This window comes from Struthio camelus, chromosome 1 (assembly GCF_040807025.1).
Source record: "Struthio camelus isolate bStrCam1 chromosome 1, bStrCam1.hap1, whole genome shotgun sequence".
NCBI classification, from domain to species: Eukaryota; Metazoa; Chordata; class Aves; order Struthioniformes; family Struthionidae; genus Struthio; species Struthio camelus.
Window position 1 is genome coordinate 67039990 of NC_090942.1, and position 144179 is coordinate 67184168.

Sequence of the window (144179 nt, forward strand, 5' to 3'; positions counted from 1 at the left end):
TGCTGAGAACCCAATATCCACACTGTGTTTTTCAGGAGGTTTAATCTGGCCCCCTGATGAATGAATGACTAATGAATACTCATTAGTGGTTGGAACATGTTGAGCACACTCCTGGATCTCATCTTCCAGGTTAGTTTCATTGGAAAGGAATCCAATTCCTAGCTTGGAGACGACTCCATGGTATGAACCAAAGCACGAAAAGAGGGGACATTGGAATTGCTCTTCTAGTCTGAACAAAAACACCTTATGCGGGCACTGCTTGTTGTCAGAATTTATAATGTAGGATACTCTTACGCAAAACAGAAGCACAAATACTTAACATTCCTATTTATTATGTGAATTTCTGAGGCACTGCTAAGTATCATCATGGGAGTTCAAAATACTAGCGGTATGGAGTACATGAAACAGTGTATGATAAATAAATATATATAAATATGTATTTCAAAGAGCATAATCAAGTATACATATTTCTTCTCAGGTCCCAGTCCTCTTCAAACCCAACATATACATTTATAAAACACATTTAAATTACTTTGTGATCAAGAATTTTCCCTCCAGTAGGGCTACGGCACAAACTAGCTTCCTGTTTGAGAAATCATATGTTACTTTAAATTCACAGAATGCATTTTTCTGATATGGAGAAGAGATAATAAACTTCCTTCTAGGAAGATCTTTAAAGTCAATATCTAAATCACCAGGGTTATACATTTCGAAAAAATAAAAGCCTTGAGTTACATCCAACAGTGATATAGCATTGGCCAAATCTTTAGAGTTAGCAGTATGGTAGATTAGCTCTGTAGCTTTTCAACTCTACAGGAGTAGCTTCCAGTTCTGCTACCAGTTTAGCTCAAAAATGAAATGAGTTGCAATTTTCCTGCCAATACCTAGTGGTCAGTCTCAAAGAACCGGTGCCTGCTTCAGGATGATTAACAGTGCTGGTTTAACAGAAACTTACCACTAGAATAGCAGGGCTAGTGCAGTAGTAGAGAGGTGCATTGCATAGCAAAATGAGTTCATAATATCTATAGCTAAAGTCAGTACTTCTAGTCACTGAGTCTCAAAAGTAGTGTGCCAATGATTCACCTTAATATAACCATTTTTCAAGAAGTCATGCCCAGTAAAGAACTGGTATGCAGATGGAACGGCATTCTCCTCTAGAAGGTCAAATTTGAAATCACACTTTGGGAAAAGTATAAGAAAATTTACTTTCTTTTTGTACCTCTTTTATGGATAAATAGTAGCAGATCTACCATTCCACAAGGACGGAAAAAATATAAAAGGTATAAAATAAACTTCAAACAATTAAAAGTCTTTGAATAACATTTTTCTTTCTAGGTGTACAACACCCACACACCCACACACGCACACACCCCCATTTTCTAGATTTAATCTCGACATAACAGATGATAGACAGTAATCTCCGTGTAAGTAAGGAAGCCTTTCCTAAACAAAAACTACCGAAACCATGTTTCACAGGACTTTTTTTGTGTACAAAGGTTATGGGCTCGGGTCAGGCCAGGCTTATATTCACTTAAATACTATCACAAGTACTCATTTTATCAAATACAGGTACACATTCTAACTTGGGATGTTTGTAAGATAAAATGAAAAAAAAAACAAAGAAACTTAGCTCTTATTTTCTATTTTAATATAACAAAAATGAGCTTTATGTAACAGTTGTGTGGAAGGCATCAAAAGTTTTCATTCCTTAAAATTGTTATGTTTCACACCTATTTGGAAACGTCTTCTAAGTAACAAAGTTTGATTCTTTTCTTGAACATTATTTAAAATATTAGCATTTTTATAAAAGCTCATTTGAATTTGCAGTATTTCTTTACGAAATGTAATATAATCAAATTGTTTATCCAGATCCACAGTGCATTACTCTTGTTTTTTAATGGTATGATAGTTGCATTCATCAGAGTTATACTGCTATAAAAGCTAGATGAAAACAGTGAGGACTCAAGATCCTATTCCTTTTATTAACTGTTCAGTTTTTGCTGGAAACAAAGCCTGATTGTTTTCTACTTTGCATATTTTAAATGATCTGTACCAAAGAAGGGAATAACTTCTATTGTCAAGACCTATACACACTATTCATTATGCCTGGAAAGAGAGGACAGGCTTAGTTCATTAAAAAGTTGTTAAATTTTTTATTAGACCCTGGCTAGTTAATCCATAAAAATGAACAAACAACTTTTTCTCAAAGTTTAATAGGTTACTTGCATCACACTGTGAAATACATAAGAATGGGTGCAGGAGATAACTCACGCTTTGCAAAGTTTTATCCTTTAATATAGTTGTTTTACATTTTAAAAAGATGTAAATAGATGGTAGTCTTTTTTAAGGCACAGGAGAGTTTTTAATGAATAACTTGCATTATGATTAGTGTCTTTTATATATTATTTTGATCTATGATTTGTTCTGAGTGCCCTCTACTGAAAAGTAAGATGAAGTGATTAATTATTTAGTAGCCAAAGATATAATGCCTACAAAATACATTAGACAGTTGTATATTATTAAAAGATATGTATTGGTATATGAAAGGCCTTAAAGCAGATTTACTATTTCAAAGATAAGTACATCATGTGCATGTGTACACACACACATTTTTATTTAAAAAAAAGCGTGTACGTCCCTTCTGCTTCAGATTGTCTCAAAATATTTTTTTAACGATCGAGGATTATATAACAGTAGAAATCCAGTGCGTTTGCTCGGTAACAGACAACTCTTAAGAGTTTGCTCCAAAACCCCTGGAAGTTAACAAAAATCTTTTCATTAGTTCAAGTGGCCTTGGATTAGGTCCTAAACAGGTATTGTATGATGATAACCTCATGAACTGCATGATGATAACCTCATGAAGTTCAACAAAGGCAAGTGCAAGGTCCTGCACCTAGGCAGGAATAATCCCATGCACCAGGACAGGCTGGGGGTTGACCTGCTGGAAAGTAGCTCTGCAGAGAAGGACCTGGGAGTGCTGGTGGACAACAAGTTAAACATGAGCCAGCAGTGTGCCCTTGTGGCCAAGAAGGCCAATGGTCTCCTGGGGTGCATCAGGCAGAGTGTTGCCAGCAGGTGGAGGGAGGTGATCCTGCCCCTCTCCTCAGCCCTGGGGAGGCCTCACCTGGAGTACTGTGTCCAGTTCTGGGCTCCCCAGGACAAGGGAGACATGGCACTACTGGAGAGAGTCCAGCAAAGGGCTACAAAGATGACTAGGGGACTGGAGCATCTCTCCAGACTGAGAGGAAAGGCTGAGAGAGTTGGGCCTGTTGAGCCTGGAGAAGAGAAGACTGAGAGGCCATCTCATCAGTGTGTACAAGTATCTGAAGGGGGGGGGAGGGGGAGTGTTGAGAGGATGAGGCCAGTCTCTTCTCCGTGGTGCCCAGCGACAGGACAAGAGGCAACGGGCAGAAACTGAACCACAGGAAGTTCCATCTGAACCTGAGAAAAAACTTCTTCACTGTGAGGGTGACTGAGCATTGGAACAGGTTGCCCAGAGAGGTAGTGGAGTCTCCTTCGCTGGAGATATTCAAAACCCGTCTGGATGTGATCCTGGGCGATATGCTCTAGGTGACCCTGCTTGAGCAGGGAGGTTGGACTAGATGATCTCCAGAGGTCCCTTCCAACCTAAACGATTCTGTGATTCTTTGATAAACAGCTACACAGACAACTTCAGGACTGTTTTGCTACTATACCATGACAATAAATAAGAGAAAGCAAGAGCAGTCAGGGGCTGAAATTTGCACACCAAGAAACCATCTTATAGATGTATATATGTCTGTTACATGTACATGTAAGTATGTGTGTCTGTGCGTGTGTGTGTATTATATACACACATATATACTTATATATATAACTCTCTACAATATTTTAAATAAAATGGCCTTCTTGGATGTTAATTGAATTATTACTGTTCAACAAGCTTCCCATCAAGCATGAACCATCATGGTTCTACACTCAACTGAGATTAAACAAACCTTGTACGTTAAAGTGCTGCTCACTACTGTTATATTTTAATAAGTGTTGAATGCACCATTGTGGATAGTATTTTAATCACTATGAAAGAAAGTTTGCTCTAAATTTTTTAGCATGCACATCCTTTTATTGGGATATTCTAGACATGCATTCCTAGACTGTGGTTCAAAGGAAGCCTCTCTGATGTGGTCTAACATTACTCACAGCCAAAGAACATGCAGAACTTTTGGTTGAAACTGATAAAAACAGTAAGTGGGATGTTTCATCAACATACTGTTTACTAAGTGTGAGTAAAAGTGAAAACTATTTCATACTACCAAGCAATGGGAATTAACTAGAGAACGTCAGAATTCCCAGCAAATCAAATGTAACCACAAACTCTTTCCATCACACTTTAATAAATATGCCATGTCACCAGCTCTTGAATCAAAATTAAGTGCATCTGAATTTTATCAGCAAACTTCACTAATTCACTATCTACTTGGTAGACTATTCACTAACATATTGGTGTCAGTATCAGCCTCCCGTTCTAGCCTGCCTTTCTACTTTATTTCCTGTCTTGTAATTACCTTTTAATCAATGTTTGTTGCTTATTCTGTTGGTTTTTTGGGGTATTTTTTGTTTTTTTTTTTTCATTAGTCAGTACAGGCATAACTTCGTACATTCACCTTTTATTTTCCCAATTTACCTACCTTTTCTTCGGTTCTATCTTTTCAATTTTTTCCTCAGTTTCCCTGAAGAACCTTTTCTGGTCGGAAATGTTCACCACATTAGTAGCTGTCTGTCTACAACTCATATTCATGCCAGTCTTTCTTCTATTTTACATTTTATTTTCATCAGATTTGTTGGGAAAATATCATATAGGCATTGTGTACTGCAGGTTTTTTTAAAAGTTCCATATAGTATCTTCCACAGATGTTAGTTTCCTGGCCCATGAATACCAATAGAAAATGATTAGTTCACTAGTTCACAATTTTCCAATGACTTCTTAGAGGAAACATCTATAATCTTTACAAGCAATTCCACATAATGTGCAACAATACCAGCTGCATCCACAGGTATGTTTAATTGGGCCAGATTCCCATCTTCAGTCCAAATTCTGCTGTCATATGGGTAGTCTAGTAGACTAAAGAATTTCTGAATCTTCCCAACTGTTCTAACACGCTGCCGTGTAGCACCTATAATATGTGGGTTAGGTCCTTCTCAGGGAAAAGATCAGACTCCCAAAGAAGGTCATTCCACTTAGTGAGGAAGTGCTGTATTTGCAGTTATGCAATAGTTGTCTCTGCAGGAAAATGCAGGAAATCTATTATCTTTTTACTGCTAGGCTCATGATACTTGCATGAATCATTGCGCGGACAGCTAGTCATTGATGGGAATTTTAGAAAAAAAAGTGGTCTCAATTGGATTTTGCAAAATATGTTAGATCTATCGGTGCCTGATAACTATGTTGGGTCACTCAAGGAACTTAGGAAGGAAAATGTCTACTTTACAGTGGTCATGGGCAGCATGCCAATACCATAGCAGTATTGCAATTATGAGTATATGCAGTACTAAATTATTCCAGAGTCACAAGGTGCTAATATTAATCTAGTTTCTGTAACAGTCTTATGAGCTGCAATGGAGCCTCTGCATATTCCTTCAAACCCCAGTCACACCCTCCAGAACTGAGGCATCTTTGCTCCAGAGGTAGGAATTAGGCAGGGAAAATATAAATTATTGTAATCCTCCCTCCCAACCCATCCCACCCCATTTCCAGTTCTACCAACCAAGTAGCTTTACTTCTGTCTTTCCGCAGCAAACTGCTAAGGCAGACCTTGTGTCTAGGAATCAGTGGAGGACTCTAGATTCCCAGAAGAAGAGCAGGTGAAGGAGGAAGCTGTGCCAGGGGGTTTCAGCACTACCTTGGCCTGTGGCTTCCACCATGAACGACGTTCTTCAGGGGACAAATCCAAGCATCCCCATGATATCAAACTATGTAGGGAGCTGGGAGGTTAGTGAAAGGGGAACTGTTCTTCCCCATAACCTCTTGGTTCCACAGGTATCTGGGTATGCTGCAAAATCTTGATGCCTTTTATGGATGCTATTATCTTAAAAAACTGAAATTCTGAATCATAGCATTGGACGTAGCGCCCTGCAGTGGGATTCACATGCTTGTCTGAGCTGGTCAGCCCTTTATAGCCAATGGAGAAGAGTAGACAGCAATGCTGAGGGAGCAATTTGTCTTGTCTTAAGGCAAACAAGTAAGAAGGCTCAGATAAATCACAGTACAGTACCCAATTCTATGTATCCAAAAGCTACAAACAGATGACTGGTTCAGATACATACATCTAGACTGTAGATAATAAGGATAGGTGAGGTAAATCCTACCCATAAAATCTTCTACAGTCCTGTTTTACAGTTCTAGGTCTTAGGCACTCATGAGCTTTCCTGATTTCTAGCCGATGGACTGGCATCACAGAGTTATCATCAGTTGGTATGTTTTAGAAAAGCTGTTAGACTGCCCTAAAGCACATCAAAACCTGAGTATAGGACTAGCCTCATAACCAGACTGCAGTTGGATTCTTTGCAGCCTTCTCTCTATTACATCCTGTGATGACTGGATATGGAGATGAATTTGGCCATATTTACTGGGAGGAGAAGCTGATATTTACAGTGCAACACTCCAAACTACTGTAATAGTTTTTAAGTGTAACAAAAAAGCTTGCTTTTAACTTTGTCTCTTTGCTTTAAAATCTGCTTCTTTCAAGTTCATCATCTCAATGAGAGATGAACAAGGGCATCATTAACTATTAAGAGAGAATCACTAAACGCTCAATGAACAGTTATTTGGCAGTGATTCTACCTTAAAACTGTGGTCTAATTCCTGAATTTTACAGTATATGGGAAGGTGCTGTAATTAGACTACTCCAGAGGTTTGTTTACAGTCAGTTAATATAAGGCTGATTAAAATCATCATCATATTATTTTATCATCATGTTTATTAGCTCCTCTTTCTCTTTGAGTATGCTAGTGGTAAGCCGACTGGGAAAGCTCACAGCTTTAAAAGAATAAATACCTAACACTCGTGACAGCTAGTTCTGAACAAATGTAGGAGTCCCATATTGCAGGTATAGATTTTCTTCAGGGACTTTGAAACAATAAAACATTGTCTACAGCTCTGTCACTTTCCTGCTCAGATATGCATTTTGTGAATGAAATGGATGTTATAACACCTTCTTTTAAGGACATAGAGATCGGATATCAGGAAAAACTGTCTGTGAAAAATCAGTGAACCACGTTTTAGGGTGGCAGACTCAGATGTACTAGCAAGATTTGGCTCTGCTCCCACCCCTTAAACTATGTATGACTCACCAGACTTTATTTAGGTAAATAGTGCTCATATATATGTACAATGATTGAGTGACGAGTTAGAAATCCTGATATGAAGAGTCTTCATGATTCAGCCACATTTGAAATGAGTTGGTTTACATGCTTGAATTGCTAATATGGTATACAGTCATACGTCCTGATCCATTCGTCCGTCTGTGGAAACATCCACAGGATTCCTATCAGTGTGGTGGGCCAATGTGATAGCATATTCAAAGAAGCTGAGTAATAAACATGAAAGAATGTAGTGCGCTTAAAAAAAAACAGCCCTGATACAGCCTTGGTAATCATGAATAGCTATGACCTCTATGCAGATTCTGCTGCTTGGTGTCAATTTCCTCAATGCTCACACAGCATATCAACAAATATGCAAATACTGTACTTTCAGATGTATTAATTAATTCATGATGGACAATCAGAGTTTGAGAGAGGTGGAGGGAATCAGCCTTCCTGGTGCTGATTCATGCCATTTGCAAAACCACAACCATTGCACCAGGAGGCGTCCGGAAGGAATTCTGACTCCCCTCAGGCCACATGTGAAAGAAGAAAGATAACCCTTCAGAGAGGTGCAGTATGCTTCTCCCGGTGCACCAGGCTTGCTCATTTTGTCAGCTGGAGAAAGAACTGATGCCACGGCCCTATCTCCTCCCTTCCCATCCCTTCTGGGAAGACACGCACGCTGCGGGCTCCTATCCCTACCAAATTCTTCGGGGAGTAGCAACTGCACTCTAGTTGTTAATGGAAATATGTATGAAAGAGTCCACAGATAGACCTTTGCTTGCTGCTAATTCACTGTATTTGCACTTTGTTTCTGGTTTATTCCTCTGCTTATAAACTAAAGGGAGAGTTCTGATTAAGGGCTAGGAAGAAATCCTTGAAATGACTGATTATGCAAAATTGAAGCTGCGTCAATTAGAATTACCAGAGATTAGCTCCTTTCTCTCAATGAAAAATTAATTTACAAAATAATAGAGAATAAACAACATTATTCTAAGCCTAACAGAATTCATTCACTGTGATGTAACTGGGAACTCAACACAGGTTTCCAGGCTCTCTCATCGTCACAAATGATACATCACATTACTAAGGTCCCATGGTCAAGCCAAAGTATTATGTAGTATGTTTTGAAGCACAAAAGACTCGAGCACAGCAGGGGGAATTTGATTAATTTTCAGTTACTTAAGGGAACAGCACTAGTTGAGAATGACTAGGGAGCACTACATTCTCGCTGTCACCTTCAGCCCTGAAAACAACATGCTCATGGTGAAAATGGCTAAACTGGCTTGTAGGACATTTCAGGCACCCTTTCCTTTTACCCGAGCAGACTTAAGGCAGGAGGAAAGGAAAATGAGCAGGGGAAGATAGCAGGGTGAGACTGATCCCCAGATAGGTATTTAATAGCATTTTCGCATTGTAAAAATTATTTTCCTGAGCTCATTTTCCAGAATCTGTTGTGAACAAGGAAAAATAGATCATGAATCACTGGCTAAGAACTGAGAATTAAGTTCACTCCTGACCCAGACCTATTTTCTGTTGAGAGTAAATGGCACTGTACCCACTTAAGTCAAAGCCGAATTTGGCCAGTAACATATACCAAGCTCCAAACTAGTGATGATAGAGATAATTAAGAAATAATGACAGTGGAATTGAACAATGTCACAGGATAAAGGTCTCCTGCTGCTCAACAAATGCTGAAATGAGGCTCATCTATCATGAATGAATGTCGAGGCAGAGCTGGTGTCTTTTTAAAGCATGAAGCTTTACTCTTTTGACAATGCTCAGCTGTAATTATTTATTTCTATTACATGGAACTAAATGATTGATATAGATGTAATAATTTGTTCAGTGGCTACTGATACCATAGATGAACAGGTTTTCATTTCATAAATAGTTGACCTATTTTATTCCAATTAGCTTAAACAGAAGATGTCTTCATGTATTGTACCAAAAGAGCATGGTCCTTCAAAATAAATGTAATTTAAAAAAAAACACTACCATGCATTATTCCAGTGAGTTCTGCACAATGTACCATCAGGACCTAAATATACATCCACTAAATTGTGTGTTTGCTATAGTGAGAGGGGATACAAAAGAATGGGTCACAAAATCCTTAATTTATTGGCTTCTTAATGAAATACTATGGAAGCCAAATTTGGAGCTGCTATAGCAGGAAGTCTACCATGAAACAATCAGGTACAGACAAACGCATAAAGAAGGATAATCATCAAACAAGCTGCTTTTGGCTGGATTCAGTCTGATAATAGCTTTTGGAAATCAATAAGGAGCATGCTCATAGCCATCTCACTAGAAGGCACACATGGACATAAATTCATTAGATGCAGATGAATGACCCAAATTCATCAGTAAAGTCTGACTGCATTGAACTACTCTAGTAGCAACACATACCTTATTTCACCAGGGCTTATGGCTGGTCTGTATCATCAGAGACAAAGTTATTTTAATGAAGCTGGCCTTGAGGAAAAACTTTGAAAAGTCTAGCCAGAAAAAAAAAAAAATCATTGAATTTTTCAAGCCTACTTTATTTCCTAAATCATAACATTATGTCAGCATGACTTCTTATCCATAGCTGAAAAAAACCTCTCTACTGCCAGTCATGAACTTATCCCTCAATAAGAGAAACTAAAAGAAAGAAGGGAAGGTAGCTGGAAAGAAAAAGGAAATGAAGATTATTAACATGCTACCTATTGATAGAATATGTCCTTTTAAGGCACCATGTCATTCATACACGCATGCTCAAATACATGGTTTCTCTGTGACCTTCCCTTTCTTCTGTCTTTCACCAGTAGGTGAAAAACTGTGTGTGATGCAGGTGATCCAGCCAGTTGTCAGTGAGCAGAGACAAGGAAGCCCTTCACCTGAGAAATGACAGACATAAAAGGCTTATTAGCCTCACAACACTTCATCTGGTAAAAAAGGCTATCAGAGGAAGGCACTGTCTCCAGATTGTTCTTCTCAGCTCCTCCAACATGCAATTACTCATCATACGACAGAAGTCACTGCTGCCTTGCCTCAGCGCCTGGAGCTACCTCATCACAGAGCACCACACCTTCAACCACTGTCTCAACCTATTTATGACTGAAGATTAGCCAGCTGACGTTTTCTAAGCACTCTGTAGTTACAACTAATAATAATTCTGACCTTTTAAATATCAATTGCCAGGGCCCTGAGGGCACCAACAGGTCTTACTGTCCCTGCCCACTGCTCCATGCCTCCCCCACCCTGCCCAGCCCCAGGCCCCCATTTCAGCCCAGTCTGGGGCTGTCAGTCCCCGCCCTGCGATGGCACAGTAGTGCTGCGCTCCAGCCTTGCCACGGCCCTGCCCTGCCCAGCCATAGGCCCCAGCAGTCCCAACCCTGACCCACAGATTGGCTTCCCAGCTTGACCTCAGGACCTGCCTCGTCATCACAGACCTGCCCAGAGATCACTGGACCTGATCCTGACCCTGACTTGCAATTGACTGCCCAGCTTGACTCGGACCTGTGTCATCACCGCAGACTTGCCTGCTGGCCTGGACTCTCAGCTGAACCTGGCTCTACTCACGGACCTGCCCCACTCCCTCATCCAGGTACTGCGGGACAGGGCCCTGGCTGGCAAAGCCCTGTCCTGCCAGCTGTGTTATTCCCCTTGGCTCCCCATCCCTTAGGAAGCAGCTGGTCCTTGCTGCTCCCTGTTCATTTTGTAATCATTAATCAATGAATTTTCGTAACTCCTTTGTACATAACCGGGTAGGTAGATCTTAATATGCTTATACGGGACAAGCGAGATACGAGGCCATACAGTCATTCTCTGAGGCAGCCAGAGTGACCTCTCAGGATCCACTGGCTACCAGATCTATTGCTTTACTTATTCTTTCTGCTCAAATGGCCACAGAAAAGATCATACCGCATGCTTATGACTTAGCCAAAAATTGTGCTTTATTTAATTACCAGTTAGTAGCTGAAAAGCAAACAATTCACAGTGGATTCAGGATTTGACACACCAGAAACCTCCCCAGCCCATGTATCACTTACAAAGCACAACTAGATATAAAATAGAATAGTAATCACTTTGCCCTCTGTCTCTAACCAATTATTCTCAAGGAATTACAACATCTTAAATCTCCATAAATTATTCCATGCCATACATCTTTTAAGAAACATTTCCACAAAACTGCAAACGTTACTGCTGCTGACTCTCAGAAGTTACTTTAGCTGCCCGTAAAAAAACTGTAGGACTCTCATTGCTCAGTCTTTCAGTGGACTTATACACCAACTATGCCACATTATGTGAAAAAAATGACATAGTCGTTGCTCAGCATTTCTGGAAATCGAGGCACTATCTGTTTGGACCAAATGGGGGGAGAGGGGTGCCTCTTTTATATTATGTGTCTTATTTAGTAGTAAAGCAGAATTTGGAGAAAGCAACCCAGATGAGGTCTCCACTGTAGCAAGTACTATGAAAGTACAGAAGTGAGAAGAGCACAATGAGAAGAATGATGGAAAAAATGGAAATGTAACCCATTTGTGTTGTGTGACCCCTAAAACTAGGAAAGGATACCTATTCATAAGCGTTCTTCAAAACACTCAAGTACGCAAGAAAAATAAAGGATAACAGATAGAGTTACTATCCTCATTCTACAGTTTGTAACTGAGGCTCAGAGAAATTAAGGGTCTCTCTCAAAGTCACAGGGACAGCCCGAAGCCTGTTAGAAAATGGGAACTCAGAACTGTGGCCCTTCATTGCTCTAGCCGTGAGGCCACAGCCCTCTTTTAAGGAGGCTGTTCTGAATATTCAAAAAGCTAGAAGCTGCCTCCCAACCTATTTAATATTTGCTCTGATGACAAAATAATGCTATGTAGTTACCTTTCATATCACAACAAAGAAGGGCATAATGATTTCATGCGTTGTGGATTTACGTGTTAGCCTTTTACCTCAAGAGTGGAGGCCAAACTCTGGCCAAAATGATCTCATCTTTATACAATTAGGATGACAAAGAAACAAAGGAAAACAGCATTCCCATATCCCACTGACATAACGTTTCAGCCTATTATTACAGGCACCTTTACTTTGCTCACGGCACCCTTTCTCTCTAATTTGCAGGTTAGGAACGTTCCGCTTTGACTGCCTCCTGGATTGCTGTATAACTGTAATAATGCCTGTCAGACAGCTATTCTTTTTACATTAGCGGTGAAAGGCACTTCTTATTCAAAATTAGAGGGTTAAAAATATTCAGCCAGACTAAAGCAATCCTTAATGCTTTAGAGTTTATTTTGCTATTTAAAAGGGATTTAAAAGTTAAGGGAATGCTATCAGGAAAAATCTGCATCTGTAACTTCACCTGTGTTTTCACTTTCTTCTTGTACTCACAGCTTCTTAAAAGCCTAAAGTGGAAATGTTTCTCTTCCCTCAGTTGTGTTGGTTTTTTTTGGTATCCTCATTTAATCCTAAATCAAGGAACCAAGGCCAAATTATCAGCTGAGGTAAAAAGATACAGCAATACTTGAAGGCTCCAGCTAAGACCAGGGTGCCATTTTGTTAAAAGTACAGAGTGAGTCCTTATGACAAAAACTAGACATGATGTACAAGAAGCACAGAGGAGAGCTACTGAAAATTGCACAAGTTACGAGCAAGGGAACAAAGCATAGTTCTCTCTGCAGGTATCTATAAAGCCTCTACTTGACCATGCCCCGCTGAACCCATAGGGCCAGCCTCTGTATCTCTATAGAAGGGAAACTTGCAAGCCTGGCTACAAACGTAGTCAGAGCCTATTTCCTACTGCAGACTTCTTGGTATTGTAAACTGCCAGTATGGCTGAATTCAAGACAGACAAGTGGTCAAAAGCCATCAACTGTGGCATATACTTATGGCCATTTTTACACTTATTTGTCATCACCTGCAGCAGAGAGAGCACTTGTGACTCAATGCTCACTAGACCAGCCCATCTTTCCTCATTCACACCAGATAAATTGCGGCGCAGCCACAATAAAACTATAAACTTAGTAGCGCAGCATAACTCTGTAATACATCTGAACCATATTCTGTCTTCAGGCTGTCCACATGCTTTGGACTAAACTTCAAAAATCCTAACGCAGTGTTGAAGGATCCCTCTTACAAAACAGAGTATTTATCCCACGTTTACCTAGTCCAAAGCTTAGTACCCTAACCCTAACTGGTTAGATCTTGCACGGGCAACATGGGGATGCGAATACATGCAATTAATGTAAACAAAAAAGGTAATTTTCTGCCTTAGTACATGCCAAGCACTAAAAAGGAGCCAAGTCAATATGAACTTGGCAATGATTGGCAGTCAGCATAGTAAGAGTGGGTAGGCACTGTGATCCCAGCAGTGGGAACACAGGAGTCATGGGTCCACTGTGTTATAACAAATCACGTGCAGGGAGGCAGCCTCAGAGCACTTCCAAAGGGGAACTACAGTACCTGGGCTTTGTGGACACAAGGGCACATGATGCAATTGCAAAGTCATTTTAAAACTTCCAGACTACTGAAGATCCAAGCAGTGGAAACTGAAGCTAGGAAAAAAGATTTTATGTCCTTTCATATACAAAAGAAGTGTTTTTCCACTGAAAGAGTACATTCGAGAGAAAGGACACGATTCCTAACCTGAATTCACACTTTTGACTAAACTCTGCACACAAGGGAAGAATGTTCTTCTGCAATAACTTGTCCCCAACAACAGATACATTTGGATCTGGTTTAGGACAGAGAGTGAACCTATCTCATTAGTAGAATCATTCACCTCCTGGCAAAATTCATCTCACAGTACTCAGGCTGAGGACTGTTCTACTGATGAATTTAAGTTTCTATCTATGCTACTTACTGAAAGAACAGGATGATGCAGAACTGTGATGTACCTGATAAAGAGGCAGTGGCACTACAGATTGTGGCTGGAATTTTTTGTATACCTAAAAGCATTTTCAAAAGTACTTAGGACTGCCAATACAGGTACCAGCTGGGTACCTGTCATAGACCACAGGTACCTACCTCCCAACATATATCTGAAAATCTCAGTTTTCATAATTTTTCAAATACGGCAATGTAGATTATATCTCATTGTGTTTTTCCACATACACGTACTTATCAATTCTCTCACTAGTGATAGTAATACACAGGATGCTAAGATCTCCAGTGAAACGAAGGTCTCATTGTGTGAGAAGGTGAACAACATAAGAATGTATCAAAGACTTACTATATAAGTAAATGAGGAAGAAAAAGGGTTGAAGAAAGGAGACATTCCCATTTTACAGTGCAGCAAACTGATCTATGTGTAAAATTTTGGCTCTGTTGCATTCAACTGCCAGTAATCTTGAGACAAAGATTTCACTGATGGACTGTGTGAGACATCCACGGGCACAAACAGAGTCTGCAGAAGAGTTCAGAAACAGAAATAGCTCAGACTTTTAATGCAGTCCTTCTGTGAAGACTATGATATCTAGTCAAGACTCTTCCTTCCTCAGTCTTTATATGCATTTCCTGCTAGCTGCTGTTAAGTTATATGTCTCAAAAATAAACAGACTGATTAATTATGGGTGGTGCATGACAATTTTGAGAACAGGGCTGCAAATACTACATGAACAGTAAATAGGCTCATATTTTGAAGTCTGGAGGTAAGCATCAGTTTTCTTCACTGTAATTAAAACATGTACAGTAATTTTTTTATTGTCAGCAAGCCTATTTTGATGAGATGATCATCCTGATTTAGATCCCTATGAAGGTTAAATGAGTCTTCAGATAGGTCTCCAGAATTCTGTGCCCTGACTAGTTACAGTGAGAGTCTAAACGTTCTCGGAGTTGTCAGAACACTCTGCAGAAATAACACAGAGTTTTGACAACACTAGTCTCAGGAAATGCATTGAACAGGGAAGGATTTTTTAGCAGCATCTGTTATTTCTGAAATACCTGCTATATCTACGAAAAAGCTTTAAGGAACATAATCTCTGTCGACGCTACAGCTTGTGTACTACAGAGTCTACTAGTTTCCTAAGATTTTGAAAAATACATGTGCATGAATTCTTCTGTACAAATGCATGGGCCTTCAAATGCCAAATGACTGATTTTTACAAGTATTTTTTCTATATAAGATTCAGCACTACAACCGACATAAACATATTTCTGTAATATGTCATCATTTATACAGTTGTTAATTGACAGTTATAAAGTTTTCAAACATTAAACTTTGCATTCAATAAAATAGCAATTATTAATGTTCAGGTAGCAGATAAAAAAACTGAAATCAGGAAAAAAGCACAGTAGCGTCCCAGTTAACTTCTGATGTTTACGAAACCGAGAATTCCAGCAGCACACCAGATGCAGCGCCTTTAAGCACACTGCTAGCAGACTTCTTTTTCAACTATGTCTAATTAGCTGTGTAAAGTACTGGAAAACATACACATGCTATCAAAGAGGGTTTTTTCCACAAATATAAAAAAGTGTAAGAGTATCAGTAAGTTTATTATCAAACTGATAGCATGAGGTCTTTCTCTGCTGTGCAGCCAAAAATTGAAAGAACATTAGCAGCATGTGCCACACTGATTTCTTTTTTTTTAATATGTTGCGGCACACAGAGTACCTCCAACTTCTGTCTTTATAACGAAACAACTTCAATAAAACTTATCAGGGAGCTAGACTGGACTGGTTGGAAGGCTGCTCTAAAGCCTTTGCAAGTTAGAGAAACAGCTGAGGTCAACTATTAATTCCGCTGAAAAGTGTAGTAGAGAGGGTGATTTGGCTAACGAAGTTATCTGACGTCGCCCTGTCCGACTGCTTTTACGATGACACTCGACAAGAGAGCGTAGCGGGAAAATAACCGGAGTGGGCTCGCAACGAGCTCAAGCACGGCGACAAACCAGGCAGGCCGCACCCCGAGAAGCGCGGTCGGCTCCCGCCCGTCGCGGGCGCGGCGCTGCGCGGCGGAGCACGAAGGCGACAACAGGGCCCTCACGGAGCGCCTGCCCCAACGGCCGCCGCCGACAGCCTCCCGACCCGCGCCCGCTCTTCTCCTCGCTCTGCCAGCGCGCCCCGCCCGCACCGCCGCGGCTGCTCGGGGCCGGCAGCCGTTAGCAGCCGTTACCGGCCGCCGCGCGCCCGCCAACCGTCGGCGGGGGGAGAGAGAGAGAGCGGGCAGGGGGCAGATCCCCGCACCTCGCACCTTCACCTGGGCGCCGCGGAGCAGCGGGGCGGTTCGCTCCTCCCGGCACGGCGCAGCCCGGCCCCGAGGGCAGGCGGGGCGACGGAAAACTTTCCGGCGGAGGCCCGCGGCACCCGCCGCCGCCGCCACCTGCCCTCCCTCCTCCCCCCCCCCCCCCAGCGCGGGCTGGGCCGCCATTGGCCGAGGCGCTACCGAAGCCCGCTAGGCACAAAAGGCGTTGCTAAGTGGAGCCTTTTTTTTCCTCCCCCCCCCCCTTTTCCCCCCTCCCCGCCTCCTCCCTCCCTCGCCCTTCACTACTTCTACGGAGCAGCGCCCCGGCTCACTCGCAGCGCGCCCGCTCGGCGGCCACCACTCCGCGCTGCGCCCCCGGGCGCGCTGGCCGGCTGAGGCGGGCACCGCGCCGCCGCCGCCCTCCGCGGCCCCGCCGCTCCGCGCCGGCCATGGCGTAGCGGCCGCGGCAGGCCGGCGGCGAAGATGAGTTTCCCGGCGGAGGACGGCGTGGGCAGCCTGTGCCACAAGGCGCTGCAGATCATCTCCGAGCTGTGCCTCGGCGGGCAGGTGGAGCGGGAGAAGTGCGCCGGTATCTTCCCCCTGGAGACGGCCCGCCAGGGCATCGGCGGCACAGGTAGGGGGGCACGGCGGTGGGATGTGGGGCCGGCACGGGGAGCGGAGTCCGGGCAGAGGGGAGGGAAACGCGCCCCGACGTGCCGCCGCCGCGCAGCCGGAGAGGGGAGCCCCTCTCCTCCGCCCTCTCTGGGCCAGGTGTCCCCAGCCGGGGCGAGGGGGGAGCCGGCGCCGGTGGGCAGCACGGCTCGGTGCGACGGCAGCGCCGGCTCTCCCTCGCCTGCCCCGCAGCCGTCCCCGCGCGTCCGTGCCCCCTGTCCCCACCCCGGGGACCGCGGGGAGGGGGGCGAGGCCGGGCTGTCCGCGGAGGTCGGGGCGCAGCTGGAGGCAGAGCCCTCCAGCCCGTGACTCACTGCTGAGGCGATGAAACTTGACAGAGACCGAGGCGCTTTCTCAATGGGCGCTGCGATGTTGAATCTCCCCGCCGTCAGCCCCTGGGGAGCGCAAGGGAGCTTTCTGCCAGGCAGTGCCCACCTGTAGAGTCACCGCAGCCCTCCGGTGCGACCCGGTCCAGGACCGGTCCGGGAAGAATTGAGGAGGTTTATTTAGATTTTCTGAAACCAGAAGCGTTATCGGAGTCGAAGCCAGGATTTTGACTCCTAACGGTGTTATCTTTGCTCGCAGATGTCTGTATTGTCTGGACCTTTGAGAATCGGCTCTCCTCTTTTGCGTTATTCTGTACGGTACCATTTAGACCCGTGGTTTCGCATCCTACTTGTTTTTAGGACGAGGTTTGAAAATCGGTCCAAGTTCTGTGCTTAATGTCTAGCTGAAGTGGTTGGTTAAACTGTTCTGTCGGTGCATAAATGGGAATAGACAGCTTGTGTCACTCATGGCCAGCAAGTAACAAACGTTCACTGCCAATTTTTTAAAAAGATTAACGCCAAGCCAGGTCATTCATAACAGCCAGCAGGTCATTCATTTATTATTATTATTTCAATGCCGACAGATTTTACTGCACAATCCGGAATATTTGTATCATCTCAGAAACGAAAACTGTTGCCGCTGCCTTCCTGAGGGAGGAGCGATCTTCTTCCCAACTTCGGCACCTACACGCGTCTCCCAGGGCTTTTCGCTGGGTTAAGACGTTTGGAGGCAGCGCGGACTTTTCGGCCAGTGAAGGCGGCCGCGGCGGCTCTAGCGGGGCCGGCTCGGCTCGGCTCGGCACGGCACGGTCCGGTCCGGTCGGGGCGGGGGGGTAACCACCCCGGATCGCGGTGGCTGTTGTTTGTACATGCAATTTACCAAGCACCCGCTAGTCACACACTAGTGTTAATCATCATGGTCCAAATCGTAGGAGATTGCATTAAAATCAGACTACTTTACAGAGTCTGAAAAAACGGGACTCTGAAAAGATTAGTTTCTCTGTCTGGCATTTAGAGATTACTGCACAAGGGGTCAGTATTAGGTGTTTCAGCGAATATTTCCATATAAACAGGTGGGATGCGAAGAATACAAAAATGTCCCATACGGTAAAGCAAAGTTTCCTCTTTCGAAGATTTGAATCCTCAGTGCTTGCCTTGATAGTGCATTGCATATGATGATAAAAGCAGCTGTTTGTACGTTTCTTCAAAGTCAACAGTGTTGTTAAGAGTTTTACTTTAAAATCCCTAATCTGAAGTTATTGAATTAGAAAAAGTCGATAACTGGCAGACCAGGGGCTTGAACCACTGGTCCCACATCTCAGCTAAGTCCCTAAACCTCACTTTTTCCACCTTAAAAGAAAACCACTATTAGATGATGGGTGTCAACTGTGTTTACACTCGCATTAAGTTAAACATTGTCTCATTAATTAATAACACTGCTAGCAAGCATATTTAAATACTTTCTGACCCCAGAGAAGGAACAGACAGACAGTCATTATTGATACTTGACAGTATTTTAATATGTAAATTTGGATAGAGAAGATATTTATATCACTTGTGTGTACACTCACGTGAATTTTATGAAGTGTAGGCTGTAATTACAGTGTTTCGGTTGAGAGAAATGTGGTTATTGAAAGGTGAACAGATAATTGTAGAGGTGTCTCTCTCCTACTCTTCAAATGCATAGAGAGTTCCTATTCATCTCTATAAATAGAGTGAATGTTGTCCACAGTGTTGAACATCCGTTGCTCCAGCTCATTAAAGGTGGACAGTTGCATTAAAGGTTGACACGTTAAGTGTTCTCTATCTTCGTTCTGTGAATGAAACCGTAAATGTTTGATTTTTCCTGAAACATCTGTGCCTGGTACAAAGGATAGTAGCATATAGTGTGAGAGTCCATATCATGTAGCCATATGCTTCTGTGGCTGAGTAAATTATGCACACTTCTGGGGTCATGCAGCTTGCAATTCTTCCTACTCTTTGGTGGAAGAGAGGAGCAATGGTTAAGTACCCCTGTCAATTTGGCTATGTCTCCAAACATCTCCCTGATGTGCAGGGAGCCCTTTCCCAGCGCATGCCCCAGCTGGACGATACGCATCATGGGACCATTTCGGTTATTCATTGTCTTGGGCTTTGTGCATCTATAGCAGCATCTTAGGAATCAGCACCTACAACAAGACCTGTAGTGTGTGGAGAAGAAACTATCATAGTTGAGTTGTTTAGGAGGACTTCTCGAGGATGTGGAGAGTATAAAGAAAAGACTGTGAGAGCGTTATTACAGTATAATAGATTACTGTTGTATGTTGTTATATTGGAGAATACTAAACACTCAACGAAAATCCAATGCTGGAAGGCAACACGAAAAAGAGGCAAGAAAAAAGAAAATAAGAGCTGACTATATACTGATAGAGTATTCTCTCTTTGAATGCTGTCTTCGTTCTGGTTTCCCCACCTGAAAAAGCAGATACCTGAAAGTGGCATAAAGATAGCATAAGTAAGAATCTCTAGTGAGATTCCATTGGAGCAAAGAAGTGTAAACGAGTAAGAGATCCACATTTGGAAAGTAGAGAGTAATACAAGACACATTTCAGAAAGTAAAAGAGTGGATAGTAAACAGGAAAGCAGACCACTTCTGTTTAATACAAGAATAAAAACATACACTGGAAATCAAGAACGTTAAAATAGACAGCTAAAACTGTTGTGATATGGTTATGTTGGGGGTGTGTTGATTGCCTTTCGTTCAGTAGGATTGTGAAGAGCAGCTGGTATTCTCAGAGGATGCAGCTAGTTGAGAAAAATCTTTCACTACCCAAATCCTAGTCTAAAAGCAAAGCATGATACAATATTATCTTTGTCCCAACTTTCACTGGCAATTGCAGGGACTGGGCACTGATTTTGTAGTTGTTTAGGTGTCTGGGTAATGAGAAAGAAGCATAACCGAATCAAACACAACTAAGGGGAAGCCAGAGACACAGACAGAACAAAAATGGAGGGTATGGCTTTGGGGAAACAGAACACAACAAAATAAAACAACAAAGAAGGAAGGAGAGTTACTCAAGTAACCAAAATGAAGCTTAGGATAATGAGTAAAGAAATAAGCGTCCCATGTTCAGTTCGTCTTATTCTCAGAGAAATAAGATTTTTGGACATACTCTGTGGACAAACAGGATTGCATCAGTGAAATCCCTGATTCTTCAGTAGATTTTTTTTTTTCTTCCCAGCAGCAGCAACAAAACCTTAGAACCCTCAATTACTGCTCACCACTTGGGTCAAGAAGGGGTAACCATATTTAATGTAATGGATAATTAATCTTTGGAACTTACAGCAAAGAATCTTATCAAGAAAAATAGTTTTCTAAATTTCTAAGAGCATTAGAGAATTAGTGAAGATACAACATCTGTTGTTATATTTTCTGCCCTGGTAATTACAAGGACTATTAATTCTCATGTCTCAGGGGAATGCTCAAGAGAAAAGATTAGGAAGCTATTTACATTTAATGTACCTTTACGTAGTTAGATGACTCCATGAGCTTTCCTTTAAAGCGTATAATGTTTTTGGCAAAATGCAGAATTGGATGTGCAACTGATTTTTCTTATAGACCCCTCCTTTACTTCCAATTGATTCGAGCAAAATGTATTGAACAAATCTATTTCTCAAGAAGAATTCATCTGGAAAATAAATAGGAGCTAGATGTGTGGGATTGTACCTACCAAAATTGGTTTTTAATCGAAAAAAGGGTTTGCTAGAAATGTCCAAATTTCACATGTGCAGCTTGGCTGTACCTGTGTTTACACTCCAGTTATCTGGTTAATAAAGAACTCCAATGCATTTTTGCCAATTAAGCGTCCCCCCTGATTTTCAAAGAAGCCAAGTACATCAGAGTCCTAGCTGGGAGCGTTTCTAAAAGTTAAGCCAGTCATAAAGTGTGGTGAAAGGAGGTAAGATCCTGCTTTACGGACACGTGTTTAAAATGCATTGCTATTGCGTGTCCTCTGCAAATGATGGGCATCTGCTGCTGTCGTTGCCTTCATATTTGGCCTGCTGATCCTGCAGAACTTCAGAATCCCATTATCAGATTTCGTGGTTCGTGGGTGTTGGTGTTTAGAACCAAGTGGGAACCCAGCGGTTATCACTTCAGGAGGGCGTGTTTTAGCCAGTGGTCTACAGAGTAGTGTTTACTCTTGCTCTCTTGCTTGCCAGACAAAAAAAAATTTAAGTTGACCATGCATAGAGCATCCACTTCCACAGAATTGTTCATTATTCACCTAAATATTCTACTCTCAATTATTTTATTACCATAAAAGCTTAACCTACCAAGCTTCTAATCCTCCCCCTGATTGATAGTAAACTATGAGAGTATAAAAGTAACAAGAACTCACTGGAGCACCTTAGACATAGCCATCTTGTCATAGTTTCGCTCTTCCCTGAAGAGCAAAGTCACGGGTCCCCTTGCTGTAGCCAGCTAGAGTCCCCTGTCGGCCATCAGCTGCTACCCTGCCAGCTCTCAACTTGCTAATGGCAGCTGATGATTCTTGTTTAGCCCTGTTTCCTTTAAACGTGCATATGCACAAATATATATTTAGTATAAGCTATAAGTGGACTTTCAGATAGCCTTCTCCTGGCTTAACTGGATAACAGTCCAGTTCTCTAGCTGGACCCATTTGGAGGGAAGAAACAGATTTACCCAGTACAGTGCTATCAAGTTCCTCTCAACTGTGCAAAAGCAAGCATGAAGAAGACTACAAATGGCTTGAATGGGGGTGAAGAATACTGTGATCAGTGTAGGAACGTTACACAGGAAAGGCATGTTTTTCTTCAGAAGAAAGTGTTGTGTGTAAAACGTTGAGCATTCTGTTATAGAGAAATGTGATAACATTAAATAACAAACATTTGAACAGTTAACAGACAGATCAAATTATTTATGCTGTAACTCATAACCTGGTCAGAGCAAAGTTATTACCAGATAGAAATATGGTTGGGGGAGGGGGGGAAGTGCAGGGTTACTGAAAACTGCTTTGCAAAATCAGCGTTAACAAGCTGTGAAAAGCAAAAATGCATCTAATTCAGCAGCATAAAGGTAGAATAGAGGAGTAAACATACCACAGAGACCAAATTTATTTGCAGTAAATGTGAAGGCAGTCAAAACAATGCAGAAGTACTAAACACACAGACTAGTGATACACAGTAAAAGCAAGAGCTATGCAAAAGAATCTTCCTGCTTGCTTCTTGCCCATTTTTCAAAGAAATACAAATGAAGAATACCAAAATGGTTACGCAGCTGGAGATCAAATCTGTGATGATGAAGATAAAGAGACACAGTGTTTTGCTGAATCTCATCCTATGTGTGAGATTATTGTTATATAATGCTGGGCTTGAATAAATGTAACTAGAACAGTTCAAAAATGACACTTGAGTTGTGTAAACCTTGTTATACCAATGGCATGTTCAAGATTAATGGCTGTCCTTTGGGCCTAAGATGTGTTTTCATTTCATTTTCCTGTCTGAAAGAGGATAATGAGGTATTCTTGCAGATGTTTACAGAAGCATTCTCACAAATGTGAGAACAGCATGGGACCAAGCCCAAAGCCGTTTTTGGGGGTAATAGGCAGGGTGGAGGGGCAGGCATGGGATGAGCAGAGAGAGGAGTTTATCTCCCATTGAGATTAAATGAGAATTAACAAGTAGGAAAATAGATAGGCCAGAAAAAGCCTTGGAAGTGGAGACAAATAATCTACATTTTGCGTGACAGAGAGGAGAGGCCAGCATTCAGTGCAACAAATTTTGCTCGCTACACTGCAGGCAAAACATGATGACCCCATCAGGCAAAGTTAGAACCATCTTTTCTAATTACATACAGCATGCTAATCGTGTACTGAGGCTCATAATTACACAGCTGTTGTGGCAAGTTGCTTTTGATTTCTGGAAAAGAGAAGATCATACAGGCCAGGAAAAGGCTAATAAGCTTTTAGGAAATACCTGCATTCAATACCTAGAAATGCCTGCTGTGTCAACCATCTAAATGCCCATATGTGAAGTGTGAAATGGCAAAAAGGGTGTTCCATTTGTGGTTGGATAAGTATAAATGCTTGCATGCATTGATGAATACAGTAACTTAGATAAAACGATTTTGATGATAGATTAATAATTTTATATGCTGTGAGGATGTAATAAATCACAGTGATACATGACTCCTTTTGACTTCCTTTACTGTCAAAAAACATGATACCTTAAAGCCCTGTTAGTGTTAAGAAGCAATAAACCAACCAGTAGATGGTGATAGCTGTTTTGAGCAAATTTCTGCATCATCAAACTGAACGAACAGCATAGGAGGGAACACGTTCATGACAGGGATAGAGTCGACAAAAACTGAGGAAGACCTTCAAAGAATATTTCTTCATGAGAGCAGCAGAGGAGATCACATCTAGACTTTTAAATGAAAAGCTATTTTTATAGTTTGAAAGCTAAGTCAGTGTTCAAGGTTCAGCTTAAGGGAGAAAGTACAAGACACTACACCTGCCATTTTCTGAGACATGCTGAAGTATTATGTTCCCAGTCTGTAGGGATTTGGATGAAATTGAGGTAATTGTGGGGCAGGTAAAAATGAATGCCAACTACTTTTAATGTTCTGATTTCCCCAAGGAAAACTGAACTGCAGAAATGCTATGTTGGACTAACTGGTTCATGTAATGGGGATGAAGGAGATTTATCAGACCCAGACGTTGATAAAGACTTCCCCCCCCTGCAAACCTCTGAAAAATCGGAGGCATGTTAATTTACCTAAATGAGCTGATGCCTGATGTTCCAGAAATCTGTTCCGTTCCGAACAGACCCCAGGGGGAGGGTGGAGTTGCGTATAGATGATTAGTAAGAGAAAAAATTAGAAGTAAAAAGAGGAGGTTTAAAAAAAGCTAGAGACCGTGTTTAAATATTAAGAGTAATCAAGATCCAGTATATACCAAGAGGGGACCAAAAGAGACTATAATCCCTTTTTTCCATGAGTTCCTCCTCCTCCAGTCACTTTGCTGGCAAGAGCATGTTCTCCATGCAGTGTTTCAGTTCCGCTGCCTTCATCGCTGGGCATGTCAGACACAGTTTGTCTCCTGCCAGCCAAGGACGCTTGCAGCAAGCACATCTAAAGCCAGTGCAGTACTGCTGTGCCCTGCAGCTGTCATGGAGTATGAGCCTGGGGTACAGTCTTGTCCTGTAGACTCGTCCCTATCCCTTTAACCTCTGGCAGAGCTATGTGACTGTAAGCACCTGATATCTACTGGCATGTGGTCTGACTTGTGAGTGGGACCTAATTGTGTGATTTGACACAGTTATAGTGAACCACCCCTGCCTTGTTCTGCCTGCCACTTATACACGTGGGCAATGGTATCGCAGTACTCTCTGGTCTCTTTCCATCCAAGTTCATGGAACAACTTTCATGGAGTCCCTTTTTTTCCAGACTAAGCATCAAGGGGTGTATGCTGTCAGGGCACTCACTAAAACGTAAAAGAACTTCATTTGATAGAAAATGAAAGTCTGCTAGCATGCATGTCTGTGAACAGATTTGTATGCAGAACTTGGTTGAGGCAAGTTTCAAACACAAGTTGTTGGAAAGCATAGTACAGAAACCATTGCTCAAAGCATTCCCAGGCATCCAGAAGAAAATTGGCATGTTTCCACATTACTTGCCTAATGTGAAACATTAGATGTCAAGGTGGAAATGTTTCTGAGGAGGTTTATAAAAAAAAAAAAAAATGCAGAGACATTTCGAAGGAAATATAATTCAAGCACTCCCAAAATAGACATGACTTTCTCATAAGAAATATAAAATGGCCCAAAATTCCAGCATCTTGAAAGACTGGTTTTAAATGGAAAACCATGAGTAAACAGGGCACTTTCAGTCATGAAATCTTATCAAGACTATGAGGATGACATTATGGATAGAGGTATGTAATGAAAAATCACCATAAGTGAACTGTTACCTCTATTGAAGTCAGGGCAATATTTCCCATTGATCAGAAAAGGGTGTGTGAAAGACAGGATTTTCGCCATGTTTGTAAGTTTACCTGGCTTGTAAACAAGAATGTCAAGGTTAATGCTCCATGTCCAGATGCATATTCAGAAAAGATGGCCTATTCTGTGCAAATGTGTGGCAATAGCAAAATTCTCCTAGTAATTGTTCAGTTGATCAACTATCAGAAGTGAAGAAACAAAACAATACTCTCTAGTTCTTACGCCAACTCATGTGACATACTGATTGCTTTATAGCAATGATTGCAGTAGATGTAATAAAATTAATATTCTTTTGAAATTAACTATTTTTTTAGTCAAATTCCTGGCAATTACAGTATTTCATATTTTTGTTCAAGTATTTTGCATGAGAAAGTACACTATATGAGGCTCTTGAATTCACTGGTAAAACACCTACTATAGAGACTATAATTTGGAAAACTATTTCTAAAATTAGCTCTTAGACTTTTTTTTTTGCTCTTGAGAGTTCAGATGTTTGATGCAATTCTTTTGAGCTATAAAATACACATTTTCTGTAAAGATTTTGGGACTGACTTAGAGTTTGGAATAGTTTAATGGAAATATAGAAAAAAAGAGAAGGCTGAAAAATTGGAGTAGGTGTTTAAAAGAGACACTAAGTTATTTGAAGGCTGGAAAAAACGTCTTGCAGTGAGAAACTTAAAATAGGATTGGTTAGAAATGCTTTGATGGAACATTCTTCAGCTGGTAATATCAGCTCCTCAAAACTGAAACTCTGCTGGAAGGGGTCAGTTTTCACATTTATGATCTAGGAATGTTTCCAACTGCTTCCAAGTTATTGAAACATCCTCTTTCAACATATTCTAAATGAAATATTATAACTTTCTGTTCTAAAAGTCTTGATCTCAAGGTGTAATCTGTTTATGCCAAGTATCTCTAAACTGAGCTGAAAGTATTGCAAATGACCTAAAATGTGTGGGTGGTTTTTTTTTTTTTTTTTATGAGAGAGAGAGATGTTCCTGAACATTTTCAAGAGTTTGACTTTCTGTTAGGTTTTGAGAATGAAAAAAACATTTTCTGCAGCTTGATTGAAAATTCAACTGATTCAGTTTATGGAAAAAAAAATCACTGGGGCACAAATATTATCTGGCTTGATATCTAATACCTCTGTATTCGTAAATTAGATTAGCATTTGACCATTCTCTGGCACTGAGGCCAACTCATGTAACAGCCTGCATCTGTGCCGTTAAACTCTGTCATCTACCAAAAGAGAAGAGCCACATTCAAACTGCCTATTAAGAATGATCCTTGGCCTACCCTAATTCCTGAACTATGCCCAGAGATTGGTTTGGGAGAATGTGAAGTGGCCCAGCTTAAAACTGTTCCATGGACTACTACTATAGGCAGTTGGGTTTTAGTGGCTGGGTTTGTTGCCTTGCACCATTTTGTTTATTTGTATTTTGCATAGGCATATGTTATGAGTACTAAACAATCTTTCATACAAAGACATAAAAAAAAGCTGTGACAGTAAATTAGAACTACAAAATGCAAATTAGCAACACACATTTGCAACAAAGAGATTAACCATTGAAACAAGCTGTAAACTCAGCATCTCTGAGTCTTGATGTCAAGACTGGACACTCCTCTGCAGCATATGCACAAGCCAAATAAAAACTACTGAGCTCAGTAAGGGTGTCAGGGTAAACAGTAGATCAAACCAATGACCTAATAACCTCTCCTGGGGATAAATTCTCTGGAAAAATCATATGCAAAAGTATTGTTTACTTCTTATGTTCCATTATTATTAGCTATAATTATGCATTCATTTATAATATGGGAGCTTCTTAAATCAGAAGTCACCATATGAGTTTTTCATTAAGCTAACATGCATATTCCAAAGGCTACATTTTGACATTTATCTGCAGGCAGAAAAGGGTGACACCTTTGTCAGGACTGTCAGAGATGCTCAAGAAGGCATAGTTTTGATCAAGGCAGGGCAGGAGTTTATGCCAAACTCTTTAAATCAAGAAGCACAGTCCCTGTCATTTCCTCTGTGACACTGCCAGGACATGTATGAAGTAAGGTTAACCACAACTGAGTCTTTCAAATCTCAAGACTGGAAACATTTCCTGTTTTCTTTTGTTACTCTCATGCCTTTTCATGTCAAATGGGCCTGAGCTCAGTATTTGTTACTGAGAGATGTATCTGGTAATTATACATTAGTGAAGAAAACCTTCCCAAATTTTCAACTGGAAACTTAATCTCCTTAAGTGAGCTACATGCTACTTCATGGAGCCAATGCATGCCTGGAGGACTATTTTTCTTCCTGTGATCCTTTAGAAAAAAGTAAGCTCCAACTGCTCAGTGCACTTTTCCACTGGTTCGGTTTAGTAGCCTGTAGCCTTGAGCTATGGATGCAAAATATTAGCTGTAAAACTGTCAAGCCTTGTTGTAATAAGCAGCAACAGCCACTGCTTGAGGGACACTTAAACAGGGTTTACTGAATATTTTTAAAATATACAAAAGGCTCTTTTCAAAAGGAAAGGGGTTTTTTAGTTATATTTTATGATATTACATGATACTGGAAAAATCAAACTGAAACGTGTCACATATAATAAAACTCCTAATTAGGGCTCCAACTGGCACTTCTGATGATCCACCATCTCCTAAAATGCGAGTCTGTTCACAGAGTCTAGTTGATATGAGATGTATTTTCCTTGCTTCAGCAGTGCGACTGGATATGTTAACCCCCTGTGACAGAAAAAGTCAAATACAGGGCAGCAGGGTTAACTAATATATATGGTATGGTCTCTGTATAACTCGAAGTATTCTATAGTGTAGCTTCAATTTCAAAGCAGAATTTTAGATACCAACATACACATACTGTCTTGATCTGGCAGCATTTAAGATTTAACCCCAGATAACTGCAACTTCTTAGTTATGACAGATTATATCCTGCCCCTCTTTATGCCTGTTAAACATCACATTTTAACATGTTTCTGAAGCAGCTAGCACATAGAGTTAAAAGTTTGAAAAGTCCTGAAGCAAAATGTGCATCAGGCTGGATGTTTAGAACTGATGTTTCTGTGCACTTATAGAAAATGATGTCTGTGATTTAATTTTTGGGTGAGATATGTTCCTGAGCCAACATCCTTGGCTAGGTGTGTTTGGGACCATTTGGGTAGTCTCTTCCTTCTTGAGAAGTCTGACTGATTACGTGTGGCTGGTGATGCAGCTATTGATCCCTAGCCTGAGCAATAATGGATGGAATATTTGTGAAGCATATATCAGAGAATGATAACATTTTAAAGGAATAGGCTTGGATGTCAAAAAGGAAAAACACTAAGTAGAACTTTAAAACTCTACACAGGATAAAGATTAAAATTCTTATGTGTGTCTTTTTTTTTTCCCCCCTTTCCATGTTTGTCTGTCATGATGGTCTCCTCTTTCTAATTCCTTGCAGACATCTCAGTGAGTCTGTTAGCAGTAGTCGTCAGCTTCTGCGGGCTCGCCTTGCTAGTAGTCTCGCTTTTTGTCTTTTGGAAGTTGTGTTGGCCCTGCTGGAGAAGCAAACCTCTCACTTCTAATGTCACTAATATCCCTCAAAGCAACTCCAGTGCTCCTACAGAGGTTTTTGAGACCACTGAGAAAAAGGAAATTAAAGAAAATGGAAAACCTTCAACAAAGGTACTTGAAGCAGCGTTGAAAATTAGCCACACTTCACCTGATATACCAGCAGAGGTCCAGAATGCACTGAAAGAACATCTAATCAAACATGCACGCATGCAGAGGCAGATCACTGAGCCTACATCATCATCAAGGTAAGGAATACTCACATTTATGACATGTTTCCTGGAAATAGGTAAAAGCCAGAACATTCTGCTCAAGAATTTCCCAGATCCTGGATTATTCACTGAGTTCTTATAAGTTGTGGGTAAAACAGCAGTCATATTAAGCCAAAACATCAGTGTCCTGTGAACAGACTATTCTAAAAAATAAGGTGCACCTTCAGTTGCATCATTTTTTTTAAACATATAAACATTAAATCTATGTATTCAGCTGCTTTGTCAATACATATGTTACTACGTCAAGCATTTCCATTTTAAGTTTTGTGTACAGGAAAAGTTTGATTAGGATTATTTTTTAAAGTACTGCCAGTCTGTAGAGTCTGGCTTTTCAGGGAGATATTTTTATTGATATAACAGTTGCTTTTGCAAATGAAAGTTTCCCTCTTCATTAAATAAATGACATATTTGTTGTTGATGGCACATTTCTTCAAGACACATTTTACCACTTAAAAAGGAATTAAAATCCTAGTCTAAAAACATAGCTCCTTACGGAGTCATCTTAAAGGATTACAGATTTTATATAGATTTTTAAGTTAATGACAAGCATATAGTGTGGCTGAAGTGATTTCTTTTGTATTAAGGTGAAGGGCACAAACTTTTATTTTGTCTTGGGTACTGGATTATATTGATATGCAGTGAAAAAGAGATGTGCAGTAATCTATAGTATCAAATAGGGTTTTTTCTCCACACACAGCCTCATCTGATGTAATGCATGAGAAATAATGAAATACAAAGGTCATCTCCTACAACAGAAAAAAAAAAAGGAATGTTTTCTAAACATTCCCTAAGAATGGGAAAATGAAGTTTAAAGGGGGGGCACTTGTGATGTTGCATAATGACATAAATAAAAATTCAAATGCGATATAGGAAGTAACTTTCACTCAATAGACTATTTGCTAAATTGGCACACGCTACTAAAGCAAAAAAATTACATTACAATAAGCGTTGGAGCCACAGTATTGGAAAAGACGTGTTCTTTGCATTCAGTGGACACATATTTTGCTGGCCTTCTGTGAGTTGCTAACACAGCATTCTGCCAGCACAGTACATGCGTTGAGATGGCGAGTGCGGAAATTGCTTTTTTCCAGCTATTCTAACATGTGGAACAGCCCACAGGCAACCACAGGAGGCTACCAAAAATTAGAGCACTCCAAACAAGGGAGATCTAACTGACTGTAGCAGCTGAACCGTCTCCTGAATTTTGAGGCTGTACAGATGACTTTAAGATACATTGCCCTGGCTATGCCTGGCTCCAACTACTGCTAAGAGAGAGAGCACAGTATCCAAGCCATTCTGCAGAACTTTTCCAAAATACTGGGAAGACAACTCTGAAATTGTAATTGTCATGCTGTGCACAGAAGTACCGAAACTGATACAGCTTAGTATGAAAAGGATATTTCATAATGGTATATTATCCAATTGGATATTAATAGGAAGAGTTTATCCGTCACGTGCCAACAGGTAAATCTTTAGCTAGTCAGATCGCCGTGTCTTGAACAGACAGAAGAAATAGCTAGCTGACAAATGAACCCATGTGCTTTCTATGATACTGTAGAGAAAGAAAGAAGTTCCAGAGACATGGTCCAGAGTTGTTTCAGTCTATGAAAATATTCCCACAGACTTTTAGAGTGATTTGGTCTGGGACCTAAATCCATAAAATATCCTTGAAGCTAAGGACAGTTTTACAAAATAAAAACCTGATATCAATCCTATTCTTTCTGCACAGGTTGTTAACTTTGTAAGGGAGCTTTTTCTCTCCATCCCCTGTAGATTATCAGCATCAAATCTTTCTTGAGTCCTTCCCCTTGAGTAGCCATCCCACCTTTGCCAAGTACTAGTAGGCTGTTTGGAGACATCATTTTCCTTTAGAGTTTGCTGAAAAACTCTGCACCCTTGTTACAAACCGTTTTTACTACTCAGAAATGCTTCTTTCTATGTTTGCAAAGGCATTTTTTCTATACCTCTGCTTGTTTCACAAAGCTGCCTGCCTGCTTTGTCCTAAACTTCCTACAACCCATATTAATTGTGTATTAATGTATGAATTTCATGTGTGAGATGAAGGCTGGACGCTTGGACCAACTTTCTGGTTGTGTAACAGAATGTTGGATCACAAAATTACTAAAAACTGCCACAGCATGCTTCCTTGGAGACCTTTAAAGAAAGAGGAGCCTTTAGCAGGCACAGAAGTAGCATAACTTTCCCTTATATCACGTTTACTGCAAAAACTACTTCACTGTACTTCAAAGTCCTGAGTGACCAGAATGCACCATCTCCTGATGGTACTGTTGACAAGGGATCTAATAGAAATGTTTGCTTTCTGGGTTGTGTTAAGGTCTCCTCTACGCTAGTCTCACCTGAGCTTGTGCAAAGAAAAGAGTTGTAACCAATACATAGCTACTCGCAATTTCTGCCTACCTTGACAGACTGCCATGTGAAAGCCAAATGCCATTTTTGTCTTCTTGAAGCCACCAACTCTTAATAAAAGAAATGGAATCATATTAACTCATTGTAATTGAAGCAGAAAGAATTGGAGAAGCCATTCAGAGCAGTAATAAAATGTGTCTGATCACTTTTTCTAGACTGTTCATGTAGCATAGAGACATGTTAGTGCAGGGAAAAGATGTATTTTTGCTTAATTAGAATATCATCATTTTCATGGTTCCTAATAACATGAAAAAGTCCTGCTTATTTAAAAAAAAAAAAAAAAAACACTTGAGTCCTTAATCCCAATTAACCAGTAATCTACAATAGGTGGAGCATTCCTGCATCAGTGAGGTACATTAAACTACATTTTTGTTCTGTGTTAAAGAGAACCACTCTTCCCAGTACTTCAGGAGGGTATTCTATAATATAAATTTATGCTTCTGTGATGTTCCTTCATTCTAATGTTCACCTGTAATTTCAAAGGACATGTTCTGAGCTATTTACTATTAGGTGGGAGAGGAGCTTGTCATTCAGCTCAGCAAAAACTAAGTCAGCTCCCAAGAGGCACAAAGGCAAAAGTGAGGTGCTTGGGAGTGTTAAGGTTAAAAAAACCAAACAGCTCTGTTGAATTTAGGTGCTTGCAGGAGAGACAGCAGCCTCTGTTCTGTCTAAATACCGCTTAGGTATCTGTGTCCATTCCTGGCTCTTGTAGTAAAGATTAGTCTCATGTCATCCAGGAGAACTAGAACAGAACCATCCCTCATAAATGTCAAATCTTAGCAGAGATAACCATCCCTATCCTTCCCTTTTGTCTTACATGTGGAAATCGTACTGAGTTAGGAATCAGCTTCATATTATCATTATTTCTTTACAAGTACAATTTTATACGAAGGATTTACATACAGATTTATTATGCCGCCAACTGTATTTGTTCTGAGTTAAGGAAGACGTGTCTATTAGTGGTCAAAGTACCTGGATTTGCACACATCAGTAGTTTTGCAGCATCTTCACAACCTGGTTGCCTGTCATCCTTGTACTTCATTATAGCAGTCATTAATTCCTTTGTTATTGCAGAACAAAGGAAGATAAATATGTTACCATGACAACAACGAAGCATCTTAATAATTAACAGACCAATTAGCTATCTTGACAAAATGCTGTGACTCAGAACAGATTCTAGGTGCTATGTAATTAGGGTATTGGCTTAGTAGAGCAAAAGCGCTGCTGGTTCCCACTTTGAATAATCTTACAGCTGCATTGTGTTACTCAGTGACACCTCACAACAATGACTAGCCTCACTAGAGGATCTTACATATATGGTATGTGAAATTTTGAAAGGAGGTTGGTAACTTAGAAATCACAGATTTGGGTTTTTACCTGTTATTTTTACAGGTATTAACTCAGGTCATCATATATGCAAGAGAATACAAGCAAAAATAGGGTTTGTTATATCCAGCTTAAATCAAACACTGGAAAACGTCACACAATGACTTTCACGGTTTCCTTTGCATAGGCAGTTTTCTTTACTGCCTGTCTGTGGTAGCATTTGAAGATGATTATCTGGGCATATTTATACTACAGTTGCAGGTCTGGGAAGAACTCAGGAAGGCCTGCCTGCACAGATTAATCTCATAGATAGCATAGATAAAAGTAGCAGTAATGCAGGCCTTCGTGGACTTTATTTTGAGGCAGAGATACCAGAGAGCTAGCATGTGAATTGTTGGATGCCCAGACTTTTGTTGCCATACACTTTGGGCAGAGTCCAGTTGCTTCCTTGTGTTTGGCCCTCTGAGAACACCTACTAGGCTGAACTTTTCAGAGGACGAAGGCAGAATAACAACCCTCAAATTCCCTTCTGACATGATTATACTTACTTTTTCTGACTAGCTTGGGCCTTTTAACTCCTCGCTCCGTTCCATTGTGGACATCGTATGCTATGAATTTGAGGAGTTTTAACATTTGAGGGTAAAAAAGTCTTTGAAGTGGTCTGTCTGTGGAAAAAAAAAGACGTAGAATGTGTTATGAGAGGTGTATATTATTCATTTAAACTAGAGATCAAAACACCTGGATTTTCTGGAGCCACTTCAAATCTAGACTATGAAGTCCTCCATTCCCTCTTTTTGTGCTACAGTAGGATGATTCCCTATATCTAACACTGAAATAGCCAAAAGGGGAAACGTTCTTCTCTATTATTAATGGCTGCAGATTACTCTCTTGTATCCCCGCTCAGCTAAACTGCAGTAGTTTTGTGCTTCATGCCTTCTGCAACCACTTCACTTACAGCAAAAATACAAATAGTATCTATGAAATGAGTCCTAGTAGCTTTCAAATAAACAATTTACATTTCTGATTTAAAGAAAGAAACACAGCTGTGTCACCTCTTGTTTTCAGAACACAACACCACAGGGAAACCAAGTAATAAGACAAGACTGCATTTGGCATTAATAAGCAATTGATTGCAAAAAGCAGAGGAAATTCTGACAATTTAATCACTTTTTAATGGCAACTAAGTATACTTGCAGGAGGAGGTGGTGAGTTTTTTCCAGGACAGATTGTAGAAGCAGTGAAATACCATGGAAGTCTGAATATGACCGAAAAATGAACTGGACAGTGCGATCATAATGGAATATGATAATAATTAATTCTGTGAAGAATTTTTACCAACTTTATTTTATTACTGTAAGGCTATATGGAACACCACAGGTTTGATTTCACTCTTAATAGGAAAAGCAAAAATTTCCATTGATGTTCATGAATCAAGATAAGCCCATAAACGCTGTGCATGTGCTATATGCTATCCAGAATTTAAAGGATTTAAAGATACTGTATCTCGGTAGGAGTACATGAATGAGTTTTTTAACTTTTTTTAAAGAGTTTGAGAACAGAAAAAAAAAGCTATCACAGAAAAATGTTGACAAAAACTTTGAAATGTTTTACAGACAGAATAAAATATTCACAATATTATTGGAGAAGGTAACTTGTACCTTAGTGTAGCAAAGACCTAATACATATAAACTGTTGTAGAATGGTGGCCTACACTGGCAAAGCACTATGCTGAAAACCTCCAGGCATAGCTTTTCATGGTCCTTTCCCAGTAAGCAGTGTTAAGTATGTTGAATATTTAATTGGAAAAAAAAAAAAAAAAAGGGATGTCTTCAACAACAGGAAGTATTGATAACAATGCTATAGGTGATTTTTTTTTCTGCATGACTACACTTTATTCATACTCTAGTACAGTGGGAGCAATCAATGTTGGAACTGTCACTTGTTGCATGCAAGAACCTGAATTCAGTTTTAGCTGCATAGCCTGAAAACAAGATTGTAAATATATATATTGCCAGGACACTGGTGTCTCTCAGACCAAGAAGTTCAGTTCTGAATGATCATTTCCTCTCAGGGATGTTTTAACACTTGAAAAACATTTGGGGGAAATTGTTTTAAAACAATTTCCAAGAGATGAACCTTTATTAATTTAGACTTCTTGTATTTTCTATTTAGTAACACCCAGATCTTTTCCTGGAGATAACCATGGTTCATTTTGTGTGTCTGTGTCTGTGTGTGTATGTGTGCAGGCACAATTCTTTCAGGAGGCACCTGCCAAGGCAGATGCAAGTGTCCAGTGTTGATTTTAACATGGGGACAGATCCAGTTTTACAAAGGGGAGAGACAACAACCAGCATTGGGAGAATAAAGCCAGAACTCTACAAACAGAAGTCTGTGGATTCTGAAGGGCAACAAGATGATGTGAAAACCTGCGGAAAACTTAATTTTACTCTCCGGTATGATTACGAAAATGAACTACTTCTTGTCACAATTGTCAAAGCCTTAGATCTGCCTGCTAAAGACTTCACAGGAACATCCGACCCGTACGTTAAGATTTATCTGCTTCCAGATAGGAAAAAGAAGTTTCAGACACGAGTTCACAGAAAGACATTAAATCCTGTCTTTGATGAAACCTTTCAGTTTCCTGTAGCCTATGACCAACTCTGCAACAGGAAATTGCATTTCAGTGTTTATGATTTTGACAGATTTTCTAGACATGACATGATTGGGGAAGTTATTCTTGATAACCTTTTTGAAGTCTCAGATCTCTCCAGGGAAGCCAATGTATGGAAAGACATCCACTGTGCCACCACTGTAAGTAATATGTTTCAAAAGTGTTAACGTGCTATTTTCATTTCTCCTTTGTAGTTTGTGGCAGAGCATCCTATTTATCAGCAGCATCTGAAAGAAGAAGAAAAATGTCAATATTTTCCTTTGAGCATAGAGAACAAGATGCTTAGGAAGCTATAAAATTTAATTACTAAAAAATCTTCTGGGAACATACTGTCACCCTCATGGCTCACTATATGAATGTAAATTAGGTTTATTAATTGAATAGTACATCACAAAGAGTCACTGCTTAACAAGAACAATTAACATTTTCCTGTTAGCAAAATACTTTGTCCTTCAAAGTGTCCACCTATTAAGGAACAGAACCCTCCCTGGTCTTGTTAGCAGATTTTCATGAGTTAGGAATCTGTGAAAGAGAGAGGTTAAAAGAGTTTAAAGTCTAAAATGTTCTTTGCTAGCTGCCCCAGGCTTAGGGTCCACTGGTGGATATATCTCTGTTGCTGTTGGTTGCTAGTAAGACTCAGAAAACACAAGCAAGGAAAGTTAGGAAATAGAAATGGCTTGTTTCTTGTTGCAAGCAAGAAAAGGAGGCCTGTGTAATTCACGCATAGAATGGACGACAGGCTACCATCAGGAAATCTGCCAGTCTCCAGACATTACCTTTGTTAACACAGAAAACCAAACTTATCTTTCCCAGCTGGAAATATCAGACAAAAATTGAGGTGTTTGGGTTTTTTTGTTTTCATTTGGGGTTTTTTGATTTGCTTTGTCTTTTTAGCTACTATGCTATTTATATAGAAATTTTCCCATCCCTTGTTCGGCTGAGATACCCAAAACATTCTGAGTTATCCCAGGTTTTCAGCATGGGCTGGACTGCTGTCTGTAGAGCAGCTGGGATGAATGGGATCTAGAGGACAGAGCAGAAGCTGAACACCTCCTTCAGAGACAGAAACTTCACACTATCCGTTTAATGGAGCCAGAGGCCTCTCATGGCTCTTTTCCCAAATGTTTTCATGCTTTTCATATTTGTTGGACAGGGAAATCTAGGTCTGAGTGACTAGGAGGACGAAGAAGAGTTGGAGTTTCTCACCAACTTGAGCATGAGCAATGTGTTTCCTGAGAAAGGAGAAGCAGTACCAGGGAGCAGAGCATAAGAGCACACTGGACACAGTTTCTAATTGTGAGTTCAGGAAAACAGCTATTTATTTTAACTGGTAGGTCTACCAAACTGGTCTAAACAGCCTCTGGCACATCTCCAGAAAACTGCATCTTTGTATACTTAGCTTTACCATGCTCAGATTTTAGGTAAATTTAAGAACTGTGCTCTCAACCTTTAAATTAAATCTGTGCTCAAGGTCTTAGAATAATAGCCCGATAACTTTTTTTATATGGTTATTCCAGCTTTGATATAATCTTTAATACTTCAGTAATGATTTAAGTGCTTACTGGTCCTTTGCAACAGGCATACACATAAGGTCTTTAGCTGATAACTAGACTGATTTCAACATACTAGAATCCCTGGGTATTAATCCCTGTTTTTGAACAGATTGAAATGTCATACCCAACGATACTGTTGGGAGAGATACTGATATATCTCTGGATGAAAATGATTACTGATCTTGCCTGCTGAATTCTAATTCAAGTTTCTTCTTCACTAAGGGACAGTATATGCAATTACAAGGCTTAGTTCAACTCTGGTGTTCTACTATATGTGAAGTTTAGCATCAAGATTTTCAATTTCAGCATTTCAACAAGTACAGTTTATAGTATTGCATGACTGTGAACAAGTTGTCTCCACCTAAACAATGAACAATAAGCACAAGAAAATGAAATATTTTCTAGTATTGAGTAACCATATCAGCTTTCACAAGCCTTACATTATTATTGGCAAATTTTGTTAGAAAATGGCTGAATTGATTTTTACTGTCAAAATGAAACCATGCTAAAATACGTCCTGTTACTATACGTGCAATGTCCTGCCTTGCGTTTTGCTTTAGCTGCTTTATATAGATTAAAATTGGGTTAGTAATAATGATTTCTAGTTCTGACATTTCAGAAACTGTAAGATGAGGGAGCCAATCCTGCACAGGGCTAAATAGTGCATAAGCTGTTAATCAATGAGGAATTATGCGCTAAGTACCAAATCTAAAGTCTATCAAAGTCGCTAACCAGCAATTAAATACCTAACTAAGCCTTGCCTGAGTCAAGGGGATTTGGATCAAGCCTTGAAAGAATGGTCCAGCTGGTTCTACAATTAGTGAGAAATAGCTGTACTCCAGGCAAGCATATTTGGGTGTTTATAAAGAATCTTTAAAAAACAAGCTGTCTACTTCAATGGGAAGGTCCTTACCACACTGATCACACAGTACAGCTTGAAACCAAAACACCCATATGCAAATATGTTTCTCTCATGCTTTTTTCTTCTTCACCTCTTCTCTGTTTTGTTATATGTTCTGTGAAGTCTCCAATCTTAGAGTTTGGATATGCTTCCTAAACCCAGTGATTTGCTTATACCATTGCTGAATGATAGGTAGTAGAAAATGGTAGAAGTGATAGATCAAAGAATTGGGTCAAAACTTAAAATACCCAGCAAAAGCTTCACAGCTTTGAGTCCCTCACATCTCTTCCATAATCAAGCATTTTCTGTTCAGAAGGTGGAACGAAGGTAAAAATCATTCCTATTTTCTACTTGGAGAGAACATATATTTATGATACAAGGCTCTGCAGGCTAGGACTTGAAGGACCCACTAGACAGATTTACCCAGAAAATGAACTGCAAAATTCTACCGGTGAGGGAAGTTACCACTAGAAACAAGAGACTGTCTACTAGTGTCCAAGACTGTATCAGTAGTTAATATGATTTTTAAAAGATTTGATTGCAGATCCATAATGAGTTTTTATTTGGTACAGGAAAAACTACACACTGAGTCATTTTGGTCTTAAGACCTATGACCTGTGAAAGACCACAGTTTGAATTCTTTTCTTTGCTCATGATAGTCCTCTGGAACTGTTTTATGAAGTGCAGGATTGGCTTCCCACATGCTCGTTTTTGTTCTTATAGCTTTCAACTGTTGGTATTCATCTTTTGTAGTTTGTATTTTGTTCTTTTAATTTTTCATTCATATCATTGTTTCTCTGTTATATGTTCTGTTAAAAACCTGCAGCTATTGTATAATATATAGCATGTACCTGTTGTAAGTGCTAAAGCATTTTCATTTTTTTAATGTTGAATTATCAGGATAAACTTGGTGTACAATCTGTTGTGGAAAAGAAGTATCCTAGATATCTGATGATATTAATGTCCCCAAATTTTGCTTATACATGGGTGACTGAGTTTTCAATAAATGATCCATCATTTACTTCTGTTCGTTTGATTGATTAAAAAAAACAAACTCAGAGGCAGCTTTGGAGCTCTTGTGAAGCATGTTCAGTATATTGGACTACTGTAATTCTTAATACACTGTAATTAACTCATGGCATCAGAGGCAAGCAAATAATATCAAAGCAATTGCTTAGCCAAAATATCTAGTTTCTGTTTTTGCAAAGCGCTTCTGAGCATCGCATACATACCTGATATTTTTATTACTCCCAAAGCATATACTGCATACTTTAGAAAAGAAACCCCATTTCTTTGAGTTGCTGACAAGAATTTAAGTGTAAATACTCAGTATTGTAAAAAAGTTTACGCAGTTGTTGTTGTGGTCTGATTGAGGTAATGTTAACATACAGAATGTACTTTCTGGATGTAAATGTTTATTAACTTACTATTTTTAAATGGGTTGATTACTTTGGAAATCTCTTTCTCTAACGTCATTGCTTAAAGTATTAGTGGAAAGTGACTTTCAAAAACATTCTTTTTCCAAAGAAGTTCTGTGAACTCTGTAAGTGTAGCCAGTCATAGGAAACTGTGCAGTTGGATGAAAAATAGGGCTCAGAATTTCGAGGAAAGCCATTTCTGGAATAAAAGTGGTCTCTTGGGGATGTTAGTCATGGAGCTGTCGTGCACTTGTAGCATCCTGGATTATCTCGTATAAGTTGATGGAATTTGATTATTATTTAGTCTTATGACACCCAACATCTCTGTGCTACAATTTTGTAAAGTGGGATGTGAAAGAAGGTATTGTAAGGACACAGACTTCATATGATACACATGATGTATGATTGCTATTTCTAAGTAAATAGCATTATTGCTAATAGCAATAATGCTCATAGCATTATTGAAAAAGATGGAAGAGCTTAGCTACCACTTCTTAAAAACTGTACAGTAACATTTGTCTCATAATAGATCCATCTTAAACACTTCAGAGTAGGACGTCACACTGGTAAACCTATTAGCTGTTGACCTCAATTATGGAAAAAGGTGCTTCTGACTTCACAAGCAAGCAACAGTGAAGCCCACTACTGCAGTTCACCCATGGAAATTGCAGGCATAGTCTTTGCTTAGTTTTCCCCATGGTTTGCTATTTCCTGTCTGGATAAAAATTGGTTTGCTAGACCTTACTCTGAGTAAGGCAATAGTGATACAGAGCTGACAAAGATTTGTCTTATGGTGATCAAACTTTGAGAGCACACTATTATGATCATCTTATTTGATGGCACTCAAAGAGCAGCACTATCAGGAAATATCACCAGCAGTGTAGGGGGCTCTGCCCTACAATTAGCCATCCTCATCAGAATGGACGTATGCAATTAGTGTTTCTGGAAAAGTGCATAAAAGTTCTGACAAAGTGTTAAACACACGTGAAAGTGTAACGTCTTGTAAGCACAGAAATATCATTTCTGTAACGAGAACAGCCCCTTTAAAGCCAAACATCACTGGCACTTGTCATTTCCAATCACGGTCAATGATATAAAAGATTCACGTCATTACCTGCTGCTGAATGGATGAGAGAATACTCCGGATCAGTCTTTACTGGAAAAATGTTGACGTTTCTCATTTGGATTTGGGACTGCTTTTGAACTGGGAAATAGCTAGAGAAGATAATGGAGAAAGAGGGGGTTGCTAGCCAATTACTGCAAGCAGGGGAGGTTTCTATTTTTGTTATTGAATATTTCTTTTCATTTGGAACAGTAAATCATTTGAATATTTTGTTTTGTTAGAGGCAAACTGCTGTTTCTCCATCTACGTTAAAAGCAGAAAATATTAGGTGAATGGAGAACGCAGTTTCCTCAAGGGAAGGTAATATCATTGTGTCTGGATGGTACTGTGGTAGTTATGCTATGATGCACAGCTTGACTGATCTGCTGTGCCCTCTGAGCTTCTCACTGCAAATATTCTCTTTGTAAACAATGCATCATTGCTTCAGAAGTGCATCTTTGTTTTGGGATCCAGTTACATCCTGTTTCTTTCACATGCCTGTAAATGCTATGGTCACGTCACTTACGTAGCTTTGTTCCAAGCCAATCTGAAGCAGAAACGGGCTTCCTTGCTGGCTGGCAAGATGAAACTGCCCCCCTGGTGCTGTTGAACATGCACAAGCCAGATGTTTATTTACAGAGAGAGTGACAAAAGAAGCATCCACGAGGCTTCTGGGCCTCCTATTGAGGGCATTCAGCCTGCTGGATCCCGCACACTGTCTCAGGGAGCACTCGCTGGGCAATGAGGACCTCAGTCAGCAGCTGCGCGTACCCAGAGCGGCCAGGATGTCAGGCTACACGCAAGTGTTAGGCCTCCAGAAACAGGAGACAGTCAGTAAAGCAAGAAGCCCCCTCACTGCTTCCAAACTGTTTTCCACAGAGACAAGAATGAACACTAATCTCATTGATTCATTTCCCAGGAGCACAGTTCAATCAACAAGCCTTGCTGGGAAGAAGGAAAAGAGCTGGAACTGATATGCAAAGAATAACAGGAGAGAGAGAAGTATTAGCTGAGGGGACAAGGTTTCCAAAGTAAAGTTGCCTTGAAAGATGGCATAATTTGCTCTCCAGCTCTAGCTGGGGACTTCATATAACTTTTGAAAATTCTAGGATAGCACAAATGCAATCACATTCAAAATGCATAGGTGGGAAAACAAATAGACTGTTAGACTTCTATACTGCCCTTTCCTGTCATTCTTGTAACATGACCAGATCTGTACCTCAAAACTGGAAACGTCTTAATACATTTTTAGCTGACTGAGCCGATTTTCTCTCTTTTTTTTTTTCCATCTGACCTCCGCCATTGATCATTACACATGTTTTATTTCATCCTTAATTGATTCTTGAAGCTTGAGGTCATTCTCTATACCAAAGGTAGTTTTTAATGGAAAGCAGGGAAATATGTAGAATATGTTTCTAAATAAAAACAAGAAGAGAAGAGAGAGAGTTCTGTCTGGGGAAAGGATCTTCCTGTAGATTTCAAGAAGATCAAAGGCCTAATTCTGCCAGCTTCATTTTGAAATTAACACACAATTCAGTTTCAGCATGTTTTCAGCATGACTAAATGAAGCAGCTTAGAGACTAGGTATGCGAATGCCTGAATAACTTCTTTGACATCTAGAAAATGATTTTTACTTAGGACAGATGCTTACTCAAAATACATTAAGAAAATAGAAGAAATGTTTAAATTGGTCGTTGAGGAATTTAAGTACAAAGTAAATTCATACTACCCTAAATATTTTCACTGTGCTGCTCTCACATACAGCCTAATGTTTAAAACATCATTTAAATTGCAATTAATACGAAAGTAGGTGTGGATAATAACCTTGACATTAAGAATTTAAATTGTTAATTACTGTGGATTACAATAGTTTGAATGATAATGAAACCACCCTGAACACGGAAGGATCTCTGCCTAACTTCCCCACTAAATTTGCGGTTCCTAGCTAAAAGTTATTTCTTTGGTTGAATTTAATAGGAACAGCTGGTAAAAGTAACCTACGTGAGAAACATCAAAGCTTTCTCCAGCAACAGTGGTTTTAAAAATTCAGTCATAGACTATCGATGCTCCTCAATGGAGACTTCAGTCTTCTTATAACATCGCTCTACTATGTATCTATACTGTGAGTAGGTAGCACAGCCTCTGTAGAGATGCTGCTACTTCTCCTGCAGGGGTAAGCGTGAAGATGAGAACATTGATCTCCAGTGAGTCAGATAACAAAAATAATAGGAAAAGGGCCATTTTTCAGCTGATTTTGCTGACTGCTGGATTGATAGCCCAGCCGTCACCCATGAAGCAGTGATTGCATACAGATCCTTGGGAACCTGATGGAAACATGATTAACATGTCCATTCGGGTGTGGTCATTTGTGTGGGATGATAATTAGCTATTCAAAGAATCTGTATTCTGTAGTTCATCCAAGTAGCTGACACCTTCATGTGAGGTCTGTTTTTTCTTTGTTTTATTTTGTTCTAGCATCACTGTACCAGAAAATGTATTGGCTAGTGAGGTGAACTGGGAGCCATAAAAATAAACTGAAGCTGGTATAGTGCTTACCACTGTTCCAGTTCCTTAATTCTGTATGATGGCTTGTGTACACGAAAGGGAAATAAATGAAGAAGAGACATGCAGTAGTAAACAAATGCTTCCTTTTGCATTAGTGCAGCTGTGCTCAATGCTATTTTTTCCGTACCAGTTATTGGAAGTCTGTGGGAGGGAATCATTATGAGCAACTGTAAAACTAGCTGTTAATTGAAATCTAAGTTTAATAAAAGAGGAAAAATAAAAACTCAAAATAGGCCAAGGAAAGTGATAAAACTTAGTGGGAGTTACCTAAGAAATGTGCAGCTACTCTAACAAAAATCCTAGGTGAATATATGATTCTACTTCTAAAGCAATCTGCAGCGTAGTTTAAAATATACATGTATGGCAACCACTGGCTTCATGCTTTTATCTTCTAAGTCATGGTTTGTTTGAAGTGTACTGCAGAGCAAATGTGGTTATTGAGGACAGTTTATTCCACAGACTTGCTTGTACTGAAGTGTTCCAGTCAAGATGGTTTGTGTGAACTTAATTATCTAGTGTACTATAAAGCAAGAGAAATCAGAATTTTCTAGAGCACTGGGATTCTGTAGTAATTTAAATCCTGTTTTTAAATCTCAATTAAAATCAATAGTACTTAAGCTTCTGGGGCATTTAAAAATGTTACTAATGATAATCAATGTGATAGACAAAGACTGCCATGAGGTGTTTAAAAGTTGGGCCTTACTTTGTTCATTATCTTAGTCTGAACCTGTTCTTTCAGCTCCAAAAAACGAAACCTCTCATGCCTCAGTTAAAAAAACCAACAGGGTGATATCCTAGCCATTTTACCCAATACTCGACTTCAGATATCATCATCTACATATATAGAATTAAAATCTTAGTCCTTCAAAAGAGCATTTAAAATGTTCATAAGTCTTAGCCTACAGTTTCACCCTTTGTGAACCAGTTCCAAAGAATATTTATTATAATGATGCATTATAATATATTAATCCCCAGATGCCAAATGATTTCTAGGGGTCCTAACAAAATGTACACAGTTCACCTGAGTATGAAGAAAGGCCACCCATCTCAATAGATGCTCAGAGTAGAAACTGAGTAAAAATATTAGGACTTCCTGTTCTTTACTAACCTAGAAGTCAACGTCTTCAAAAATGTCAGCAAACACCAGATGATGCAATGAGTATGAAATCAAATTAAAAAGAGAAAATCATAAAATTGTTTCAAGGGATTCTGGAAGGAAATGTATTTGAGTTTAATCCAAAGACCATGGGAACTCCTAGTCTCTGGCGGCAATCTTATAATATCCAGTTCTTGCCACTGGAAGAGGAGTGAAATTGTGTCTATGGACTTACGGAGGATAGCTAGTAATTTTATTTCTAGTCCTTTGATCTTACAGTGAGATTCATAAATCTCTTTGATATAGACAAGAGTAGATATTTGAAGTAATACCTATTCCAGTCTACTGCAGAATTTATCTGTTGTAATAGTAAGTGAAGCCACATGAATGTTTTGCTATAAGACAATTGGGCATTTCAGGGCAGCAGAAGCCTCTTTTTCTCCAGGCATAGGTCACTGGTATCTGAAAATATCTGCATAAACAGTGGAGCTTTCCCACTTCTAAACCTATTCCTAACCACTTTGAGATTGAGGAGTAGTGTATCAGAGATTACAGAGCTGTGATAACTTCAGTGCGTGTGTCCTTTGTGTGGAGTGGAAAGATTCACCCCATTCATTCCCAAAATGTTTCTTCTTAAATTAAGGCATCTTGCTTATTTGTTACGAAGTCAAAAACATTGGATTTGATTGCGCGTGTTTTCCTATCTCATTTTCAATATAACTTCACTACCTGGAATTTAGAAAGGAAAGAAAAAAGACTGAGAATAAATTGTTGCTATTGTGTTAAGCACTGGTGGTTTGCTCAGCTCTTCAGAAAACTAAGGCAGAGTAACTGCCTGAAGGAGTTTTACAAGCATTTTGAGCACTGTTTCTTTTAAAGCACTTAAGTCATGGTAAATTGTCCTGTCTGCCTGTATTCTTGTTTAGCCTTTGAGCTCACCCAAACCTTTGAGTGTCTGTACAATTTCTCTTCAAAAAGAAATAGTAGAAGACTAGTGTTCATACTCCCACCTTGCCAAAGCAAGTTTTTCTCTATTTACCTACATAAGGAATCTCTCTGAAGATGTCTTGTAACTTCCTGGTTAGCTTCCTGAGTCTATAGCCTAAGAAAACAGTTCTGCCCATGCACTCCCGTCATCTGGCTCCTAAGCCAGCTACCAGTCCCAGGGAAAAATTGGGTCCACAACCTTCACCTCTAGCACAGTGTAATCTGAACTGCAGCAGTGTATCACTGTGGTTTTATAGACATGCTTGTATCTCTGTGTATTATTGTTGCCAACATTTTAGGTATGGTGAACTTTTTTTAGGTATGGTGCTCTATGAACTGTTAGGCACCATAGCAATATGGTTATTCTTACTGGAATGATGACTTTTTAAAAGTTTTTTCTCAAGTCCAAGATAACATCCTCCTCTGAGTCTGGTAATGCCATTCCTGCTCAAGCTTTGCCTGAGATTTTAGGATGTCAGCAGAAAGATGGGTGGTGCATGAGTACATGAGGAGAAGGGCATGGAATTAAATTGTGAAAAGTTGATGAAAAAGGTAGTTTAAGAGGGAAAATGGTTTGAAGGTCTTTAAGAACATACTGTGTCCTATCCATATATTTGATACTGTGCTATGCACGTTACTGCTTCTTGGTGAATGAAGAAGAAATAACAACAACAGTTAAGGACCAGTAGTACCATTAATCTGATATCAGGTTATGCAGGTTATCAGAAAATTGTTGTTTAATTATTAGAGCTATTATTAGTGTTTGAAAATCTAATTCAAAGAGAAAATTGATCCTATTTGAAATTGTTAAGTTTCTCTCTCTTTACGTATGGTTGCCATCTGGTCTGCTGGAGCAGTGATGGGAGGTTGTAAAGGTGGTTTAGGAAACATAACACTGATTTAAAGCACGTTATCTTTTTGTTGTAGCTCCTGCAGACCTAGAAGGAAGGATTTGTGCACTCTTAGTCCTTTTCCTGGCCTGCCCACTGTGCTCCATGATCCAATCACTCTTCATCATCTCCCTCAATGTAGACTTTGAAGCACTGGATGTGGGGGAACTATATTTCCTTTTCAAATGAAAGAGTGAGCTCTCTTTCACATATGGATATAAGGAATGTGATCAGACTCTGAATTCAGAAAATAATACTAATAACAGAAGCTGTGTTTAAAATAGATTTCAGATATGGTAAAAGCTATATGACAGAAGGCACTTGCCACTTTAACAAATGAGTGAAAAGAAGTCACATCTCATTTGTTCAAGTTTTATTTATATTTTCTGAAGTAGAAAAGTGAATTTGTTAATGTATTCTCAAGCAAAAAATTCTGCCTTTCACGTGGCAAAGTAAGGGATTGTGTGAATATGCCAAATGTATGTCCTGTGTCCTATGTGGACTGAGTGAGCTAAATCATTTTAAAATCCTGAGAAGTCTTATCAAGCAATGAAAATTGCCCGCTGTACATGCTCACACGCATATCAATCTATTACTTCTCAGAACAGAATCCCAACAGAATGACTGAACATGTGAATTGACTAACCTACACAAAAGTTGATATTTTATTAACAGTGCAACAGAGAATTTAAAGCTATTCTAAAACCGCATTCTTCAGTGTAGAGTCTGCAGTGCAAGAAAACAACCTGAGGCATGTGGTTAAGTCCATCTTTACTCAAGAAAGATCTGAAGCACCTGTTTGAGTTTAGACAGAGCATTAACTCCCACAAAACTCACTACAACTGTTCACATATGCAGTTGAAAAAGTGTGAACAGCAAGCCCCACTCTGTCTTATAACTATGAGCAATGTATTTGTCTTCCACACAGCAATAATTATTTTAGTATAAATTACTTTAAAACATGTCACACTTACCTTCTGATGCTGGAAAAGCTGCACCATAAATCTATCAGTTCTCAAACAAATACTTGCTCTCAGAGTAGTTGCCGGTTTGACAGATAAAGTATGAAGCTAGGATATTAAAAATAAGCGTTTTAGTAGCAGTCAAAGAAAGTCCTTTGAGATGACATCGGCAAGTTTGAGAATTGCTGCTTCTAGAAGTGATCGCCTTATAAACTCCTAATATGCTTATATTTAAGAATGTGGGGCTGTTCTTAATATGGAACTTTCATTTTGTTTTTTTGGGGGGCTATGAAAAATCTTAAAAGACATCTCAACAGCTAAATGTATGTGGCATTTGGACAATTATTATATATCTACAAGGAAATTAAAAGTGAGACTTGATGCAGCCTCTGTTCTGTAGATTTTATTTCTCAAATGTTGTAGCGTCTGGACTGTATACCAACATCATATTACATGAATTGCCAGTGCATAGTCTGTACATAAAAACTACCTCTCTATGAGGATTATTGGGATCCATATGCACCTTGTCCATCTTTCCCAGTATATCATCCTCCTAAAAGATGCCCATGAGCTAGGAAAGTTAGAAGTGCTTTGCTTTTCCTCTAGAATAGGGCATCCCCCCCAACATGTAGAAAGCTGGCAACATTTAAAAGTACATTCAACTCTTCAAACCACTTTGATACTGAAAATAATTTTTTCACATGCATACATATGTGAACAAATAAAAATGCTTCTCATTTGTTTGTTTCAATTGGTAAAATGCATGTAAATATGTATGATCTAAATAGCTCACCAGTTTTCTTTCTATTGGGGAAGATGGAGGCAGATTCTTTTCAAGAACAGAGCTTAACACTCTACATTCAGCACCCTTTCTGTCTGTGAATTCAACACAGACATGCTCCTGCCCCTTCAGGCATCCTGAAAGTTTTAGTTCTGCTTTTAGTTTAAATTCCTCAGTCTAATAATTCTAGAACCTGTCACTAAAGTATTATCCTACTGGTACTTTTTCCATATTAAAAAAAAAAAAAAAATCTGAAAATTTCTATTTGTAATCTCTCCAAAAGCATCTGAGGCTTCAAACGAAGCTTCTGCATGTTAAAAAGTATTTCTAAAATTTTGCATAATTTGAACTGATTTGTTTTCAGTATGGTCAGACTTCTAACCATTGCTTTTCTTTTTCAGGAGAGCATAGATTTGGGTGAGATCATGTTTTCCCTTTGTTATTTGCCTACTGCTGGGAGAATGACATTAACAGTCATCAAATGTAGAAATCTCAAAGCAATGGATATAACTGGTGCATCAGGTGAATCTACTTTTTTAAATAACAGGACAGAGTCTATTCAGAAAGGTAGCAAATAGCAGCTTCTTATTTCTTTATGTTGCAAAATGGAAATAGCGAGAGAGTTGGTGTAGGCCCTATTTAGATCTACTTGCTTTTTTTGGTCTGGCAGTGGTATGCCTATACCATTCTTTTGTGTGCGTGTTGAAAGCGCTGTTGTCTAGCATCACTAAGACCTGTGTAATTTTCTGTCTTATTAGTATGACAGTCATACCAAAATACTGCTTTTTAAATTCATATTTGAATGACTTTAAGTCCAAATGTATACAACTGATTATCTGTTACTCAGATCCATATGTCAAAGTATCACTGATGTGTGAAGGTCGAAGACTGAAAAAGCGGAAAACAACTACAAAGAAGAACACACTCAATCCAGTTTATAACGAGGCCATCATCTTCGATATCCCCCCAGAGAACGTGGACCAGGTCAGCCTCTCCATTGCGGTGATGGATTACGATCGGTAAGCACAGTTTGCTCTCTGAACATTAATCTTGAGTGAGACGTTTTCTTATCATTGTAAGCAACTGTTTTTCACCTCTCTGAACTTTCAAGTGTCACAGAAAATAGATCCTTTGGGCCTTTTCCTAAAATGATTTAAAGCTTCTATGCCTTTTAGAGCTCAAATGATTTTATCTGTGTCATAAATAACTATGATGAAGAAGTAACATGCCTGAATCGTGTCATGTGCCACTAGCATTGGTATACATTTCTGTCCCCGTCTAGTGGCTGGACTATGTAAGATCTTTATAAATCAATTATGTGTTCCATTTTAAAAAAAAGGCATTTATACTTCTAATTTCTATTTGAATTCAGGCATATGAAATCAATGAAAATTTGGAAGCTTAGGTGTGAATTAAATGCCTAATTACCCCATTGAATTTGGTCATAATTAATCCTTTGGTTGAAGCAATAGAGACACTTTATACACCTTGGGTTCAGCCCTCGTTGATAACATATCCAGGCCTCAACTAATTCATGTTCTCACAGAGAATTCACAGGAAGAGACTCCTGCTTAGAATAGCCCAAGGACTGCAGGTTAAATTAGAAAGTGATGGACAGAATCATGCCTGAGCCCAGTCTGCTTCACTCAAGTGCCATTAGTAGTGAGCACTAGAGATTGCAGGGCAAATAAACAGTGAAAGTCTAGTTTAGTAACACAGAACTTCAAGTTATTTTTCCTCATCATTAAATTTCTGATGCTCCACCAACTTCTGTCAGGAAGACATTCTTCCTCAGCTCTGAAAGGGGCACAACTGTGCCTTGAGAGAGAGAACGGTTCCGCAACTTGTGCACCTTAGTCCTCTTCAACTGCTACTTTCAAAACATTTGCTAAGAAGGTAGATACCAATATTCTAATGTACATACAGGCAAGGTAAAGACTCCAGTCCCTCAGTCAGTCTATGGCATGCCAATAGTATGGAAGTAGTAAGGTATAGCTTATTGTGGATATATACGTGGGTATATCCTGAAGGGAAGTTGCCTTTCACACCTTCCGTTGAAGTTTCAATGGCCACCACAGTTAGAGCTGAGAAATACAGTGCGAAACAATGTCTGAGGCATTTGGAACAGGAAATATATTCCCTGCCATAGTCCTTCACTTTCCTGTCCCACAAAATGTAAGCATGTTTTCCTTCTAGATGATTCCCTGTGTCACGGTCCTTCTCTGTCCTTGTGTCTTTGGGGTTGTAACTTTTTGATAGTAAAGGTTAAGCCTTCATCACTATTTTGATAACACGTAGCAGCACTCTGGAAGTGACTAGAATTTTTGGATACTGCCATTACACAGCTTAATATTAGTATGCTACCACTAAAGTAATGTGTATATTAAATAAAGTTACAACCTTGGGCATCATCTATTCTGTACTGTGATGAACCAGTCAACTGAATCATGCATCAGGCATGATATTAAAACAATTTTCATTAAAAAGAAATTCTACTTTCTTACAATTCTCAGAGTAGGGCACAATGAGGTCATTGGGGTATGTCGGACAGGAATTGATGCTGAAGGCCTCGGAAGAGATCATTGGAATGAAATGCTGGCTTACCCACGTAAACCAATAACTCATTGGCATCCACTAGTAGAGGTAAGACGTAGCCAAATTCTCTCTTTCTCAGTGTATTAAATTAATTCTTTCTCACACGTTTATGAGCTTCTGAGAATCATGAAAATCTGTGCAGCATGAGTGTCACTGCCCATTTATGGGGCAGGTATAAGATCCTTAGGACAACCTAAATCTAGCAGCATGGCAGGTCAGCCAGGTGAATGGTCGGCAAGTTACCTGGTTTGTATAGGTTTATACGCCAGAACAAGCCTTTCCTTGAGCTGCTGAAAGCTGGATGAAGAAGTACAAAGATCATAAATTCACCCAGAGTTGGAGGGGAGCATTTCAGCCACTTGTATCACACTCAGATAGAAGATAGAAGGCCTTAAGTCTCCAGGGTGAATTTTCTCATGCAAGGGACTGTTACATATATGTACTTTGGTTCAAATGCTGCCATTGCTATGCAGAAGTAACCTTTACGGCAATTTGGCGGTTTAATGTTTATTTAAATGTGCCATTACAAAAATTTCCATGATCCACTGGCAGCATTGTAACATTAAAACCTTTAAAACATCCACTTAGAAAAGACTATCTGCAAGCATTTCAAAAGCAATCGTTTCCTATTCAAAAATCTTTAGCACTAAAGAGTTAAGTTGCTAAAATATTAATCTGAGACTGACCTGCTAATTAGGCTAAGTTGAGGCAATGTACCAGCAGCTACTTCTAGAATTATTAAGACACTTATTGGAAGCTTTTTCAAATGCATGGGTGATTATACCTACAACTCCCTGAGCTTAGAGAGGAGCCTGCTGTGACCACATCTTACTGGTTTTCTGTATACAAAATGCTCTCTGGCTTTGGGTTTGGAAGGGCTTCATACTGAAGCCCTGAAAGCAGCAGGCCCTGCTTTGGGACCAAGAGGACACAGTGTTTAGCCTCTTATGAACCAATCTCTGTAGGAAAATCATTTGCCGTCTGAGATGGCACTGGCCATTTGGTTTCTCCACTGTGCAGCACATGGCTACACAGAATCTCCAGGGACAGGTAGAAAAAGCCCAATATTATGGCTCCAGTTAAACTGCAAAAGAAGAATATGGGGGTAGGGAAACTGAGCCAGTGCAGGAGAGAAGCCTCTTCTCAGAGGTTCCTGCCTCTCTCTGAGTTATGTAGTTTGGGGGCAGAGGAACCACCCCTGAGTGGTGAAATAAGCCTACTCCTGTGGAATGAGTCAGAGAGGGTTTTCAGGAGGTCACTTGAGGAATTCCCTTTCCATTGCTAGTTCTGCTGGAAACTTTGATGCAGAAAGAATTGATTAAAAACTTGGTTTTGATTATCACCAGAAAAACAACTGAGAGGATCTAATTGTGATTCTTGTTTTCCTGTGGGGGTTTCCTTTATCCTCAGAAACAATTGTGACGCATGGACAGAAATGATGACATTCGTAAAACTAACACTTTTCTTTCAGTTACCTGGCCGAGCAACGAGTTTTGATAGCCAGGGATCTTGTTCATCACCAAAACCACCACTTACGCCCTAGGGCACGAGAATGGATTCATCGTGTTCAATGTCCAAAGCTCCCATGTAGCTCACATCTCCATTAACCGAAGGTTTGGCTTCCGCAAATGAACTATATCCATATTTTTGTATTAAAATACATTTTTCCTATTTTAAGTCTTATATTACAGTTTATAATAATTTCTTAACTTATAAATGAAGTTTACTTGAGCCAAATACAATCCTTGCTCATGCAAATTCATTCATTGGTTTTCTCTCTGGCTTATATCCAGTGTCATATCCAAGCAGTATTTTGGTATGAGCTGTACCTTTGCATAGACAAAGAAATTAGAAAAAAAAAATCTCTTCAGCAATTCAAAACAACCGCAGCTTGTAATGCGTACTTCTATTGAGGTAGAACAAATAGTCATATATAGCTCTTGTAGTAAGTTTCCTCTAAATTGCACTAAATCCTGTATGACTTCTCAAGATAACACTTCAAAGTGGACACTGCATGAAAAGACAGCTGTTGTCACGTTTTGACTGTTTGTAAAGTTAGTTCACTTACGGGTAGGGAGGAAGGACTGAATAAAAGCCCACTGAAGCTGACAGGGAGCTGTCAGGACCCTGACAGGGAGGACCCTACTTTCTGCACTGGATTTTAGTTCAGCCCTTATGGACTAGGTCCCGCAACTGGGGCTACGCAGTTCGACTCTTCCGGCACTCAGCAGGCCGACTGCATGCACAGGACCTCATCCACCTGCCCAGCACGACTACACAAGGCACGTGCACCCAGGCAGAGGGCCAGACTCATGCAGCCATTTCACTTCACTGGCTGATTCGGAGCCAGTGTGGGTATCTCTGTATTGGCGCTGAGCAACGCTGGTGTGAGTACCGTTTGGACGGCAAATGTGTCCGTGCTGAGTCCTGCTGAGGTCGGTGCAGCACCACAGAGATGTAAGTGTATCCTGATGTGGTGGATCCAGCACTTCTAAAACAGCCCATTTGCTGTGAGTGTCATGCAGTCCTTACTCAGTCCTTATTCAGGCCAAACTGTAGCTGAGTGAATACTCTGAAGTAAAATAATTTATTTAAAGAATTTTAGCTGTTCAAAAACTGACCAGCACCTGCAGTTACACACAACATACTTGTGATTCTTGATTTAGTGCAGCAATATTAAATTTGTTTGAAGTTATTTTGACTGAGTACATAGCTCACAATGGGATTGTTGCTGGTCCCTGGCTGGATGCCTTGAGAGTTAGGTATCCAGTATTTATGAATTTGAGATGTGCTTTTTATCAGTATATGGAGAGAGAAATCAAAATGTAACAATTTTATAAACTAGTCAACTCATATATTAGAACATACAGTGATAGCAAATTCAAAGAAATGTTAGCTGAAGTGAGCTAGCTGAAAAACTGGAAGAGAATTGCAAATTATTTTTTGGACTTGTTTTTTGATAGCATTAAAATTTACCTCAATCAGATAGTTATTTTCTTCATATTTTCCTATAAAAGGCCCTGTGAAGGACTGCATGATTTGGCGTGGGGTTTTGAAAGGTGAATTGCAAGTAGAAAAAAGTTGGGGTGGTTGCTTTTTTTTGTATCTTTGTAATGTATAAGGAAGGCTGTGAAGATAATATTTTCCAGAGTAGCATGTTTACAGAAGAAACGTGTCATAACAAATGCCAATGTGTTCCATAATAATGAAAGAATTTGTGAGAATTAATCTGATTATGAAGGGAAAAAGGTTTTAGGCAACCTTCTAAAGAATCATTTTGGCTTGGTTTGTTTTGCCCAGTTAACATGGAATATGTTTATAAAGATCCAGTCCCTCCATTCCTTTAACTAATACCTGAGACAGTCAAATATGCCTTAAAGTGTCTTAACTGCACCAGGAAAGCTAGGAAGGAAGGATGGTCTTAACATTCCAGGTATTTCTGAGGCAAAAAAATATCAGGTATAAAATAATTTCATACATACACCGAAAGTGAATAAACAAATTAAGCTTTCAGGCATTCTTTACATATTAAAAAAAAAAAAAAAAAGAGGCTCCAGCCCAAGTTTTTGAATGTCCATTGCAGATTGCTTTTCCTGGCCTCTTGGTAGAAATAGTTTTTTTCCAGAGAGGGTTGGTAATGCTGTCCACTGATCCTCTGTCCTCAAGATTGTATTTTAATCACAGCAAATATAGAGCAGTCTTGCAGAATTTCATTCCTCCTTTTGGTCTGAGTGAGTAATTTTTTAATCGGAGAACAAGCTCTCCTTTGTGGGGACTTCTCCCATCATTGTCATCATCATGAGATTTCGTGGCCTAGATCATTTTCACAGTGATTTTGCAAGATTGTTAGAGATACATATATACATGTGGAGATTGAAAAGCTATTATTTTGTGTATACGTTTATCTTAATATAAATTATATCAGAAGTGGCCTTTGTGGCCTAGAAGATACTTTTTGTAATGTGGTACTGTAACAGTTGACTAAATATTCTTTGCACTTTTTTGCACCTAATATCCAAAAAGCTAACAATTTCACAATCAAATGTAGCATAAGTGTTCAGCAATGAGCAACATCTTTTTAACTGTTTCATTGTTCTGTTAGTATCGTGTATGTTTCATTACAAATAGTAAAATATTTCAATTTTCAGTTTCTTAAATTTAAATGATTATCAAACACCAAAGGAAGAATAGCTCAGTTTGTTCCCACTTGTTGATTTTTTTAGTATTGTTAATAACAATAGTGAATGACTTCTGTATTTAAACTTGAATTAGAGGTGCTCTGCATCTATGAAAAATCAGTCTGCAGTATTGTCAAGATATGTAACTTCAGAAACGCTCTCCTGGTTAATTCTCTTTAATCCCTTATCAGTGATTAATAGAATTAATGTGAAAGATGATTTAACATTTTTCATTTTTCACTGATATCTTAGGTATCTCACAAGACAGGGTATATATCCATTGGCTTTAGAGCCTGGTTCACAAGTTACTTTCTGAGTGTACTCACAAAAAAGTACTCTCTGAGTGAGAACAGCAGTTTCAGGCAATGAATATGTTGCTTTATGTAGCTCTTCATGTTTTAACTGGCAGAAGAGGTGTAAACTCCCTGCCCCATCCTGCATGTTTATATGTTGCTTATCTGCCATGTTACAAACAGTAGCCTAATTTGAGAAAAACTGAATTTGGCAAACGATTGGTGTAAAGTATACTCTAGTAATTTTACAACAATTTGAAAAGCTCACATTTCTAAAAGCCAGAGTTATTTTTTATTGAAATGATTTACTGGAAACCTTAACTCTATTTAATAAGAATTGTAGTTTTGCACTGCAGAGCTTTTTTATACTTTCAAAACAGTAAACCACAGAACCGTACAGAGAACGTACAAGATGGATTAAGTGGTTCCAGGGGAGCTGCTAAATTTTTATATTTATTTTCAATAATGCACTGGAAAGTGAAAAAGCCCACATACAAATGTATCTAAAGAGCCATTCTAGTCTTTTGGGTGAATATTGTTTTCAAACAACTGTTTCCCCTCCCCACATTAAATAAGTTTTCAGGGACCATTAGATTTGCTCTAAGCAACCATAAAATTGTTATTAGGTCTATGCAAAATGTAAAGTAGGACCCTAAAACATAGGTAGATTTAGGATTCCAGTGCAGCTGCAAACAATAGCTTATGCTCAATAAGATGTAGGTCACATATTCCACTCCTTTATTTGAACTTTAAATCTCTATATTATATACTTCTGCTGATGTGGTCCTTCCCCTTACTCCCCGAGCAAGTAAGTGTGTGTTTCCCCCTAGCTCTTGTCTGTACTGGGCTTCTGTTCAGTTAGTAGAAACTTGACCCTTAGTCTGCACTGCTGAAAGATAACTCCTGGCCTTAACACGTGGGAGTATGAAACCTGTGGGCTTTTGACCAATAGGTTTAGGATAGCTGCATCTTTATTATCATGCTACAGAAAGCTGACAAGGAAGTAACTTCTCTTCTCCAAAGTCCTTTATGATCATCAGAGTTACAGTAATATTGTATTGTGAGCTTTTTGGCTTCTAGAAAGCACTAAGAGAACTAAATGCATATTCCTTAGCTGTTGGCCAGGAACAGAGAAAGTAGCCAGGACTCACTAAGATAAAACAAAATCTAGTACACCAGGTCGAAAGTTCCCCTTCAAAATTGGTTTTTCAATATATGGACTTTTTTTGACATCTTATATATAAGTAACAAAACTAGACATTTTTCTTAAACAATCATAGCCACATTCAATATGTTTTAAGAAAATTTTGAGCAAGCATGAAATATTTCCATTTGGGTTAAATTTTTCCAAAGGAAAAAGCAATCACTTTCTAACTACTTCTTTCTATGGATGCATTTTCTTAACAATGTTAAGAAAACAAAGTTTCCAAAAAAAGATTTATTCAATTCATCCATTTCTCCTACTTCTCAGTTTTTTTATTGGCTTCAATTAAATCCTTTTGAAAGTTTTGACCATGGTGATGCACAACACATATGTGATGATCTACTTCCCAGATTACTTTGCTATATTTTTGTAATCAACTAACTGATTATATTCCACACACTTTTATATGTATTAACTTTTTATTACACTCCATTAATTTGATTAATGGTCTTACTTTATACAACTCTTGAAATCATTTGACTATATTTTTAGACTGTGCAAAAGATAAAAAAAATGGGTGAGGAACTATTTTAGAACTCAGTAGCAGAGCTCTTTTCTTGCTGAAAATGCCAAATTTTTCAGAATTCCATGAATGTGCCTGAAAAAATTGAAGTTTTCTTATTTAAGCATGCAAAAAAATTGATTTGCACACACAAGTATTTGCACTTGCAAAATGTATAATCATTGTTATTTAGTACTTCTATTACAACAGAACAACCAGGCCTAATCAGAAATAGGCCTCAATTTGTGATAAATACTGGGCAAGTCCATACTGAGAGACAGTTTCTTCACCCGAAAAGTTCATATGACTTTATTCCTACAAATGAATATGCTTGAAAATTCTCTAAGTGTGGAGTATGATCTGCATGTCCATTGTTAATTAGATGATATTAATTAACTTATGGACAAAACTCATAAAATAGCCAACAGACAATCCAAAATATGAATAAACTATAGTATATGATTAGAATATTAGTTGTGTTTGATAGAAAATGTTCTTTATCATTCACATCACAGATGACACTCCGTTCAATCCTTAGCTCACAGATTCACTTTTGCTTGGCTTCTGAGGCTTCTCTTTCTAAACTCTGCGCTCTCTAGTGTCAGAAAATAGGTAAAATGTGCCACACAACAGACCACAGAGCTGAGAAAGACAAAGGAAAATGACCGAGAGGATACGGTAATAAACGCACAGCTCTTCAGTGCAACTGCAAAGCTCTGAAATGAAAAGCTGCTTTTAAAACTGATAATCATTGCAATATTCATATCACTTGTCCTTTCTTCATGTACTGTAAAGCATGAAGAAAGTGGGAGGTTCCTGAATAAGAGTTACCATTAGGTACAGGAATTAACTTAGGTGCTGATGACGGCTATTTGCCATGTCCAAGACAAGCAATACCTTAACTTCAAAACTTTCTTTCCCTCCATGTTGTCATCCCAAATAAATAAATATCTCATACACAATTCCTCTTTTCTTTGGCCCTAACTGAAAATTGGCAGTTCTTTAATAGCATGCAGGAAACCAAGAGCTGAAACTCTTAAGAGAAAGTGAAGCCGCATGTGGGATTTAAATATCACAGGAGAATCTGGTCAGGAAAATAGAACTAACACCTTCAGCCTTGTGCTAAGTGCTAGGGGATGCTTGATGATAGCAAGTGCTCAGGGCTGTGATTTTTTATTTTATCTGATAGCACCTCTACAATGTTACTGTTGCTGGGAAACCTCTTCTTTACTGACTGAGAGAAGAGAATACCACTGGTGTTGCTATGTAGAGTTTTTCCACTCAAGCATAGACCGTGACTCTTATGTTACATGGGACTCGGTCTTGTGGAAGGACACAGAGCATGTAAAATCTTTAAAACAGGAAAAATCAGTTAAAGCACTGCCCTGTGCCATCACAAGGACTATTCACTTTGTTGATATTAAGGACAAGCTTTGGTGCCTTACTACACTGACAGAGCGTTTCTTAGAGTGCTCTATAGTGCTAAGCCCATGTTAATAAATTGTTAATTAATCATGTTAGCATTACTGAAGATCCTCAGTGTCAACACTGGCAAAATATGACTAATAAATATAAGTACAGGTTAAGTAGATTCTTATAGTACCAGAGCTCTATCTAGTAGGGAAGACAGAAAGACTCTGATACATAATTCATGACAGTGTGCTCTGAAAGTTGCCTCTGCAGGAAGTCAGATAACTGCTGTGATGAAAGTGAAGCTTCTCCGTAATAATTTATGAATACATTATGTTGACTTAGCTATTGGTCTAAAATTAGGTGAGTCAAATAAGTAAGCTTTAGGGGGGAAAAAAAAAAAACAATGGGCAGAGCATATCTGACATCAAGGTGCCTCTTAGCAAAACCAGAGGTTTCCTGGAAGTTAATATCCACGCCGGTTGCTCTGGAGATTCTGCCAGCTCCACAGCCAGTCTCAAAAATGCATGTCATCCAAATGGTGAAAGCCCAGGCATGGCTAGGAAAAACAGAATAATAAAGATCAAGAGAGCTGTTTTAGAAAAGGGAAGATTTTTATTTGAGCATACTAGGATGCAAGCAGTTGCTGAGGTTCACAGAGAAATGAGATTGGATTAGTCTCCCATTAATGGGTAGGAAACCTTTATTTCCAAACAGATAAGCATATGGTCTGTTATTTTCAAATCCTTCTCTTCTAAATATTTAAGTTTACCATTAAACATTACGTTTTCAAGGGAGTATTCACAGGTTCCATGAAAAAAAAGTTTCAAATCCATTCAGACTTTCTGGGTTTGCACAGTTACGACAGAGACAGTGTCTCTGAGCCTAGCCTAACTGTACGAAGAACGTGAAATTCTACCTCTTCCCTGAAGAAGTGAAATCAGGAAGCCTGACGTGAAGGGTGAGGAGACGACAGACTGAGAAAGGGATGGGGGTACAACTGTTTCATGACAGCTCACAAAGAACTTTGCCACTGGTGTATCATACATGGCACAGCAAAAGAGTACCAGGAACATGTTTTCAGGGCTGTAACCTGCCCTGCGTACACTGTTTCGTTCTCCCTCAAAATAAAAACATGGAAATGTTTTGGAGAGATTACTTTCAAGAATAGTTTGGGATATTTTTATACCTTGGGAATTCAAAAACCTGAAGTAAAAGGAATCTAACCGTGCATCCACTCATGTGAAGAAAGGGTGAAGAATATCAAAACCTTCAGTAAAAATCCATAAAGCTCTAGAACATGCCTAAACTTGCTTTCCTATGTAGAAAAATAGTATAGATTTAAGATCTGATATCTTGAGACCACTTAGAGTTAAAAGGAAAGGATATATTTCCTACTGTACAACTATCTTTTCTTGCAGTTACAGAGTTCCTGCCTTGTTTAGGCCTTATGTGATTCCTGTTATCAGAGATGTTCTAAAAAAATGCTTGTCAACATAAGAGACTGGCATTTTAGGCATTTAACGTTACTATCACCAAAAAGCAACCTGTTTTTTGGGGGCAGCTCGCAGATAAATTTCTGGGGAGGAGGCGTTGTGGGCCGTCAGCTGTTTTTATAAAGCAGGTCTGTTTATATGAATACACTTACAGTTTGCAAGAGGGAAGACATAAAGGGGACATGTTGGTTTGTTTAATAAGCTATGAGTTGAGACTGTTAGTTGCATCAGAAGTGAAGAGGAATGAACAAGTAAGAAATTTAAATGCTTTTGTAGCGTCTGAGTTATGAACACAAGAGAAGAAAGGAGGAAAAGAAAGCCCACTGAGCATGTAAAAAGCTCTCTAGGAAAATCTGTTAAAAATGAAAGTGGAAAATATAAGAAAGGAATGAATTGAGAGTGTTTTCAATGGTCAGAAAATGTGCATGTAGCAAACACTTCCAAAAGAGAGATTTTACATGCAATTCGCCGACCTCATGTCTTGTACAGTTGTTGGCAAGCTTGCAGGGATAATGGGGAGCCATATTGCAGACCATAGGTCTATTCTTAAAATAAAATTGGCTCTCAACCCCAGAGATCCTGATCGTGGAGGATTTACACAGCAAAGAGCACTATCAATTGCTCATGACATATCCTCCTCCTGGTCTATCTCTTGCAGCATAATTGGGGCAAAAAGGCACGTAGTCAAGGTGTGCTCAGACACATTTCTCTCTAGTTTCTGTAATGGCCTCTTAATTTATTGGCACCTGACATAGATTTGAGAGTCTCTGAAAGGTGAAAAATCATTTTTATTTAATGTTACCTCTCGCATTTTCAAAGCTTCAGACAATCAGTGCTTAAACTAAAAACTATTAGGAAACACCTTTTGAAAATGCTGCTGTGGTTCACAAGGTACCAGTTTTATTTTCAAGTCATGGCTAGACTAATGTCACACAGTGGTAGAAGAGTCACTGGGCTGTTGCAGGTGCCAATTCTGAGATGACTCACAAAAGTGAGGTCGTAATTATAGTGTATTTCTCACTGAATGTCCTATAGCTCTTTGTGTATGGTAGGGTCCTGGAACTGATGTTCCAGATAAATTCCATCTCCTCCTATTCTTCCTATTCATGCAGGTTCAGCTGAATAGTGAATTCTTCTTCCTTTGTCCTAAATTGTCACATAGTACTGGGTGTGCTGTGATTGCTTCGCCCTGGGAGTGGCTGCATTTTACCAAAAATTAGAGTGATCAATACATGACCATTACTTCCCTCATCACAGTTTTCTGAGGCTTAATTGCATAATAATTGTTATGAGGGAAATGACTACATAGCTGAACAAGTCATAGAGGTGCCAAATGTACATATTTTTGGCAGATGGGTATGTGTGGAGGGGTGTATGTCTTCTTTAGGTAAAGAGAGACTTGGCTACGCCAGAAAACAAAAAAAGAGGAGATTCAGCAGACTCTCCAAAGAGCACTTTACACAGTATTGCATTTATTCCTTTCGTGCTTTACGCAGGGTAAGTGTTTAATGTTTTTAATTAACCTTATAGCACAGAAACTTGATTAATTTATTTAGCTCTTTAACCTTCTTGGTTCTTAGTCCACCAAATCATTCTTGATCTATTACTAAAATAAATTTGAGCCAGAGAATTAAAATTACCAACTATAAAGTGTACAGCTTTATCTCAGCCAGCAACTGAATCTACACAGCTAGACCGTTTATGTATTATTCCGAAAGGGAGCCTGGCACTACTGCACTTTAGCTACTTGCCAGTAGCAGACAGACAACTGTAGGTGATAGCCAGGAAGCTCTGAGGACTAATTTCTTAAATCTTAGGTCTGATTCTGCAAACCCTCAAGAAACAGGGCAACCCATGAAGTCCTACCTAAAGAGGGCTTGATAATGAGCAATCCATGCTGAGAAAGGAGACTTCGTTCAGATTATTTCAAGACATCTTTTAGAATTTTTTGCCTTGTTTTCTGTACTATTGTTAAAAACGAATTTTTTTTAAAGATAAAACTTTATAATTTAAGCAGAGCAAAAAGCGATACTCAAGTACCAATCTACTCATGCACTGAAGATAATATTGACGCAAAAAAAAAATTTAAAGCCTTTTAGCAAAAATACTCATGACAGCAAAATATAAAGATGCTGATAAGAAGACATTCAGCTTTTCCTGTGATTTTTTTTTCCCTTTTTTAATTAGAATTGAAACACTTCACTCCCTTTTTTTGGTTCTCTCAAGAAAATCACAAAATGATAACTTTATCTACTGTAGCTTTAATATTTATTAAAATAATATAGCACAAAAAGTGATTAATTCAGTCCTGTAAGGTATACTTTTAACAATAATACACATTCGTATATTTTGCATTAATAAAGAAAGCTTACTGAAGTCTATTCATTACCGTTATATTTCCAATATACAAGAATTGTAATATGCTTTCAAAACAATTTTTCTTTTAAATTTATTCATTATTGTTAATTAAAATCAAAATATTTTTAATATCATGGCAATAGACCATTAAATATATCCAGCAAAATGGTTCTGTAGGTCTTTTTAATATGTCATTTCTTTCTGAAGCACAGCGTTATGTACTTGACTAGCCCACCGTTGAAATCAAGCAGAAATATTGCCATTGATTTCAATTGGCTTTGCATCAGATTGCATGTGATGACGTATGGTAGCATCTTATGAAACAAACCTAGTAAGGAGTCTTGAGGCAAGCAGAATGGATTCTCTTATATCCACCATGGATGTTTGTGGCTTGCTGACAATTCAGATTGTATTCAAAGTCTTCAGTCCATCTCTAGGGTATGAACTGTTACTGCATAAGTTGGTTTTACTAATACTGATAAGAAATATGAGCCTTAGTTGCCTGATTTGGTGAATAAAAAAATCTGATCTCTGTAGTCAGGCATAGAGGTCAGATGTATTTTTATTGGACTTTTCCCTCTCAGTAGTGGCCTACAGTTTTCCATATGATGCCATCTTGCTACTGAAGCTCAGAGTGTCTGTATAGATTAAATCTTTAGTATGTAACATTTAGATAATCCTGTGGCATATCAGATGAGAAGCACTTCTTTTCACTTTATATTTCTATGGAGAAAGAGTAAAGAAAATTTACTTTTGCTAAATAAACAGAAAACAATTTCTCAGTGTAAGGAAAAAGTATAGATATATATTTCATATTGCGTCTTACTTCCTCTTCTTTGAAATGCGAGTCTAAACTCTTCCCCTTCTGTTTACATGAGTTGTCTCAATAGGATACATTGGACTGAAATGCACATGTCTAAGGAGGGGATATGGCTAGTTCTCTACCCTACAAGTGGCCGCTGTTGGTGTTGTGATTTGGAGAGGCACTTCTGACTCGTGCATTCTCCCCTTTGTCATGGAGCTCGCAATAAGGGCCTTTGTTCAGCAAATCAGTTGAAATATTTTTAAACATGAGCTGCTGGTTGAGTCTCCTTGAAGTCACTATGACTTGGGTGTACGCCTTGAATGAAGCAGCTGCTCAGGTGCTTTGCTGAATAGGAATGGACTGATGTAGTGGGTCTTATGGCTAGTCTATGCTAAAAGCACATTTCAGCACCCTCCATGCCAGCTTAGCTGTACTAGCCAGGAAAGAGTAGGCAAAGCCAATTCCGTTTACTCACTGTCCTGCTCTGCCCAGTCCTCCCCACCTTAGGAAGCGGGCCGGTGGCGCCTGCTCCTTGCACATGAGCCGAAAATCCCTGTAGCCACTGCAAGAGGAGTCCTTAAAAGCCTCTCATTTCTTCTCATGAGCATGTCATCCAAATTACATTCAAGCTGATTGGCTTTGAGGGGCTCCTCGTGAGAATTGGAGTAGATTGTAGAAATTAGCCACATCTTTCCTTCAGCAGAGAACATTTTGTTTTACTAGTAGATGCTTCTTTGTGGGGAAGGCATTCTCCAGAGTGTGTGCTTTCAAAGGTAGGAAGTTAAATTGGAGTTCTTGGCCATAAGAAATGTTGACAGCTAAAGAAATACTTAATATTTTAAAATACTAGAAGAAAGCACCTGGTACAATGTCCATCAGAGTAGGCATCTTTGATGTGACAGTGTGGGGTACTGGACGAGGCCCTAACTGGCTCAACTCTAACAGAACTCCCTACCTTTAAAATAATCTTTATGATTAGATCACAAATGTTGCCAAGTCTATGTAGCTTACAAAGAACTACAGAGTTCTAAGATTTTTGTCTCTTCTTGCTATTTGGTGTTGGCTGACCAAGACTAGTCATAATAATATTAAATACCTGACTGTTTTAGTACCCTTTATTCAGTGTTCATGACGTGACTTTTTAAATGAAGTCTGTGATTTGATACCTAGCCATTGTTCAAGTCAATATCCTTGGCTTCTGCGTTATAGAGACAAGAAAACAAAACTTTTTGAACTCGTGTTACTGGCTTTTTGTATGCGCTAAATGGCCATTTGTGAAACTTGAGAGCATATAGTTGTACTACTGATAGTAAATGTTTTTTTGCACTAGCCTCTAAGAGCTGTAACACATTTCAGTATTTTTACAATGTATTCTCCAGGAAGTGTGAATCTATTTGTCAGTTCTGAAAAAAATATGTAACAATGAAACCTCACAAGATGTTATGAAGTGTACAGTTTGTGATAATTTTATATTAAAAAAGAAAAGAAAAAGAAAAGAACACATTTGAAATAATTTTATTCTAATTGTTTCATATGTATTTTGAACAAGAAATAAAGTGATTAAAATTATTCACTTTCTTGTCTTTTTTACAAACTGTTCAAAAGTAATTAGAGATCAAAGGGTTGGTTTTTTGCATTCTATTTTACAAGACAACACTACTGGACAGTACTGAAAAAGATTGCTATCAGCTCTACCTTTGAAGCTATAAATAGGTGTCCTGACCATCTTTTCCCATTTTTTCTCTTTTTCGTGCCAGAATTCCCTATGCACCAACAGTATATTCCCATTAACTTAATTCCTTAAGATCAAGCTCTAAACATGAAAAATATTTTCATTTTCGTTTCCATGCCTGTGAAGAGGCAGAAGACTCATGAACTTTTGATACCAGGTTGAAAACCCCTACCTATACTAAAGCATCATTACACAGTGTTTTCTTCTAATTAATCTGTTACTTTAAAAGTCTACACAATGAGGAGTACGTTTTTGCTATCAGCTTTGCAGAACTGGAGACAGAACATCTTTGAATGAAGAACTATGAAATCAAGCAGCTCTATTACATTAACGTGTATTTTGTGTAATGCTTTTCACATTATCTTTGCATTCGTGCTATGATATTATTCACTGTAATCCTCACAGCCATTAGACCATAGTGTAAATAATGGCTCAATTATTCAGTTTAAGATTATTAAAGTATTTCACTTAAGAGACATAAGCCTTATTTCCAATTGCCTTCTTCCTAGTTGCCTAATCATTGAAACTAAACAGACACAAATTTTACTGCCATATAAGGAAGAAAGCCAGATTTGGACAGGGCTTATTTTAGGCCTAACTTAAGCTGGTGTTAATGACAACATATTATGAAGCAATGATGATCAAGGGGAGCCAGGCTAAAACATGTCAGATATTTTGTTGATTTTTACCAGGACACTATCCTTACAAGTGCAAACTTAAGTTACAAGTGCTTAATTTCAGTTCAACGTGATCTTTTTTAATCCTACCAGCTTACTTCTCTCTGATAAAAACTGGGGAAAAAAAAAACACTGTGGTATACCTGCGCTGTCTGAGAATATTGTCTGGAGAAAAATGATATGAGGGTTCAACATACAAGCAGTTGTTCTTTGGCATGCTTTTATAATTCTCCAGAGGTCAAATTAGGTATAAAGTATTGAGGTTCCTGTCCTGCTTCTGATCTCTGCTGGCAGAACATTAATCTATCCCTAGTCAAATTGCCTGCTTAAGATATTAAATGCAATTTGCCTTTCAGCTCTAGTGTGGGGTTTGGCTTACATCTGTGATTGAAAGAGTCAATTTTCTTTGAAAAATTGCCTGTCTTTATTTAGCAAGGATAATGTCATTCCATTTTGACATCATTGCCTTTAATCGTAATATTTCCTCTTTAGTATATAAAAAACTCATATGCATTAAAAGGATCAGTTATCGTGGTTTATTTTAAAAAATTAGCTGCTATGATCACTCACAGAGAAGCATATCACCTTCTCCAAGATTTCTTTTTGATCTGTGCTATATATTTTTCTATTAAATTCCTAATTCTTGTACCTAAATCCTTCCTGAATATTTCTGCATTGCTTAAAATAATCCTAATCCTAGCTCCTTAAAATAAGTGACTAAGTTTACTAGCCCACAGAGCAGCTGGAGAATGTGAAAGTTAAGAAGGCTGGAGAACCAGAAAGGAAGGCAGGAGCAGATTTATCAGGAAAAGGGGAGAAGTGGAAAGGGCAAATATACCTGCAGGAGATTTAGCCTTTCTCCTAATCCTGTCTCCTGCTCCAATCATGGAGCAAAAGTCGGATGTTTCCCAGGGTGGCAGCATGGCTTCTCTTCAGCTCGCCAGCGGGCTGTACCAGCTCGCAGCATTTTCAGATTGCCACGTATTTACAGATAGCTTTATGGTTTGGGGAAACCTATCAGAACTTTTGGTGGCTGGGGGTTGTACTTTTGTTGACTCCCATTCCAGCTTGCCTCAGAAATAAAGTTATTGCATCCTATTGACTTAATGAGAGGGAAAGGGCTCTTTTAAAGGGCTGCCCTGCTTTAGCTCTTTAGACAGTGAAAAATAAACATGATATAATTTCAGAACTTATGAAATATTCTTGCAAGCAGACAAGAATATCCTGTGCCAGGCAATGCATACTATTACCACAACTTTAAAAGTGATGCAGAAGAAATGGGGGATCAGAACTAAATCCAGATCTCCTATCTTCAAGGCTACAAAGCTACCTTTAGATGGCCTGGTACTTTGCATGGACTATATGAGACTCTCCCAAAGGAAAAATTGTTATGCATATGCAGACAGAAGATGAATTTAAAAATATATACATATTGTGTTCTGTTATCCTGCTAAAATAGATTGGTTCACATGAGCAAACAGAAATACTATTTTCTCACTGTATTACCTACCATGTCATTTTGAAAGTTGAATAAAAGCCCTCCCACTGCTACTATTGTAGATAGCAGAATCTATTGTTTAATCCAAATAACAGAAGTATGTATTTTTAGTACAAAAGGTCTTGCATGAACTCCATTCTCCATACTGCTTACATGCAGCTCAGCTGATCACCATGCTGGATGTATTCATACAAAACAGATTATTTCAAAAGCTTTAAGTCTATGGCACTATAAAGATAGAAATCTTTATCACTTGTCACATTCTAGAGGTGATATTTTGGGAGCGGCACAAGTATCTCTGATTTGCACATGCACTGATTTCGCCTAACATGCCCACCATGCTTAAATTGCTCAATTATTCTTCATTTTAGAATTGTATAATGCAGCAATCACAGCCTAAATTCTGCTACTGAACTGGTGAACATACTCACTCCCACTGAGAAGCTTTTCTGCTTTCTCCAGCATTTACCTTTTCTGTGTTGAGGCTTTGTACTACAGCTCTTCAAAAGCAGCGGTTCTGTTTGTGTCAGTGTCATGCATCACGTGGATTAGTGGATTTCCAGATAAAAATGACCCCAGCCACTGTTTCCAATTTTATTTTTTCATAGCTTTTAAAAATAATTTCTCTTTATTCTAATACTGCTTCTTGAGGAAAATGATGAAGAAAACTGCATCACTCCTTTCTGAACTTCGAGCATCTTGGAAAATAGTTTCTTGTAATGGTAAATTTTAATGTGTTCAAACTTAGCCTTGTTCTGCAGCTCAAAAGAGTAAGCAAAGTTGACAAAAGTTTATTGTCTGTCCCAGTTGTAAAATAATATCAAACACAGAGCCCTTGCGGATCAAAACTTTCTTTAGAGTGACTGAACTAGAATAAAACATCTTTCTGTAGATTTGGTTGTTATGAAGCACTCACTGAGAGTCAAGAATGAAGCCAACACCTGAGATTTTACATATTAAATACCATAGCTGAGCTTATGTAAGATCAAATGATTTGTAGAGCCTTTGCAATAGGGTGATTGGCTAGAAATGTATCATGCACAGCTGACTGTCTTTTAAACATTGAATATTAATTTTGTCAGTAATATAAAATAAATATAGCTCCTACAGATACTGGAATATGATGACATTTTTTAACTTAAATATAGAAGAAACTAACAAAACAGAAGTATGGCTCGCTTATACTGAGATTTTATTTAACTTAGAATTTACTTTTGGGAATTCTCGACATTTGAGCTTTTGATTTCTGAGCTGTGTGTTCATTAAGTCTGCAAAAAAACCTGCCTTACTAGCTATATAAGCTTCTCAGCACTTGAGTCTTGTTCTTTAGGATACCTTTGTTAAAGCCAGCTTGTTAAAACCAAGACACAAGTATCAGTGTCAAATATTCCCAAATTTAAAATCTCAGAATAGCTTTCCTCAAGTGTATGTCCTGCCAAAGTAGTTCTGCTACAAGACAGCTGGAAACTAGTTATCTAACCCTCTTAGCTATTCATCCACCATCATTAACTAGTTGCAGCCAAGCAGAAAAGTACCTGTGCCCAGGTCCTTAAAGCCAGAGCGGTGACTGGCACGGCAGCCTATCTTCCACACCTGGGAGGCACTCAGAGAGAGAGCATCAAACAATTCCTGGCTGATTTTCCTTTGTGGCTTACGACTTAAACGTGCCAGGATTTATGCCCGTAGTGTCAGGCCTTCCAAGGGGCATGGGATGCATCTGGCTGGAGGGCCTCACCTTGGGACCAGAGAGCAGCGGCTCCACAGCTCACTAGTGGTGGGGAATTTGCAGCTTAGACAGTTTTGGCAGCATCGACAAGCAAAGAGAGAGGTGCTTCACAGGAGGAAGTTGCAGCAAGACTTTGGTTTGGAGGCTGGCTAAAAGGTGGAGGTGGGTGCTTTAGAAATGTTTCGCTGCTTGGAGATACCATCTCTTTATTCCTAAAGCCTGATAAAATCAAGGGGAGCCTTCCCACCAAGGTCAAAGGTTGGCAAGTGGGCAAGTCACACAAGCAGAAAACCGTGACAGGTATTCCCTCCTCTTCTTCCCCAGATCCAGAAAATCCCATTTCATGTTCAAAATGACCACCCATTGGAACAATGCAGGAAATGATTCTCACTATCTCACAAACATTTATGTTGGCAGCAGAATTTCATTCACATGTTCTAGGCATATTCTTTAAGGAGATCAGCATAACTGTAAATCCAACCACCGGTCAGGATGTTTCACAGATGTAGCTATTGGGGTGAGACAGAAGGAAGAAATCCAGGATAGATATAAAAAAAAAAAAAGAAAAAAAACACATCATCAAACCCCACAATCTTTGGCTGCTCTCAGCTGACTCCCCTTAGTTCCCTTGGCCTGATTTTAAAGTGACTTAAATAAGTATCTGTGGTAGTAAAACGAATGTCAGTCAGGCTGATAGAAATGTTTATCTGAACAGTAGTAGTAACACCTGTTTTCTAAGTTTTTCAAATGAAAGAATGAAAGCTGTATGGCACTATCCATCCATGGCACCGCATGGGGTCTAAGCTAACCCATTATGATAACCTGCCTACAGCGTGGTAATACAAGCTAATTTTGGTACCCATTTTATTGCATAAAGAACGCGTATGCTCATGTTAACTGTGATTGTCTTCCAAGTGCAGTGAGTTAGGCATAATTTTGACTGACATTGTTTTCTCTTAATATTTATCTGTGTGCTTCCCTGCTAGTAATAATTGGATTTAAATATTTACATTGAGCTCTAACTGAATTTGGGTGTTTAAGTTATATTATGCAGACAAATACAGGCTGCATACTCAAGTAAAATGATATCAAGCATAGCTTTCAGAAATGTAACTGAAAAGCTGTAAGATTTTAGATATGCTGTATGAGTGACTGTGAAAGCATATTATGAAATGAAATTCTTTTAATGCCTTGATTTTCTTCTCCTAATTTAGGAATCATATATGTGGTTAGGAAGCTCACATCCTGATTCTTTCTTATTACCAGTGAACATAAAATTCTATTTTGGTCTAGAGACCCTACCACAGAAGGTTATGGGCTTGTAGTAGAAAGAACTGTTGTACGATTCCCTTTCAGGCATGCCACTCATTCACCCAAAAGGCTTTCTTCCACACCGTTCGATCAGCTCCATTCCTTCACCTTTCATGGTCAGTCTTTAGGTGACTAGAGTGGGCCTCATCTCTCTCCCCATGGGCAAAGGTTATAAAATGCAGGATCAGCCTAGGGAAGCAAGCGGAATCTGTGACATTTCACTTTCTTCCTGGCTTCTCTTTCACTTCAGGAAGGAAAGCACATGTGATGGCTTTCCTCATAACAAGTTATTCTCCCCTCAACTGAGTTCATTTCCATTTGAAATGATACTTTGAGAAGAGGCAAAGCTTAGCAATCCTTTCCCTATCTTCTCTACCTCTCTACCTACATGAAGAGGAAGAACCATGACATGAATCTCCCCTCTGCATGATCGCAGCCTTCACTTGCGGAAGTTGTAGGAGAAAGTATGGGATGCTGGTTTACCTTGCTTCTCTGTATAAGCAAGGCCATGGCTTGTTCTTGAAGCAACTGGCTATACCCAGCTCCTCTACTCCGAGCAAAAGTGGACTCTCAGTTGCACTGTCCAGATAGGTGCTGTTTCCCACTAAATACAATTTTCAGCTGCAAAGGTAACTATCTGCCTTGCCCATGAGCATCTGCGCCTATGAAATAAGACTTACAACTGAAATAGAAATAAGAAGAGTTGGCAAAAAAAGGGAAGAGAAGGAGACAGGAATGGAACATACTCAGTTCTAGAGAAAATCATGCAGTTCTGACTCTGTAAGTGTATCACAGCTGTTGCGGCTTTGTTTTCATACAACCTCATGTACTCAACACTACAGACTAGTAGGTATTTCTAAAGAACTGCTTGGTACAAAGGAGTTTGAATTAAAAAAAGTAGCTATCTTTAAAACAGATGAAAGAAGGTGAGATGCTAAAGAGGATCATATCTTCACATCTTCAAAAGCTCTCAGAGTGACAGCTGATTGCCCAGTGAGTGATGACTCTTGCCAAGTGCTGGCTTCAGTTCTGAGCTCTGGAGAAATCCACTAAAAATATTTTTTTATGTTGAATTCAGGCTGCCTGCTGCTGTCAGTATTGGATTAGTCACCAGAATGTGTTATTCTTCTTTTGGTCCACTAGCACCAGGCTTGATGATGTCAATATTAATCAAAATGCCCTAGGGCAAGAATAGAGGAACACAGATACATTTCCATCAGCTGTTCACCTAGGAAACAGAAAAATTCAATGAATTTTACCATCCATCCTCAATAGCAATGCTTGGTGACAGCAGTCAGATAAATTACTTCCAGTGTTTAGTGTCACTTTGTATTACTTTGATTTAATATACCAAGGAAACTGTTTCCCCTTCTGATTTTTGAACATACATTCAAAGTACACATTTGAATTGTTGCATTCAACCCGAATGTAACTATCTTTCAAGAGAACCAAATGAGATATACAAAAAAGAAATATCATCTCTTTACATACAAAGGTGTATTTTTGCCCTGGAAGAGGAACGTTCTTGCTCCTTACATCTAAGGGAAAGTTTCTGAGCATGCAAGTGGATTCATTATAGCTCACAGTCATGACTGTTTTTGATACAACCCTATTGCCTTCCGTTAAGAGTAAGGCCAAGTTAACATCATTCAACTCTTGCTTCTGAGGAACGCTGGTCTACTTTAGTATACAGCATTGGCTGCTGTATACAAGCTGTAACTGGATTTCAAACAGTGACACAGTAAACTACTGTCTATCAACATTACTGCAGTCTTTGCTTTATCCTTGGATTGAGTTTTTGTCTGGACAAGGCAAAAAGGAGAATACAGGCCTGGTCCTTTCAAGCTGGCAGTTTTCAGATCTCTCAAGTTTATTAGGAATCCTTCAACATTTGTTCTGAGTTTTTTTTGTTTTGTTTTCTAAACTCTAGCCTCTGGCCCCACAAGAAGGTGCTAGGTACCAAGCTTTTATTAAAGCAAATGTTAAATTATTATTGTGCTGTAAATCTGAAAGCATAACTGAAGTATACCTGGAAGTTTATATATTCAGAATATTGAAAATATTGATATTCCGCATATGCATCTAGACACACACCTTTTGAAATATCCCTATGAATCTGGAACTCTGCGGGTTTGGAGCATTGCCTTCACAGTCACAGTAAGTCTGTAGTTTCTTTCACTTTTGAGTGATATGGCAACTTAAGGCAAGAATTTGCTAGGCTGACTAATAGAGAGATGATGCGCAAGAGTTTGCAGGATAGCTGCTTCTTTGTAAGAGGCAGAACTGAGCTGCTTTGGCTGTAGAGAGTATGAGCAGAGCCAGCACTATTTTATTTCTTCCTCATCCTACCCGTCTGCACACACAAACATCTGGACACTGAAATGTACAGGGCTGGGTGGAGAATACCTGATTCTTAACTGGCTTGTTCTTACATTTCGCACCCAACAGCTGGCTGTTACCTCCACCAATGCTCACGAGCTGCTTACCTTGAAGAGTCTCTACACCTTCACAGCTTTCACAGTGACTAACCAGATATTTACACTTCCGTTACTCCTCTAGTCATATAACTAAGCTACTCCTTTATCCTATAGGTCTAACTAAAGTTCATTTACTTATGATAACACTATTATTAATTAGGCCTGTCTTATGCTAACTGCTACACTCATGTACGTGGTTCAGTCATTTGACACATTTTGAATATTTTTTATTATTGCTTTTCTTCTTACACGTTTTGGTTTTCACTAAATTTGTCAAGGTAAAATATGCTGCAAAAATAGAAAATTCAGGTTTAGGCTAAAAATTAGCTCCTGTGGACAATATATAATATGGAACTAATTGCCAACTGGTCTACCTGGTTATGTCTCTGCTAACTCAAACAGCGCTGTGACTATTCTCGTCTAGTAAGGTTGCTCCAGAAAAACAGTCTGCGAAAATGCTGCAGGTTATAAATTAGGGGAAAAAAAAAGAAAAATCTTAAAGCAGTGTAATTTAATACTAGGCATGAATAACAAACAATTTGGTAATGTGGCTCCACAGCAACAAAACATAATTTGTGGTTTGCCCATGTATTAATTGAAAAAGTTCAAAAGTAATTCCATGGGCTCCAAAAATAAAATAAAATAAAGTAAAGCTTCTTTGGACCTGCTTTTCTCCTATACTGGAGTTTTTGCAGACATTTTTACATTTACAAAACTCCTACCCATCCCTGAGCACAATAGAAAGGACTTTGTGCCATCCCCAAGCAACCTGTTGCAGAGAGGGCCTGGGACAGAGCAGTGGAGCAAGCAGCTCAAAGATGAGCAGATCAACCACTTGACCACTTAACCACGCTTAAATCAGCCACTTCAGGAGATGTGACTGATTTCACTTTTGAAGTGATCAACACATGCCACACCCTTCCAGTGAAGTCCCCGGACACAAGGACTATGAACAGTACGATATACTATGAACAAGTCCTGGTATTTTGAGCAAATCCTAGTCTTGCTTTTGTACATGTCAATAGTGAAAAGCTGGACAGTTCAGTTCACACTGACTATCCAGGCTAGGAATAGGAGCATAACTGTATTCCAGATACAGGTTTAATTCTTGAATGAACAATGAGAACATTTGCAGCAGTAAGAATTTGGAAACATGCACTACTCCCACTGCCAATTTATAAAGCGTAGACTGTAGCAGAGAGCAAAAAAGGAATCAAAATAAAAACAACAGGAGGAGAGAAGTTCTTCAGAAATAAAAAAGAATGTAATCCTTTCTGAAAAGAATTTTTCCCATGAAGAGGATTAGATTTCCCCTGTGGTACCTACTTACATATATACTGTAATTCCACCTGCAAGTCTTCAGTTCTGTGTTTGTGTTTCTCCACGAAAGATGCTGCCATTCATGCTAAAGCAAGTACTGGGTTTTGATACAGAGAGATTCCCAGTAGATAACTAACCAAGAACACTGAATCTAAAACTACTGAAGTTTGATTGGATCTAGTCTGGTTTAGTCAATGATACGAAAAAAAGGTCCTCTGACAAACAGCTCAATTGATTTGATACCTCCCTAGAGAACTAGGAAAAGTAAATAAACCCCCCTTGGACACCTTAATCAGACCCCTACCCTGCACCCAGAGGTTCTCCATGTAATCGGTAATAGATGCAGGTAGCACGTTGCTGTAGCCACCCTCTCCAGTTAGCCTTTGGAGGCTTTCCAAATGGTGATCCTGGTAATCAGAGTCGACATTTCACTGAGTGTGTGAGATCAGATGAGCCATTCATAGTTTTAGATGTGTTTCATGGGTCCTTTGTATTACTTAGTTCATGGCCAGTTTTGTCTAAAACTAGCACTCTGTAAAAGGTGACATGTGTGTTTTACAGTCACTAATTAATATTAAGGCCTCCCTATCAATAGCGGTTATTTTGGCAACGAGCTTTGGTTGGCTTCTCCAACGCACAAGGGTCTGCTATCCAATTTTGACCCTATTGTTGCAGAGACTCATCTAAGTGAAAGTGTTCATGGATAATTTAGTTATGCACTTGTTATCACATCTGTGCTGACATCTAATTAGTGCTATGTGTCAGATCTGCCATTCAAATTGTTTTAGCTGAGCATGTGCTATCCTTGAGTACACGAGGACACACAGTCTTTTTTAAAGACTCAAATAATTACCCTCAGTGAAAATTTTATGGAAGGTAGTACTCCGAAAGAAGATTGGACCCCAGGCGAGAATTTCCTTTTAGCAGTTTGGGTGCTGTTTTGTTTTGCTTCTCTTAGATAAAAATAATGCGGTTATTTTAGATTTCAGGCTGTCCTATGCAGGTACACAGGCTGACTTGCCTTCTGGCTGCCACTGAGATCCAGGACTTAAGTATTGTTTGTTGCAGCAATTTCCCTGCCCCAGCATTACTCATCATGGGGGCTTTGTTACCCCATTCTAATTTGATAACTAAGTGATTCAAAATAATCGTTTCTTAATTCATCTGAGGAACGTGGGCTCTTACATGAATAAAATGATATAATATATCACTGGATTGGTCTGTGTCATCACTACAAGGCGTAAACTCAGATACAGAAATACCCATCTGTGCTGCACCTAGAGAGGGTGGGCTAACGTACGGCCTAGGAGATCTGTGATTATGCACTACGCTTAGTCTCTTCCTGAAAAAAACATATGATGAGGCGAGGCAAGCACGTAAGAATTATTTTAATAAATTTAATGCTGTTTTCAAAAGGAAAGAAAAAATGTAATTTTGCATTCTAATTTATTTAGATGCATTTATATGTTCTTTCTCCTCAGATAAATGGTGTCAAACAGCCATCCATATAATGTGCTTTAGTCCCATACTGCAGCTATTTGCAGTGACTAATATCTTGTTGCCCATCACCTAAGCTATTATAATGCCAGATATGCTAATTACTTCCTTGAATGTGCAGTACAAAATGTGCTCGGCTTGAAACCATTCTTTAGACATGTAAAGCATGTATTTTTTTCCTGGCAGTTTAATTGCACTACTGTCAGCTGGATCACAGCAAACATCTTTTCCTTCCTCATCCTTCATGCCCTAGTCTGTCTTCTTGCAGTGTGCTTGCGATTTCTAAGTAGCAAAAAAAGAACATTTGCGGCTTATAAAGTTACATTTGTGGTATTCTATATACATATATAAATCTATGTGAGTAACATAGCTTTCAGAGAAAGCAGAGAAATAAAAAGCCATTGAAAATGAGCCCAACTTCTATGAGCATTGATGGCTTTTCCATCCTATGGAGTCGCACAAAGGCCATCGACACAAAAGTGAATATTTGCACTGACAGAGGTAAATGCCTCTAGTTCTGTCCAGAACAAGCAGAGATACGTTGCATTCCCTAGAGCTACAGGCCACCTGTAAGAAGGGCTTTTACAGCATTGAAGACCTGCTTTGCAAGTAGAAAGGAGTAGAGGTCAAATGAATGGCTGTTTGAGGGCGGTCAAGAAACATCAGAGAGGGTAGACCAGAACGGTGGCTCACAGAAGTGAAAAGGTAAACGGAAGCAGAATGGTGGTAGAATGGAATCACCCAGAAAGCTCCTATTTTTATGAATATTATAAAACATAGGCTTCCTACTTCAAAACATATATCTTTTGTAATTTTGGATACATTTCAGAATGATAGTTTCAACTCCAATGCATTTCTGATATTTTTAAATTAGTCTTTGTTTAAAAGTAATCTCATTTTATCTTTGCCTTTCCTCTCTTCCCTACCTCCCCTGCCTGTCCAGATAAAATTAGGAGGTCTTCAGGATTCAACCACTGTTTCAGGTAAGAATCACTACCTACTTCTACATCACTGTGTTGGAAAACTATCAAGATCAAAGCCAAACTCATGCACGCAGAGGCCAAGAAAGCCCTTCGTGTTTGTCAGGAAGAACAGAACTCATTACTTAGGTGATATCATTTTCTTCATTTCACTCTACTCCTGTGCTGAGATAGCAAGGAGCTTTGGACCTTGTTTCTTTAGAGTATTAGTATCTTTGCAGCCACGGTGAGTCCTCAGTTGTCACTTATATCCTCTGTGAGGTAAGATTTGGACTAGTATGGAATTTAAAAACTAGGTGTAAAACACAAATTAAGTTTTGGTTGGTGTTTAGTCATTATTAACACTGTTCTTTTGGAGACTTCATTATATGTACCATATATTTATGCAGTTTGAAGAAACAGCAACCTTTCAATCTCATCAAAAGTTTCCTGAGCATGCAGATAAAATTCAAAAAAGATTACAAAGTAGTTTACTATGATTCAATAGTAGCTGTTTTAAGAGCAAGACAAAAAACCCTCACACTATAAAATTTAGGTTTTTGAGGAGTGTTATTGTTTTGTGTGCATGGAAAACTTAGAAAACACTATGCTGTTGTAATGCTTCATGCACTGGTACATCTAATACCTGCAATTTCTTAAACTTTCTTTTCAAAACAGGTCAAGAACATTCTCTGGCTTTTATTTAGTCATATTGCCATAATGATGAAATTCTATTCTGCTTGCAGTACCAAAATAGAGATCTCAGCCTTGGATATTTAACATAGAAAAACACAGATTGAACACTTGGATCCCTGGGTCTAATTGTAACTAAATGTCAGGTCTTAGGAGAGGATTATAAAAAACATGGATCAGTACAGGGACAGCCCCTTCATGTCTGCAAAATCATCTGGGAACAACCACAATGTAAGAAAGCACCAAGAAATGCAGAAGAGAAAAGACCACCGCTTACCGCCGTGCACATAAACCTATCAATCAGCAGACATTAACCACAAGGTGAGCATGAAGCAGTATTCCAGATGACTGTAGAAGATGAGTAATATTGTTATTTTTCCACAATAATTGAAAAACATTCATTTCCTTTCACTTAGATCCACCATAACCAATCCAGCTATTTAAAAGTCATTAAAGCAACTTAAATATCTTTTTAGTTTTTAAAAAGAGCAGGATTTTCTAGGAAAGATAATATATTTTATTAGATTGTTGCCATCTGTGTTACTGACTTTTTATTTGCGTATGATTTTGAGTCTTCGAGGCTCGTATTCTAGTTTTTTTCCCTGCACTTCAGGAATGCCTTTTTTTTTTAATGAAAGAAAGATTCTCATGTATTTTTCTTTTGTATTTTAAAGAAACTTATGAAAACGTTGTCCTTCATATAGTTCACTGAAAGAGAAAATAGGAAGAGAATTACCACGGCTGAAAGCACACACAAAATAGAAGTCCCGGTATTTCCTATTAAAAATGCATCTGTACCTGTAAATTCATGTTTATTGTGCAGTGACAGAGACAGATTTCTCACAATAATCTAAAATAAAATACAACAATTTGAAAGTTTCTGATTTTTTTTTATAATTTGAATGACATTTTGCTGTTCAAAAGTTACTTTTCAATGCATCTCTTTATATACGATATCTAATGTTCTTTAAACTGAAATATGAAAGCAGTTATTTTCACCTCAAGGTGTTCAATCCAAGGCCTTTCTCTCCAGGCTACAGCTCTTTTTGCCCCTCATTTATCTATATGGGAAAGACTGCACAAAAGCCTACCCTTCTCCAGCTCATGCACACACGCGCACGCACACGCACACACACACACACACACACAAAGGCATCATCAGTACCTGTACCCTGAATCATTGGAAATTGCATCCATATTTTTCCTAGAGGGCTCACAGATATCTTCTGAAGTGTTTCTTTCTTTGAAATCTATATGTCTTTCGGATACACTGCCTGCTGATAGATCGATAGTGCATATCTTGCCTTAGGCACTTCTTCCCGTTGCCTTCAGCTAGCCGACAGCAGCCTAATGGTACATTAGCGGTTCTGTTCCCGCTAGTACCCACATTAGCAATGGCCAGTGAGGTGGGAAAAGCATGTCACTTGACACAGCTATGAGCATACAACTGCACAGCAAAACTAGGAAGATGAAGACTGCAGCTGCCCAGAACCCGACATTTAAAACAGCTCCAATTTCACCTAGAACCCTTTATTCATCCAAAAATGGCAAAAGATTTAAAAATGACAAGAGCTACAAGAAGGAGGATATAGGATATGTTTCTTATTTATGAATAATGAATTAGGCTCTGAATTTATGTTAAGTCTTTCTGGAACTCCTAAATGTTGAAGATAAAATGCTAGGTTAACAGGAGAGGAAAAAAAAAATCAAAAGTTAAAATGAGGGAGTAAAAAGAGAAAAGATGTACCAGTGTGGTCACCCTGATGCATTTCCACTGTGTTGTAAATTAACACAAGTGTCAATCAGAATGAAGAGAAGATTGTTATTTCTGCTTCTGCCATTGTTAAGTTGTGCTAAGAGGATGCAAAGCAAGAGCCTGATGCATTGAAAACTGGAGGTGTGACTCATCCAGAGAACTTCATATCTGGCACTTTTGTTTGTTACAGTGTCACCCTGGGAAGTTTCCCATTCTATACTTTCAAAAAGATGATGGTCAGATGTAGAAGAACAAAATATGCTTCAGTTACTGACTGCTTCACACAGCCAAACAGTAGGCTTGACTCCAATCCAAGGGAGGAGGCAAGGAGAAAGGAGCTTGCCTTAATATCATTTGTTTCAAGGTTATGCAGAAGGCTGACCCATGTGGAATTGATGTTTGCTGTTTACACGCATTCACATGCCTCAGAAAAAGCCAGGCACTGCATCAGTGAGTCAGTGGTCAATTGAGCCAATATTGCGCGGGTTTTGGAGCACTGTGTTGCCAGATGTGTCAAAGATAATCCTCTCTTGCATCCAAGAGCTGCTCAAGCATAAAAGGCTGGAAGTCAGCTCTGCTCTGTTGTGTTCATCTTCACTTACTCCACACTGGCATTAGAGCAGCCAGAGGTATTCAAATACATGAGGCATGTATTTCTCACCTCCCTTGGCCATTTCTTCAACACCTTCTGAAATGTCTACCTCCTGAAATGTCTTCCAACAGGGGAGAGGGAGAGAGATTGGCAAGCAGATAAAACATCATAAAAAAAAAAAAAGCTCTTTTCTCACTGAGGTAGTTCTCTGCTAAGCAGAGATGGCTATTTTGCTATATCTGAATAGTACAAAGGACATAGTAATTAGATTCTGTCCGTCTTTCAGACATGTTAAAATGAAGGTCTCATGAACAGCTTCATTAATAAATTGACACAAAAGTCAAAAACAGACTGAAGGCTTCTTTAGTTCCAAACATACATTCCACTGACAATCCATTTATCCCTCTATTAGATATTCAGCCAAGCCCATCATATCCAATTTTAAGTGTCTCCTTCATATCAGTTGGTGGGTTAAATTGACAAGAGAAAATACACTGCAATATTTTTAACTCCTTCTACCCATCTGTTTAAACACTCTGCAACAACTCAGACCACCTCCCTTCAGGCTTTCAGTCAACTTCAATTAGACCAAATGACCAGGTCCGAAGTATTTTTAAACTTGTTTGACTTGGAGAACACCCATGCATGAAGACTTTGCACCACCTGCCCAGCTCCCCTGCCTGAGATATAGGAGCTTTCGTGCTCACCATGGCCCCCATAGCTGGGGTGGTCCGCCCCATGTACCCCTCAATGATCCCTCCTGCCCTGTCAGGGGATGTAGCCCCAAAGTAACGGGAACCCAGGCCTCACCCCAGCGCCACTGCCTCTTGGCCCCTCAAGCATGCCTGGGGCACAGCTGGTGGAGAGAAAACAGCTGGCCTTTTGGTGTGCCAAGACAGCACTCAGATCTGTGTCTCCTCAGTTTAACGTGCATGCATATGCATGCAGGAGCTTTGGTGCCTGCTCCTCTTGCCCATTCTGCCTATTTTCAGTCACAGGAGCAGTGTTTGGTGGGAGTTTGCACAGAAATAAAATTTTATGTTGATGAAATTTCAGCCCCTCCACGCCCTCCATCCCTCTCATCCCAAACAATCTCGTGTGATCACCAGACTAAGAGGCTAGACCCCATCTATCAACCTGACTCACTGGCCTCCTCCCAGCACACATATACGCACATACACACACACACACACACATGCACACACAGAGCCTCTCCTCCCCTGCTCCATCATGAACATGCATCTTAGGAGGCAGAGACTGTGCTGGATGTTGCCTGACTATGCTGCTAAGTCAGAGGCATTTGGTTTCTGCCTTGTTTAGCATCTGCCCTGCTAAATAAAGGGTTGAATTATATCTGAAGTTCTTTTGTGTATCATGTAAACATGGTATAGAGGTGGTTAGGTGAGAGAAACAATTGTAATAACAGAGGAGGATGAAAGAGCCCAAGAAAAATGGTGAGGAAAAATTATTTGAATCAACACTGAGAGTAAGTGGAAAATAAGGAGCCTAGAAGAGGGGAGATGCCAAATATGACTACATTGTATAGGATCTCATCATGTAGAAGAAGTGCTTGAACGGGTTTATCCTCATTCTCTCACCAGAGCAGGTCCATCTGTGCCTCGCACCTGCAGCTGCCTCTCTGCGGGACCTCAGGGAGTTGTGACACTGCAGCCTCCTCCCCATTGATGCCAGGCTCAGGAAGCCCCTGCATAAGCCAAAGTTTACAAGTGATCTGATCAGTTTAACACAGAAAACAGATAACTTTCCCAAAAAAATTCCAAACAGGAATGAGGAGGGGTGCCTATGAGCAAAGCTGTCTCATCACTGACAGTGGCTCACCTCCAAAATGGTACTCCCTAAAATTACAGTTGGATGCCAATGTTGTTCGATATGCAGCACAACTAAGTTACTTCCATTTCTCCTCTTTTTGTCTAGAAAAAAGTCCCAGCAATAAACTCTTCCATAAAATTTTAAGTTACAACGGTTCCAATCCAGTCTTCCTCCTCTGGCAGATTGATGAGGAACATTTTAATATCCTTCCCTGCTGGTTTGTTGTAGATTCCTGTTATAGCATTTATTACCATTTTGCTTTAAAATCAAATGGTAATGGTAACGCAAAAATGAAAAGTCAGCATCAGTTTTATCATGTCAGTTTGTAGTGGTTTCTGTGTTGTCAGTTTTACTGTTTGCTTGCTATGAGCTTAAAAACAATCCTGTGTTTTGGGTTTGGCCTTTTCATTTTCCTTTTTAAGTAGTCTCATGAGACCAAGCTCTCTTCCATATCCCACTCAAATCTACTGACTAAGGAAACAATAGGCCACAAGTCAGGGCAGAATTTAACCCACAAAAATGAAGACTGCATGCTGCGCATCTTGGCTAAAACGTTTATATCTGACAGTTCCTGCAGAAACTTTCTTTGTTAGAGGTAGAATAATACAGTTAGTAAACACCTAATGTGAACATTCACTGCATAAGTAGCAGTTTGGATGTGTTATAAATAGTGATTAATTTCTACCTGAAATAGCTTATATTGACATGAATTTCCATAATGACATGGCTTCTAGAAAACAGAAATTTGACAGGTCTAGGAAATTACAAACATCTGAGAAGAATAAGAAGAAAATAGTTTGAGGGAGAGGTGCTTGCCCATCGAGAGCCTGGGCTTGCTAATCATTACAACCGCTCAGATCTTTACTTTGCCACCCTGGGAACTATCAGACAAGGACTTCACTAATTTTTTTGCTCTTTACAGCTTATCACCTCTCAGTTACTGATTCTGAGGTGCAGACTCTAAATTAAAGTTTCCACGGGAGGTGCACTGCCCTGCAAAGTAAGTTTAAGCCAGTAGGCTTGCTTTTCTAACTTACCTTTTGCAGTCCAGAGGCCCTTGGGATCCACGAGGCTCAGCAGCTGAAAGCCATAGCTCTAACCATTCTGTAGAGTTGTAGAATAATTAGGCTAGGGGGAAATCCTGGCAGTCTTCTGGTTCGAACTGCCTCACACAGGAGGACCAGACTCTTCTCCATGGTGCCTAGTGACAGGACAAGAGGCAACGGGCACAAACTGGAACACAGGAAGTTCCATCCAAACATGAGGAAAAACTTCTTTTCTGTGAGAGTGACTGAGCCCTGGAACAGGTTGCCCAGAGACACTGTGGAGTCTCCTTCCCTGGAGATATTCAAAAGCCATCTGAACACATTCCTGGGCAATGCGCTCTAGATGACCTTGCTTGAGCAGGGGGGTTGGACTAGGTGATCTCCAGAGGTCCCTTCCAACCTTGGCCATTCTGTGATTCTAAGACCAACTTTGAAGGTAGATCCAACTTCAAAGTTGGATCCTGGTGCTCAGGGTCATATCCACTGGAGAGCCTTCCCCCTGTTGACTGAAGAATTTATAGTCAGCCTAGCATTAGAACAGGGCTGCTCCAAGGCAGACTCACATTCTTCTTCAGATAGTTAGAAATATTGTGTTTTGCATTGCTGTAGCAAGTGAGATCCAGTAGAACACATATGAAAGAGAACACTCCATCTCTTTGTGCACAGCTTGTAAATTCAAAGTTATAATCATTATAATGATAGGAAAAAAAAAAAAAAGGTTGGAAGGGACCTTCGGATGTCAGCTAAACCAGCTCCTGCTCAAAGCATGATTTGGCCATTCCTGCGCTAGAACCTTTCAGCTCTCTCAGTAGTCAGGGTAAGGGGAGGAAGATAAGGCAGAACTCGGGCATCACCCCACTCTTTCATCCTTTCTTATCCCTCCTGGGCACCTTATTCCCCCCTTTTTAACTTTAAAGTCAATTTCTGGACTCCCTGAAAATGAAAATTTATCCAATCTCTATATGAAGGTAAAATGTCTGCTTCCTCCCAGGATCCCTGCTGTTTCCCCATGAGGCCTGAAGAGAATCTGCACCTAAAGGAACATACGTAAAAATTACTGTTCTTTGATATTATACAGTATTTTACTAGGATATCAATCAATAAACCAAAGAGACTATACATTACCTAGATACTATACTTTAAGGCACATAGTGAGACATGCTATAGTTTCTGCCCAGGAAAACCCCTAGCTGCAAACCTCCAAAACATAGAGAAATTGGTGTTTGAATGTAAGTGGCCAAATATGAACTTTCTTCCAGTGTTTTGGTTTCAGCTCATCTTTGTTTTCAAATTCTGATTTCACTGTGGCAATTTTCATGATGTACCGGATACAGTTTTTAGCAAGCACATCTTGAGTTGCACTTGAGCTTTTCTGTTGATAGGGATAGAACTTTTTTGCAGAATGGTGTCTTTAATACCAAAGTCCAAATTTCCTTACACAGTGATTTTACATCTGGATTGTTGGTCTAGCTCTAATACAAATGTGAATTCTAATAATGTTTCCTTGGCCCAGTATTTGGGAACTATTTGTCCAAATTCCCTGGCACAGCAAATAAGCAAATCTAACTGAAGTCAGTGACACCATGCCCAGTTGCACCAATGGAAAGCTGCTCCCAGCAGTGAGGCTGTTCTTGATGACTTTATGTTTTCCAAAGAACTGAAAATCAATGGAAAATGGATACCGGTTTCACAAGCCATCTATACTTTTTCTTAAACAGAACAGTTATTTTTTAAAGATATAGAAGCAAAAAAAAAAAACAAACAGTGAAATATAAAAATGAAATCCAGCAAGCAAACAAAATAAAAATAAAGAATCAGAATGCTTTGGTGTTTAGGCAGAGGCCTACAATGAATTACCTTAAAAAATAAAATACATACATACATATATACATACACACATATATACATACATATAAAAAGTTGTTTGGGTTTCCTTCAAGACTTGTCAGGACTGAATTCTGTTATTTTCCATTTAAAGTTATAGACTTTCCCCAAGAGGTATGTAGCATATGTATGTAATTTTTCTTTAAGTCAAATAGCAATATTACAGTAGGTTCCTTGGCTATTTGTATATATACACATATAAAATATATGAATACATATAGAATATATGAAATACACTTTTTAAAAAGACCCAGAGGTATACCTATAACAGCAAATCAGCTTTTAAAACTAAGAATTTTCTTCTCAAGTCCACCACTTTTAAGTACAGCAGTTTAATCTACACATAGAAGGACCCTTTAGGGAAGAAAAATCTTGCAGAAACCAACTGAATTGACACTTTCTTCTTTCTCTTTTACTTCCCTATGGAATTATGAACATGTTTTCTGCAAGGAAAATAGACTTTTATGAAGTTTTCTTGTGTTTAATTGATTTCTTCAGCACTGATCAGCATTTTTTAAAGAGCAGACTTTGAATTCTAATTTTTCCTCTCTCAGCAGTGCAGTTTATATTCATGTCCCCTGAGTAACTATAGGTATAGATTGATTCTTCACCTCAGGTAGCCAAGTAAGAGCTAACTGAGATGGGAGCTCAGTAAGAGATGATGATGTAAGATGGAGTCAACGCAAGACACTATGTGAGAACCTCACCCAGGAGTAGTCTGCTGCCTTGACACTGGAGAGAAACATATTTGCATTTATTTGATAACCTCCTTAGTGGGAACAAGGCAAGCTATGTGCCTCTCACACTGCATCTTGTGCTTTATTAAGCTGGGCCCCACCTATCATGGCTGAAACCTCTCAACAACTATGTATATTATGTACACTAATACGTATAGATTTGTCTATATGGAAACATACATATTTTTAATATACATTTATGCATGTGAAGCTGAAAAAGTTGAGCAGTACCCTCTGTAGTATGGATGTGCCAGGGTATTTACCCCACCTCATTGTCCAGGGTCACTTCAGGAGCCACCCGGACCTCACTGCTCCTGTGATGTGCTATCTCAGTCATCCCTGACCAGCCACTTTGCAGCGCACATTGTTTCTCTGAGATCATATGGGATATGGCCTGCATTTTGTTATGGGTTAGCAGTAGTGCTTTTACCACATTTTGGTGCTGCAACTACCAAATATCCCCAGCTTACCTTTGCTCATGTTCAGGGAAGAAGAACTATTTCCATTGTCTATTTTCCTACAGAATTCAGAGCTCTGAGGGGCATACCACTCAGGACAAATTTCTGAGCAACTCTAAATATCAAATCAGCGGTTTCCATGAACCTCATCTTTGCGAGTCATTGGATAACATTACACAGAGAGAATTAGCATATTTCACTAATTTATTTTAACGATGATTCTAATTCCTGTTGAAAAGCTATTTTGTTTTATTTTTCTTGCTTAATAATAAAAAATTTTAAAGGCTTTTCATCATATTAGTATTCATAGTCCATGCACACATACAGATGAGTGATTTAACTGCAGGCACTAATTTTTCTTCTAACATAGCTACAAATTCCTGCATTGCCTTTTGCTAAGTGCTAACAGTTTTCAAAGCTTTTCTCCTGTATTACCTGTGATTTCTGTAACATTTGTAATTTCCCTATGTTTCCTGAACGGCATACCTTTTTTGAGTTGATTATCTAATTATTTCTGGAAGAAGTATATAACATTTTTGTTTTGCTTGGTCTGCATGCGAGCACTTTCTTATGCACACATGCACAAACAACTAAAATATATGTTTTCTCTAGCAGCAACCACCCCAAAGGGTACTGAGATGTATAGGAAACCAGAAAAGCCTGCTATTAAAAAGAGAACCACTATAAAAAGAGCACAGTTGACCTAGTGTACAATTTCTCCAGCAAAAGTGTTCCATATTAATTCTTACAAATCTTTTGGGAGATGATTAAGATTACATATCGCTTGATATCAGAGGATCATTAGCAGAGCTACATCACAAAATTCAAAATATGACCTGGTATCCAATCTCACTGTATCTAATGGCCAAACAGCCCCTCCAGACATATCAAACTAATTTTCTGCTTATCTTTCCTCATCATTTTCCCACAGATCTCTTCCACTGTTACAAACTTTGAGTCTTTGGTGCCACTCTTCTATCCTCTTGGTTTCTCAGTTTGGGTATCCAAACTGCTATAAGTAATTGTGGTTATGGGTCTCAGTCACAGAAGTAATAGAAATGCATCACTTTACAGGCAGAACATGACCACTGAGTACAGTTCACAGGATACACACAGAGAAAAAAGCTGCTGAAAACATCCCAGACAGATAGCCAGTTTTCAGGGGAGCACAGAACATGTTCTCCCCTGACAACCGGCTATCTGGGATGTATTAAAGGCTTCTCCACATTGTTTTACTTTCCTCTAGTTCCTTTTTAGTGCTTTATACATACATATATATATGCATATGTATATATGTGTGTGTGTATATATATATATATCTTGCTAAGAGAAAAATCCATAACATGCTAGCTCAACCTTCTGCTGCTTTACTCAGTCTTTAACTAAGCTAAAACCTTGTGAAATTTCTTCTCTAAGGACTGGTCTTTGGCCATGCACTCTGCTTCTTCAACCTGTAAAACAAATAAGCAAGCAATAAGTAATAGAACAGATAAGATTAAAGAATAAATAAACTAAAGAATCAAATAAGCAAATTGTAGACATCCTAGGCAATGAGAAATGTTATACAATTACACATCAGATATCACTGTACGATATGTGTAATTCATACAATTGTAATAATTATTTACATTTTTTTAAGTGTTTGTCAGACATATAATCTGTTTGTGACTTAAAATTAAATAAAAAATTATTGGTTCCTGGAAAATATGTGTGGAGTTTTGAAAATATAGAACCATCTGAGTTATGGTTTTGGTCTGGTTTGGTTTAATTTTACAAGTGTTTCATTTTGCAAATGCTGAACTAGTTCTTCCTGACATTTGTCAAATTAAACTTACTGTCCTTCATTTTGAAATAGTACACTAAAATTAACCACTGATGTATTTAAACAAAAATTTAACAACCCTAAAATAATATAATGTGGTTTGCTTCAGAGGAAGAAAAAGTTATTCATATTCATATAAAATGAAATTTTAAGGAAGGTATCATTCTACCAATAATAGTTAGTATTGCTTCCCTCTGGTTTTTCAGTCAAGTGTCTGAAAGATCCATCAGTTGTTCAGCTCCAGTTATGCATCCTTTATGCATTATGCATTCTGCCTCTGATCTATGGAAATTACTTGTCCTTAACTGTTGATTTCAGGCTTGGTCTTCATTTTAAGTTGCAAAAATTCATGTTTTTTAGCTGTGAAGGCCTCCGATGCAGACCTCAGTTACAGCCAACATGGCAGCAATTATAGGTAGTGTGATTAGCACGATGAAGCAGCTGAAGTCATATACCAGAGTAAATAATTCAGAATGCATAAGCCAGTGATAAATGAAGCCTCTTTTTCCATTTCCAAGGGCCTCCTACATGGCATCTCCGCCTTTGTATGCACTAGAGTAGTTCTTGCCATGGCAGGGGACTATCAACAATATGAATAAATGAATACCCAGAGATGCTCATGTAGAGAATGTTTAAGAGTTATTAACTACAGGATATGTAAAGTGTAGTTATATAATAGAAAGGTATCCAAAGAAATTAAAACAGTTAAGTGGAAGCGTAGTATGATCTAGCAGAATTAGTACACCAAAAATCGTTTGCATTCTGCCCATGCTGTGGATTTCTTTGGCCCATTGGGCGTTTTTCCCTTAATTGCTCTATTTCCCAGTTTGCAATGTGTGCAGTAACACTTGTATCTCTCCCTCTTCAATCACTGTTGTTAGGACTCATCAGTTTCTGCAGTTTTAGAGCACTTACTTACACTGCTATAAACTCTTATTGAACCAAAGAGCCCTTCTTGCTCCCATTAGCATCAACAAGAAGGCTTCCCATTGACTTCACTATGAGAAAAGGCAGGTCCTAAAGATTTATCACAATAATGGCAACATTTTATCCACTGGATATCAATTTTCTAATTCTATGTGACCTAAGAAAGCTCAGTAGGTGCCAAGTTACACACACTTATAAAAAATGAAGCCTTTCTGAACTTAGACTTATGTCAGACAGGATGACAGGAACTTCAAAGATTATCTAGGCTGTCACCTTTCCCCACAACATGACTAACCATACCTATATTAGATGCTTCTCTAGACTGTTATTAATATATGCCAGCAATAGGATTCCACAACACCCTCAAGTGGTTTTCTCCAAAGCTTTGCTATTCCTTCTACCATAAAGTGATTTGTAATATTTAACCTAAATCTCCCTTTCTGGAAATTAAGCCCATTATTTTTGTCTAATTCACAGTAGACACAGAGAAAAGGTTGTTCCGTTCTTCTCAGCAGCCTCCTTTTCAGGAGAGGACTGTCACCATTTCTCTGGTTTGCTTTCTTTTCTCTAGGCTTAGCAATGCAGTTCTTTCCATCTTTTCCCATAGATCATGGTAAATCCCTGTCTTCTTTGGACTGCCTGCAATTAGTTCAATCCGGCAAAAAAGAAAGGGGATGCCAAAATCAGTCTCCTTCACTGGAGCTCTTAGTAGTACTGCTGAGTGACATAGAGCTTTTTGGTGTCCATGGAGGCAGCATGGTGTATTTAGGGACTTTCATCAGAGCACAGTGGCAACTGAGCAAGAGTGCACCCCAGCCATGTCTATCTTAACAGGTAGCGTGGTGCAATAGGAGAGGATCTGGAGAGCAAAACACTTGGAGCTGAGGACCCAGTGTCCACACTATATCTTCTCCAGGGGTTTACTTCAGACTAGCTTTGGTCTGGTCCCATGAACTGAATGTCTATTACTGGTTGTAGTGCAAAAGGTGCAATCCTGAAGTATGTCTTAGTTTCATCCAGAATTAATCCAGTTCTCACGCTTCATAACCACTCCGTGACGGAAGGCAGGGGACACCTGGAAGGTGTACTTCAGAAACGCTCTACTGATCTGAACAAAAATGCAATACAAATGCATTCAGTGACCTTTCTTGGATATAGATTAGGGTTCTCATAAGTGTGCTTTACGGCTTTAAAAAATCCCTCATTGCAGATCTTAATGTCTAGCTTATTTGCCCTAGTCTAAAAAGCGTAAAGCAGGTGAATTAAACTAGTAACTGAGCCCTCTCAGAAAGATAAATGCAGGAGGCTGGAGTTGTAATTTTTTTCTGGGCACAGGGGAAGGGTTGGAGGGGGAAACTAGGCTTATTGGTGGTTTAGTTGTGTTTTATAGTGATTTCTATATTTTTGCTAGATTTCTTTGACGCAATAGAAGGCCATATATTGAACTGCAATCACACTAAAATGTGACTACAACTATTTTTCATAGGCTTTTTTTTTTATATTCTAGTATAGCTTTAGAAGAAACACTTATCAGGCTCTTAAAGGCATTATCTGATAGCTCTGCAACACTAAATCTCTTCTATTGGATGTGATTAAGCTTAGAAAAAGTTAATGTTCTAATTTCGAGAGATAATAAATCAGCACATTCTGGAAACATGAGGAGGCCATTCTTCAAAAAGCAAGATTTTTACCCTTTGAGATACTCATCTGCGGCTCCAGAGAGGACCACAACACATTAGATTTCATTGTTTGGAGTTGGGGAATAATACTTTCTCAGCTTTCTCTTGAGATTCTTCGTAGTACACTATTGTCTTAATTCCTGAAGAATAGCTCTCTTGCAAAGCCAGGCTACTTCAGACTGTTAATTAGTCACCTAGGAAACAAACTCAGCATGCTAGTAGTTTTCTGCTCTGATTTCTCTGAAACCTTAGAGACAACCAGGTTTGAGAGGTAGTTGTTGTTAGCTTTTTTTGCACGAAAAAATAACTGGCTTATGATCCATGCTTTAAGTTCTTCAAAATGTGAATATCCTGCAATTGTAGTAAGTAAATTTGGTTGCTGAGACTTTTATGAGCTGGGCCTTATGGAAATGCCTGTCTCAAGTACAAAAAATGACCATAACCTTTTCAACCTTCTCCAGTTATAGGAATAGGTAAATCGATTGAATCTTCTGCACATGCATCATCCCCTCCTCACCACCTCCCAGTGATGCAATTGTGCAGAATAGAGGGCAGAAGAAGAGATTTGAAAAACAAGCGCTGGATCCAAGGCTATTCATCCTGTTAGTCCAAATTAAGGGCTTTTGAGAAAACAGGCTTTGCAGTACTACAGAAGCTCTCCATTTCAGCTGACAGGTTTTATTAAGTAGAAATGAAATGGCATGAATGTGGTTTTAGAGGGAGAGTGAACTTAGATAATCCTGCGCAAAACCTGCAATTATAATAACAAACATTTCCATAAATAATAAAAAAGCTGAGGCAGCAAGTAAAATACTTTTTCCCTCTCCCTCCTCCTTACTCCAACTCTCTAGCTGCAATGTGCATATCCTGCTCTTCATTTGTAGCTGTCACATATCATACCGCAGTGTCACATATATTTGTTCATACGTTTATTTTTTAAGCATATGATATTTCCCCATTACAAAAGGAGTGGTGCAGAAATAGCCATATATTAGAATCCTGAGCTTATGAATGTTCAGGGTTTGAATAACCGCGTCTTTATAGTTTTCAACATACTACTTGCAGAAACCTTGATTTTCCAAACTCTGTTTAGTAACATCTTAGTTTCTTAAACTTTCTGTGGGAAGTGGAGAGAAAGAAAGGGGAGGGAATGCCATTTTTTAGACAGTATTTATAAAGTAACAGGTATGCACTGTGCAGACACATTAGCTAGGTCTCTTCCACAATGAGCCAATGCTCTGCGTGATCATGCACAGACAGTAAAACAGGTTGCAAGATGTGCTACAGTAATTTTTACAATTGTTGCTTCTTAATCTGTTTTAATGCATCAGTAGTGCTCACAAAATCATGTGGTTGTTCATATTTTCTTTTCCCCGTAATTTTATAACCTCAACCCGCAAAACTTCTAGCATCCATGGATGCTCTTAGAAGTTGGGACTGTGAAATAAGCTGTCACGTATATCAGCAGAACTTGTGACTACTGCAAATGGATGCTTGCATTTCAGTGTTCCCTCTATTTAAACCATGGCTTTACATTGTGCATGTCACAGTACTCATAAAAGTGGCATTCAGATGAATCCTACCTCTAATAACCCAAAGTTAGGGTGCATCTTAGAATCACAGTCATGTACGTTGTAAGGGACCTCCACAGGTTGCCTAGTCCAGCCTCTCCCTTGATATATTTGGATAATCACACTTTTAATAGGACAGGAGTCATGTAATTCGCCACAGGAGTGCTGCAGCCCTCACAGAACAGTTATATTTCCAAGACTGACTTAGAGAACATCAGGTTTTGATATCTTTCACACACAATAATCAAGTCCAGAAATAGTCACTCTAGAAACTGTGTTTCTCAGAATTACATTATTACAAATCAAAAGATACAACAAGAAACAGGACTGACTGGAATAAAAATGTAGTTTTCTACAGAAGAGTGCTCCCTAATCATGTAGCCAATACCTTTTATAACTCGTTTCTGACCATGTATTGCTAATCTCAGGCAGTGAAAAAGCTATTTATTGAGCTAAACTGCATTTGGTTCCTGAGCCGTTAGGACGTCTTTGCTTCACACTTTCGAGCTTTACACCACAAACACAAAACCTAGAAACTTTTTACTGAAAATCAAGATTGCTACTTAGTTTCCTAATGTTAGAGGTTGCTAAGATGTGACTTGCTAGAAGGCTAGTCCATTCCAAGAATGAAATAAACCTAGTCTAATTCATACCTATGGAGTTACCTTATATTTCTTACTTTAACTTTAATTGTTCGAGATTTCTTAGCCCGATTTCCTCTATAGTTGACATTTATTCACCCCCAAGTGGCTTAATGATAAAATGTACTATTTACTAAACCCAGTTAAATACTACATATTACATATACAACACCTCTGAACTCACACTTGCTCATCTTTGTTGATTGTGGGTCATTTTTTGTTCTTGCTGTATGCCTGTTGCTGAAGCCTTTTGCCAGACCTCAGGTTTTTGAGGTTCTAATTTGATTTAATCAAGATATTTAAAGAACACCAATGAGAAGCAACAAACACTGTGAATTCAATAGTTTCTGAAGAAGGTTTGTAGATGGGTCTATTTGCAATACAGTTCTGGAGAAAGAGTCTTGTTTTGGAGTGGCACACAGCAGGGGCAAAAATGTGACAAAGAGGAATTAAACACTTCACTGCGATGATTAACTGTTTTCCACTGACTGCAGTGCCAATATTGACTTTTAGATAGCCTGTGCTCCCAAGACCTCCTTGAGATCATTGGGTCAGTGTGGCAGAAGGGTGAGACTAGCTCTGTCTGCCCCTATTTCCCGGCTGAGTGGCTCTCTAACACTTTCTGCACCTTAAGTTTAAAGCCATCCTCATCAGTCTGGTATTTAGGCAGGACCTGCAAAAGCAGAAGTTCTTGATAACTTTTCTTCCTTCCCCTTCCTCAAACTGGCAGAGCTGGACCCAGCTAGCACCTCACATCCTGCTGAATTATCTTGCAGGGAAGTAGTTACTTCTAAGTTAAAGAGCTCCAAAAGCATATAATGGCTTGCAAATGTGAGCTGCATTTCAAGGATTCTTTATGAGATACACTTGGAACACTGTGTTTCATAGGCAGTGATGGAAGAGGTGAGTGCCTTTTGAGGAGCTCAGTACAAGTGTCAAAATAATACATCAGAATACGCAGAAGCTGTTAATGCATCAGTCTTGAAAATCTGAATTGCAAGTGAAATATTCATACTTGCATCCAAAACGTTCCTCAAATACTGACAGGTGCATATTTCTCAAAATTACTATTCCATGACTCATTCTCCTTTATCTTCTTTCAGGAATGTTACTTCTAATGGGGAGCATCTAATGTGAAGTGATCAGGTGATAGTAAAGTTAACACATATCAACCACAAGCTAATCCCTACAGAACAGCTGGCATATTCATAGTATGAAAGCCTGCAACTAATATTGAAGGTTAATTATAGCAAATGTTAACATCACTAAGTTAACTACCAGTATGAGCGTATTGATAACATATCCTTAGAATACTGACCACCTTTTTTTTGCCTGTTTATCACTTCTTTTGTCCATGGAAGCATGTCAACGTATATGGATCAGATGCATCCATAGTTCACTGTGCAGCCACACTGAACTTCCAAAGACAAAGAAAAAATCTTACACATAATTCAACTCCTGGATTCAGAATTAAGCCAAGACAGAAGTTTTACCAGTTCTTATGCTATTGCAAATCCTAGCTCATCTGCAGTAGCTAGTGACCGGAACTATGATTCAATCTCCATCCAGTGGAGGACACAACAGTACAATATTTTCTAAAAGAAGTTGAAATAAAGGACTTAAATTAACCATACAGTGGTGAATTCAAGAAAATGCACAAGTATATCCATATCTTAATTGTAACTGTTAGACACCCTTGCTTAATGAGGTAGTAAAAACACAGTAGCCACCTTTCTGGCTAGCAAGAATTAATCTCAAGGTTTAATGCCTAAATTACTATGTTCTCCTCACTAATATTTAGCTCAAACTATGCCATCCAATTCACAGAGGGAAGAGGACGTATAGAAATGGATTTGCAATGAGCACTGTGACTCTGGCATAAAGAAATTCTTACGTCAGACATTTTAATATCTGCTCTTCCACTTAGACATGCAGTGTTGACAAGCTAAGTTTGTATGGAAAATATGTCTTTGAGGATAAACACAAAGCCACCGTGAAACATGAATAGAAAGAGCATAGAAAAAAGCCAAAACACTACCCTATTAGATTCCAAACGGTGGGCTGGAGCCCACTAGGCTAGAACATCTATGTGGAATGATCAAATGAGACTAAGTTTTTGGAACAACTAGCTTTTTTCCCACTGACTGGAAAATTCTATTCCTTTGAATGAATATATAAGAAGAAGGCACCTAATGACCTTTTCCTCATTTGAGACACTTTCCGTATCACTATGTTAAAGACTATATCAATATCTGGTTCATCAGCTCAGATACAAGGAATCTGCATATGCAGGTTCATCACAAAATTCTAGCTCTTAAGGGTGATTCCAGGAACGGTCCTTATACACTTGACAAAAGAGTTTTTCTATACTTACTACAGTCTTCCCAGTCTCTCTGAATTTGTTTCTCATGTTATGAAATTAGCATCCTTTGAGTCTTATGATACCCTCATGTCTTATGCCACCTTCCCCTTTTGGCAGACAAACAATATACAGTGTAAATATCTACTTTCAATATATCACTTGATTCTTAACCTTTCCATACACCATCCTTGCTGAGAGGGAATTAATTACCTTCTTAAATGACTTTGCAGACCTTTTTTCCTTTTTTGTAATCAAGCTCTGCAATGGCCTGGACCTTGGGAGTGACAATGAGTGCCATCTCAAAAGGTGGTCTTATAGCAAACGCGTTTTGTTTAGCGTTACGTATGCTCCATTTCATTGGTGCTAATGTCTCTACAAAACGGGGCAGCTTTTTTGCCTTAAAAGCTTCTTGAATTTACTGTATACATCTATTTAGTCCTGATTCTCTTGATATCTCCTCTCGGAAATTTAGTTGATAAGGTTGACAGAATTAACTTTACCATTTGTTGCAATGTGTTTTGGCTGACCTAAAAATAGCATTTGTTTCAGAAGAATAACTTGCAATAAAATCCAAAGAGAGGCTATGCATTGTTCAAGCAAAGAATACAGCACATCTCCATCACAAAGCGAAACAACTTTTACCTTGTACATAGGCAGATAGTTAATCTGAGAATGTTCTGTACTACATCAAGCTTCAAGGTTGGTCTGAATGATAACCTAAGTCTTCTGATATTCACCGTAAATCAGAGACAATTTTCTTCTTGTCATTAACTCATGGGAAATAGCTCTGTTTGGTGCAGTGAAACTCCTTACTGAAAGCTTTATTGACAGCACGCAAGCATACGTTTTGCATGGAACCACGCAGTATGAAATTGCAAACGTGAAGAACACCCCAAAGGTATCTTCTATTGAGGCCACTAAATCTAGTTGATGTCAGAGTCCAAACCAGACGTATCTCTTGAAGACTTTCGGAAAGTGCTGCCTTGAAATCAGGCATTGGTAATTCTCAGTTTTTAATGACTGTGGTGCTCCTTTGGGGAACGTATGCTTGGGAAGTTAGCAAGGCTGCCTGCGATGTATTGTGCAGCGAAATGCTGCAGCCAGCTGTTTCAACCTGAATGCTACTAAGTATTTGATTCCAAAGCTGCCCTGTCTTATTTTCCTCATCCCAAAACACGGTGAAATGCACTTCTGTTGGAAAGCCTCTCTTCAGACAGTCTGGCTGTCAATGCACAGTATTTCCATACATCTAAGAGCTGCTGTAGTAGGATAACAGGCATATACTGGCATTGCATACACCTTATACTGTAAGAGGCAGTTCTTGAAACTTTTTTCAAAACTTTTGCCAGTGATTTTAATTGGAGCAAGGAATGTTTAGCTCACGTTTTCCAAGGCTATCCCAAAACTAGTGCAGGGCATCCACACCTAAAATAACCTTTGTAATTCAGGGTGCTATCAGATTCACAGTATTCCTCTTATTATCAGGTGATACCATATTCCTAAACGTTACTGTGCATACATCTGGCTGGAGGGATATGACGAGAAAAGGCATGTTTTATTATTAAAATTGCATTGCTTTCTTCCACCGCTCCTAAACATATGGGTTGCTAAGGTAGCATAAACTACAAGAAAAAAATACTTTTTTTTTTTTACAAAAAGAGCTTGTTTAACTCTAAGCTGCTCTACTTCTACCTTGCTTTCAAAATACATAGGTTCAAATAAAATAATGAAGTATTTATGAATTAGGAATATCAGAATTCTGGGATTCCTATTACAAAAATCTTTGATTCTGGTATCTCTGTCTTTGATATCAGGTGGAAATAATGTCAGATTGTGTTTGTAAGAAGATGATGCCTTCTGATGTTAACATGGTTCAGAGAGTGGAAAGATCTTTTTTTATAAAACAGAGATGCTGAGCAGAGCTCTAAAGGAGAGCTTTGAGCAGGCACTATCCCTTCATAGCACTGTCAACAATTTCTATGCAGAGGCAGGAGATCCTAAACAAAGAATCTGTTTTAAAACTTTTAGATCATAAGTAAAAATTATAAACTAAATAGTCACATGTCAAAAATTTACATAGAGATGACACCAGATGGTGAGCAGCTAAGCTGGGTATAAATGTTGAAATGAAGGATAATGCTGCTGATCATTTCAGAACGAGTCAATAGGGGACTCATTGAAGAGCTGGGATCCTATAGATATTTCTTAGTTTAGCAAATCATCCTAAACTATTTACATTATATTTACCCCCAAAGACCTCGTAGGACCGTCTCATTGGATCGGAGAAAGAAAGGGAGGCAACAGAAGGATATTTAGAGATTAATGTTTTCAGCATTCTTGGTGATGGTCTAGGTTTCCTTTAAAAGGTGAATGAAGGTTCTTGCAAGTTGCTTAAAATGCAATTTCTTACTCCCCTTATCCAGCATTTGCTGCTGGGTTCAGGTGCTGTAGGTTTTATATTTTACAGAATAAATCTTAAGCTTAACTTCAGCGATTACACTTTCAATTATGATATAGATTTTGAGTACCCTTTAAATATTTACTTCAAAGAGTCTGTGGTGTTTCATTTTGCTTAGCAAAATGTTCACCACAGCTTGCGAGATGAATGTTATTGTAAAATTTTTCCTCAGCCATCATTTTTAGTGGTTCAGGTGTGCCAGCAATCTTGATTTACCTTATATGCCAGCTTTGTTGACACTGTTGTTGATAAAGGTTGAGAAGATATATATTGTCCATAAGGGAACATCTTCCTGTGCCGAGCACATTTAAGAAAGTTAGGTTTAGTAGCATAGAATTATGATAACTTATCTTTCTCTCTGTGCAATTATATTATGTAATTTTCCTTTTTTTCCCTAGGAGAATAATTGCCTTAAAATTGTGATGGTCTGACAGGTTTAGAGTTATACGTGTTCTCTATAGTGCACTTTTCCTGATGAATTTATCAGAAAATTACTTTGTTACTGCAGCAACCGTGTAGAAGTGCTGAAGCCGTGAAAGAGAAAAATAGCTTGGCCAAGGTACAAGAGAGTAGGAATATTACTGCAATCAGTTAAATTCTTATTAGTGTTCAGTATTTTGTGTGTGTATATAAAAAAGGGTATGCCCTCTGCCTTAATAAATATAATAACAACGATGTTAAACAAGATTGTAGAAGACCATTTATCTTAGAATTAACCTTTTTCTGGTTTCATAAAAATTACATATTTTTAACATGGTAAAATTTAATTTTTGAAAACATTCTAAAGATTATATATATATTTTTAATTTGCTTACATTTGACCCCACAAATTAACATTTTCTTCCTCTACCTTTGTCACTAGATTTTATACTTCTGCCTGTTAGCTGGAATCTGCGAGACCGAGAAGATTAAATTTAATAGCCACCTTACTGGCTTGAAGGAAACACATGATATGCACGTGCTGTGCATGGCCTACCTTACACAAAACTCCGAAGCCAGGGAGGATGTGCACAGTCATGGTATGACATCACAATTAGGCACATAGAGTTTTTAGCAGGAAGAGATGGCTGAAATAATTTAATAATTCTTTAATAAAGTAGCTAGTAATAGAGATTAATCTGCCGTTGGCAAACGGGACAAAAGTCTGCTTCAATCAGTAGTGAAGGATATTGAAAAAGGATCTTTTGTGCTAAAAAAGCTAGAATTTTTAGCAGAGAACCCAGCAATGGGCATGTGATACAAAGAGAAAAGAGGAAACAGCCGTCCTTCAGCACACAGAAAATTCAGTTGACTTGCCTTTCTCTGGAGACTTTCATAGGTGGCAAACTCAGGATGTTGTTGGCACCCCCCATACTCAGGAACAGTCAGCCCCAAAACTAGGTTTGCACCCATGAGGGGAGACAGGGGACCAGCAGCCACCCTTGTAAGGGTGACTTCTGCTCACCACACTTGAAAGGAATTTCAGACACTTTCTGAGATCTCATTACTAATGTTTCTTTCCCATAAGTGAGATTTTCAAATTTTCTTAGCTTTGAAAAAAAGCTTTTAAAGCAGTTGGTGTTTTTGAGTAGTGCAGTTACACAGTCCTTCCTCTAAGAATCTATACTTTAGAGGGTAAACCATGAGAAAATATGCTGCAAATTCCACTGGCAAGGTAACTTGTCTCCTGGCCGAGTAGCTTGGTCACCTATTTCAGCCCTATTTTCCTACTTAGTCTGTGACCCTGAACACTGGAAATTTTCTCCTCATATGAATAGATAGCATCTTTAAAATTTAGTCTTTCTTCACATTAGTCTCTGAATTTCCAACAATAGATTACTAAAAATATCCAAGAAAGATATGCGCTTGCTCTCCTGCCTGTAATGACTATTTTAAGAGTAACCACCAAGAAGTCAGACGAACATAGCATTTGCTTAGCTTCAGCTTTTTCTCATATGTAAAAGAAAACAAACACAGCTCTCCTTTATTCCTGCTCAGTTTACCCCATATGCAGTGCAAACAGTGTGCAGCAGTCCTAACAAGAGGTCTGCCTGCAGTGACATCGGGCCTCAGTGCCAGTTCAGTGAATACCCAGAGTGATTACTGTAGCCCTTTCTGAACAATTATAAACAAAAATCAAAATTCAGAAGAGTAGTAATCTGGAATTTAGGAACTAGTTCCCAAACAGCACAAATAATTGAGGCTTCCAGCTTTTATGACCCCATATCTAGATACACTATGGGCTTGGTGAGATTAGCTTAGTAAAGTAGAATGAATATTTTCTACAGCAAAAGCTTGGTACGAAATTTAAAACTGCCCCTGAGGTACAAGATATTCACAATTCTTATCATTCCTTCACATAGACGTTTCAGAGGGTTTCCCTAACTTAAAGATTTGTTCTCAATGCACTTTCATGACAGAGAAAGTGTATGTAGTCTGAATCCTGGACATGTTAGAAACCAAATATATGGTTCTGTAAGAAGAAACTGCGCCGTCCTGTACATGCTGTTTTAGTCTATGTTGCATCATTTTGTGTAACACAAATTGCTTTGGTATCTCAAATAAGATTCAGGCTTCCTGAAGAGACTTCATCCCATGGACCATTTATTGCTGTCTTTAGAGGACTAGACAGTATGTGAAGGAAGAAATGGGCAGAAGCTCACTTAGCTTCATCTTCAGATTGAGTTGATGGCCATGGTATAATGTGGGCAGCCTGGAGGCAGAAATGAGAAGTGGCTAAAGTGTTGGGCTGGCTGTCCCTTTGCAGGTCTGTTTCAGCCTCTTGTCTCAGAACGGAGCTATGTGTTTCGAGGAGCATTTACTTTGGAGAGCGTATAATCCTTCTTTTTCACCATATGTTTTTGTAGCCTGCTCTGATTTATCTTGTGCTCTTGTATAGAAGGTTTTGTCTGAGTTTACCATGGTGGAAAATCTTTCTTGGTCATTGAGTTTACACCTTTGGTGCCCACTTCATCCTTTGGTAACTCTGGAACAGAAAAGATAAGAGGAGAAACTAAACAATTTCACTTCGGACATCATTAGTTTATACAAAATCAAAACCACATGCAACTACAGAAATTTAGTAGCTTCTGCCCACAGCTACCATAAAGGATGAGGGTGTTACGCTCACAAGGCTCCACGGTTGTACTAGCAAACACTCTGAATGCAGCATTAGTAAGAGAAGGAGAATTTGTTGTTCAAGTTGTGATTAGTCTTACATGCTTCACGACTGCTCAGAAGTTTAATCAAAAGTGATTTGATGAGGGCACTCTTTCTCTAATAAAGGTGAATCAGAATTAATGTTGATATGGCTACTACAGCTCACCTGGTCCAGCCTATTCACATTATTATAAACTTAATCAATAAAAGATCCTAGGTTATGAAGCCTGCTTGTTCCAGCACATAATTTGTCTGTCCGTCAGTGGCCATGGCTTCTAGGAAAGGTATGAAAACAGCATCCCTTTTATCCATACTCCAGAAAATATCAGCACTGGAGGTAGGATGATTGGATGAGACATGGAAAAGCCTTTCCCAAAACCATGCAGTACAAAAACTGTGGTCCTTTAATTATAAAATTCTCTCGTGGCACCCATTTTACAATGCAGTTGCTGAAAGCATTGCAGAAAGGAGCAACAACAGGTTTATAACTCTATTGCTATGTTTCTCAAGAATTAGAGAGGTACACCTTTACTGTCCTAATGATTTTAAAGAAATATTTAAGAAGATGTACTCCATCCTCCATCAATGTGAGAGCAAATTAATTTCTTAGTTTAATTGCTTCCACGCCCCATCCATCTGGTTTGGTTGGGCAATTCAGTACTAAGCCCTTCTTGGCAATTTCTTTTGCCAGGGCTAACTAATCTCACCAGATCATTTTTCAGACTAATTTTCGGGTGATTCTCTTCTTCTGTTCCTAATTCTCGCTCTCAGAAAAGAGAAGCAGTCAGTCCCAAAGTGGTTGACATCCCAGACAGGCCCCTAGATGAGGGTTGCTTGTTCAGATGTCTCACTTTTTTCAAGTCATTCTATTTTGTGCCTGTTACACCAAATATATGTATGGTCCAGATGTCTGTAAATTAAAGCTGAATACCTGGATCTGGAAATCGGGCAGCTTTTGTGCTTGGAAAAAGACATTCATTCTGCAGCTGGTGCACTACCTCTCTAGCAGAAACCAAAGCCAACTGAGGCCAGGCCATACACAGGGTTGACCCTCGCCTCAGGGAACCATCTGTAAACCCCGATCTGTAAACACCAGTGACCTTGCTGTGAACCTTTACCACGTCCCTGGAGTATCGGAGTTCTTTCATCAGTTTGAGCACAGTCAAGACCCAAAATGTCGTTGCCCTGAGGCAATACTGTGGCCTTGGGGAGATCATACCTTATGTTTTGTGGTAATATGGGATATGTCCTACATGCAGCTGTTCTTAAATTCATCAGTGATGTTACTGATGAGTGCAGGACAGCTCAAGGTTTGTGGAATGAATAGCTGCTCATCTTAATACAGTAGAACATGAGAGAAAGAAAACAATCTGTTATCTTTCCAGGTATGACATGAAAACTGGTGCCAAAATAGAGAGATCTGGAAAAATCATCCACACCGTATGTGTTTGCTAGTAACTTCATGCAAATGTGTGTGTGTGTGTGTGTATGTGCACGTGTGTGAATGTGTGAATGTGAAACAGCTCCTACAACTTGTAGGAAAAAATAAAGGATTTTCTTTTTTCAGGATAAATCAGGGAGTTTTCAGTACTTAAAGAAGAAAGTCATAACTTATGAAAGATCCATCCTCAAATACATGATTTATTTCACATTCTAAATTCACTGAAACAGCTAAGATGTCCTGGAAAATAATTAAGGACACATGCACCTGCTGAATTCTCCCTTCCTTTATTTAAAATACTAGAGTTTCTGTTCATGGGCTTCACTATTAGAAACTTGTATTCTTTCCATTAGAAAAAAGATGGTTTGGTTCTTTGTTAATGCTGAGCATTGCATCCTTTAATCTCTATCAGGATACCTCTTCCCTTTGAAAATACACTCATCATTACTGACATTTGAGGCTGTGCATTCGTGAAGATTTTTGTAGGTTTTATATGTTCTGTTTTCTGTGTTTTCTCCCTACTATTTCTGACGCTAGGCTTGTCCATTGTGTGGCAGTGGATGATGACAGACAGCCCTTTAACTCCCATGGGAGGAGGAGTATGGTCATATCAGGGAAACATGTTTTTATTGTTTATTCCTTGCATGGCCAACGTAACCCCACTTACAGGGAGTTTTAAGTGCGATGAAGTCATTAAGATAGTAGTAAATAAAAAGCAGTGGGCCAGATAACCATTTTTTTAATCCCAGGTTGGGCTGTGAGAAATGAGTAAACTTGGTTTTGCCCAAACAGGAAATGGGATAAGTCCATTTACCTGCATCTACCCTTTACTCTCCATAAAGTGGAAAGTATGTGGCTTTCCCCCCTAACTTTACATTTATGTGCTAAGGCTACTAAACTACACTCCTTTCCCTCAATTTGTACTAACCTGAATAGATGTGCTATGTCGAAAGCAATAGCCAGCTTAGTCATGGGATCCTGCAGCATTCTCTGTGAGGACCATCATATTATAAGCAGTAATCCTGTGTGTTCGTGGTGAGGTAGGAAGTCCTTCTCGTTCTCATTATCACCATGGTGTTAGACCCACCCGGCTGAAACTTTAAGATTATTCCTCAGCAGATATTCATTTTTCAAGTTTTTTTTTTATTGTCCTTCATGTTGGGTTTTTTTCCTCAGAGAAAATAATGTAACGCTTCATTTAGTGTTGAAAGGAAAAATACGTACAGGAAAGGTTCTTAACCAGACCAGATCTTTGAAATTAAAAGTTGAAGACAAATGTAACTTCTCTTACTTTATTTTCATGTGAAAGACTGCAAATATTTATCAGCTTGAAATGGTTTTCATTGGCTCGCTGTAGATTTTACAGATGTAATAACAGTACCTGGTACATCATGCTACTAAGATTCTGCTGAAAATAGAGAAGCACAAAATGAAGTGAGTCCCCTTGGTGCATGGCCTGAAATCAAAAATATTCTCTGTTGATACTGTCAAGCTTTTAACATTTATCTTCTTTCCCAGTCTCTCCTAAAACCAAGAGCCAGGGTTTACACCAACGTATGAAAGGTTAATTCAGTAAATCCTTCCTCTTCCAGGGATGCTTGAGAGACAAAGAGGGAGGAGGAGGTGTGCAAACTACAACTCAAATATATTTAAAGCTGGAGAGAATGGTTTTATTCAACAGGGACATGTACACATTTCTCTAGCAAGGAAACACACTAACTATCATCCTTCTGCTTCATGCGCGTATGAAGGAAAGACACAGGCAATTATTGCCAGTGGTGAGATCTGCCATTCTGAACGTTTGGAATTGCAGCAGAAAAATATAGTCAATGCCATTATAGCAGTGCATTATGCAAAAGATCCTTCTATTTTCAAAACTGCCAGGGCAAAAGTAAATGTTAATCTTCACAATTTGCCAGTAAAGCTGCAGGAATATTATTAAACTAAACATCTTTATCTTTATAGTTATAACTTGGGGCAGAGTGAAAGATTGGTTCTTGAAATCACAGATCAATAGCAGAGACTGCCATCCTGAAAAACCAGTTGCTACCTGACAGCTGAGTTTCCTGTAAGCCTTTCTTCATCCTGACCTCTGAGTGTGACAGCAGCATGAGGTGCCAGAGGAAAAGAGTAAAGGTACCACAGAAGTGCCTGAGAGGAGAAACAGGACTGCTCTTTGCCATGCTTCATACAGCAGTGTGTTCAAGTTCAAAGTAATTTCTAGGCACTCTGCAGGGAGGAAAAGAGGAGCATAAGAGCTTTCATAATCAGTAAGAGTTTAAATAAAGGGATGAAGTACTTCACAAGCAATTGGGACCTGAAGTAAATGGGGAGGCTGCCTTCAGATCACAGGATCAGAAACTTCCTGATGGTGATTAAATACCAAAAGGCAATTTAGTTTACTATATTTTCATTAATCAAGCCTATGTTTGTTGAGGTTTAAGATCTGCTGTAACGATTAGATCATATGTTTCAGTAAATGAGATTCAATTAGCAGGTAATGAGGCAAACCCTGCAATGGAGAAACAAAGCTGTTGTAAGCTGATTGCATTAGAAGGTGTAAATCTAAATTGGGATGCTACTGTGTTGAATTGATGAGATCAGACAGGTGTAAGTTCCAGGCACTGTGGGTATCTGAGCAAGAAAAACGCAAGCGACAGACAGGCAGTGCTGTGGAGCTCAGCTTTTCAAGGCAAATATAAATTCTTGTTAACACAGTAGATAATGCTCATAACAATGATGCAGCTGAAACCCAGAGGGAACTAACCAAAAAGCAAAAATAAAACTAAAAACAAAAAAAACCTCTTATTTTTTCACACAGCAGAGGTCTATATGAAAATCTTTGAATGCCTCAAGTTCCCATGAAAAATATCTGGGTTTTTTATGCATGTACATAAAGAGCAGATGACCTTCTCCATTTATGCAGCTACTGCTCTTCATCTCTGGGCTGATGTAATTCACGCCCTTTGCAGTTTAATTTGTGGTCTGTATTTACATCCCCTGATTGTGATGGGAGTGGCAGTAAGTGGTTCAGTGTTCAGTAAGTGGCACTAATGAAAATCTGAAACAGGTGAGTGAACTAAAATGCGGTAGAATATTACTTGGGTAGACCAGATTTCAGCTGGTGACTGCAGTAGCATCATTAACCACAGTAGGTTGCTTTTTGAAGAAAAAAGAAAAAAAAGGCCATCTTTATGCTACTGAAATAACAATTCGCACTCTCCTTTTAGTCAAATTATCTTACTGCGTGAAATCAACACAACAGGTTTTCATCCTGACTTTGTTGGACTATATGCTGGATCAATCCATAAAAATTCAGAATGAATTGTCCCATGAGCTTTAGAAGGAAAATATTCTGAGATGTAATTAATCTGTATTCAGGGCAATACACTGCAGAAATAGAAATGGGAATGGAAATGTGATATGGTTATTTTACTAAGCACAGTAAGCTTCTCTTATGGGTTACTAGATCACTTTACTTGCCTTTTGTTAGGACTTCTTAACACTCAGGACTAATACTTCTCTCTTCCAAAATGCTAGGAGGAAAAAAAAAAAAAGAGATGCAAAGGTAAGGATAGATCTGCATAAGACAGAGAAGTGGTATATCACTGGTGGGGAGGAGATAAAAATTTCATTGAATAGACTCGGAAGCTGAGTAAAACTGAGAATTGGAAGAGTAACTAAAGGGATCTGGCAACTCCATTTCATTTTAGAGAGGCGATAAATGTGATGAAGACTAAGCTGTAATTTCAGCAAAATATTTGAATATATAATGATTTTTCAGCACAGCCTCATCCTTGACCATGTTCCTTCAGTTACTCAGTAGCATTCAATTTGTCTTTGATACAAAGGCTCCTAAGAAAACTATTTTAAAAGTGTCCTGGTGCATCAGTGTACTAATGTGCTTCAGAATCTCTTAGTCTTGATGGTTTGTGGTTTGATGCACGTGCAGGTCCACAAGACTTCCCTGAGCTGGTGTAGCCATTATGAACATGTCATGTAACACATTTATGAGTCATTTTTACCTCAGACTTGTGTCCAAAGCATAACATATATGTTTTCTAGAGTGGCAGAGCTGAATGCCTAATAGTATTGTAACCTGGGTCATGATACTCAGCCACTCAGAGGCAGTGTATGACAGGGATGGGGAAAAAATTGAAAGTAAGTGCAAGGAGGGGAATTGATTAGTCTTTCTGTGAAGCTCTTTCCTCTCGTGCCTCTTACCTTAAGTAGATATGCCAACCAACACTGAGAATAGCGCTGTTTGGTAAGCGACAGGATGCATCCCTTACTGGCTGAGTGCCTGCATCACACATTTTTCCTTCCTCTCTTCTAATTCTGTCTGTAGAATGTTATTTTTCTTATAACGCTCAGCATGTAGAGGGGAAAAATGCACGTACAGTAGCAGCTGCTCATGTCAGTACCCACTGATGCATGTTCCAATGTTTCCTAATCTTTCTTTTACAAGCTGAGACTCTATAGCTGTGCCCTGCCAAAAAACTTCAATAACCGGTAGCAAAAGATAATTGTGGACAAGCCTCCTTCTGGAGAGGCTTGAAGACATTAGCTGAAGTACCTATTTTAAAACAGTCAGACAATTTCCATCAAGTTCTCTCTAGAGTCCAGAGTTTTCTCTGAGTGCCTTCTGGTTACTGCTGACCACCCATCCTATGGTCTCTGAATCAGTCATGCCATGCTGACTTGGTGGCATAGGTGAGGAATTCGACACAAAGCATGTTGCAGTAACAGTGGACAATGCCAAGGACAATAGCTGCTGTCAGAGTGCCTGAGTCCCAGCAGTTGTTAAGCGTGTGGTTGTTGCTGTGGTCTCATGGGAGAAGCTGTACTCCCTTGCTCCCTTCAGAAAGCCTGATGAGGTTTGAGTAACTTTGCTTTTCCCCGCTAAGCCTTCAGTTCGTTGAGGCTTATCCAGTAGCGTGAAAGACCTGAGCTAACAGGTCGCTTTCTAGGTCAGGTTACCTGAGCCCTGACTGTCGTGTGTGTGACCACCTGGCCAGGCACATATTTTTTGTAGTTCAAAACAGGGGAAGCTGGCTAGTTCCACTGGGCTCTTCAAGCTTGTTGACTTTGTACCAGTGACTTTTTTTTCTTCCCATAACCCTCCATACGTTCAGCACACTTGAGATGGCTGTAGACTGCTTCTCAGAAAAATGTGATGATCTGTGTTGGATGAGATCTGGTTTTTAGATGGATCAGCCAGATCCTGCCCAGCTGAGACTTTTTTCTGAGTCATTACACAAGATAACCCTTATGCGAGGTGGTACCCTGGAAGCCATGGGGATTTAGACAAAGGACATGATGAGGTTTTGTGGCCCAAAGAAAACTTTGCACTCTGAAGGCTCAGAACGAAGCTCGTTCCCTTTCATGTTCTTAAATTATACTGCTGCCTCTTACCACCCTGATGGCACCAGAAAAACGTAGATTTTATTGCTAAAGTCCTCTTCCAGTGGCTTACTTCAATACAGTGTCAGAGCAAGTCCAGATATCTCTTTTCCGTTACTGTAGTCCATTGTTTTCCCAATATTTGTATCAATTTAAATCAGTCCGTTTTATTAGCCAGATCCCTATCCAAACATTATTCAGTCTTTTTATTTTGCAAGCTGTTCCAGCAGATTGAATCTTCATTCCAATATTATGTAATTATTTTATAAGCCAAGTTACATTACATGCAGTGTGTTTCTTCCACAGCTCAAAGTTATTTATAAGGAAATCAATAAAACACTTCAAGCCAGCTGTCATTGTGACAAGCGTGGAAAAACACTAGCCCTCATTCAATGGTGCAATATTCAAGCATTGCTTGAATGAATTATTAATCCGATGATCTAAAGAATCCTGCTTAATATTGCAGTTTGCTTTTCATTTCTAAATTAAATAAGTGAAAGTGCTGTTTTTTTTATAATATGTATTGTAAGAAGTCCATGAATATGTTGGCATAATAATGTTTACGTATTCATTTCTGTGATGGGCTGTCCCCCATATATGTATCTGGTATATACTTTGTATGTTGACATATTAGGCAACTCTGAAATTAGAAAATACCTTCTGTTGCCCATTTAAGTTTTCAGGATAGATTAACACTATGCAGTATTCCCAGAAAAACAGTACTTCTTTTTCCTTTTGCTTTTCCAACTAGTCTCATATAAACTTTGGAATTCATGGAGTAAATAATGAAACTGAGATCCTGGACTGCTGAACAAAGACTTGAACTCTACAGCCCTGGGTTTAGCAATCTGAATGTTTTCCAGGTGAATTATTTCTGTTGTGCTGTCACAGCTGAGATCTTCTCGGTAGTTAATGAATTTTTCACAAGGTCCTGCCTGCAGACACACTGGTGATGGCAGAGGTCCAACGAAGTCCACAGACTAAGCGAGGTCAGATCAGGTGGGAAGACAGAGCGGGAGCTCAGAGGAGCGCTCCAAGTGCTACAGGAACGGGGAGCCCTGCTCTCCATTACTCCTAACACACTGTTACAGCATGTATTTGAATTACACCAAATAAGCAGGTTTTGTCTGCTTTATCAGTTTATTTTCCAGTCTTTGGATTGTTCCCTGCTGCCACGACTGATGTACATTTTCTGCCTGTCTGATTCTCTTTATTTTTGTATGGGTGCGATATTCCTGCTTTTTCACTCTGGCACACGTTCAGTCTGCTTTGAGCGCTTCCAGAGAGGGAAATGAGCATATGTGAATGTTGGCTGTGAGAAACAAAATGGAGACTATTTGGGGCTTTTTTCAAAAAGTAGAGATTCCTTTGAGTCTCAAGTGAGGAGGAAAAGAGTGAGAAACCTACAACACTTGTGGGGAACTTTGCAAAGGAGAAAAAACAAGACGCAAGACTCTTAGGTGTCATAAGTAGCAGCAGTGAAAAAAAGTAAGGTCTTATTCAATATCTGTGCAAAAAACATCAGCTGAGAAACAGCCAAAATAGAGTGAGATATAACAGAGGTGGAATATGTTCCAGAGGAAACTAAAAGCCTCCAAGCTCATGTATTTTAAAACTAGAAGAAAACATTAAAAAAACATAAATTCAATTGAGAATGATCCTACAATGCCAGGGAGCTGAAATGAATGAGAAACTGTACATCAAGATTTTTTCCTGACTTCTGTAACTCTGATTTTTTTACTGGCTGACGGGCTTTTATTCCCAAACCTGTTTTCTGTATGATGTTTCTGTATACTTAGTTCTGCCTGCTTCTAAAGCATGCTTAAATTCCTCACCCTCTTACTGAATAATTTAAAGAGATATGCAGACTAAAACATTTGCCACAACTTTATCCCATTCTGTTATAAATAGTACAAAGAGAGAAATGCAGGAGAGAGGTACTGGAGTGACTTCAAATACTCTGCTTGGCTTGACTTCTCAGAGCTATCTCTCTAAAAATATGATAATGTATGACTGGAGATTACTGTAAGCAATCTTACAGTATCTTATCTTATCTGTGCCTGAAAAAGGTCACAATAAGAATATTAAAAATTAGACAAAACTATTTTCTTTTTCAATTCATCATAACTTAAAGATAGTGTCTGAAGATGGGCAAGGAATTAAAAACAGTGAAATAAAGGCCTGTGAGAGTTACAATTATAAAGAGCAAGTAGGTTTATAAATGAGTTCTACTTAGCACTAGAGTTTATCAGACTTCAAGGGTAAAGTGTCAAAACAGGGACTACGACCTTCAAAGGATGCCAAATTGGTGATTATTCATACAGTCAGGCGTTCAGAATATGATTAGTCAAAGGTCAGAGGAAGCACATAGATACCAAAACTGCAGCTTTTTCCAGAGAGGCTCAGCAGTGACAAAGCAGCCTGTATTTTATAGGGCTCCTTTGACCTGACTCTTTATACGCGTTACCTCACTTGATTGGCTTCTCATGGTGTTGATCCATGGCCTGGCCTTTTCAGGTGCTATCAACTCTATTGTTTTGGCATTCGTCAGTTGATTATCATACAAACTGACTGATCTCATTCAGCATCTCCAGAGAAAAATCACTGTTATGGCCTGAGGGCCATTCTCCCCATTCAGCGCTGGCTAGGTACTTTCCTGCCCCGACTTTGATATTTTTCATCTCTCTCAAATATTGAAATGGCCAGACTCTCATTGCATTCAGCCAGGCACTGAACTGTGATATTGTGGATCTATAATCTGGGATACGAAGACTCTTTTTGTTTCCAGACCTTGGGACTTTACTCCCTGCAGTCCGGGATGTGTCGTCTTTGGCATGTCTCGTGCAGCTCCAGTATTTTCTTGCAGGAACGTGCTGGTGGCTGCTAGGATTCAAAGCAGCCTTTGCCCAGGCATTTTTGGAGGTTTCATGTTTGATCATGTAGCAGAGTAGTGACTTGTGTGGGAGCCCATGGACCAAACATACAAAAGTAGTTGTCCATAGCTCTGTGTCTGGGAAACCGAGAGCAGAGGCCTACCCCAACACCTCTGCCCTTTCCTCCTTCTCTTCCTTCTCCTCCTTCCCCAGGAAATGTCACCTACAAAATTAAGCTGTTGTCCCTGTGTGACTTCTGAAAGTTTCTGGCTCATGAAACTGTAAATTAATCTTGTTTTATAACACAAGTAATATTTGTTGAATCCCTCCTGTATAGTCTAGGGAATTTTAAAGCATGCTGGACTTTGCTCAGTGATGTTTTGGGTCTGCTTGTCAGATGAGACCAAGGCCACAAGCTGTAGCCTGTGGCTTGTGGCTAATCTTTGCCTACCGGTGCAGCAGAATGCCAACATGTATAAGCTATTTGTAGTGAGACATCTTGGGTTAAACATCAGGGGCATAACTGCAGGTAGTTAAGCTCTTGGTTTTTTCTTTATTATTATCAATAAAATAATAATTTTCCAAATATTTTCTGCTGATTTTTCTTTTTTAACCTGAATATTTACCTCTGAAATCACTCAACAGCAGCAAAATAAACGTGATTAGCTTAGTCACAAAAATGCATTTCAGAAAGTATTACTGCGCAAATAAGTTGATTCCATTTGGAGAAATGAATGTTTGTGGTGACAAATCTCACTATTAAAAGAAACAAGAGAAGCCACTATCACTCTCTGATAGCTGTTCCCAGTGCTCCCTTCAACCAATCAAGCCTTCTGATTTTAGTTACTTTTTATATTACTGCTGATTAAACACTTAAATCTCCATATCTGAGAACAGAAAGACAATCTGGATGATGTCTCTGTGGCTAAAGCTTCTCTCATAGGGATCTTGCTGAGTCAAAGTCCTGAAGGAGGGGTCAAATGAACTTAGTGAAAAGAGAGATCGAATCTCAGCTGAAGCACTGAAGGCAAATACAGATTTATCTTCCTTAGTAAAGAAAAAATATCCTTTTTTCATAGCGAGAAGAGTTGACTGTAAATCAACAACATAAATCACTAGTTTTAAACCTCAGTTACGCTCTAAATCAAAGAAACACTTGACATGTTTATTTCCTCAATAGATGCCAAGAGCATTTAGTTTTTAAATGTTTATATTTAGTTTTTTCAGGCTACATCTAGAGTAGCAAATCCATGGAAAATCAAACTCCAGTTCTGTTCAAAGTGGGAGGGGAAAGCTTCTCTATCCATGGTCAAAATAATCTTGTCAAGATATTGATGTTGTACTGCCCAGAAATTTTCAGTCATTAAAGACAGTAAAAAAGATATCATACAACTGACTATATACAGGTTCAGCTTTATTATTTGTATGTTATTGCTGAAGTCTTGAAGTGTGGGTTCTGCTATAGAACAGGTTACAGGTCTTCAGCTGTATGAAAACAATCTGTTGTAGTGTGGGGTTTGTTGTCAGTTTTAGAGGTTAATAATCCTACAGATCTCCCCTCATGTAAGTCTTTTATTATGGAAATAATTATGTTTGTCATATTTAAATGTGTATTTAAACCTGCAGCTTTGTTTGTATTATTTTTTCCCAGAAGAGGACTTTCTATTGGTTTGATATTTTGAATTTATTTTGCTAAGAAATAACAGAGCTTGTAGGTTGCCCACAGCACCTGCTGAGATGTCTTGAAGCTTGTTACACTGAGGCAAAATGTACCGGAGTGTCTTGATTTCTTAGAATGTAAATAGAAAGTAGGAAATTCTGGAAAGCAATGTTGAGCTCAAGGTGGATCAGTTCAGTTTGGTAGGACCAGAAGTCAAAGTAACAGCCAACTCTCCAATCATCTCTTTTTAAAAACAAGCTCTGCTTCTCCATTTCTTCAGTGCTCTTATTAGGGACTGTATTAGTTGTGCTCATCTCACTGGATGGCTCTTTCTCTTCTGCTCTGCCTCTGCCCTGCCCACTCAGGCTGCGATGAGGAAAATATCTACCTTCTCTGAGGGGCGGGAACGGACCATCCCTGCTGTTCCCTGGCCCAGCCCAAACCCACTTCTGGGTTGCTGGACCCAGGACCTGACAGGCACCCCTTTGGCAGCGCAGCCCTGGCTATTGGGATGGTCATACAAGCGTTTGGCTGTCACGTGCATATACAGCCACGTGAAGGCTGTCTGATAAAAGAGGAGTAAGAGTCCCCCAAAATGCAGAGCCTCTGGGGGATTGAAGAGAAGGAAGAAACCCAGGAATGAAGCATAGAAGGAAAGTGTCCTTACAGGACTGCTACATATAACAATGAATAATCAATCACACACATCAGGGAATAATGCTTCTGGCTGGACTTTTCAAAGAGCCTAAGTGATTTAAGAGCACAACTGTCATTGACTTCCAGTGGGGCTTAAGCGCTTTTGAAAATTTACCCCTTAACACATCAAGCTGTTAGTTGATGTTCTTTGTACTTCACTCTTTTTTAGCCTTGTTCTTTTTTTGATTTGGCTGCCTTGGAAACCTGCTGTCAGTTTCCATGGAGCGGTGCACCACTGTACCTATATTATTGTGGCTTTACCTTTCTATTCTCTGCCCCCTATGGCACAGTAATGGTCATTCGCCAATCTCTGAACATCTGAAAGACAACCCCATCCTGGGAAAAGCAGGCAAACCACGGAAGCATTTGCACGGCAATGAAAGCACCCTCCTCTCGCTTTTGTCACATGTCATCCCACTCCCTGTAAATGCTATGCCTGCACCAATGAGTATCTCAGCAGCACTAGGAACCAAAGTGATGCCAACAGATGACCATGGCTATGCCAGTAATGGTAGTTGTACTAAGATTGTGTCAGGGCTCAGAGCTAGGCTCTGAAACATCAGCTGTCACAAAGCAGAGCATTGTTTGCGTGGAAATAGGAACTGAAAGTGGACATGTGGCATGAAGAAGCTCAACTCGGGGTAGATCGCATCTGCTAATTGTACCAGCTCTAAAACTGCCTCTCTTTTAACAAATCACAAAAAATAAAATGGGAATTTCACATAAGTTGGCATTAGTATTACTAACAACATCAAAAACCCTCAGCTCTGCAAACTTGACCGAAGGCAAAAGCTTTTCCCATTTTAAGTCATATCAGGGAACAGGATTCTTCTCCGAGTGAACACAGAAACATGGGCAGCTGCAAGGCCTAAGTGTATTAGATAATAGAAAAGAGTGCCACTGGTCCTTGTGTAAGTAGGGCCAGGGATAGCTTTTTCTAGGACATAGAGGTACAAAATATTGCTTAAACTTCTTTTATTTGGAGGCTGAAAATTACCAGGCTGATTTTAGTGGATGAATTCAGCTAATAGTTCTAATCAGCCACTCTCTAGAAGAGCTATCCTCACAATTCAAAGGTAATTACCACGAACCATGAAAGAAAAAAGGTCATTTAGTGTTTTAATCCAGTTAGTACAGCAGTGTTCTAGTACTTGAGACAATGGCATCCCTTAAACATCTACGATTACAGCTTTTTGGAGGAGAGTAATTGTCTTCAACACTCTCCTGCCACCTTGAGACATACAGCCGTGGTGGACCATAGGACAACAGGATTTTATTTGCACACTGGTGACTGAGTATGGCCAGGAAGCCTGAGAGCAGGCTCGGTGAGTGCTCAGAATGGAGAGATCATTATAGCTGTAGAAACAACTGCTGACAGAGATGTTTCCAGGAACTATTAGCAAGCCTCTCTTTAGCAAATGAGGATTATATTCAGTGCTACTGTTTGGCATTTTTGTGCCAAACCGTCTGGAAAAATTGAAAAATATATATCCCTAAGCAACATATTACTTCCTTTTTCCCTTCAAGGCAATAATCTTAGTTTCAGAGGTATTCTTTGTCACATCTAGAAGATTCACAATAGAAGGAAAATTCCTTTGAAATACTCCTTTCTATGGGAAAGAGAGGCATGGCTGGTGTAATTTTGTAGCATTTACTATCTTGAGTTTGGTTTGAGTTTTTCTTTGTTTTTACAATGTTCTGTTCTTCTCACCTCCTTCTTTCTCACCATGATTTATAGAAACTCCCCTATATTTAAAACAAACAAAAAATCCTAAAATCTGTGCTTAGAAACATCAGCTCTGAGATAAGTGCTTTGATTTATAGTTAATTCTCTTCTGTAATTCCATTTTGGTAACCTTTTCTTTCTAGTTGTATCTAGGACCTGTTTAGATGAGGAGGATGCACAGCCTGTCCATTAACCAGTACAACCATAATGCAGAATCTGAACATCTTCTGACCTAAAGTTTTGATGGGTTGTGTGATCTTTCTTTCCCATTGCGTTTTTGTCGGTTTTCCTGAATGCAGTGTAAGAGTGAATGCTTACCCTTTGAAAGGGAGATATCTTTCTTTTATTGAACTTAGTTTCAAGTCATTTCTAAGTTGTGTGTATTACTGCAGAAGCACAGAACCACTGATGTTGCAAGGCATCCCTGGAGACTGTCTAGTCCAACTCTGCTGCTCAAGGCAGGGTCAGGAGTTGTTTGTCCAGGACCATGTCCAGCCAGGTATTGAATATCTCCAAGGATGGAAACTCCACAACTTCATTTGGCAACCTGTTCCAGTGTGTGATCACTCTCACAGTAAAAAAGCTTTTTCTTACATTTAAATGGAGTTTCTCGTCTTTTCTCCCATCCTGTCCCTGGATACCACCAAGAAGAGTCTGGCTCCATCTTCTTTACACTCTGCATCAGATATTATACACATGGACAAGATCCTTCCTGAGCCTTGTCTTCTCCAGACTAAACAGTCCCAGCTCTCTCAGCCTCTCCTCATATGAGAGATGCTTTAGTCCCTTAATTGTCTCTGTAGCCCTTAACTGCGCTTGCTCCAGTATGTCCACATCTCCCTTGTACTGGGGAGTCCAGAACTGGACCCAGCACTGAGATATGTTCTCATCCATGCTGAGCAGAGGGGAAGGATCATGTCCCTCAACCTGCTGCCACCACTCTTGATATTGCTATTGCTCATCAAAACCTATGGGAAACGTGTGAGGAAAATGAGGTTTTTCTCCTACCAAATTGTCTCATGGCTCTTGAGTAGCTGTTGCAATCAGACAAAATAGGGCTGTGAACTCCCATATAAAATTTGTCTTGCGAGTTTTTATCTTGTCTGACTGCAAGAGAGAAATACATATACAATATTCATGCTTCATTTAAAGTAGTTATACATTATTGTTTCTATTTAGTGTTCTTAAACTCTCATTTATTCCTACATAAATTTGACAGTGTATTTAGTATCAGGTCCATAAAGAAAGAACTTTATACGTGCAGTTAAAGAGTAGTTGATTTGCTTTTTGTTTAGAGTATAAAGTTCATATGTTATTTCTTCAAGAAAGTTTTCTTTGGAAAATTTTGATCTTACAGTGATCTGCTAGCAGCAGAAGCCTGTTCACAGCTGGGGCAAAGCAGGACTTAAGGACAGAAAAGGAAGGACTGAGTTCAAATATGCCACAAAAAGTATTATGTCTTTATTATTACAAATCCTTGGAAAATATATTGCCCATAAACTAACAAGACCCAGCCGACACCTGAGAGTTACCCATATTTTCTTTACCTAGAAGTGAAAAAACAGAAATTGAAAAGCTTGCTGTTACACTACCATCTACTGGATCCCCAAAACCACACATCTCTTTCCCTTTAAGGAATCATTTGCCCTAGTCGTAATTTACAGCCTTCACAAGATTGTGTTACTCCAATGTCACTTTCCAAAAACCTGTAACTTAAACAAACAAATGGTTTTCATAGCACTAACAATCTCTGAGTCTGTCTCTTCTGATTCCTGTGCAGATTCTAGCAGAATAATTTGAAGTGTGGCTAGAACTATTGTAAAAACCTGTTGTTAGGATGAAAAAGTCTTGTCCTCTGACAATAGAACTTCCATGATGAGAATGAAACATTCAGCACTCAAAGCCCCATATTTGGAACACATCTTTCAATATGCCTAAATGGTCTGACTGTGGTAGAACTGCTACATGCATTGCTTGGCTTTAATAGCTAGTGTCTGGCTTTTGCAGGCTATCATAAGTTTGTACGTGTGCTTTCCCCTGGGGAGAAGGGCAAAATACAACATTTCTTTTATCAGTATTTGGAGTGGATGGCCTTTTTCAGCCTCAGGCTTATTCGAGGTGGTATTTGGACTGATGCTTTCTGGCTTGCCAATGACTGCCAATTTATGGTGTGCAAAATTTAAAACATGACAGCTCAATTAATAGTTTAGGTGCCTGTCTGTGCCTATAGGTGCTTGACTCCAGCATTCAGCTGTCTCTGCCTTTCTCAGAAGTATGGCTGAACTCTTGCAAAAGCCAGCAGTAGGCAGATATTCCTTAATCTGCCTCAACTCTGATATCATCCAGATCCTTCCTACTTGCCCATAGAGCTAATGGGCAGCTCCAAGACCTGGCTCAGATGAAGGCTCCAACGTGGGATCCTCTTGGCCTGGGCAAGGGGAGCAAGCAGTAAGCCGATGCTGTCTGTGGGGCTGTGGGGCTGGTCACAAGGAAGACAGTGGAGAAGCTGTGCAGAAAGCTCACTTACTGCAGTAACTGTTCCTACTCAGAGGTCATTTCAGGCTGTATCTCCAACTGGTTCCCAGATTGCTGGGGATAGTCTAGCATCTCCTAAAGAAATGCTGTAGAGTATGTGATTCATTTCACTTCTGCAGACCCTCTTGCCAAAACAATACATATAGGTAGTAGGTAGCCAAGGAGTCAGATCAACCTCTGACCCGTGCACTGGCAGGTCAGCCTTATTGGATGTATATACTGCTGTACATACCCTCATCTTAGCATTGGTATGTACTGCCTGTTAACAAGGGCTGACCGCTCAGTTGGCCAGGCACACTGAGGGTCTCAGGAACATGGACAGCTCGGGCCGCAGGGGCCATGCAGACTCAGCTCTTTTAAATTCAAACTCTTTGCAAATTTACAGGCTCTTTGTTCAAGTTGATTTTTATAGTCTGAAGCTGGTACCATTCCACTTATTTTAGCTTTTCCTCCTTCAATCCCTTTTCCCCCTTAACTCCTTTCTTCCTTTAATTGTTATCTTCCTCTCTCCCTCCTTCCAAAGTCATGTTCCTAAGCTTTTCTTAACTGATTCTGTTCGGCTTAGAGAGTCTTAAATCACACATATGTCCTAATTTTCTTTTTGGGGGGAATTAAAGTGTTTGAAGTTACTTATTGCTCATTCGTTTGTGGCAACTGCAAGCTACCTGCAATCTCAGCTGAACTGGAGCAACTCCTGTGTTGCCCAATCAATAATTTACTTCCAAGTAATAACTGGCAGCTAAAAACTCGCTGATTTAGCCTCAGACTTTTCTGCTAGGTCAGGGAGAGAGCAGATTTGCTAATAAGAAACTGAAAATATTGTTTTGATATTCTTGATTCAGTCAGAGATAGGCAAACGGCCTCAGAAATGTGTTCATACCTCAGCAAAGTGCCCAAGTACTAATATATGCCCTGTTGTGCTCTCTCTCTTGCATGTGATATACGGCTCATGTTTTCCTTACAACTTCTGAGGCATCCTCCAGATCCCTCCTCGCTCTGCCTGAACGTCCTGTGAACACCACATTTACTCATTTCTTCCACTCAAATGAATATTTACATTTATCTAATATTGTACCTGGGTTAGTGTTTACCAGTTTTTCCCAACTGTAATAGCAGCAATACCTACATTGCCTACATTGTGAGAAAGAACTGCATCGAGTTCTGTCAGACGTCACTAAGAAGGCACTGACATTGAACTTTATCTGCCCAGCAAGTGGCCTGCAATGAGAAAAGACATGCTGCTTAGTTTGATAGTCATGAGGCAGCCAAATACAGAGGAACCCTGTGTTGGTATGTCTCTGTTCTTCTGTATCTTAATGATTTTTGTCAGATGCAGTTCTAACTAGGACAACTTAAACTCTGTTGGTGCCAGTCTCAGGTGGTGCCTCCCAGTCCTAATTCCTAACAAGCACATCTCCTCAAAATCAGATTATATGTTATGTATTTCCTTCATGTAATGCCCAGCAGATCCACTTGTGAGTGACATCCATATTTCTCCACGTCTAAAAGAAATGCATCTGGGAGTACTCCTCACATGAAGCCCTAAGTTCAGCACACGCTTGGCACAACAAGATATGACTGAATAGACTTACACTGAAATGATTCCTCTTCCATGTTATCATGCAGTACCGCAAAGTTCTGATTTTGAGATCAGTTCCAGCTATCAGTTTTGCTGGTCTCTTTTTAACCAGAAAGATATTTATTTGCAGGCCAAAATATTCATCTCTTGCAGCCTTTGGTAGTGTCAAAATATACAATGATTCTGTGAAGTCATTTATTTTTAATTATTTTTATGTCTATGCGCAAAAACCTGTGCTCCTGGACAGAACCTCTTTTTAGTTGTTCCAGTCAATTCATGCTCTGGGAATCCCACTTCACTCTCAAGGAGGCCCACTGTACTGAGAGAGTTAGTGGAGCTCATAGAGACTTATAGAGGCTCCTGTTGACTCAGAGGAGACTGGCAATAGAGTACTTCTTTCTCTCTGACAAAAACTGTGTACATTTGTTTCCTCTTCTGTGATGTTTTAATAATAGGATGATAAAAATGAATATGCAGTCCTGCTTCCTTAATAATTTATTTCAAAATAAAATATATACGTACGTAACATTGTATTGCTTAATGTCTATGGCCTTTCTTTAAAGAGATGACTATTTTATAGTATGAATTTTAAATTTTCCATCTTTTTTTAGTCTGTTTTAGTCTTACAGTTGAGTCTAGTTTTAGAGCGCTCTTATTTGTTCCCGTTTTGGCTGTATTACCTAACTGAAAAGAGACAAAGAAGAAGCTTTTATCCTAAAAGAAAATTAAATGACCTGTGCCGGAATGTAAACTTAAAAAAAGAAAAGCTTACATCACTATAGTGTTTAAGAAAAGCTAATTAAAAGAATAGCATAGTATTTAAATTAAATAAATAATAAACTTCTATCACTATTACAATTCAAGTGCTAGGTTCTAGCCTGGGTGAAAAAAAATTCATCTGACAGGAGGAAGCAGTTGCAACAGTTCTACAAACCTGAGCTGAAGTTCAAGAAGCCTCAGGATAGGCCTGCTATATATTTTAATTTACTTCAAGAAAAAATCAGACACTATACCAATCAGCCTATCCTTCTCCCCAGGGCTTGGGGGCAAGCAGGAACAAAGTGTGTACACAGGAATACCCATACACTGAATATAGCACATGTAGAAGAATGGGTCACCACAGCAGAGTGACCAATATGCAAGAGGTTCTATATATTCTGCTTGTTACTTAGAGGGAGCATCAGCTAAGGCTGAGGGAGGTGGTATTAAACAGCCCTCCTCTTTCAAAAGCCAATTGCTGATGGTCACGCATCTCCTTTCTCTCTCCACTGTGTGAAACAGTGCCAACTGGATAGGCTTTAAGACACAGCCTTGGCTGACATCCCTTGTCAAAGGCATAAAGTCAACTACGCTCCATCAGCGTTTGTGTTGCCATATGCCCCAGCATGGAGCTCTCTCAATTCCTACTGCTTTTTGGAACCAAAGCTTTTCGCGAGTCTTCAAAGGATAACCCTAAGACCAGCAGAAAGGCTCTCCTGTGTTTTCTGTTTCCATTTACTCTCTTTTCAGAGAAATAGCTACAGTGACTCCCAGATCACTTTCCTAACTGGCAATAACTAATAATCATTATCCGTGCGTGTATATAGTTAGGACTGTGTTTTTCCCATGTGCATGACTTTGCATTTATTGACTTGAATGTCATCAGCTGCTTTATGTACCAGTCACTCAGTATCACAAGAGCCTTCTGCAACCCTTTGCAGTCAATTTAGTTTTGACAAGTTTGAATAATTTTGTGTTGTTAGCAAACCTTGTGATCTCATGCTTCTCCCTGTTTTCCAGATTTTTTATGGGTATGCTGAAAAACAACAATATAAGAGCAATCCTCCCCGTGGTAATTTCTCTCTATTGTGAAACCTGAACAGTCATTCCTGTCTTTTGTTTCCTACCTTTAACTGTGGATAACTCATATTATCCATTAGAGAACACTGCCTCTTATCTCACTATAGTTTAGCTTCTTTAAAATACCTTGAGAGACCTCCTTCACACTTTTTTAGAATTTTGACTGCCTCCTTTCTCTTGGATCCCCTTTATACCATATGCTTTTAGACGTCTTCCAAGAATTCTAACATTTGTGAGACACGACTTTCCTTCGCAAACCACATACTAACTCATAATCGGTATATCACATTTGTTTTTATTTTTGCTGCTACCTTCCTTTTATTTTTGTAACACAACTAATTGCGGTCAGTTTAGTCACTCAGCTTGGTGCAACATAATAAATGGCAGCAAGCCCTTTAGCTATTTGCAACTTTCCAAGCATAAAGCAGACAACGGTACATCTACACCAGCAGACTGGTGTAATCCGCTGTGGTAGCTGTAGCTGAGCGCTGGCCTGGAACAGTTTTTCCTTAGTTCAGCATATCTATAGAAAGACAGCAGGATTCATTTGGATTTAAATGTTATCTAGTTTGACACAACATATTTCTGTTATGCTTTTAATTAAAGCTGTCCTATGAGCTTGTGCTCACACATCTGCTGAAAGGTAGCACATGACACTTGGCTCTAGAGCAAGATTTGAGGAGGTCACAGGAGCTCTTGGGGCTCCTATATAACCTTTGGGTGTTAAATGCGTGCTAGGTACCTGCTTAAAGATTTCTGGGTGATATGGGTCAAAAGCAGAGTATGCATCAAGCCATTCTGAGCTAAAACACTGGTATAAACATAAAGCATCTGTCCCAAAGCAGAGTTTCTGATGAACAGATAGTGATGCTGAACAGATAGATATGCTAAAATAGCTACATTTGATATAACAATAATTTGATATATTGAAGCAAGAACAGAGGATCCTATTTTAAGGCCTATGAAAATGTTATCATTACCAGTGTTAGTAAGCTGAATTATTTTTTTGTTTTTACTTCTTTTCATGGCTATATTTTCTCAACCTTCTCCGCATACTCTGTGGAGTTTCCTTTTAGTATTGCTATCTTTTACTGTTTTTAAGGCATCTGTTTCTTTTAAGTTTCATTTTGCTTCCAAATTTTACCTACTCTGATTCCAATAAGAAAAAATAATTTTCACATGTTTTTGAAAAGATTTCTATCTGCGCCCTAACCTAAGTACCTGCTCCTGGGCTTAGGTTCACCAACCAAAGCATTACTCAGCTCTCCTTGAAAAGCTTATAAATCAGTCTGCAATATGAATTGCATACAATTAAAGTAAGTGGTGCAATGAGATTATCCACAGTCTTAAAAATCTAAAGTAAAGCTATCCAAAGAATAAGTTTTCCAAATCTGATCCAGAGTTTGACAGATCTGACTCAGAGCTGAGTAACTGTGGTTGGCTAATGCTTCTCTTCTTTAACTGGATAAATTCATAAGCACTTTTGGTCTGCATATCCAGGCAGGTAGGTGCAAATCGAAAGTCTGTTATTGCTTCACCTGTTCTGCTTTGAAATTAATTGTCTTCAAGTATTCAGGGGAAGTCAGCTTCTTAAATGTTCACACAATAAAATGTTAGTCTGGCCAAGGTATGTTGGGAGTGTGAAGAAAGGAGTGCTATGAATCTAAGCATTGTGATTATTTTTGAAGTGCTGCAGGAATTAAAATGTACAAAGCTGGCTGCATCCAAGCTGCTGTTTTCACAGTTAGATTTTCTAAAGTGCAAAATGGACTCTGTAGATTGCATCTGTTCAACAGAGAACAAAAAACTCTTTTAGTCATCTGTACAACTAAGGTTTCCATGTGTTCCCACTGTACTACAGATGTGTCCATCATACATCAGTCATACACATTTATTGTGTATGTACTCCACAAAGCCATGGGATGCATTTAACAACAGAGCCAAGGTGAGTTGTCAGTTGTACCACACTCTCTCAATCCCACAAGAAGGAATTTGCTATGTCACTTTCTACCACCATCCCTGGACCCGGCTCACATAATACATTGGTGTAACTCCTCTAAAAAAGGCTGGACCTGTAGAAAACTTGCAATTAACATCCTGTTTGTGACCTTGCACTCATATCTACTCCAAAGCCAAGGATTCCCCACCCATGGGAGTATGCACACTGGTTCAAACCATGGAGCCACTGAGCCCAGTAACCTGCCTCTAATAAAGGCACACCAGGGACATGGGGCTGTGGCATGGATGTCTGCATAATGTTCTTCATAGGGCTTGTGCATTTTCTGTGGTGGGAAGGAGACCTTTGGATGCTCCTGCACTGACTATACCAGGCTGTCTCTCCTCCAGCTCCCTCTGATCCTCTTACTGAGGTTCTGGCTGCACTCTTCTTCACTTCACCTTCTTATTTACAGCATTCCCACCTAAGGTCTCACCACGTCATGGGATCTCTCTGCCAACCTCCTCTTGCCCTATGCAAGTTGGTCTTTAATATCACCAGTAGAAGGAAGCTTGGCTGCTGCATAGCAGGGAGAGTTCCAGCAACTGTGGGACATTTTTCTCTTCCCTCATCCCATCATATAGGGATAGGTGGGATATCACTGGGAAACACCCACCGGCTGCTGATGCCTTCAAGGACTAGCGGATGCTGTTGGGAAGGCACTGCTTACTGTTCCTCTTCAGTTCTCTGTAGCTATTTATTTTTATTTTTTCATCCATTAGTCATTAGACTCTTACACTCCTCAATTTTTTTTCACCAGTTACTCCCTTAACTGACCTATTATTTCCTTTATCCTATTTCTTTTCTTTTTGGAGGAGAAGGTGAGGCAGAATAAGAATGCTTTTTTTTTTTTTTTTTGTTAGTAACAGACATCAGGGACAGAACCAGTGGGAACAGCAGCCATGATCTGATACCTAGGCAAGTGTGTTTGATACTGGCCTCTGATCCCCTCCCAGCCTCTAAGTAACAGCTCCAGGGATTTCTTGACCCTAATGTGGTTTATCTATTTAGTCACTCCTGCAATGGATCTTTCCAGCACTTGTCCGGTCTCTCCTTTTAAATAATTTCCTCGTGTAATTTTCCCCATAAAAAAATTATTTTAAGGCTGGTTACGTTATAATGTATAACGACCGTAAATCACTTAAAAATGGAGAGAAGACTACTTTAATCACAGAATTAAAGGGCACAAAGTTACATTAGTCAGGAAAAAAAGACTACAAATATGCAGTTTGAGTCATGGTAAATTTAAGTCCTTGTAAAGGATATGCATAGTTAGTTCTTCAGTCTTTAGCAGAGAAATGACATAAAGTATGTCTGCTTATGAATATGTATCAACCATAATGGAAGCTCTTTTGCATAGGAAATTTGACTTAATTCTGTGTTAGGAGACAGCTTGCATCTGTAATTATGTTACCATTTACTATTGTATAAAACCCCACTCCGAACTAATTACACTTAACAAATAGAGTGCTTAACATTAATTATACTGGAAGATCTACAAAGCAAAACCCTTTTTTCTAGTTTCTTGTTAGACTGCACTCTAATAGTAGAGAAAAATCATTTAGCATCTGAATCATACAGTAGGTCAAATTGCTTAATGCTGATTAGATGTGTCATATGTACATCTTCTAATTTTCAGATTCAGTCAAACATTAAATGTATCTCTTGACATCTGTTTTCAGCCCTATTTTGTGGTAATGTTGTCTTCCTCGATATATTCTTTCTGTTTCACGAACGTACATTATGACCTAAATACAGCAAAAGAGCATCATGACTAGTTTTTGATTTATGACATGTATAATTGAAGTTACGAATAAGCACCTTATTTTTTCTCTGTTCTTGTCCAAGGTAATATTAATAGAGCTAAGTACTCAAGGGAAGCATTATGTAGCCTACTGAGAAGTATGTTGCCTTGCCTTTCACTTCTTAGGATAACAATCACCATTTATTAAGGATAGTACATACAAATTTTTCCAATGAGTCAACAAGTCCAGATTTCTGAGAGATCAAATATCAGCCACAATATGAAGAATCTGAGGCCACTGAGTATTTTCATGACACAACAGTATTTCTATTCCTTTACTATTTCATCAATTATTACACTATAAAAGCTGTACCTGAAATAATCTCTTCCACTTCACATGGTCTGCTGGACCTTCACTTTCCTATCCAGAAAGCAACATTTTAATGCTAAGATATTCACGGACAGGCTAATTCCTTGTTTCTTTTATTGTTCCCATCAGAACTGCGTGACAGGTTTGTTGTTCTGGTGACATGATAATATCCATCTTTATTACTGCATACAGATGCTCATGGGATCCAATTACAGAAGTTACTTTGTCTTCATGGAGTTGTTTGCCCTCCATGCTATCTGTGGGACTCTTCAAAGACGTCTGGCCTGAAAGGCTGGTGTTCTTTGTTCTGCTGTAAATCTCAGCTCTAGCTCTGCATGGGTCTCTTTGAAAAACAGTTGCTCTAAAATAAGCATTATTGTGGATGTACTTGAGATGGCTTTAACTCCCTATAGCCTGTCATTTTTTGCAAATGCTGAAATCATGAGGGTAGTTCTTCTGACTTCTGCTACAGATTTTTGATCTGTTCTGACCTGTTTTAATCTCTTCTGCTCTCAGACATCTGAAAGAGTTCATTCCTTCAGCTGTGGCTAATCATGTATATTGCCATTATCCTGTTTTTTCCTGTGCTGCTCTCCATTCCATAGATATAGCACTGCCCAATCTTGTTGCTGGATCCCTTTTTGAGCATGACTCTATACTTTAGCTCGTGTCACCTGAGTGATTGTTACCCTGGCAACATCAAGATCAATCCAAGCTATTTTTATCTAGATTGTCTAGATTAAGGCCAGCTGCTCCCAAAAATTACTGCTTCCTCTCCCTTTCCTTCCTCCACTTCACTTCATTCCTTTTGCTGCATAACTGATTACTGAAGCCTATGTAATTACCATGAGATCAACATGGAGTCCTGCCCCTGGATTATGACTGGCTGCTGATAAGTTTGAACCACACTAGCTCTCTTTTGACAGAAACTAATGCAACTACTACAAGTTTGTATACTGCTTGACTTGATCCCCTGCTCTGGCACGGACAAGTAATGGTTGAGTCATTTCACCAAAGCTAGAGGAAAAAGTTTAACTAAAACTTTAAAAAAAAAAAAAGCAGACCTCCATTTCAGCAGTAGGTACAGAGGAAAGGAATTTCCTCATAATTAATTTCTATACTTAGGGAGAGCACAATGTCCTTAGCTATTTGTCCTGTCTATCACTAAGTTTTAAACTTGCTTCACTTTGTGCATACTGTGCTGTTTAGGTGCTTCATTGTGTTCCTCCTCATCTCAGGGGAATCCAGTGTCTTCTCTACTTAAGTTAAAACCATTAACCTAGGGGCTGAGGAAAGATGAGAAAGGAGTGCGAAGCAGTGCTGATGAGGATGGAAGCTTTGTCGAGTTGAACGAAGGTACATTGCTGGATCCCGCAAATGAGTGATAGATAATTCAGACTAATGCGTCAGGGCCGTAGGAATAAGTCAAAAGACATTTGTGAAATCAAAGACTGAAAGCACTCATTCACTTCATTGTTTAGCTTTAAAGAACCAGAGCCCAGTGAGGTAGGCCAGAGGCAAGCTACTCCAGTTCAGCTTTCTGTAATCAACCATTCATTTGTATGACTCATTTTGCTTACTTACTAGACAAATGTTTGTATTGTTTGTGAGCAAAAACAAATAAATAAATCCTCATAATTTGGATCAGAGTGTTCCACACTGCACAGCTATTCATAACGTTTTGAGGGAAGTGAATCAGTCCCATTTATGCAGACTTCAAAATCAGTTTTGCCACAGTCTTGCATAGGAGGAGCTAGGTCAGCAGAAGCCATTTTATCAAGTCTTCCTATTTAGCGTCATGTTGAGGCACAGGGGAGCCTTAGCTACACGACCTTTTCTAATTTGGAGGATTCTTTTCTTAGTTTTCTCTTTTTGGTCTCCTTTAACTGCAGAGGCCACTCTAAACTCTACTGTTCCTCATTTAATGTGAGTTTCCTGCTATACTCAACGTTTAACAAAGTTTAAAATACTGTCTTATATGCTTAGGCACTGCCAATGCTGTTTTGTTTCTTAATCCTTGCAATAGTCCAACTAATAGCACTTATTTTAAAAAGTATACAGTTGTGATTAACTCCAGAGAAAGTTAATTGATGATGTTTACACTTATAGTCATACTTTATGAAGGCTGTATGAGATCCTTCCTCCTCACTTTGCTGTAGCTTAATCTTCCTAACATACATTTTTTCTTCTCCAGTTAGCATTTTGATAGCACAGTCCCTCTTTGGATTTCAAGGTAGCCTGAAGATCAGATAACCCACTGGCTCCAATAAGCAACAGGTTTTGTGGTCCAGCATAGTCCGTGAATTTTCCTGTCTATTGAAGTTCTTCCTTTAAGGGAGGTTAGAGGATTGAATGACTGATTGCCTTTGTTTATGGAGTTATTTATAGCCTCCTCCGGGGCTCATGGTGCCATTGCCTTCCCTTGTGAATCCTTTTCACTGGATTTTTGTGGGTGCATTACTGTAGCTGCTGGAGGTGGTAGGAGGAGTGGACCACAGGTATTTCCCATATGGGTGGATTTTGGTGGAGAATGTCACCTTCATAATAGTGCTATAAGCTTTGCCGTTAACACTGTCCAGAAATGATGCTGATGAGTGCAGTAGCTCTCATCAGTGAAATGTGGTGGTACAGTGAAATGTGATGAACACTTCCTCAGCACTCACCTTACTGCGAAAAGCAGTGTCCTTGCACTCACACTAACCTCAGAGTTGTTTAATTTAATAAGTGGTATTTAAGCTGGGCATCTGAGGACATCTGAGAATTTGATGCTTTTGTTAGCATCTTTGTTTTTCTACTTTCTGATATCTGACGGGCTCTAAGAAGGAAATACCCTTTAGCCAGTGTTCAGGTAGCTCTTCTCTAGCAGATTTATTCCCTCTCAGGAGAATACTCTTAAAATCTTATGGGTAACAAGCTCACAGTGGGGTTGTACTGCTATTTCTAGTGCCCAGCTCAGAGCTTTTGTACAGAAGTCAAATCATGCTGCAGTGCTCAAGGCGGAGGCCGGTGACTGCTGCCCCTGGCATGTTCCCCTTGCTTCTTCCCTCCTTTGCCAAGAAACTGCATGTCTTCTTCAGAAATCTGGTGTCTGGAACAGAGTCTGGGAGACAGACTGCAGCTCTGTCTGCTTGCACACATACAACCTCCTACTGTCACCTCGCACAGCACTTGCAAAAGTTTGGCAGCTCCCTGTATCTCTCACAGTTTTGTAATAGGCATCAACCTTCACCCAAAATATGGATTCAAAACTCAACACTCATCCTGACGTTTTAGAGTAGTTTGCAAAGTGGTCTCCATGGAGTCCTCATGGCCTTCACTTGTTCCTGTAACCAAGAAACATTTTTTGGGACCAATAAACATTCTCTTATACCTGTTCATTAATGGAAACATCATCATATGATTCAAAACACTTTTTGTTGGATTTCACTTAATGCACACAAGGGTCACTAGCCCCATAATTGTCTTAGGGAAGCCCCCAGAGCGTAACCTTTCTGCCAGGATTTCACAGCAGCAACAAAGTCTGGATATACAGGCTGGCTGCTTCCCATTTTCTGCACACATTTTGGGACCTTGCTCACATTTAGGATCAAGTCTTAGTGTGGCCTGAACTGCTGGTTACCAAGGCATATCCCAAACTGCCCTGATTCAGCTGACTCCTCTCCTCTCCAATAGCTGCTCTAGCAACTCCCTTCCAGCTTTGTTCTTTCTCTTACTTCAGCACTCCAGCAGGAGAGAAAGAGAAGTAAAACGGGGCATTAGGAAGGAGGTGGGGGATTTTGGCCCCAGATCTCTGATGCTGGCTGATGCTGAGGGATTGGCCAGGCAAGTAAGAGAAGGATAGTGGAGCTCCAAGAAAGGTGTGAAAGAAGTGAATCTCACACAGGAGCAATGGTGAGGCCACTGTTCTGTGAAGGAGAGAAAAGATTCTTCATGAGTTGGTTTTCTAGATAGGGGGTCAAACTGATGAATAAAATGCCATTATCCATCTTACTACTACATCTTTCTATCTTCAATATGCAGTCCTAAGAAAACACACAGAATTTAAAGCCTTTTTTTTCAAAGCTGTGCAGAAGAATCTCAGCACAGATTCTCATTTAATGTCATGGCTGGTAAGATGGGTGGCTGGAGTGGCTGAGAACTCTGTAGAGAGAACTGCCTGGAGAAATTATCTGAAAAGACATGACTGCAATCAGTGCGAAGAGAACAAGAGGCAAGCTGCAAACAGTGCCAGCTCCTGCTGGAAAAGAAACTAAAGTAAATGGAAATCAGGCCAGGTCCTGGCAAGCTTTTATCACAGAACAAGTGACTCCTAAATAGAAATATTTTGACTATGGCAGAACTTCAGGTATTTTAATTGTCCATAAGGCTCCAATTCAATTTTAGCTAAGCAAGATGATGCCTTGGGCGTGTATGTTGGTCACAATGTAGACTCAAAGTCACTCTCTTTAGTGTTTTGTGTGCTTTTCCCTGACTACTTCAGTTTTCAGCTCTGTAGCTTGTACTTTATCCAGTTCTGAAACCTCCTTGGTCTTCTACAAGTAATGCCTCTGTTTTGAGACTTCAGCTTATTTAGGAATGTGTGAAAAACTAGTTTATTAACTAGGTTGATAGTATTATATCTTTTGCAATACAAAAGGTCCTTCTCTGAGGCATTAGGCTGCTAAAAGATTGCATACAAATGCTTGATCGCCTTCCTAATTCACGGAGGACACTTTCAGAAAAGTTAGGAAAGTGTGTTTTTATGAAGTGCCTTTATGAAGGATGTAGATAGTGACTTCTTCCTATTTTTAGCAGTCTTCCACTGCATTGTTTGTTCTTGCCCCTTTTACCAAGCTCATTTTTTCAGTGAGTGCTCAACTGCTTCTTAGCAGGAGCAAATTTTCCTCTGTTTCTTGTTCACTCACTGATCTGCTGACCTTTTTAGGACGAACATATAGACAGTGGTTGTACAAATCCTCACAGTTATCCCATCAGTCGCCTGCAGACGTTTTAGCCTGAGGCACAAAGGACTTCTTTGTCTTCGCTTTGGCTTTTTATCAAAATGTAATTAAGCGATATATGCAGGCTGATGTGATCAAAGCAGGAATACATGACTCTTACGAGGATTATATTGAGCATTATGCTTTACCATCTGGTAGGTCATCTGGTACAAATTAAACTTATGTTACTGTAGTATTAATGCTTGTTATTATTTACAGTATTTATATCTCTATAAATATATTAATATATTTACACTAACAAATAAATACTATCAAAATGAGATCCTCCATATGCAAATAAATGGGGTACAGTTAGAGTTGGTCAGGTTAACTTCCAACCACTTCCTGGGGAATCACAGCATTATTTCTTAGGTTCTCAGTATTATTTTTCACCTTTGCTTTTCCTTAAGTGTATGATTGCATGGATGTCCTACTGGGGAAGCACTTTGTAGCTATAATTGCTCATTTCTGTACTTGGAGACTGTTTGAGTTCAGCTGTGCTCCATGCAGCAGAGAAGAAAATAATCAAATAAATATGTGGAATGTGCCACCTCATTACAAAATTCTGACAAGTTTCAGATTTTTTCAGCAAAGTTTAAAAAGATGCATTCTGTTTTAGGAAACCTCTGGAGTAACTTTCTTTCTCTTGCACCTTCTCTTCAACCTCCTTCTCCGTAGGTCGCTGCCTTTCCTACCTCTTCTGTGTGTTTTCTGTCCCGTGTCCATTTGCTTTGAATGCCTCCAAGAACTGCAGAAACAATGCCATGGTTTCATAAATAGGTTATAAAACTATGGAAAATCTCACTTCGAGAGGCTATGCTTAATGCTATAACACCTTTTTGTGTGCACAGTATACACACAATGCACTGGTATCATCACAGTTAGCAGACCATTTCTTCTTCTGTTCCTCTGTGAGTTCATATAATTCTGTAATAGAACTAGTTTCTAGAAACTTGAACCCTTTGGTGGCATATCTCCACCTTTCCTAAACAGCCTAATTCATCATTCTGTCATCCATTTGTATGAGTTGTCTTCCTATGGTATATGCATGCACATATATAAAAATACATAAATATAAAATATAAATATAAATATATATATATATATGTATGTTACTAATGTTGAAGACTGCACAGAAATATGAGGCAAACTAAATGGGATCAACTAGTATTCTCAATGGTTACATTCACCTACAAACATAGAGTAAACTCATGTATGGCAGTGCCTCATTCTCCGTACTAGACATGTTTGCTGCTACTAAGCCTTTTACCATAAAACAAAACAGATCTTTTACCCAGTAAATGGCCTCTTCTCACTATACGCCTATAAGTAACACTTCAGTCATGCAGATTTGTTCAGCTGTCCAGGAGAAGTTGGACAGAAGCACAAGAACTGGACAGATTCGGTCTGATACAGATAAATAAATGACTCTCATTCCTCAAAATTTCATCATATGATTTCAAAATATTTAGCTCCTTGCTTTGGACAGCACTGGGTTGCAGTTTTAAAAAGATTTGCCATACCTAGGGTTACTGCATTTTCAGTTGCACAGATTAATTTACATTTATCTCTTACTGCATATGAATCCTCTACCATTTATAATGTTGTGCCTGTAATGTGTTTACCTCAAACTACTTTTAACAATCTGGCTGAAAAGTTCTCAGCTGTTGTCACTCCTATCAGTAACAAAGGTCTGATTGGCTTTTCTTACTGAACAGAAAATAATATTGATTTTAAAATTATGCTTCTTTTGCCTATATTACCTTGAACCAAATAAAGTTTTAGAAGCAAGGATGGTAGTAGAAGTTACATCAAGCCTGAAAAGAAAGAAAGATTTTTGTAGTCTCTTTTGTTGAATCAAATGTTTTATTTTTAGAGCTTTTCTTTATTGATAGAAATTATCCTATTCCCTTTACTTTTTAAAATTTAATCATGCTGGTCTTTTGGTAGTGAAAATATAAATGAAGTCTCATTATAACCAAGTGCATGCAGGGTCAGTGAAATTCTTTCTGTTGAAAAACTAGTGAGATGAAAACAAGACTGTTAATAGAATATCCATCACTTTGATGAAACTGTTGATTGAAATTCACCCTCACACATAACCTATTTGTAATTTCTCTGTTACGATGTATATTAATGGGGTCTTGCTACTTCCATATTAGTGTTAAAATGATAGCAGGAAATGTTTCAAATTCAAAATCTTTTTGCTATTGGATTTCAGAAGAGCAAACCTTAGTTCTTGTGTAAAAATCAATTATTTATATGCTCTGAATATAACTTTGAATATCTGATTTGAAAGAAAGGAGTTTTGTTTACAATGCCTCATGTTACACTTAATAGGGTGTGCAGATTTCGCTTGACCTAACAAAGTTTTAATTAAATTTTTGTTACCAAACAGAAATGTAATGTACTTAAAGGAGGAAGAATTTCAATAATTTTATTTGAATTCTAATATAAGAGTGATTTTGGTATGGTTTTCCTCTTTGTTCCACCTTCTGGATGGCAATTGTATAGCTCATTGCACAATGTGCATTTTACAAATGCCATATAAAGAGAGAACTCAGTGATCAACTCCTTCAAAAATCTGCACAAAATTAAGTATACTAGTATTTTCATTCCATCTAAAATGGAAAAATTAAGCATGGAAAAGCTAAATTATCCAAGGACAAAACATATTCATGGCAATCATGATCCTTGGTCAAGCCAAAGCTGAATTCAGATGATTTTTGATATAGGCTATGTAGTAGCTCATTAGTTAGATCTTATTTTTCTGAAAACATAAACATAAGCTAGTTTGAATCCAAATATCATTTTTCTCTCACACCATAACTTAAGGGTTCCAAAACATATTGCTCATTTTTGCCATGTCAAAAAACCAGCTCTTTGCTTCAAATTGCTCCAGCATGAAAAAATGTCCCTGATGATTTGAAGCAAAATCTAAATTGTTCCAAAGAGTCTTCTTTATTCACTTTCTACCCCCATTCTGATATGACCTTGGGTTTTTTCCTCTTTTCAGTAAAGTATTTTAAAAAATAAACTGTGAAAAGAGTATCTTGATAGATGAGAGTATCCAGATAAATAAGGAAGTTGTATTAGTTCCTACAGTAGGATTAGAATGAAGCTCATGTTGACTGTCAGCAACAAGGAAATCAATATGGAAGTTTTTTCCCCAAGTCTCAACAGCAGGACTAAGTGCTGTTCCTCATCTAGACCCAGATATTGCATCTGAAATTCCCTCCCCGATAGTCACTTCAGCATCTAATGCCTTGTCTTCAGGAAGGCAGGAATTCATCTAGAAATCCTATACCCTGCTCAGTAAGATTTCATTAATGTAATCAGAGACAATTTTCATGGTCAACAGATACACAGTACGCAGCTCTAGAGAACTGCAGTTCAAACTCTGCGGCTGATGCCTTCAACTACTATGGACCATATTCACATGCATGAGCAAGCCAGATTAATTTTTGGACCTTTTCTCCAGCCTAGAGCTCAAATTCTCTCCCTTCAGCGCTCTGGGCAGCAGATCCATGATGGTGAAGAGGCCAGCTTTTTTTCTCATTTTCTTGCCCTGTCAATCAGTCCTGCGTTCAGCTGGCCCAGAACTCCTGATTATTTAGTCCAGGCAGCCAAACCTTCCCCGAGTCCTGTTGTTTTCATTCCACAGATAGCAGCAAGAGAGAAATATCTCTTAGTTGGCAGTAATTTTTTCAGTCCAGCACAGGAAGGTGCACATAAAGTTAAAATAAAGGCAGACGGTGAATCTTCTGCAACATCATTGCTCATATCTATAGCCCACAGTGTGTTATGGCTGTGTTCAGCATTGCAAGCAGCACTGGATTTTTCTAACAGCAATTGATATTAAGGGATTAAATCTGGCCTTGGGTATTGCCAGAGCAGGGCAGTTAGGGAAGTGATCTTCTATTGTCTTCTCATTCAAAGGAGCTGAATTTGTTTATAAATCACCAGTGTTTTGGCATGCAGAGCACACAGAAAGCAAGAAAAGAAGATCTGAGGAGATCTGAGATAAAGAAATGTTATGAAGACTGATTGTACGCAATGATTAAGTACTTAGCACATCACAAGAAAACTTTTTTTCATTCTACAAAATATGCTTATAGCTTACAAAGCAAAATTGTTTCTCTATTTGTAAAATTGCAGAATTCACAATTTCAATCATTTAAAATATGCTACTTTGTATGTTTGTTTTAGATCAGCGGGGTGTATTTTCCATACACTCAACAAACAATAGCTTAATTTTATAGGCTAGGGGATTTTTTGATGGTAGATGTTGGCAGGGTGTACAGCCTCTAATAGGAGCTGTTGCCTGAACAGGACTACTATGATTCTGAGCTTGTAGATCTGTCAGCAGCCCACTTTGAATGACTGCAGGCTCCTTGCCAAAACTGTACCATAAAATAAAGCATAAATAAATGGTAGGGCTGACACATTCTCTATCATAAAGCTGAGTGTTTTGCACCAGGCTATGTAAAAATCAGTACCGATGGCAAAGCCAACAAAGTGGCTTACTAAAAGGAAGAGTACTTGCACCCATGCTACACACCCGACAGGGCACGAATAACCAGCCAACTCACCTGACAAGGTGAGCTTTATCTGTGTGGACAACTTCTGTGACACTGAGTCAAAGCCAAACTTACTACGTCAAAAAATTAATTTAATAAAAAGATTGTTTCTCTCATCTCCAGAATAATGAGTCCCAGAGAAAAGCTAATCTAACCCGGGATCAGATATTATTCAACCAGTCTCAGAATCCAGTCAACAAAACAGAAATAACAGGACAGGTATGGAAAGAATAAAGTGGATAGCTATTGTTAACTGTACGTCATTGGATGCCTTATACCAACTGAAGTAAATAACCTGTGTGAGTTTGTTGGGATTGCACAATTAGGGTTTAGAAAAGTAATCCTCATTAAGACAGAAAGCAGATCATCAGTTAAAGATATACAATATCGCAGCAACCGGCTGACTGAAACTGCAAAAAGCTGTCTTGCCACAAAACAGCTGCTGCCAAATATCTACTTGCAGATGCCCGGGTATGTTGAACAAACTGGTAACATTTGGATTGGCTTTGAATGTCTGGCGGGACAAAAGATAATACGCAGAATTGGGCTGTTATGCATGAAGCACAGATGTTTGTAAATATATGCAAAAAACTGATCATGAAGCATTAGCAGGTCTGTGTACTCTTGGGAAAGCAATTAAAAACCAAGAACCTAGCTGGAAATACAGATCAGTCTGTAGCTTGTGTGGAGGAAAGGTGGAGAGTTAAATGAGGTGTAATATATGCTAGTATTTCCTGAGATTTACCTTGTTTGAAACCTTGTATTTAATTAAAATGAAACAAGAGAAGACGTAGAAATTAAGCATCCTCTCGTAAAACCAGAATTTGTTCCACTGAGTATATTTTCAAATTCTTTAAATTTCCTCTGCTTCAGCTGGGAATCCATTGCTTAGTCTAATATCTTGCAATCAGGAACTCAGCACAAACATTCCACATAATTTTCTCACTGCTCTCTTTTACCCCACTGGTATCCTGCTCTGTGAATCCCATGTAGTTTTAGGGCTTCAGCCTTCACAGTACCTTTGCACAACTACATCCTGGGCACCATGACAGTCAATTAGCCAAACAAGGTTGCAAGGACTTGGTTATTCATCCTGTCATCACCTTCACAGTTTTGGCCTTTTACTCTGACTTTATACCGCTTTGTTATTTGAAGGTTCATGATGTAAAAGTACCAAGTGTAATAGTATTCCAGCTTGAATTCTTAGCAAATCTGCACAGACAGGTAATATGTTTTATTCCCTCTGATGTGCTCCTGCATAAACAGACTTTGTCTTCTTGCGATAGCACATTTATAAAAATCTAAAACAGATCACTACAATTACCTTCATGATCTCTTTTTGCAGACCAGTTTTCTATATTTCATTCTTTCATTCTCTTTCACAGTGTTCCCATCCCATCTCACTTGGGACAGTTCTCTACAGATTTTAATTCTTCATATTTTAATCTCTGAGTCCCTTTTCTGTTCTCCTGTCTTCCCTGATGAGCACAGTTCACATCAAGCCCGATATCTGCTCCAGATCTCATTCTTTTTTCCTTCCTTTTTCCTAGTTGTCACTGGAGGTTCAAAAACCACTGCATTTAGGCCCTTTCACCCCAATAAATATATTCAGATTCATTGTTACTTTTTCTAATATAGTTCTTCAGATAATGTATGAGCTCACTTCATCTGAATCACTATTCCCGACTGTATTAAAGTGGTCTTTGTTGGACACAGGTGTACCTGCACGTTGCAGACCTGCTGTGGGAACCCTATTTTGGGTTCCTTCGTTGCTCATGTGGAAAACTCGCTAACCCTGTTAAAACCCTGCAGGGCAGTCTCCTTCAAAGTACTGAGCCTGCTCAGTTGCTCTGCACACACATCATTTTTTCCAGCTCAAGATACACAAAGTAGCAAAACAAGAGGCTGAGAAGGGGAAGCTGAGGCCAGGCTGAGAGCTCCCTAGCTCTTCAGGGTCAGAGCTAGGTACTCCCACAGTTGCAGGAAGTCTTGAGCTGTACGCACTTAAGACAGGCTTGTGGAAGCACTAAAAGGAGTTGGGAGTAAAGGTTAAATGGGCAAAAATCAGAACTTACCCATTAACAAGATGTCCTCAATGCCTTGCTATGTCATTCATTGTCTGATCACTTTTTCAGAGGCGTACCTGGCAGCCATCCCATATTTCAGCTCCCTGGGAAAAGAAGACACTGAAATTGGTGTTCTGGCCATCTGATCCCAGACTGCTCTTAGCTATCAATAACAGAGTTCTGCTGTAACCTTTGAGGAGGCTGTTCTCACCCTGCCTAAACACCGCAGGAGTTGTGACGTTGTGAGCTGTGGCCTCATCACTATATTGGTTTTCCTGCTGGAGGGTCAGGGATACATACAGAATATGTGGAAGTCTTTTCCCAGGGACCTTCTGGGATACCTGAAAACGAGGCAGATGTCTAGCTCATGCAGAAATGCGTGAACTTTCAGCCGTGCCCAGATCTGCTACACGAAGGTGAAGCCCGTTTCAGGTACCTTACTTACAACCCTTTCGTACATACGGTACACACTGTAGCTAGACCTATGTTGGCACACACACTTCTTCCACAGAAAGAGGAGTACTTTCTGATAGTTGATGCTGTCTTCGGCTGTCACTGGCTGTCCAAAGTGAAAAAAGACAGGGCTACAAGGCATGCCTTTGCTTCTGACGTTTTGTGGTGCACCCCTGTTTTAGTGGCCTCCTGGTATTAAGGTATGCGTGTGTGCATGCATCGACTTGGTCCCAGGGGATACCTGCAAGAAGCCTGTGAGCAGGTTTGATCAGCAAGTCCAAGCACACATCCATCTATATTGATCACAGTGCTGCACTTGTCTGCGTTCAAAAAGCACAGCATGTATACAATATTTCTTCCCAGAGACACTGGCTAGGACCACCCTGCACCAGCCCCAAAGGTTCCTCTGCAAATATACACCATGGCTAATCACTGAATTTGGTCAAAGGCTGATGCTGGGGTTGCGCTAAAAAGAAAACATAAACATAGTTTCTGAAATGTTATCTAAAGCTTTATTACACCATAAATTTTCTTATTCAAAGTCAATTTGTTTTCCAAACCAAGGCAATCAAATTTGCCTGAAATTTCCTTACAAACTCAGTTTTGGTACTCGGAGAAGAAAATCAATCTTGTGGTAAAGCTCTGCCATAGACTGTCCATTAATTATGGACTAGCCAGCTGATCAGTTTGTGCCATCTGATAAGGAAGGGTAATAGGCTTATTGCTCTCTCATCCACACATCTATTTAGATTACAAATTCAATGGGTAGGATTGTGTATTACCATCTAGTTTTCAATGTTTAGCACGCCTCCAGACAGTACTGCAAAAAGAAACTATTATGAGCTGCTGGCTTAATCCCCACAGACAAAATATCATTTCTTTTTAAACAGACGGGTGTTGCTATAACATATTAATGCAAGTATAACTATGCATTAAAAGAATCTGCAGATTCCTAATCTATCTCTTCACAAGGGATGCAGACTTCTTACATTTAACCTCTGGATTGAGGATTGGCTCCTTTGCTCCTATTCTGCTCTGTGGCAGTTGGCAACTGGGATCACTGAACTAGCACTCTGCATCTAAGGCCAGAGTATCCAACAGAGCTTTCAGTACAGTTTAACAGATGCTTTATTTGTCCATTGCACTGGTTCCTGCACACCTTTAACTCCTGTAAACAAGCACACAGCTCCACATCTGTTAACAAGACGTCTTGATTCATCCAGTAAGCTCTCACCCTTACCAATTGTGTTGGTTATCTACTGTCTTCTTCTTAGCATCTAACTTCAGCTTTTTAGGAGGCACTGCTTTTTACTCAATTAAAACACAGGACTCCTTTTCTTTGGTATTTTATGCTTCCTCATAACCTTATCTCCAGCTCCCTGAACTACCTGGAACATACATTCCAAAAAAAAAACAACCAAAAGGTGATCTTGTCTTTGTTCCATGACTCCATTTGGCTACAAGAAATTTCCTTTGAAGTACTGCCTTCTGCCCTGGCTGTTACAACAAAATGCAGACCCAGCTACCAGCATTGCTGCATCTTCCCAGCACTTCCTTCCACTTACCATGCAGTGAGCTAACAAGGCTTATTATTTCCTTTGGCTATCCACAACAGAGGTTGGCATTACTTTTTACTCTCAAGTCTGTTTGAGTGTTTTCCAAGCCTCTCTTGGGACTTCTGCCTGCAGCTGGTACAGCAAAAATAGACAAAAAGCTTTTCAAAAGATGTTCTAACAACAGAAACATACCTTCCTTCCTATGGCAATGTTTGAAACGGTGGCCTTAGTCCCAAAGGAAAGCCACTTTAATAAGGTTATAAGTATGGCATGCCCTCAGATTCGACTTCTCTATGCTATTTGTGCCTTTCTAGTACACATTTTTTTACGTATGCTACACACCACTCATTCCCACCATTTCTTCCAACTGCAGTTGTTCTCCAAAAGCCAAAAGTTACTGGCAGAACTATTATCGACATAATGTCCTGCCACTCCTTCATTAATGTTACTTTACTCTGCCGAGGCAAATTATCTCTATATATGGAACTGAAGCAGAGGAAGGGAGTCACCAGAGGAGGGAGAAGTAATCTAATAAACAAGAGAAATTCAGTTACATTAAATGAAAGAATTATAAAAGATGAGAGAGAACTGACAAGTTACGCTGATTTAAAAAGAGAAGGGCAGAAGAAGAAGATAGAATAGAAGACTTTAGTGTATGTGGAAGAAAAAGAAAACGCTGCACATACATACCTAGAAAAATTTTTATAAAATATTAGGTGGTTGGTTACACTTGCTACAAAGTCTAATGAACACATCAAGTAGTTTCTAGGAGAGAGCATTTTAAAATCACATCTGTACTCTTTTCCTTCTTCAACTTCAATCTAGTCTTAAAAGTATGTATATGTATTTTTAAAATTACACATAATCCTCTTTCACTAGAAAAGAGGATACTATCCACATGACAGTGCTGGATGTAAGCAGCTCCAACTACAACAAGAATTGAAATGAAGCTTTAAAAATGTGCTGTTTAGATGCCTTTAATCATTTATTTCACACCAGCTTCTTTTACAATCTCATACTCTAGTTTAATACAGGCATTTTTGTTAGGACTGCTCTTATGTAGTTAACACAGAGCTGGACATCTTCTACTTTTTATTGTAATAACTGCATGCCAAAATTAGAATTATGTTTATTTCTTGCTGTGTTCTTCCTGTAGGTCATGACATATTGAAACACACTGAGAATATAAACTTCTGGAAAGGAAGGTATTCCCTGTTAAGATTTCTAAAGTTTTTTTAGAGAGAAGATTTTTCCTTTGCACCTATGCAAGAGTTTCCACATAAATGTCAATATTTCTATTTTTTAAAATGCACTCAACATACACTGTTTAGTTTTTCTTTTGGCATTAGCACCTGTTACATGGCATCTAATTTTGTACTTTAGAAGCATCCATCATATCAAATTCCCCGTAAATAATATCCCAGGATTGTTGCCTTGGTGCTGTCTGATGATCAAACCGAAGACTGACTTACAGAGTTTTCCAGAATTTGTTTTATGTCTCTTTAAACTTAAAATAGGAAAGGAGGCACGTCTGAGAAGAGTCACAGGTGGCAAAGATGTCTGAGCAGGCCAAGCTGACATTCCAATAGGAAGCGAAGGAGTAAGACTAAAAACCACTCCTCTACATGGCCTTTCGGATGCCATGATGCTTGTAACCAATCTGATACAAATTAATTTAGGGGAAGAAATACCTGTTATATAGCATAATGTTTCAATTTTCCCTGGTTATATTGCATTGTCTTACTCTGAAAGCCCTATCTGGTTTATCCTTTGGAGTCCTGGCCCTCCCCAGAGTATCTGGATACATCTCCAAGGCAGGACTGGGTCCATTTTGGAGACCTCAGGGGTACAGAGCCCACCCTGCATCCTCTCTCCTTTCAGCCTCACTGTCTACATCACAGCAAGAAAGCTGCTCTCTTCTCTACTCAGGTATAAGGCTAAGGTTACTCACGGATGTTACTTAAAACAGAAACACAAAAGAAAAACTAGGAACCCTGAAACATAGTCTAGTCTCTGGGTTTATTCTTGGAGCAGACAAGCCACATGCTGCTCCCTGTTCATGGCTTGAAGAAAACGCGCAATTTAGTACTTAATATGTAACAAGGAAACTGTAGCTACTACTAGGAGTCTAAGGACTGCATGCTGATCATGCCCTTTCCGTCACAAACAAGGGATGACAGACCAGAAGTACTGTTTCTCTCAGATTATATGCTTATCTCCTTAGCCAATTCTTGCATGACTTTCTCATCTGCAGAGTGATTTTTGTATTAGCTTACAATGCATTAGCTTTGCAATTTAATGCTTGCTTTCAAGTTGTTACTTTCCCCTTTAGAAATCCTTTTGAAGTATTTCAGTCCTTCTGAAATTCCAGAAACTTGTTTTGTTTTTAAATAATCAAAACAGAAGCCCTCCAAACTGAGTATACACATATAATTGAAACTGGGTTTATTAACAATCTCCAAGATTCATAGCAACTGCCTTTTCATAAGAAAACTTGCTAAGTATAAGCACATAGGAAGAAATACTTTCTGTTGCAAAACAGAATCCTCCATTTCCTCCAATGGATACTTTTCTTAGCATCAGAGCACTGAGACACATAAGCTAGGTTTTAGATGATCAATGGCAAAAGTGCATAAACAGCTGAATAGAGAAACAGCAAAATAAGTGAGCTATTTTTTCTCTATCTTTTTCCAAGCGCTAGTGTAAACACCCATCAGTGGGGAAAGAAGTGTCACTTGTTGCTGCACCACTGGATAAGCCTGAATGATGAATAAAACCAAGGGAATGGGCTCCAAAATCCAAAAACACATGGACTCTACACTGGTACGAATTCTTAAAGAGGTTTGTTGTTTTACCCCCTTCTCTGTAATCATTTAATAGCCTTTAACAAAAGGAATTCAAACTTGCCATGTACATAACCAGAAGATATTCCTCCTAGAAAGAACTACTCAGAAAGAATGCTCAGATCTTCAACTTACTGAGATACTGTCTATAGTTGATGGCTGGACTTAGTGAGAAACGCACCAGAATCAGGGCGGGTTCTCAGCCCTTGATCTTATCAGCCTAATCTTACATTCTGAAATGAGGCAGAAGCAGTAGAAAAGCTTTACATCTTACTAGTAACCTCCAAACCACCAGCAATATGTAACAAGGTAGCATGCCAGCAGATGTTCAGATACTTAAGAAGAATGAAACAAATCAAATATGTGGATTATATTATCTTGGTGTAGTGCTGTATGGATTCAGGTGACGGTTTTGCCGTTGCGTGTGCAGGTTATGAAATAGCTAGAGGAAAGCCTTAAACCTCAGAAAGATTTTAAACGTTGTATGACGCTCAGCTGACTCGGGTAACTATCGTTTTCTAACAGACTGTGTCTCAAAGCAGCCTTAGTGCAACCGCACAGCCTGCCTGAAGCCTTTGGATGACAGATCACACAAGCACTGAGTCGAAGGCTTGACCACCCAAACTCACAGCATGTCTGCTCTGCTAACGTGCCTTTACAGACAGAGCAGGGTAAACATTTACATACAGAGCAGTGCACCCCATATGTGGGAATTTACCACGCTAAATTCAATGCCAGACGTTAAAAAGGACTGATTTCTCATAAATGTTGCATATCTCTTCTCTGTTTCCCACAGTGACAGCTTTAACATGGTCACAGTAACATGAGCATTTGAGAAGTTCACCAGCAAAACTCTGGCTCCCAGTGCTTGACAAAAAGGCTTTTGAGTAATTGTTGATATAAATGTAATTAGAAAACAAGGCATAAACCATCTAAGGTTACATCTAATGCATTCAATCTTATTGGATGGTTATATATATACTTTTAACCTGGAACTTTGACATACTCCCCACCTTAAATGCTCGTATGTGTCAAAATGTAAGCAGTCAGGGTCTTTGCTTAGAAGGCTTTTGTGGATTTTTCCAGGTCTTTTCCTAACGGTGAAGGACAGAGCCAGTGACCACTGCAGCACTCTGCCAGTCCTTGGCAGGGACCCTACACTGCTGGCAGGGACCTCAATCCTTCGCAGGGACCCGGGGAATAGTCCCTAAAAAGCAGAAATTGAGGCTTCTCATCGCACTGGTGGGCACACGCAGACCCTACAGGGAATAATGCTAGCCACAGTGTGGCTAGGCAAAATGCCTTGTTCTTGCCACAGCACCTGGGTAGAGAAATAACCTGCCTCTAGCTGCATTTGTGACTGCTGCAAGTCACATCTATAACGGTAGAAGTGCTGCCACCCTCGCATCTGTTTGCTAGGAATTAGTCTTCACTTCCAGTCCAGGTATAAACTAACATAACTAGCTCCAAACTTTTTACTCAACAGCAAATAGAAGACAAGAACCTCAACAGAGGAATTAAGCTTTAAGAGAAAACCTCAAAAGTCAGACTATTTCAGTGTAGATCAAATTTTTCTGTATATAGCTACGTATATAGAGAGAGATACATAGAGGTAAAGATAGAGGTAGAGGTAGAGGTAGAGAGATAGATAGGTACACATAATCTTCTGTTGTATTCTCTTTTGATGAATTATATGTAATATAAATATTTTTCGTTTTGAGGTACTTTCTGTTTCATTCTTCTTCCCAAGAAGTACACTACATAAAACCGCAAGGGACTGTAGCCTGGCTATTGTCAGATATAATGTGCGATCTGTGAGACTGAACTTTTAGGTAGTCATTAATTCTTTATTCCTTATTCTATATCTTGATTTAATTATTGTAAAACTATATAGGCTGAATCATAAAATAATGTCCTATAAGGTTTATCTTACCTTTTTATGGGATGATTGAAGATATATGCATCTGATTGATGTTGCTCATAGCTGATTTATTACTACTTTTGTATCAACTAACATAAGAACGGAGCAAAAGCAAAATGTAATGATGCAATGCAAACAGAGAAATCTATATAAAAGGCTGGTAAAATAAGAGTTGAAAGATATTTTCAGTAGTTATTTAACTTGCATATAAACAGTATATTGGACAACTTCTTAGCTTTGTAAATGCGCTGATATATACTCAGGTAACTCACTTCTTTAGAAGTATCCCAAACAACACATTTAGACAACTTTTGGTATCCCTTTTTGCCAAAAAGATGGTGTTATGGAGTTCTTATCTAATGGATTTTATCGTCTTAGAAAAAAGTGTTCCTAGGAGTTGTTTCTATTGCATGTTTTTATTATGGAAGCACTAAGCAAGGTTGGAAAGATGCACAAAAATAAAAGTCCTATACTTGAGACAAAAATGAAAAAAGGGAAAAAAATTGAACTAGTAATCTTTAATAGGTCAGCTAGTCTGGTACATGGCCTCCTGCTCTTGAGATATGAAGCCCATTTTTCAGCTATTGTAAACAAAATCTAACAGTTGCTTTAGCAAATGAAATCTTTTTCAGCTCGTTATTACAGCATTTATTTTTCATAGGTACCACAATAAGATAGTTTATTCTAACATCCCTTGATCACATTTTTTTATGATCAGTAATGTATCATTTATAGAGAAATAGAAACAAGTTTTGATACTCGAAAAATGAATTTAAATGTTTGTGTTACAATTTCAGGGGGGAATAGTATTTTCAACATTTTTATTATTCGTTACTGCAATTTGTAGTTTTCCATAAAAAAGGTCCTTTCTATCTGTACGGAATATGTTTGAAGCAAACTGTAAAGGAGTCATCCATGACAGCTATTTAATTAAATAAGCAGATGTCATTTTAGTAACCTATATCAAATTCCTCTGGCTAAGATTTAGCACTGATATATGCATTAAATGTTTAAGGCTCATTTATCTCTCACTCCATCATCTACCCTTTAATTCATTTTAATAAATAGGCAAAGCAAATTTGAGATGTTCATCTGAATTACTGTTTAGCAAACATAGGTCAGACTGGGTACGACCTTTATGAACACATGATTTGCAGTTTGTTATCAGTCATCATATGCTTTGAAATTATCTTACATTCATTTAGAATAGCCATAAATGTTAGGGGGAAGGTGACTCTAGATTTTTCACAAATTTATGTGTCACGCACATATAAAGCAGTCCTTTTTTGCTAATATTCCCCTAGAGCAAGACTAGCCAAAGACAAATGACCTGAATGGAAAACTTTTGGGGACACAGCGACATCCATCCTTTTGGCTGGCTGGGGTAATGTTTCACACTCAACTCCTTGGCATCTCTCTGTACCATGATAAATGTCGAATGTTGTAGCTGACCCATTCTGAAATTTCACAGTGTCTTCAAGGCATCAGCAAGTAGAACTCTGTGATTTTTTTGTGACAATTGCAAACAAAATTAAAGAGAAACAGCAGATGTAAAACAACCTAAAAGCAGCTAGTTTCACCCTCCTCTCTAACTGTTCACCCGAGAACTAGTTGAGTGCAGTTCATAAACTTTTAGGGTAAAGCTAAAGTCCTGGGCCTGCACTGCTCACCTTTCTCATAGAGTTTAAAACTACAGCATCTCAAACATACCTGCAGTGAGCTGTAGAGAAAGGAAAAGAAATACCATATAACGGGGGAGGGAAAGTGGAGACATACAGCAAGACTGGTGACCAGCACAGTGAGCGAGAGGGCGCTGCACAAAAGCAGACCTGCGTGAACCTCTCTTCTCATGGTGCTCGTCAGTCTACAGGCAAGGCTGCCACAGAAGGGAATGGGAGAAGCTGTTAAATGAGAGCGGGACATACACAGCTCCTTGGCCTCACAGGAGACTGATGGATAACGCACCAGGGGTCTACAGAGTGATGTAGAGGGATGCAGCATATGCCCCCATCTAGTTACTTAGCACTTTCTAAACGGCAAGAATTACAAGGAGGAGGCAGGAGAAAAGGGCTGGTAGGACTGAAGAGAGTTCAATTTCCATGTGTCCCATTAGCTCCCACAAAGTTCTCCAAAATGGAAAAATGATAAAGCTTAGACCCAGAGAGCTACAGCAGCAAAGCCATTCGTAGTGGTCCAGGGAGTTTTACCTGTTCTCTTGTCTCACAGCGCTCCAGTGCATTGGAAGGCTCATCACCCTGTTGATATTCTGTGTCAAGCTATTGTGATG

General features: G+C 39.1%; 1 protein-coding gene across 2 annotated transcripts; it reads left to right on the forward strand.

Annotated features, from left to right (window-relative positions):
• The first annotated feature begins 16977 nt into the window (after positions 1 to 16977).
• SYT10 (synaptotagmin 10) lies at positions 16978 to 76878 on the forward strand. Of its 2 annotated transcripts, XM_068945958.1 has the most exons (8): positions 16978 to 17135; positions 28940 to 29297; positions 35321 to 35885; positions 48402 to 48522; positions 48848 to 49019; positions 50514 to 50643; positions 76023 to 76062; positions 76785 to 76878. In XM_068945958.1, exons 1-8 carry the CDS (start codon positions 16985 to 16987, stop codon positions 76793 to 76795), a joined length of 1548 nt encoding a protein of 515 aa, XP_068802059.1. In that variant the 5' UTR covers positions 16978 to 16984; the 3' UTR covers positions 76796 to 76878. The 2 variants fall into 2 exon arrangements, with proteins under 2 accessions (XP_068802059.1, XP_068802049.1); XM_068945948.1 differs by lacking the exons at positions 76023 to 76062; positions 76785 to 76878 and adding an exon at positions 52067 to 53316.
• The last annotated feature ends 67301 nt before the right edge of the window (positions 76879 to 144179 follow it).

Coding starts and splice junctions, on each gene's coding strand:
- SYT10 (XM_068945948.1), top strand. CDS start 16,985: ATGAGTTTCCCGGCGGAGGACGGCGTGGGCAGCCTGTGCCACAAGGCG. Junction 35,886..48,401: donor ACATCCACTGTGCCACCACT/GTAAGTAATATG, acceptor TTTCTTTTTCAG/GAGAGCATAGATTTGGGTGA. Junction 48,523..48,847: donor GGATATAACTGGTGCATCAG/GTGAATCTACTT, acceptor TCTGTTACTCAG/ATCCATATGTCAAAGTATCA.